Genomic DNA, 144,179 nt, shown 5'->3' with positions numbered 1-144,179 from the left:
GTCAAGAAAGTACACGAAGACTAGGAAACGAATTGTTTTTTTTTTACTTTTTGATATATTTCTACTTAATTATTTAACATGGTTTGTTATTATTTAATGTATTTTTAAACAATTATTTAATTCAAAAAAATAAAAGGATATCAATCAGTTTCACTTCAGCATTTAGCTAGTAACTTCTCCAAGATTAAGGAATATATTAAATTGGAGAAACTAAAAAACGTATTATAACGTTTTCACCTCAGAGATGTTTAATAATGAGTTTAGAATCTTTTGATGATGTAACTGTGTAAGTAATGAAATAGAAACCCTATAACCCAAGCGCTTTCAAAAAGTTTGACATTCGAAAGCGCTCGGGTTATAGGGTTTCATTTCATCTCTATCATTTTTTAACCTACGTGTTTTTTTAACATCATGAAAGTGACAGTAATTAGGTTCATACATTCACCTTAGAAATCGCTCGTGTTCTCTCACTGTCTTATGTAAAAATAAAATCCTTAACACACAAACAAATAAGCATATTTTGCACGCAATATAGAACAATACAAAATACTTTGTCAAAAGAAGCACTTAAACCACAATATTTTATATTGTACTAGCTTATATATAGCAGTATCACTTATTATTGCATATATTGGAAGGTAATATAAACTGCATGTTATTCCCCAGAATAGGTTCAAAAATAAAAATTTCTAAGAAGAAATTGCAAAATAAGGGAGAGATTAACTATGTTATGAAATAAAATTATTTTAAATTTCGCTTTATTTGGTTTAATTAATAAAAACATTTTAGTCAATAATAAATACTTATGAAAACATATCCAGACAGAAATATACTGTAACATCTGCAGTATAAAGAAAACCGGATAGCAGTACTTTTTTTTTTTTCTGCTCTGAATAAGTGAAGCAATATTTACTAAAGCTGTGCGATTTAATGAGTGTGTTTATTGCACTATTATAACTGGCTTTCTTGAAAACAAAGTGTGATTTCACTGTAAACAGCTTAACGAAAAGTTAACTAAATATTTTATAGTTCCTTGTAAAGTTTCGATTTCCCAAAGGTCAACACAATAAATGTCATCAATGATGAATGTGTGGGTATAACGAGTATTCGAAACTTCAATCAGTATTATGACCCAAGGGGAAAACTCAAGATTGCTGCAGTATCTTCCTTCAGATATGCAATGCATTTCAAATAAACTTGACAGCAACAAACAAGGACAATGCCTGAACTGTTGAAGTTCTCAAAATGAACAAGAAAGAAAATCTTATATAGTCTACTGAAAAGCAATCTAAAAAAATAAATATATTCAGCGCAAACCCAAAAACACGTAAGCCCAACAAGATGTACAATTAAATAAAACAACGAAAAAGAATTTACGCTTGAATCATTACAAAAAACAGTATTCAAAGAATATGACTTACATATCGTTTAATTTGACTAAAACTCATCTACTTAATAAGTAATATATAATACATAAATTTAGAATTTTTAGTACACCTTTTTCTTAAGATAATATATTATAAAGCTGAAACAATAACTAATATGTTTCATTAATTAACTTTATTTTGCAATTAAGATACAGAAAATTATATTTACGATGTATAATGATTATTCTGATCCTTGTTTCATGTTCTGAAATCATGACAAGCCAGACTATCATTTTTTTTAGCTTGGATAATGTTTTTAGCTAATTAGATGTAAACATAAACTTGCTCTTGCAAATCTCAATCCTTGAGTTTTGTATTTCTTCATTAATAAACATGTATACTGTTTCTACTAAAACAGCTATACTTACATAATTAAGCTTAACTTGAATGTAAAAACAAACGAACAAAAACATTTTATTTTTTGAGGCCTGTAAGTAATTACAGAAAAATCTACAGCGCTATGCGTTTGGCATGCGTTTATTTAAAGTTTCAATAGCTATTGTAAATTCGAAAAGTTCAGACTTGGAAAGTAAAGAAAAAACTTAAGAATTTGATAATAAGTAATTATGTATATAACTTTGACTTATCATAATTCAACAGTTTTGTTTAGTAACCCTATACTTTCTTATTATTTCCTCAAGCAACAAATCCCTATTCTGACTCCATGTTTACATCAGTTATCAACTTTAATGAAATCAAAATAGACATTTGTATATAGCTTGATAATATAATGTAAATACTATTTTCAGCCTAGTTTACTTACATTTTTTGTAAGTCCCTAGTTATAAGAATAAATATATAATTTTTACATTTTTATTATACATGATTCTGTACTTTTCTCGACGATCCCTATTCCCTTTTTTTAAATTAACAAATTTTAATTATCTTTTTTCTAAGTTTTTCCGTTGGTTTATGGAGAATAGGTTTTAAGCTTCATACATGCATACGCATTCAGTTGTATATTACATGTTTTTTCCAATAGTTTACTGATGTATTGTTTTTTTTTTTTTCCCAACTATTCATTTACTGAGCCAGATGGTTTTGTGCATGAGATTTTGTGTAAAACGCGCTTAACAAGCATCAAGTACAAAGAAAGTCACTCACAACAATATCGTATGTATCGTATATCTCTATCTAATGTATCTAAGTTGGAGTCAATCCTCACTGGATGTAGCTCTCCATCATACCAGTCCAGTATTTCCTATTTTTAGCATACTGTGTCCATTTGATTCCAACTTTCGCCGCTATATCTTCCTATAGCTTCTCGTTTGCCTCTCCTTAGATCCTTTCACTGTTACAATTCACTGTTCTGAATGTCCGTCCGTTATTGGAACACTCTGTTCTTAATGAAACTTACTGCATCTACTATATTTGTTATTTTTATTATTTTGTCATTTCACCATATATACTGTAGTGTTATATTTAGTCTTCTTCTTTCCATAACTGCTTGTGTGCTATCTAAGGCACTATGGTCTTTTGCACTTTATATGCTCTGATGGGATTTTGGTCCTTCACTGGCCGGCCGTATTGTTAGTGAGTATTTTTGTAGTGATACTATCACTCACAGTATTTAGCTAACTGAAATAATTACTGCTTGCAAGTGATTAAAATTAATTATACGTTTATAGCCAATAAATCAATTTCAATGAAAAATAATCAACTTTATAAATAAATCATTGATATAACAGTGTTTTAGATAGTAATCGATCTAGGTTTCGGTGAAAAATACCCAGCCGATTTCGCTGCAGGCTTGTTAAACGAAAATGTGAAAACATACAATAATATAATACTAAAATACAAACTCATAATATCAATGAAGTACAAAGTAGAATAAATCACAACTAGCAAGACTAGAGAAATCTACTATGGTAGTCCTCCGCAGGGACAGCGGTAAGTCTTTGGATTTACAACGCTAAAATCAGGGGTTCAATTCCACTCAGTAAACACAGCAGATAATCAAATATGCCTTTGCTGAAAGAAAACATATACTTACTTCTAATCTTAAAACCATCTACCGTTTGAAAACTCCTTAAAATAGTTAAGAAAAATTTGAAGTACAACAATGAAATCGAGAAATGATGAATCCTCGCTGTAACAATTTCCAATCGATGCATTACTAGTTGCACAAATTACTTTCCAATTAATGCACACTAATAAATCACTGGATTTTCAAATGGCGCTAAGAAGATGACTTAGAGAAAATTTTCAGAACAAAAACAAGAAAGCGCTCGAATTACTTTTAAAACTAACCAATGCCATACTCAATACTGCAAACAGTACTATTGTTCAGGTTTCAGTAAAATGTTCTTAACGATTTTGTTTCTCCTGTGGCGGCTTGTAAAGCTATAATCAATAATAATAAAACTGCAGACAATGTTATAAATATACAAATTGTTTACTCTAATAAAACGTTTCCGACAGAATAATGGTACTTGAATGGCTTATAGAAATTGGTGGTGAAAAAGATCGTAAAAAAGTTTAGAAGGTGTAAATCTTGAATTTCAATAATCAACTTTTAAAAAGACCTGAAATTTTCGAAGGAGTTTGTTTTGTTCAGAAGTTGTGCATAGATTTCGGCACAGTAAACTTAGTAAGTATACCATTACTACACTATATTCTGTATATAGTAAGTGTACAGCTCTGATTTCAGTCGTATCGCTAATTTTAACATCTCATTATTAAATTTGGTAATAAAATAAAATCCAATTTTCTGGCTTTAGAATGCAACGTATTCGATAAAACGAACATTCTTCATGTGTAAATCCAATCGTCTCTAACGATTATCTCTCACACTGATATGTTTAAGAGGTCCAGTTCAAATGGTTTTGGCTATGACTAATTTTTATGTTTCGTTAGTGGAAAAAAACAACGTGTAAACAACCTTTACAATGAGTCGTTATGGCTGAGATGGCAGTCCTCGGAGTACCAAATTAAAATACCGGAGATCTAAGTCTTCCTGGATGTGTTGCTAATTTAGCAATTTTTTGTGATTACCTGTTTAAAGTTTATGTACATTCATTTATTTTAGTGATATTATTCACGTTTACAGTTTAATATGTGCACTATTTTATTTATATCGGGTAAATATTTCGTTCCAAATACATAAATGTTACTCCTTAAATCTATAATTATAAAATCTATAATATTTCTACTTCACTGATACTTACTTGTCTTTTGGTGAGTTCACTAATAAACAATTTACTAAAGTTACATTCAAAGAATTAAAAAACAAATAAGTACTACATAATTTTATTATACTGAAAATGCTTCCTGCTACATTTTAAGAAAATAATTACACTTTCTGCTTTTTCATGAAAGTTAATATACTTATATTACAATTTAGATCTTGAATTTTCAAGTAATAATTTTATTACTTTTAAATATTGGTCATATATATATTAATCACCTTAGAATCTCATGAAATGATAAATAATTGTTTGTAATGCACCACATTAACCTTCTATTTTACAAAACATATGTTGCGCCATATATCGATGTTCTTTAAATGGGTATTCTTAAAGAATTTAAGTAAAATCGCCAACAGGTATCACACATACTGACGAAATTATTATAAAACATAAAACTTACATACACAGTTTACAATTAATTACAGTTTACCTTATTTAAAAAAAACACTACAAAAATCTCAGACGATAAAATAATGACCCCCATCGCTTTTCAGCGGGCCCGTGCACATGCTCGGTGGGTAAGACGTCAAAGCCAAAATGAATCTTGGATTAAGTTCACAACAGGCATATCATATACCACCAGTTCCAAAGTCATATGGGACAAGTTTCGAAAGGTCAGTGGGCAATATAATTCTGTCCCCTATCGATCTTGCTTTCTGATGGCCAGGAAGTAGCTGATACCCGAAGCATCGCCGATACTCTAGGTGAAATTTTTTGCCTGGTATCTAGCACTTCTGCTTCTTCTTCCACCTTCTTAGCAATCAAGATTCGAACAGAGCAATCACCTCTTTCCTTTCGAGCTGATTGCATCTATGTCTATAATCGTCCGTTTACACTGGTGGAACTCAAACTGGTCCTTCATTGGTCTGGCAGTACATCGGCTGGACCTGATGATATACTCTATGACATGCGGCGCCATCTATCCCCTGTTTCTTTTGCTATTCTTTTGATTGTTTTTAACCGGATCTGGCAGAAGAATGTTTTTCCTGATGCCTGGCGCCAGGCTATTGTCCTACCTTTCTCTAAGCCTAGGAAGGATCCCGAGATTCCTTCAAACTATCGTCCAATTGCTTTCACGAGCTGTCTCTGTAAGACCTTAGAGAGGATGGTTAATGCTCGTCTTGTTTGTTTCCTCGAATCAAACAACCTCCTCTCGCCCACCCAGTGTAAGTTTCGACGACAGTGCTCCACCATGGACCACCTGATTCGACTTGAAACGTCAATCAGAGAAGCCTTTCTCAAACGATAACACCTTATATCAATATTCTTTGACATTGAGAAGGCTTATGATACCACATGGAGGTATGGCATTTTGCAAGACCTAAATATATATGGATTACGTGGCCATTTGCCCATTTTTATTAAAATTTTTAATGGACAGGAGATTCCAAGTTCGTGTGGCTTCGACACTTTCCTGTTCTTTTCTACATGAAGTTGGAGTCTCTAAGAGCTGTGTTCTGAGTGTCACACTTTTCAGTATAAAAATTAATGCCATCACTGAACAACTCCCTGTCACTGTTGCAAACGGGCTCTATGTCGACGACTTTCACATCACATGTCAGTAGTCGAACATGAGGTATATTGAGCGGCAGCTACAGACTACTTACTGAAGTGGACCACAGCAAACGGCTTTAACTTCTCTCTCTCTAAAACTGTGTGCATGCACTTTTGCCGCCAACGGGGTATTCACTCTGATCCTGAACTCCGTATCGGTGAACTTGTGTTGCCTGTGGTCACTGAGACAAAGTTTTTGGGGCTTATCTTTGACCATAAGCTGACCTTTACACCACACATCAAGCAGCTACAGGTCAATTGTACAAGAGTACTGAACATTCTCCGTGTCCTTTCTTCCACCACTTGGAGAGCAAATCGACGTTCTATGCTAAAGATACATCGTGCTTTTATTCGATCAAAACTCAACTATGGATCACTGGTCTATGGCTCTGCCAGAACATCGGCCTTAAAAATTCTAGACCCTATTCATCATCAGTGACTTCGGTTCTATACATAAAGTCTCATGAACCATCTTTGTACCTCTGTCGTTTGCAGCTGTCTTTACTATATGCTTCAAAACTTCACCCTTACCAAAACATCCCACCTGAAGTTGTGTTTTCCTTCCTCGGTGGGCCATACGTGTTCAGAACAAACGGTCTTCCATTACTTCTTTTGGCCTTTGTATCCAGTCATAGCTGGGTGAATAGGGTCTATCCTTGGATATCATTGCTGTATCCACTGGTCAACCCATCCTCCCATGGCTTCTTACAGTTCCCAATTGTGACCTGTCTTTAAGTTATCTGAGAAAAACAAACACTCCTGATTGCAAATACTGTCTGCTATTTGCTGAACATCTTTCAAACCATTCTTCCATTTCTATTTATACAGATTGTTCGAAATCAGATGACTGTGTGGGCTCTGCTATGGTTTGTTGTGGTTCGGTGGTTGCGCATAGAATCCTCTCTACAACTTTTGTGTTCACTGCTGAACATTTCTCTTGCCCTGGATCACATAGAAGCTAAGCAGTAATCGAGCTGCACTATTTATACTGACTTGCTTAGTTCTCTACAAGCCCTGGAATCGCTTCACGTTAGTTCACACCCTGTTCTCGCCGATATTCAAAACCGACTGGCCCATTTCTCTGTAACATTTACTTCTATCCAGTTTTTTTGGATATCGGGTTACATTGGTATTCGCGGGAACGAGCTCGCCGACACCGCAGCTAAGTATATCTGCTCTGGCACTATCACCGTTGTGCCTGTCCCATACATGGACTATGGTCCTGTATGTAAGGCTCGGCTCCGTGCCAGCTGGCAGTGTACTTGGAGTGAGCAACGCGAAAACAAGCTTTTCCAAATAAAACTCTATATTGAACTTTGGCCAGTCTTGCTTCAGTAAGGATCGAAAAGAGGAAGTTCGTTCTAACTTGACTATGCATTAGTTACAGTTTTTTAACTTAACTTTTTTTTTATCTGGAACTGACGCACCAGTTTGTAGTTTGTGTAACACTCAGATCACAATAAGCCATATTTTACTTTCTTGTCGTCGTTACGACTCTCAACGACGGCACCATTTTAACCATGTTCTGTCCCAAGGTTTGTCCATAACGCTAGACAGTGTTATTGGTGATGGTGACATTGTCCACCTTGGTAATGTTTATAGTTTGTTAAAGGCCATTAATCTTTTTGATGTCATTTAAGTTTTTTAATTTGTACTTTACGCCTTTTTAATGTGGCTCCCTTTTAAAAATCACAGTTCATCTAGTTGATTTGAAATTAAAAACTGGCCGTAACATTAAATAAATGGAAACCAGGACTGAAAAGGCCAACTTCAGGTGACTAACGCTGCTGTTTGAACTACTCGTTAGTCATCTTGGCGAGTTATTATTATAATTTTGCTATACGTCTTTTAAAACCTTTTTTATTATTTTCCATTTTGAAAATGGGCATAACGTCAAATAACTAGGAACAAGGACTGGAAAGGCCAACTTCTGGTAACTGACCGTGGTTTTTTGTACTTACCCGTCAGTCTTCCTAGCGAGTTATAATAATTACAGTTACGCTACAGAAAGTCCTTTACAACTTGAATTACTGTGGTTTTTCTCTTAACGTTGTAGACTAGATGTAAAGATTTGTTTTATGCTATTTATGTGTTTATTTTAACTTTGTTTTACCTTAATTTCCTTTTATGAATTTTACTAAATTTACTTTTAACTTTTTACCGGATGTTTGGTGCAGATAACCTAGCTGTTTTGTGCCAAAAAAAATCAACCAACCAACGAACTGTTCTAGAATTTGATTAGTGAAATACAATAAATCACCATAAAAGAATCATAAAGTACATCCTCAGTAAAGTGAGTTGAGTTAATGCGATCATAGATAGTTGCTTCATTTAGAAACTCTACAAAACATATCATGCATTTGAAATCCGCAAAATTGACTATCTCTATCATGTTGGACATTATATCATATATGTAAGCATTCTGCATTTAAATATTTTAACCACAAATAAAATCTATAAAATACTTAAGATAACAGAAAAAAAACTTATTGAAAAAATATTTCATTTTTTTTATTATTTTTTGCACTAAAAATGTGATAGACAAAAAGAGAGATATATTTTTCTTTCATATTTTATGAATCAATAAAGCATATTGTACAATGTTCATCATTACAGAATATAATTTTCAATGAAAATAGGCTGTATGCTCGTTATGATTTAAGTGCTACTCGATATAACAATCTTTTAAAAACGAATTTGTCCATTATTTTACTTTACATAATGATACAGGAATGTACACATATATTCTTGTCATTCTATTTATTAAGAACTGAGATTACATTGTTAAATTACCACTTTATAATTATAGTAAAATGATTACTTTACAAAAATAAATTACCGAGATCTATACACAGTCTATCTTCTAAAGATGTAACTGTTTAAACATGTAAAGAAATAACAGTATCACCTATCGTGTAGTTAGGTTTATGTTGATCAAATTTAACCAAGAAGCAAATTCTGGTGTCAAATGGACAGCTTGATAACATTTGATGTTTAAGAATAAGTCATTTTATCCACAAGTTTAACTACAAATTACACTTAAATCCTCTTTTTTAAAATACAAAATATATTCAGATCTAAAGATTTATTACCTACCCCTATACATTTAAGGATCGTACATAAATGCATATGTGACTGATTTATTGACACTTACATTGGAAAAACTAAACATCAATTACGCCTAAAAATTTGCGAACGTTTGGGAGTATAGATCAGAATTGAGAAAAGATGATTAAATCCATCAGACCTTACGATTCCCGACATAGTATAAATAACTACAATACCATCTGGACTATAAATTTCAAAGTCATCTCATCTTGATCATTCAATATTGAGCTGTTAATTAAAGAAAGTTTATCCATTATAAATTAACTCCTAACTTTAAAAAATAACACAACTTCACTACAATTTCGCTTTTTCTGAATACTTCTATAATATTATTTCGTTATTCTATTCTTTGTTTATTTGATTATCTTTTAATTTACTTTTTCCTTTTATTCTGTGTTTTAATTATTTTTCAAAGAAATGTTTTAACTTTATAATGGTTACTGCCTAGATCTTTACCACGTTCAGTGTACCTCACTGAATATTGAATATGTATTTTCCAAAACGTTGAAGAATTAGATGTTTGTTAATGTACACAAACGTGTTAATTATTTGATAGTACTGCCGTCGCTCTGATTTTCATCATTAAACTGCAGGTTAACCTGAAAATGATCTAAGAAGGTGAAAACGTCTTCTTCTACTATATTTGTCCCGACATGACCAGGCGTTTAAGGCACTCGATTCGTAATCTGAAGGTCGCGGATTCGAATCCCCGTCACACCAAACATGTTCACCCTTTCAGCTGTGGGGGCGTTATATGTGATGGTCAATCACACAATCCTTTGGTAAAAGAGTAGCCCAAGAGTTAGCGGTGGGTGGTGATGACTAGCTGTCTTCCCTCTAATCTAAGAAAATAGTCATGAATATTTATGTGCAGTACATGCTAAACGAAAATCTATGACGAGTCACATGTAAGTCCAAATGCATAGCAACAAGTCTGTTAACGTTTCTCTATAAATCTTTATTTATTATGAATTTATAAGAAGAAGAAAAAAAACAGCACCTGGACTGTACGCACTTTGTGGTGCACACTGCTGCTGATCAAATGTGATCAGGATAGGATAATGTGAGAATGTAATACCTAAAATTGGATACTTTAATAAGTTATGTTACGTTAATGACCGAGTTTTGACTGAGACTTTGTCTAACATTCACTAAAATAAATGGATTTAATTTAAATCGAAGATCTAATATCCAGCACACTAGGGATTGTTAAATTAATTATGAATTTCAAATGAATAATAAACTTTGTAGACTTTCTACATGAAGAAACTTCCTATTACCATCTTAGCTCAAATCACTTTAGGGAATTTTCTTTATGTTTTGATTATGGTGATTTATTCTGTTTGACTAATTACATATTAGAACAAGTATATTCTGTAGATATCATACTGAGCTGTAGGTCAGTACTTTATAAACTAAGATGTTTGTAGTTACATAAGCTGTATATTAGTGTATATAATTGTTGAAGTTTTGTTGGTAAATGTTAGAGATATCTGCTTAAAACATACTGGATTCAGACAAAACGTGATTTTTACATAAGTTTTGTCTGCACTTAAGTTCAAAGCTACACAACGAGCTAGTTGTGTTCTGTTCATCACGAGTTTCAAAATGTTGTTTCTAGCATTGTAAGTCCACTTAGTGGCTTTTACAATAATTATGAATAATTATCAGTAATTTTCATGAGATTGGTAGATTAATACATATGCATAGATACATAGAAATAGAATAATAGTACACAAGCGTTGCTTACTTATATATACTCTTCAAAAATAGAAAGACAAAAGGGATATTTTTGTTCTTTTAAAGAGAAATATATGTAATAACGTTACAAGCTCAGAGTATGTGATGTTACACGAGTTAAGGCACTGATTGTCAGACCAAAATTACAATAAAAGTTGTGCACTTTGAAAACGGAGGAAAACATCGGATTTTTCGTCAAAACGCATGCGTATCCAATAAATTTGTTTGAGAGATCTGCATGTTCTGCAAGTGCAACATGTGCAAAATCCCTATAAAAGTGACGGGTTCTCGGTTTCCATAGCTCAGTGTTAAGCCACCGACACGCAATACAGTTACGCCAAGACCAACTGAAGCACAACGCAACAACGCCATTGGTCGCTTGAAACCAAGCGAATCTCGATCAGATGTTGCCAGAGCTGAGAATGTCCACCCAAGCACCATCACAAGACTATGGAATCGTCACCAACAACATGGATCAACTCGTGACCGTCCACGATCTGGCAGACCTCGTGTGACCACGCCCGCACAGGATCACTACATCCGGTTACGCACCTTCGGGATAGCACCACCACTGCGACGTCTACTGCCTCAACAGACCTTTTGCACATTCGAGGGAATCTTACGGCTCAACGATACATCGACGATATTCTAAAACCCCATGTGCAACCCATCGTGGTGAACGTCAATGACGTTTTTCAACATGACAACGCCCGTCCTCACACATCCCGACTCACCACTGTCTTCTTGAGACACCACAACATCAACGTTCTTCTCTGGCCCTCTAGATCACCAGATTTAAGCCCCATCGAACATCAGCAGTGAATGTGCAAAGTTTCACACATGTCACACAGAACTACCCAGAATAAACTTGTTAACAACTTGTCTCATATTTTGCCTTTTTGCGTTTCTTTTTTTGAAGACTATATTATGTTCATTCGCGAAAACTTACATATGATGCTTTAAAGAAATATTAATATTAAATGTTATAAAGTACATAAATTAACAATTTTAAATGAATACAGAAATAGAATTTCTAATTTCCCAACGATTACTTGAATTAATATATGTTTGAATCTGTATAAAGTAAAATTAAAATTTACTATATCTATATAAAACCAATTCATTGAATGCACATTAACCAGTCAGTTTGTGTGACTAGCCACATGTTTGCTTAAACAGCCTGTTATGAATTACTTTTTGCACGTGTCAGTTATTACTAAAAATATTATTGGGTTTTTTCAAAAGTTCTACAGAAACAAATGGTGAGAATATAACATAACTTACATAAAGTGGTACATAATTCTTTTTGACAATTTACTACTAAAATCAGTGTTTCTTTACCTGTTTTTTGAAAAACGCCTATGTGCACATTTACTCAGACAACATATTGTATTAATGTTTCAAACAAGCAAGAAACAAGCTCTTGGCAAAGATTTGCGAAAATTCTTATAGAATGTAAAGAACAATATTTTATACAATACTTATGATTAAACTTTAGTGAAGCAGATCAGTTTATAAAGCTAAATATCAAATTGAAATCATTATAAATTATTTACAGTATATTTTTCAGTGGGATAGATATAAGAGTATGTTACATCATATATTAATGATAGAATTCAAAACATAATGAAATGCAAAACATAAGTCACGCAAATTAGATATAAAAATAAAAATTGTACTACATTACATTAAATGTGTATTATACCGATACTGAAATCATAAAAAGACAATAAACCATGGAATAATAATGTAGCTGCCTCACTCAAATAATGATTTTACTTTCAACGTTTTAAGACATATATAACTAAATATAGACTACAATTTTGACACTATATTCTCCTGTTTACGTACCATTCTACCCGACTATTCACTTATAGTAAGTAACCCTCTCCCTAGTAACATCGTTCACCTATTGTACCTTAATAACACTACTTGCTTCATCCCATAGTTTTATGGACTACAAAATAAATAATATAATTACAAAAGAGTACAATGTGCAAATTAGGTAAAATATTGATTGTAAAGCGTCGATTTTATTAAAGCGAAAACTATAATGTTGATGACATAATTAGACGTTAAGACACATTGATATATATTGATCAACCTCACCTTTCAGTGGTTGTCTTATGAAATATCTGCTTCTCATAATTCATCACCTCATTGTCCTATCCCTTCCCCACAACTGCTCTCTGGTGCAACTTTGTGGAGCTATAATGTCATTTCGCTCATGGTCCACTTCTAGGACATCATCATGTCTATCCTCTCCCCTATCGCATGAGGCAACTAATTTACTAATTTGTGGCTTATCACTAAACTATCCTGCTAACTACTGTGAAATCAAATATCTTAGACATGTACGAGCTGAGTAACTTGGTTAAACATACGAAGCCAGCAAATGAATCTTAGAAAGTTACGTTAGTGGATGAATATGTAACGACAAGGAAACAAACAAAATTTGTTAAAAGTATGTGAAATTGATGCTTATAGGCTAATTACCTCAAATTATATCAGTGATACCTAAGATATGTAAAGAGAAATTTTCTATAAAGGAATTTTGAAAATAAAGAGACAAACTACAAACCTTCACCAAAATACATGTAAATTATTTAAGCAGAGTAACAAAACTGTGGAAAGAAGGGAGAATGTAATGTGTAGTATTGAAAACAGAGAGAAAATTTCAAGTTAATATTTAGAAGAGATGATGATAAATGAACAAGCTGAGAATATATTAAGATATACTTATAGTTAGAAAACATTGGTTAAAATGTATTAATAAAAGATAATCAATTCACAGATGATACATTATATTTGATTTGGTTTAGCATCATAGCCAATGGGGCTTTTTATGTTGTACCGCTAGCTAAAGTCAAATCGAAGTGTTAAAGTTTTGAAGGTAAAATAATCATAGGAGTGCTTGATGATATCCCACCTCTAGTTTCACTTGCTAATGAGATGGAATTTGTCACTGTGTAAAATATATTAGTAGCAGTGGTAACACATGGCAAAGTTTCCAGATAATAAATGAGATGAAAGAAAAATCTGAATCAAGGATGGAAGATAGTGAACAAATAAATAATCGAAATCAAAAAATTACGTGTCAGTTAGATTATATGTCACAGTGAAGCTATAATAGAGGAACTTGAAATAATAAAACGCGAATAAAAATACAGTTTCTTGTGAGAAGGGATATCGAAGTGTAAATATAATTCAGATGATAAAATGGACACTGTGATAGACAGTTTTAAGTTTATAACGTGATTCATTGCAGGCTGGACATACATGAACAGCTAAAGCAACAGATAGTATGAGTAAAAGCAACTAATGGCTGCAAATAGTTGCTGATATATATACTTATGTAAAGAGTTGTATAGAATGTCAGCTAGTTGGTAAGATAGGCATGAAATTAAAAAAGAACAACAGTAGTTATATTATCGGTTATTAGTGAACCTTTTAGTTAAGTTAGTGCTAATTTTATCAGACAACTTCCAGAAACAGAGAAAGGAAAAAATATATCCTGACAGTAGTTGGTTCTACAACTAGATATGTAGAAGCATGAGCACAAGATAATATAAAAGCAAAGACAATATCACAAAAGCTGGTAATGATATTCTGATGGGTCCAGTTTCCTAAAAAATCCTTATCTTATTTAGAAATTTTCAATCAAAATAACACGCACATTACTGAAGGTCATAAATGGAAAAAGTACTATTTTTTGTAGGTCCCAAGCACATGAGGTGTGTGTGTGTGTGTGATAATAAATGGGAAAATTGAGACCATGCTAAGAGTAATGTTACAGGAAGATCCTGTTGACTGGGTTATGATACTGTCTTTTTTACTACTAACAGATCGAGAAGTCACGAAAGCTAGAGCATAATTTCTATTATTTAAGGTGCTATATGGTAGGTATGCTAAGGGTTCATTAAATGTATTAAAAATTAAGTTGATTCAGAGACAAAGCTGAGTTACAATATGTCGTAGAACATTTTACCAGCTTGAGGCAAAGGTCGGAAAGGGAACCATAAGTTACTCAGAATAATAATGACAGACAAAAGCCTTAGTATGACTTGCCCAATCATTGCATCTGGAATGTATATTTCCCCATGGTCCTGCTTTTTCACACTGCAACTGGTAACATATGAGGTTAGTGTAGTGGAACGACTTATTATGTAAATATGCTAAAGCCAAAATACACTAAAGGTGCATCTGAGACTCGTTTAGAGTGTACTAGTGACGACAGTGAAGTAAAGACTGTCTCAGATCCTTACGTGCAAACAAAACATGTTAACCGTTTGAAAGATTAATTCCAAGCAACAGGCGGAAGTGTGTGAGATTCTGAGCAGGTATTGGATGAAATACCAGAGGAGACCTGGTTAGTTAAGCATATGATAAAAGTTATTTCTGATGTTGCAACAAAGAAACTTAGAAAGAGAGTGATGTATCATTAAAGGAAAGCTCCTAGAGAGTAAATAGAAAAATTGTTGAATTTATTTTATTCTTTTTATCTGGTTATACAGAGTAAAGAATGAAAACAGATAACTATTGTGACGTAGTCTGTTACTATAGGAGTTTAATTCAGTAAGCTATAGACAAGTGAATGGTCATTGAGATGTTCTTTGGTAATGAGAGTCTAACTTCAATCTCATTAAACTAATGTATATGGTACATACAAATTGGACTCAAGGTCCATCTAGCTAGAATAAAAAATGATGCTGTGTGTGAATGTCTGGTTATGCAAGTAAATAGGAGAGTAAAACGTTCTAACTTACTGGTTTGAATTCTGAATGCTAAAGGTGAAATAGAGGATATGAAAGATATATCTGTATCACTTGTGTATGGATATACGTAAATATATATATATACACACTACATGGCCAAAAGAATGTGGACACCCATATGTGCTTGTTGAAACTCTCATTCCAAAACCATAGGAATTAATATGGAATTGGTCCTTCCTTTGCTGCTATAGCATCCTCTATTCTTCTGCAAAGGTTTTTCACTAGATTTTGGAAAAGGCTGCGGAATTCGTTCTTATTCAGCCACAAGAGCATTAGTGAGGTCGGGCACTGATGTCGGGCGAGAAGGCATTCCAATTCATCTCAAAGGTGTTCAGTGGGGTTTATGTCAGGGTCCTGTGCAGGTCAGTCCAGTTCTTTCACACCAACCTCGGCAAACCATGTCTTTATGGAACTCGTTTTGTGCACGGGGACATTGTCATAATGAAAAAAAAGGGCCTTTTCTAAACTGTTGCCACAAAACTGGAAGCACACAATTCTCTAGAATGTCATTGTATGCTGTAGCATTAAGATTTCTCTTCACTAAAACTAAATAAACTAGGCAAAACCATGAAAAACAGCTCCAGACCATTATTCCTCCTCTACAAAACTTTACAGTTGGCACTATGTATTCAGGCAGGTAGTGTTTTCCTTGCATCCGCCACGCCCAGATTCATCCGTTAGACTGCCAAATAGTGAAGCGTGATTCATCATTCCAGAGAAAGCGTTTGCACTGCTCCAGAGCCCAATAGTGGTGTGCTTTACATCACGCCAGCCAACGCTTGGCATTGCACATGGTAATCTTAGGCTTTTGTGCTGCTGCTTGACCATGAAAACCCATTTCATGAAGCTCCCGACGAACAGTTCTTGTGCTGACGTTGCTTCCAGAGGCAGTTTGAAACTTGATAATGAGTGTTGCAACTGTGAACAGGCGATTTTTACGCGCTAAGTGTTTCAGCATTTGGCGGTCCCAATCTGTGAGCTTGTATGGCTTACCGCCTCGTGGCTGAGCTTATGGTGCTCCTAGGCGTTTACACTTCATAGTAACAGCACTTGCAGTTGACCGGGGTAGCTCTAGTATGGCAGAATTTTCACGAACTGACTTGTTGGAAAGGTGGCATCATATGACAGTTGAAAGTCACTGAGCTTTTTAGTATGACCCATTCTACTACCAGTGTTTGTCTATGGAGATTGCATGGCTGTATGCTTGATTTTATGCACCTGTTAGCAATGGGTGTGACTGAAATAGCCTAACCCACTAGTTAGAAAGGATGTCCATATATTTTTGGCTATGCAGTGTATATATCAAAAACTGTAAACTTTTTAATGTTTTAGTGAAACATATATATGTAAGGCTGTGAAGTTACATCAAGACAAGAACTGTGAACTTAATATGATATACGAGAAGTCAATTAAATTATTAGTGTATAGTAAAAAAAAGACTGAGTGGCAAAACAAATTGGCAAATATTGTGATGCAACTGCAAATATTTGAAACCTGGGAACACATCGAGTCTAGAAAGAAACATAGTCGAGATTGAATATAATCAACACTGTTTAATGTAGTCAGTTATAATCAACTTTGGCTAAGGAATTGCATCACTCTAATTCGTTAGGAAACTATTAGGGGGTTTGGTCGCATTTTTTTTAATTGGTATAAAAACAACAAGAGCCTTATGATTATGAAACATTAGATTCGAAACTAGTGGACGGGGTCAGAATGAAAATGACGTGTTTCATGTTTTTTTGAAAATTATTAAACATAGGAGTTTAACAAAATAAATGTGGTTTGAAGATGTGAGAGCGAATTAAAAACTGTGAGAAAGAGACGAAGGAAGAAAGTAATGTGCTGACAGAAAGAAGCAAAACCGAGATTTAATTGGATATGTTTAAATTAACACAAGTCAATTCATGGCAGAAGTAAGTACGTTGTAAAGTAAGTGAAGAGCAAACATTCCATGAACGTAATAAAGTCATGTGGGAATCACTTTACAGCATTAAGTTGTATTTTGTATTTGTATTTTTTGAATTTCGCACAAAACTACTCGAGGGCTATCTGTGCTAGCCGTCTCTAATTTAGTTGTGTAAGACTAGAGGGAAGGCAGCTAGTCATCACCACCCACCGCCAACTCTTGGGCTACTCTTTTACCAACGAATAGTGGGATTGACCGTCACATTATAACGCCCCCACGGCTAAAAGGGCGAGCATGTTTGGCGCGACGGGGATGCGAACTCGCCACCCTCAGATTACGAGTCGCTCGCCTTAACACGTTTGGTCATGCCGGGCCAGCATTTAGTTATATGATTATGTTCGACATTACCAGAAATAGTACATTGCAAAATATATATGACAAACCATTATGTTTGCGTTATTATTTTGATTTTAAGTTCATGTTTCAACGGGACAAGAAAAGTAAATTTATTGTAATTCAGACTATACTCTCTACTGAAGCAATAAACACGGTATACAACTCTCCTTGCATCATGCTGCAGCTTCTCATTTATAAAATAGGCATGGTCAGGTTTCTCCACTGTTTGCGATATAATGTGAAAACAAATTTAACTATTATTTGATAAAGTATAGTACAAAAGTTGGCAGTGTGCATTTGATATTTTTATTTCTTTTTTTAGCCCCTATATTCATATATTATTGTTGTCTTTTTTCATTTAAATATTATGTTTTTCCATGAAATTTTATCTAAAACATCAGTGTAAAATGTTCCTTTACAGCAAGCCAAAGTATATATACTTATCGAAATAGATATTTCTGACTGTCACAAATACGAATCTTCAGGTTTTACTACACTATTTTACGTGACTTTATTTATGATGGACTCAAGCTTAGTTAAAACATTTTTTTTCTAAATTAATGGGTTCCAGTGGTCATTGCATTCGTCTCGCAATAATATTGTGTTGATGCATAGGTTACTTATAATTCATATGAATTTTCCTCCATTTCATACAATAATGCACAATGATAAGACGTATCACTAGAGACATATCTCACATCTACTTTCAACAAAACGTATAGCGAAATATCTACACAACACAGGTTTACATTTCAAAGAATGAAGCATTCAAAATTCTCATGGAAAAACTCGTAATGCAAAGCCTTTACATAAACAGAGGAGACTACTACCACCTCCCCAAAGAATGAAAATAAAAATAATGTTGTGACTACAAAAATCATAGTGATGAAGCCGGGCTATTCTAGCAGAAATTATAGCAGGAACGTGACAATAAACATGAAATTAATCTTGAAGAAAGCTAACAAATTTATGATTCACATTTCTAAATCAATGCCTGTACTCCCGAGAAACGTCGTAAAAAATTCTAAAATCACAGTAATTTCATTCAGTCATATGCTGGTCAAATACCTTGATTCAATTCCAATGGCCTTTTGGACCTCAATCCACAGTGCGTAGTTTTGGAAGCAAACATTCATTTCCTATATCAAATTTTTCATGATGTGAAGTCTACGATCGATCTTAAAGTCTTTCAAAAAAGTTTTTTGATATTGGAGTTGTATCTTCAGGTCAATAATTCGTAACATGGCTATCAACCTGAATATGAAGTATATATAGTCTATTTCCATAGACAATGTGAAACTTGAATAATTGCTTCAACGAATTTTTTTTAATTCCCAGTATAATTGATTTTGTTTTGTGGAATTTTGAGAAAAGCTACATCAGGGCTGTCTGTACCAGCCAACCCTATTCACTTCAAAACTAGGCACCTAGTCAACACAACTTACAGCAGCTTATGGCTTCTCTAATTCAATCGTACAATTTTATCATCATTCTTATACTGCAAGCAAGGCCCGAAAGGGTGATTTTTTTTATGCTACAAGAATACACTAACCAAAGAACCTTGGATTCACGATCAAGCACCCTAACTCCTGGACTGCACTCATAATTTCAGTATGAATAAAAGCAATGCAAATTATACACACCCCTTTTTAAAACTTTATTATACTTTCATGTTTGAGGAAAAGACTGCAAAAATAAGTATGCATGTGTGTTTTCCTTATAGCAAAACCATATCGGGATACCTGCCGAGTCCAAAAATAAATAACTAAATGATTAAAGCAGTATTACGTATGTTCTCTTTCACTACTTCTCTTCAATTGTGTATTTTTTACTTATTCCTGAACTTCATCTTAAAGTCTGTAATGGTTTATGAACACCATGGTGCATTATCAACTCTATCACTAAGTACTCTAAAAGCCAAAAACACATTTAGTTCAAAATGAAAGAGCAAAAAACCATACAGATTAAAATCTTTCCAGCTAGATTAATTCCATTTAATTAATTGAAGTTGCATTTAGCGGTCGTATTTTAATTGAAAAAAAAAAAGAGTGCAAGTTAGGCAGCGTGATCAAATAGTGAATTTTCTTGACTCAAATATTATGGGTTTGCGTGTATACAAGTACTGATGAAACACCAGTAGTTTTTCATTAGCCGTACAGATTACTAAAACTAAAATTTCTCCTTGAATGTTTTTCATGTCCTAATTACAGAAAATTTCCTTAGACAATATTGAATAAGATTAAAATACAATTATTCTTGAATATTAACACATTTAATTAAATGGAAAATACGTAAAGCCTTACAGTTATAAAAAAGTAAGAGTTTCCTTACGTTGTGGCACTAATTTCTTATTCAACAGCCCCCTGTGACACAGTTGTATAGCTTTCAATATAAGTTTATCTATATTTTACTTTTATTGCACATTGTCAAGTATGTAAGTAACCAAGCTTAAAAAAATATCTTTTTATCCATTTCATTAATATGGCCAGGTGGGTTAAGGCGTGTGACTCGTAATCCGAGGGTCGCAGGTTCGTATCCCCGTCGCGCCAAACATGCTCGCCCTTTTAGCCGTGGGGGCGTTATAATGTAACGGTCAATCCCACTATTCGTTGGTAAAAGAGTAGCCCAAGAGTTGGCGGTGGGTGGTGATGATTAGCTGCCTTCCCTTTAGTCTTACGCTGCTAAATTAGGGACAACTAGCCCAAATAGCCCTCGAATAGCTTTGCACGAAATTCAAAACAAACAATTAACTTATCTTAATCATAAACATAATTTTGAATTAAACCTGGATCCAATAGGATTACTGATTGATATCATTCATGTGAGGTACTTGATGCAGTGCATCAGCTAATATAATATTGCACGATTTGGTTTTGGTTTGGTTTGAATATCGCGCAAAGCTACACGAGGTGCTATCTGCGCTAGCCGTCCATAATTTAGCAGTTTAAGTTTAAAGGGAAGATAGTTAGTCATCACCATCCACCGCCAACTCATGGGCTACTCTTTTACCAACGAATAGTGGGAATGACCGTTACATTATAACGCCCCCACGGCTGAAAGGGGAAAGTATGTTTGGTGCGAACAGGATTCGAATTCACGACCCTCAAATTACGAGTCGAACACCTTAACCCGCCTGGCCATGCCAAGCCAACAAATAATGGATGATATTAGTGACGTTTGAAATGTAGAATGAAAAAAGCTTATAATAACCTGGCATGCTCGTCCTTTCAGCCGTTGGGGCATTATAATGTTAAAATCAATCCAACCATTAATTGGTAAAATAGTAGCCCAAGAGTTGGCGTTGGTTAGTGATAACTAGCTACCTTCCCTTTAATCTTACGCTGCTAAATTATGGATGGCTAGCGCAGATAGCGCTCGTGCAGCTTTGCGCAAAATTCAAAAACAAACAATTAACTTATCTTAATCATAAACATAATTTTGAGTTAAACCTGGCTCGAACAGGAAAACTGATTGATTTTCGTACTTGTTATCGTTTTATGTAGCTGCATATTATTTTTATTTTTCTCTGTGATAATGTCTTAATCATAGGAAATGTAGTTGTTGAAAAAATAGAAATATATTTGTTTGGGTAATGCTTGTAATACATGAATTTCTTGAATACACGACGATATTGTACTGTGGAAATTGAAAGGACCAATTTTGAAGAAATCATTCATAAACCAAAATATTTAAATAATAGACGATAAAATATTAATTGTGTGATTAAGTTAGCTTTGCATAACAGCAAAATTGTTTTTATATATAAGTAATTAGATCATATTAAAAACATAGCAGCGATTTAGAGTGTAACAGATTTGTTTCATGTATGGAGACAAGAAGTACAAATATTGTATTTTATAATTATTGATTTAAAAAATTATTTTCTCTCTTATAATAAAGGTAAACGGCACCAGCTCTTAGTTGAAATGAATAAATGTAGTTTCTCTAATACTGAATAGCTGGTTATCAATGATGTCGTAATTATTTTGATAATTCATCGTAAAATATTTGTTTATTATTTTATCTGTGATATATCCTTACACAGCAAGATGATCATAAATTGATCCAGAGTATGTGATATTTATATAAAGCTTCTCCGTCAAAATAGTATTTTATAGAAGATAGAATACGAATAAATAATATTATTTTGTTGTAACGAATTTACTGAGCTTTCAATAGGTTGTGCAGCTTTTGATTTGTACTGTTAAAAGCAGAGGTGGACGACATTTCTATGATATTTTCATACTATATATATAAATATATATGGTGTAATAAATTTACTATTATGTGATTATTTTGTTATTTATGTTTCTTTCAAATCAATATATATTTTAAAATGCAAATGTGTATTGCGGAGATCCCGCCTCTTCTATAAATTTGTAGAAGATTCTTGAGCGTGAGATGTTGTTGTTGTTTTGAATTAAGCACAAAGCTACACAATGGGCTATCTGTGCTCTGCTCCCACAGGTATCGAAACCCGGTTTTTAGCGTTGTAAGTCCGCAGACATACCGCTGAGCCACTGGGGAGTTTGAGCGTAAGAATCAACGGTTACTAGGTGTGCATGTGATGCAAGTGATTGCCAGTATTGTAGCCAAGAGAACTTTCCAGAACATTGCCTTAAAATTTATAAATCAATACGCAGAGAACCAGTTTTAGAATATTGTTGGGTCGCTATAGTCAGCATTCAATAAATCTCGAAAGTTATTAATTATGATAAATGATTATTAATCGAAAAACTACATATATTTGACTATCAATGTTTATAGCTTTCAAACATTACAAATCATTTAACTTCAGTGAATTAACTACATACCTTAGTATTTTTGAGGACATTAGACATTGTGGTCAGTGAAAAACTTATGTGTCCTTCAAGATAAATGTACACGTGTATCAACAAAGAATTAATTCACTCTCTGTGAACGTCAATAAAATTTTTAATTCCAGGCTAGATAGAAGATACTATTGTTTGTAAATTTGTAAAACTCTTGTATGTAAACCATTATTTGTAATAAGTGTTGTTATGAATTATATTATTGTTTGTATATTAAAATATATTTATGTTAAGAGAGAAATCTCTGTGTATCAACCTTGTTGGCAAATATCATAAATTCCATACATACTTACGTTCAGTTAACTTCTAAATTAAAATTAAAATGTTCGACTATTTGAAACCTTAATACGTTAACACACATAAGATAATAATTCGAAAACTCGTTCGAGATAAACTGTAATGGTTAACAATTTTAAAAAATAACTTCTATATTTACTGGCGTTAAATAAACTATTAAAAGTATGACACTATTACTAAATTTTTACTAATCAAAGAAATGAAACAAATAGCAGAAATATCTTTAAGAATGAATATGATTTAGAAATCACCTTTAATATGCGTGGTTTGAGATGCTCTGTTCTTGGTTGTAACATAGCAAGCCTTGTACAATAGTGTTACATTTCAAAGATCAAAAAAAAAAGAAGAAACTCACCTCTCCGTAATCTTACTGTTTTCGTGATGCGGATGGATGAAGCTCTTTTCTATGCATAACATATATATATATGTATGTCTATACCTATATATGTAAGAATTTTATATTAATATTTATTCAGTTTATATTTTACAAACGAGTAGCTCATAATATTCCCGTATTTTGGGTATTACTTCAGAAAAAACTAAACTAGTATATTAAAATCCAAAATTAATTTTATTCTGTATTTCCTTCATATAATATTCAAGTTCATTGGTATAGCACATTCTTAAATGTTTCAGGAACTAGATTCTCTTACAATTATCAGATTCTTGAAAGCCAGATTTGGCCTTATGATATTCTAAAAATGGCTTCAGTGATTTCAGTTAACTTTGTTAAGTACTAATAGGAATAAACTACCTACTGTTAAAGTTATACTTCAACATACAATTGACGCCTTGTTTACTTTGGAACATAAAAGGATAAAATAATAAATTTGGCACATCTGTTCTTGTGTGACTGATCTGCTACTTTAAATAATCAACCCGAGAAAGTTTAAACCTTTCGTTAACAACTTTCTTTGTATTTAAAATACATTGATAATAACTATTTTAATATATTTTGTCGGGTCCTAATATTTGTGTTTTTCATCATGAAACATTAGATAAGATTATTTTATCAGGTTAATGAAATTAGTTAAAAATACTTTAATATTTACAACTAGTGAAGGGCTTAGAGAATGAAGCGACTACCTATCAGTGTTTAAGATTTTTGTAGTTACCAACCTAAATTACGCAAATAACATTAAACACCACAAACTAGGATTGTGTCATGATCATCTTGATATCTCAATTTTTCAAGTTTCACTGAAATCCAAATTTGCTACCATAATAGCGAACATAATTGATCTTCAGTGAGACTTTGACTTACATTTGCACGTTAATCAATTGGTCTTTATTTATGACAATTATCCTTTGAATGAAATTTAATGAAAATGAAATGAAAAACTTGCCGTGTCGTATGGTTGAATTTTAATTAATATTGATCAAAAGTAAATTTGTTGGTCCATAGGGATAATCAAATATTGTACAAAATTTGAGCATAATTCTTTAACATAGTGCTAATATAGTGTTTTACACACGCACAAGATTAAAGATTATATTCCCAAGATCGGATAGGGTTAGTAATTATAATGAATAGCATATGGATACGTTTTATACTAATAAACTATTTCATCTTGCATATTTTATTCCCTTATTTCAATTTCTTATTTTAATTTAGCCAAATTAAAGAGCATGAAGTATGCGATAATATTTTAAAATAACAAGAAAAATAAAGTATAGTAAAGGTGTTATTTTAAGCAATATTGGAAGTTTTTTTATTGATACAAATTTGGTTTATTTTGAATTTCGCGCAAAGCTACACGAGGGCTATCCGCTCTAGCCATCCCTAATTTAGAAGCGTAAAACTAGAGGGAAGGCAACTAGTCATCACCATTCACTGTCAACTCTTGGGCTACTCTTTTGTCAACGAATTGTGGGATTGACCGTCACTTATATAACGCCCCCATGGCTGAAAGGGCGAGCATGTTTGGCGTGACAGGAATTCGAACCCGCGACCCTCAGATTACGAGTCGAGTGCCTTTTTGTATAAAACTTATGTCAGTCAGTATGTACGACGTAATGACCAATGTGAAAAGAAAATACTTTAATTGTCAGTTGCAAATATTCCGATAAATATCATTTTAAGACATAAAGAAAATATAAAACAAATATGCTCTCACACGAAATTTCAGGAAAATAATTATTTTCTGTAGGTTTTTGCTCTTACTCTATAAACAGAAACAAGGCTGGGGAAAAAGTATTTTTAATTCCACCTTTTATGGAATTGAATCGAGTAAGAATTTTATGTTCAGAAAGTTATTTTTCTCACTTTTAATACATTTTTAAAATTTATTATTAACGTATGATCAAGAAACAACTGAACAGCACTAAATCTATGTAGCTAGAATCGATGTATAAAAAAATTGCTGTTACGTTTTAAGCATAAGAGAATATCATACGAAATAATAAAATTTGGCTCTTCCGGGTTATGCATTTTTCAGTGCTACCTGTTCATCAACAATAAGTTCATGTTTATTTTGTGGTTAACACAGTATGTCTGGAAATGATGCTAACAGCAATATTTATATTTATTTCTAAATGTGGTGAAACTCTACTGCGTCCAATGAAGTGTTACATTAGTATTCCATGCACACTTCAACGTACCTGTATTGGTTTAGTAGAATTCTAGAAGCCATTATAGCAGAGCTTATAGACGTAATTTCGGGTTGTCTTGTATTCGAGCATTTTGTTTATAGTAATGCAATAAATACATTTTGTGGCTGTGTTTTATTTTGCATTGCATTATCGCGTAATTGCAATGCTTCAGAGTAAAGGAAATGACAAACTATTCGTTTTACTCTATATAAAAAGTAATCATGTTAGCTATCTGGTACATCCAGTGATTGTGATTTTTAAAATTCATCTTGTAGCTTTTAAATCTTATAAATTATTTTAAAACTGTTTTAATCAGAAATCTGTTTTGACGCCATTTATCTCAGCCTTCAGTCTAAAATCTCAACTGATATAGGTATTCATTCACTGAAAAAAATATGGGCCGGATGAAACAAGTAACAGTGAACCTGATTGTTCTGTTCAAATAGCGGTTCATAATGGCGGCGATAAGTTGTTGAAAATTAGTTGCAGTGGTATCTGAAACCGTTTTTGGTTTCCAACCTCGTCGAAATTGCTTATAGCTCTGAAACAGATATATTAATAGATGTTCAAATCACCCTCTTAAGGTTTCAAGTTTCTGTGTATCTTTACAGAATGGTTCGATTTCATGAAATATGATTTATTCAATAATTAAATTTTTTCTTCATTCACTGTCGCCCTCTAGGTATTAGATTTATTATATCAATAATATACTTCTAAATAAAAGTATATCAACTGGTTATTTAATTACATAAATGAAAATATCGTCCAATTTAACTAAACAGACTTCCATTTCTTTACGTATCGCCCCCCAGTGACTCAGAGATATGTCTGCGGACTTACAACGCTAAAAACCGGGTTTCGATACCCGTGATGGGTAGAGCACAGATAGCTCATTGTGTAGCTTTATGCTTAATTCAAAACAACAACAACTTTACGTATTTTGCCGAAAAATAAAAACATCAGATGAAACATAATTTGACTTGTAGACTACAATCGGCATATGTATAAATTCATAACAACTACCGACTTCACTGTCCATTCAACTCCAAGTTTATTATTCTCAATGAGTTTAAAAAATGCAACTCTTACAGATTGCTGTAATTCATGACTAGTTCAACAAGTATGATCCATGTTAACCAAACTTTTTTATTCTAAAATTTTATTTCCTAATGAGAATGTATTGACATAGTTCGTGTTCGTACCTGTATGAATCCGCTTCACGCTGTGGGGCCTTGGGCGCACTATAAGAATAGCTCAAGAATTAGTAGTGTTGACTAGTTCTCTTCCGTCAATATTGAGGGTGGTTAACACAATTATCCCTCAAGAGGTTTTGCGTTAAATTAAACAAACAGCCAAAACAAACCGCACCAGAAGAATACGTCAACCTCTGAAACAATTTTCGCGAATATTAGTCCTCAATCATCAATATTTTCTTAAAATCACAAAACATGCCATTTGAAGACATCAGAAAAACATAAGTTCTATTAAAATGATAAATATATTTATATTTATATTGCTATATAAAGAGAGCGACTTATGTGTTCCCATCGCAGATAAAAGCCAAAAGGAAAAGTTAAAAGGAAGAGTCCTTAAGTTATTGTAGGTCTAAACCTCATAGCAGATTTATTACAAAACCTAAAATGCTGAATATGTTTCAATGTTTATAAATTCAAGTTACCAAAACAAAATATTTTCTAATCGTTTACATAAAAATTAAAACAGAAATTGAATAACGATACTTTTATCGTGTTTCACAAATCCTTTCGAAGTTATACACAGGAATACATTTTAAGTAAAAGAGAACATATTTGCAATGAAACTAATTAATTTCTCTTCCAAACGAGAAATATGTTTTTGGAAATAGTATTGGATAATAAAAGAATGTGGATGAACTTAGAGCACCAGTACCATGAGAAGCTCCACGGTTGAACAGCAGTATGTCTGCGGACTCACAACGGGTTTCGATAACTGTGGTGGGAAAAGCGCATATAGCTCTTTGTGTAACTTCTAACAAACTATTCCGAAAAAGCACAGAAAAGAAACATCTTGTAAACGTTTTCCACCAACAATCACAAAGGTAATTAAAAAACACTCCACGTATTCAGGGCAAAGTACCCAACGTATTCAAGGAGGATCTGAAAAACGACGCAAGTCATATGCACACGTTTTCCACCATGAATCCTATTCAATCGTAGAATACCTCATGTAGCAGAATGAAATGGGTATTTATGCTTTGCCATACGAAGATATGTAGATCAAATTGACATACTGACTGTTATATGGGCGCTGAAAAACCGTTCCACCCATTCAGTAAACAGGTTATGGAAAGGATTTTGTAATGGAAACTACTAAACAGGTCTACAAACAAGGCGCATAGAGGTCTGATAGTTTATGATTGCACATGAATAAAGTAATCCAAAAACTTATCACTTAAATTTGGTCAACCTATGGCTCATCATACGCTTTAATTATTACCGGAATATAAATAATAGTTTTACACACATTTTGACTTGTTTTTTGTTTGTTTGTTTTTTGAATTTCGCACAAAGGTACTCGAGGGCTATCTGTGCAAGCCGTCCCTAATTTAATAGTGAGGGAAGGCAGCTAGTCATCATCACCCACCGCCAACTCTTGGCTACTCTTTTACCAACGAATAGTGGGATTGACCGTTACATTATAACGCCCCTACGGCTGAAAAGGCAAGCATGTTTGGAGCGACGGGGATGCGAACCCGCGACCCTCAGAATACCAGTCGCACGCCTTAAGGCGCTTGGCCATGCCGGGCCCATTTTGACTAACTAAGCTAGATAAACACACGAAACTGAAAGTTATAGGGCTTTCCTATAATTAAAAGTAGAGTTATTTGATTTGTTTCTGGAATTTTGCGCAAAACTAGCCGTCCCTAATTTAGAAGTGTAAGACCAAAGGGAAGGCAGCTAATCATCAACACACACCGCCAACTCTTGGGCTACTCTTTTACCAACAAATAGTGGGAATGACCGTCACATTATAAAGCCCCCACGTCTGAAAGGGAGAGCATTTGGTGTGACTGGGCTTCGAATCCTCGTCTCTCAGATTACGAGTCGAGTGCCTTAACCTCCTGGTCATGCCGGGCCAGTATAGTTATTTAGTTTTTCTTGTTTTTTATATGGAAGTTTTATTAACTACATTTCTTGGTGTTGAATTTTATAATGTTTGATTGTGTGTGTTTATGTCAATGAGGACGTGTTTACTCAAATTGAACATTTGTGTTTTTCTCTCGTATTATAAAACATAGATATTTCAGAAGTTAATATTCTTTTAGTGTCAAAGTAATCTTGAATTTGTCAGAAATGACATAAAAATATAATAAGAAACTAATTATGTTTATTTATGTATCACATCAATGGGTTACACTTGCTCCTCTAGAATTAACAAACTACACCTTTCATACTCCTGTCTCGTTTACCTCCAACCTTATACCTCTCACGTCAACATACTACAACAGACTTGTTCCTATCCGATTCAACATTTACACCAGGTTTACTTCCATCGAGTTTAATGTAAAATAATCTCCATGTAAATTATGTATGATTTCTAAATCAAAACACTTTCAAAATGCATAAAAATAATAATTAATAAAAAAAGTATTGTGATGCGGTTACGTATTGGAGAATAAAGCCTGGAGCACTGTTTAGACAGGTTAGTAAAACAAAAATATAAAACCTTAATTGTGAAGTCTGGAAGAAAGTTAAAGATTTTTGTGATTAACTCTTAATAAACAATTATTCCTTAAGCTTATCTGTTTTGCGTGCGAGATTAAAAAGACACGTATAATAAATATCTTAGCTACAGGCCAAAAGTACATTTAATATTTCAATTCTTCAATATTATCAAGCCGTAAAGGTTTTCATTAAAACGAATGCAATAGTAACTTCTTTTATAAACCTAATGAATATTTAAAACGTAATATGTATTGTATTAGGCCTGCTTCTGTAAAAAAAACTTTTCGAAAGCATCTGAATTGTATATTTTACTTTTCAATATTTCAAAGTTTTCATTAATTTACTGTATTTTTGAATAATTAGATAAAAATTCCGAAAATTAGTAGAACAAACAAGATGATAAAAAAATGACTGTCGTATTTTAACTTAAGTGTTTAGAAAGTACTGAAATAATATTATTCAATAAAAATAAGCATAATATTAGTCATAAACAAGCAGAATTTTTTCTAGATTAGTTTTTTAGGGAAACGTTTTTGACGCTAAAGATTTTGAATGAGATATATACTTAAAGTGAGACGCCATAATATCAATTTAATGTTCTTTCTTCTCAGTAGATGGCATAACAATATAAAGTGTTTTTGTTTTGCGAAATTTATGAAAGACCTAATTAGCCACGTCTCATAAAAACAGGAAAGGTTGTTGTTGTTGTTTTGAATTAAGCACAAACTACACAATAGGCTATCTGTGCTCTTCCCACCACGGGTATCGAAACCGCTGAGCCACTGGGGGACAAAAGAAAAGGACAAGGCAGTTGATGAACTCCAACCACTACCAACTGTGGTGTGACTCTTTTACTAATAAATTACATTTTCTTTATTGTATAAAACCATATGTATATATGTGTAGTTATGATAAATCTCTCTGAAATAAACCGTCTTCATTTCTACTGTTTTCTTAACGCTATTATTTATTTTTCTGCTAAAATTACTGCTTAAGCATAAACGGTAAGCTCTTTGTCAAAATCAAAACATACCACTAGAAGACCCCAGAGTTAAGTCTAGTTTTTAGAACTATCAGTTTGTAAACAGCTTTCTGACACCTACAGTTAAGTTGGTTTGTTTAAGCTTTATAATGTACTCTTTTCGAGAGCTGCCAAGTGGTTATCGCGCGCGTTTGCAAGCATTAAAATAGACGGAGCTAAGTACTTTATGAAAGCGATCGCTAAATCCCACTTTTCGTTTAGTGTAGCCCACAAATTGAGGATAATATGCGTTGATTTCCTTTAGTCTTTCACTTGAGTGACTCAACAGTAAGTCTGAAGACATAATATTAAAACCCGGATCAGTAAAATCAATATAAAATAGCTGAAACTACCTAAAAAAATGGTGCAAGCAAGAAAAAAGAAAAGAGTAATTGTCATCATATCTACTGCTGCCAGAAGAAATCGAATGAAAACAACTCGTCAGATTCTCCACAAGAAGAATGCATGAATGATGATTAGCCCAAGTTAATAACTGGGTCAACAGTTTAAATGGTGTTTTGAGCATGTGACAAACATCAAGAAGTGTCAGCAAACCATAACATGACAGTAGGGGTTAAGGCTATAATGGTTAAAATTTCAAAGACACTGCATACTCTAGTGCACCAGAAATAACCACTCTAGTACCTGATATGTGTGTGTATGTGTGATGGTTGATAATAGTGAGAAAGATTCCCATAACAATAATAAAGGTGAATATTCCAACCTATGTGGGAGACTTTGAGACCATGTTCGTAAAGCTACTCATCCATTTTTAATTGTAAGAAATATATCAGGCAGTGAAAGTGTGGAGAAATGAGACAGAAAGGAGTTTGATAAGGCATATACAATCACCTCAATAACTCAAGAAAAGAAAAGTAGAACATCATGGCCTTGAAAATTTCCAAAGATGACATCACACACGTAGGTTTTCCGGACTTGAAGAGAAAAGAAAAGAAATACCATTCACTGCAGAAATATTTGAAAAGTGTTCAGGAGAAAGAAGAGCACTCTACAAAGTGGAAGGAGACTTAGAGAATAGAGAATTATTACAATGGTAATAGCACTTTGTGAGTGTGAAATTCCCAAAGCAATTGCTGCAGATGTGTGTAAAGACTCCCATATTAACGAATTTCTTTAGAGGATTATTGCTTCCTGGATGACAATTTATTCAGTATTCCTCAATATTATAGACTACATTATTAGGTTACAGTTTGCTACAAAATTCACTTTATTTGCGTATTTCAGAATTTACTTTAAATGTTTTTATTTGACTCTTTGCAAAGCTTTTAAATTGTGATCACTAAAGAACACTTTCTAAAACGAAAGGTGAGAAGTATGGCAAGAATTAGGAGAGAGAAGAACTAGGTCTGCATTCTCTATTCATCCTTGAGCCTAAAAGCTTTATAGATAGCTAGTAGAAACCTTTTCTTTGATAAATATATTGTGGTGATATAAGAGAGGTGTACTTGCTTACGATTAAGTGATGGTAAGGAAGGACTTGGCCCATATGTTAATCATTTTAAGCACATTATATTTGCGTTATAAGAAATCAAAAACAGATTATGCAACATCTCATGCTCAATCTAAATGGTCTTGCACTTTTCATCCCCAAGGTACTTGTAAGGAACTGTTTGATGTGTAGGACACAGTCGTCAATAACCACAATGCAGATTCAAAACTGTAGATAATTAAATTTCCAAAGGAATGAGTTCATAGGTAGAAGTCAAATACCCGTAAAGTATAAATTGTTAATATTTACAACTGTGGATATTTACATGGGAAAAATTCCCAAGTGTAAATACTCATGTCTACCAGTAAATGCGATGAAACAGTCAGCAGAAAGGTTATTGAAATCATATATCAGGCACCACATAAATCTCAAGGTAATGTTATCTGAGTCAGTGTCTGTGGAGACATGTTTCAAAGAGGTCACATCAAATCATATACATGAAAGAGGAAGGAGTCGTCAACAGTATGAAATGCATATGTGAAGTTTGCTTTGAAATGGCCTTGAAGATTTACCGTGATTCCAATTGCTTAATTAAAGTGAAAAAGATATACTCTACTGCTTTAAATTCCACAAAGTGAATAGTACAGCTGACATTATTATCTAAAACAATGTCAAGGGCCAATGTTTGACCAATACCATAGTATTATCAGGAGGGTTTATGGAACATCACAAAAATAATTTAATGTAATATGAATGATAAGATCCAACGTTAGCGTTGGCTACCACCTCAGTTAGGTACAGTTTTCAATTTGTATCCAATGTCTTAACAACCGGTTTGTAAAACCATGGAACAAGTATCACACATACAAGTAATGGTGAATTTTTAGTAGATACTGGAGCTGTCCTGACCTTACTTGAATTTTCCACGTATAATAACCCCAGAGAGTGGTTACCTCTTTAACCTATCAGTATACTTTAATTCCACAAATAGAAAAAATGATATGAGCAGAAAGTAATGTATCGAGCTTTGTTTTGATCGTATCACTTACCAAACATATAAAAGAAATAGACTTAATTCATAATTGTTAATCTGATTTGCTTATGTAGCAACTAGCCTACAGTTTGTGGAACAACACCCATTTCAAACTAAAGTGGGATTGAGAAGACTGGACTGATTATACGCATGTAGAAAAGAGAGTAGTAAACTAGTGAATATGCGAGTGTTGTACCACAGATGAAACATAAGCCATTTTATGTAGTTACTTATAACAAATTCAAGAAAAAAGCACTGCTCTTCCTTGTACGGTTATTTATCCATCCAAGTGCTAGGACTTTACCAGTGTTAGTCTGAAACAACAAATGTTAAATATTTGTCTATTCAGTTTCCAGGTGGAATGATCATAACCACAGTAATGGAGGTAAAAACATCAAAGTAGCCGGCTGTCTGATATCAAGAAACTTTAAACTTTATGTAGGCTGGTAAACATCTTTCAGGTGTCGAGTGCACATATGTAGATCAAATTTCAAACTTTTAACTAAATTGTATTTAAATTTGTTTTGGAATTTATGTTTTGTTATTTTTTTACAGGGTGCCTTGCTTACTATCCTGCTCCAAGTATTTTATGACCTCACAGCTTGTGATTTTAAGAACTACTAATGTAGTGTAGTTTTCAAAAATAGCTAGAGACAAATTGTAAATGTCATTGGATAGCTCAAGTTGGCACCTATGTACGTTCATGTAGAGAGATTAGAATTGTTTGAGAAGTAATTTATCGTTTTGTTGGAAATGATAAGATCTAGGTCCTGACAAAAATAATGATAGAATGTCATTGGAAAGTCAGAAGGATTAAAACAATCCATACTCTCGAAAATGTTTTATAGTTTATATGAACATTTTTTTCCGAAATATTACATTCTATTAACATCATTCTTCTTTTCAAAAGCTACACAAAGTTTCTTATACGATAAGACATCCGGTGAACCTAATTCGTTTTAGAATGTTATTGTTAAGTTAATCATATTTAAATATTGTACATAAATAAAATAACATACAAGAAAGTATATCTATTAAATAAAATTCGATTTCGACAAACAATCTCTTACAAAACTATTTTTCGCAGTTTGGACTGACATAATTATAAAATTTCATGTTTTAGGTCACTTAAGAATCATTTTTAGTTCGCTGTTGCTTATCAAGACACGCGGTACTGTGTCATGAGATTGAATCACCCTGCAGGCACATTGGGTGCTATTAATAGGAGAGACAGTAAAACAATTATCCTCTTTCTCCAACTCGAAGTGTGATAATCAAAGATATCACATATTTTCATTGTGTACGCTTTACTGGATTTTTGCTTCATATATCAGATTTTTAGGAAATCTATTAGGAAAATACAAGGTATAAAATCCCCGATTTTGATAGAAGTCCTTTTTGCACCAAAGTCACGGAAAATTTATTTGACAGATAAACATACTTAACTTCTATGGTATTGTTAAATTGTATGCACTAACAAATATTCAGAAATTACGATTAAGTATCAAAGTTGTTTTAAACTTATGTCGTATATGCACAATTATTCAACAAAAACTACTAAATTTTGACCAAAATATTTGCGCACGTTTACATGAAAGGTATTGGTCTAAACATTTGTCTACAGCTTCATCTTAGAGTAAAAGTGGATGATTTTTACTTTCTTGTCATTTCTATTAAAGGTGGATTATTTAGACTGCAAACTATAAAGTTAAAGCACTTCCAGATACATAGGTATTGATTAGACCAAGCAAACTATATCAGCAGTTTCTAGCTCACGTTTTCGAAAGAATAATACCGGTGTTCGGTTATAATGTATTATAAATTGCCAAATTTTGCACAAATCTACTGAATTTTATAATATTCTACTAATTCACGTCATTATTAGCTCACGCAATTAGAGTAAATAATGATGTTTGATGTAACAATACCAAGCGCATACGGGTGATGACAAGAAACTGTTAATCGAGAACACATGGCATCACTATAAAGAATGTTATTAACACTATTTCAGAGAAGAAAAGCTAATCCCGTATATTCTAATGCAGGGGTCACCAAACTTTTTCACAGGGGCCAGATTACTTGGGGAATGAGAAGGGCGGACCGCATGATCATTATGTTCAATACTCACAAGCTAGAACGAAAGCTCTCTGTAAAAGACTTAACACTAAGTTCAGGATGCCACATTAACCATGTGGGAGTAGCATGCAATACACACATATAATAAAAACAAACAGAAATACAACCAACATTTTTATTTACCAAAAGGTTATCAAAGAAGGTGACATTAGCAAAATCAAATTTCATATCGCACATAGTGAGTACATATCTGAATTTCACTAAGCCGCAAAAATGTTAGTGAGAGTTATGAAATTGGGGTTTGGCTTTCAAAATATCTTCAATGTTCGGTTTTGAATTGCTTTCAAATGTTTATTAGACAACCTTGATCAATATTCCGACTTCACATACTTCATTTTTGAAAATGCTTGTTCACAGGCATAAGTGTTTCGAACACTGATGCCATACCAGATGCGAACTGCATCAGCTTTGGAAAATCATCTTCAGGTATGCAGCTATAGCATTCAATAAGTTGCCTTTCTCTGTGTTTTGCTTTCAACAAGCCAATTCCTTGGAAATCGATGACCTCCAGCTGAAGTTTTACTGGCGCGTCATCAATGACACAATCAAAAGGATTCTGAAAATGGAGAATGTCACTTTCGATTCTGTCGAGATCCGAAAATCCCTCTAAATATGCTTATTTAAATCACCAATAATCTTTTTTCTGAAACTCCAGGTTGACATCTTCTGTGATTCCAGCATGAAACTAATTGAAACACTGAAAATGAGATAGGTTTTTCCTTCCAAATGTGCATCAAACAATGACAGCTTTCTCCAAAATCCTTTAATGATTCTATAGAGATCATAGACAAGGTTATTCTTTCCCTGAAGTTTCAAGTTCAACTCATTCATGTGGGATGTGATGTCAACCAAAAATGACAACTTTGACAACCAGGTTGGATCCGACAGAAGTGGATCGGTTCTATATTTCTCGATAAGAAATATATCTATTTCTCTTCTCAGCTTATAAAAACGAGACAAGACTTTACCGCAGCTGAGCCACCTCACCGCCGTATGATAAGGCAAGTCACAGAAATTCGAATCAATTTGTTCAAGAAAAGCCTTGAACTGGCGATGATTAAATGCATGACTCCGAATGAAGTTCACTGCAGAAATGACTGGTTTCAGTACGCAAAAAATATTTTAGTTTTTTCCACAGAGTGCTTGCTGATGTAAGATGTAGTGTATGAACAGAGCGCTTGGGAGTTGATCTTCCAACTGTTTCCTGATCAGGCCCACCAGACTCTTCTTTACTCCAGCCATGTTTTACTCTCCATTAACTGTTACACCTCTAAGCTGATTCCACTGAAGGTTATAGTCTTGCAACGTTTTATGCACTTCCATCAAAATGTCTTCTCCAGTTGTTCTTCCGTGCATGTTGCAAACTGATGCCAACTCTTCCGTGATTTGAAAGTCCAAATTAACTCCACGAATGAACGCAAGAAGTTGTGGCGTACTCGAGAGATCAGTAGACTCATCCAGTGCCAGAGAATACCACAGGAAGTTTCTAGCTTTATGGCGTATTTGTAATGTGATGTTCTCTCCAAGTTCTGCTCTCCGTACAACTGAAGTTGCTGAAAGGCTGATACTTTCAAAGAAATTAGCTTTTTCAAGACACAGCTCATTTGCTGCTTCCATCATACACTCTTTGATGAAGTTGCCGTCAGTAAAAGGTTTTTCTCGCTCTGCCATCCTATGCACTATGTTGTAACTTGTACGAGTGACATATTCATTTTCAGCAAACTTTCTCGTGAAGAGATTCTTTTGAGATTCAAAAATACGTTTCATGAATTCAAATTTCTCAGAACGGAACTTTCCTGAAAATTTCCAATATGTTGGTAGATGTTTTGTTTCATAGTGACGTCGAAGATTGTACTCTTTCAAAACGGCAACACTTTCGGTGCATATCACACAAGTAGCTTTCTGGTTTTTTGTTTCCACAAAAAAGCACTTTTCTCTACATTCTTCATTGAAAGCACGACACTCGGAGTCCACTTTTCTTCTTTTAAAAGCAGCCATAACGATGGGTAAAAAAAAACAAGACCTGAAAATAAAAAACACTGAACGCTGTGAGAAAAGTATTGTACTTGTCCAAGAACGCACAAACATAATATATTGAAACGTACGTTTGCCACAACACTTATCTAAGAACGAGTTACGAAAAGCGCATAACCCGACTACTAAGAGAAATGGACTTCCTGAAGCGGTAACCCTAGGCCGCTGAATTTACAAGACGAGTCGATAGGACGAGGGTTAAGTCTGTACTTGTTTTCGAAATCCTAATGCTTTCATAGATACGTGCATCGATATGAATAAACGGACAGCAAGGATAAAGAAGAATTTTCCTATTGTTTCTTTTTTATCATAACGTCTTGTGTTTCCCATCTTAAAGCGACTATCGGTGTGATTTATTTTGTTATGACATTCGGACATTTGATAAAATGTCACTTTTTATTTCCAAGCGGCTAGCTGCTGGCGGGCCGGACAAAATGACCTCGAGAGCCGTATCAGCCCCGCGGGCCTTAGTTTGGTGACCCCTGTTCTAATGGATGGTTAGTTCTGTAAAGTATAGGTCTGTTCCAAATAATAAGGTTCCAACCATAAAGCTAATGTTGGTTGCTATCGAATATCATTTTCTTTAGTTTGCTGGTATTTAATGACAAAACATCGTGATATCTACTTGAAAAACATTGGGTGTGCAACAAAATGTTGAATAAAAAAATAGGACTGATTGTGTGACTTAAATTACATTAAAACTGGCAACTACACTTAAAGCATTAATAACTCATTAGTTAGCTTGGCCACGTATTCTGTTTAACCCACCGTCGTGTCCAACTCAACCTGACCATGATATGGGGAATAAAACTAACTGTTGAACGTTATTTCACCAAATATTGACAGTTTCAATTCTTCAAGAATATTTCGTTTTGTTTGTTTGTTTTGAATTTCGCGCAAAGCGACTCGAGGGCTATCTTTGTATATAAAAAATTTCTTGTGTATGCTTACAACGTTTATGGTGAAAAAATCTGAGTTAGCCAAAAGAAAAAATAGGGTAATTACATCATTTGTTACACGATAATACTTGATTTAATTTATCGTTTTATGTGAGGTTTTAGATCAGGCAATGTTTCTTTTGTGTTTTTGAATTTACTGAAAATTATGTTATGATGTGTAATTTAAATATTTTTTATATAATAATAAAGTTTTATTGACTAAAACCAGAATATTGCATTAATGAGCGTACAAGCACATGAATAAAAACTCTAAATTGTAAAATTGCTATATACATACATGTTTTTATGCATATATGTTTGTTTATTACACTCTGGGACATATAACGGATATGTCTGAAGTTATTTTTAAGTTTACTTAAAATATTTTATACAAGCAAAAAAACTACGCCTTTTTTCATTTTTGTTCTAAATTCTAAGTCTCCAGTCTGAATACATATATAATTGCTGTCTAAATGTGATAAACAATGTATCTTCTTTAGAAACTTCGTGAAATTGTAAGTAATGTTGAAAATTTGGAAAAATAATATTCCTTACTTTATACATCCACTTTATCTATTTAAAATGCAATACAAGTAAAACTTTAATATCATTGGTAAATTAAACGACGTTTAGTGAGTTATTTTACAAGAACTTTCGATCCTCATCAAGTTGTTAGAGTCTATTTCATCACGTCCTGGCCCGGCATGGCCAAGCATGTTTAAGATGTGCAACTCGTAATTCGAGGGTCGCGGGTTCGCATCCCCCTCGCGCCAAACATGCTCGTCCTTTCAGCTGTGTGGGCGTTATAATGTGACGGTCACTCCCACTATTCGATGGTAAAAGAGTAGCCCAAGAGTTGGCGATGGGTGGTTGATTAGCTGCCATCCCTCTAGTCGTACACTGCTAAATTATGGACGGCTAGCACAGATAGCCCTCGAGTAGCTTTGTGCAAAATTCAAAAAGCAAACAAACAAATAAGTCATGCTTTATCCAATGACCGTGCATCTTGGCAATAGCTCTACAGCGCAATTACTATTTTAAAACATTTCTTTCCAAAGCACACCCTTCCTCACTACGGTTTTCCGTAATTTATCTACTCTGGAAGAATAATTATTTGTCAGCCTGGTTTAGCTGTCCGATCGCACATAAATTTATAGACTTGGCCAGTAATGTTTTATGAAGTAGCGTGAATACTTATTTCATCTTCCACCTGCTTAATACATATTTCGTGAAAACAGCTCGTATTAATATGACTTCTGTTTGTTTTATGGACGGCGACCCTTTTTAGCATGGTGCATACATTTTCTTGTGACACATAAATGACTTTTCGTTTTAAACTGATTTTCATCTTATGCATTCTCATTTATTTCAAGGCACAACGTTTGCTCACCATAACTGTAGTACATCTTATGCATGTTTCTTTCTGGATATTGCTGGCGCACCATCTTGATCTATATTTCTATTTTTTTCAAATATTATTATGTACAGGACATATCCCAGTCCTAAAAATGTAAAATCACTGATAATAATACATTGTTACGATTCGAATGTATGAATACTTTGCGTACGACAGACTGTTGCATATGATTTCGGAAAGCAATCATTTTTTGTGACATCATACTACGTATACACCTCCAAGCAATAACAAAAATGTAATTCTGATACATTCTGTTTAAACGCAATGTTACCTCAAATGTTTTCGTCATCCGACTTGCTGATTTTCTTATTCAATATTGTTTTAATATTACGGAATCAACCATCTTTTGGTCACTTACATTAGAACTATATATGTTATTTGTGTTTATTTGTTGTTATTGTTATTTTTACCACATCACATATGTAGAACAAAAGAATTTATTTCAGTACAAGATTAGAAAAGACGTTATACACTGTCCAAGTGCTGGCTATTGCCCAACTGTAATTGAAACATTGAAGTTGTAGTCCGTACTCTGAAGAGAATACGTGAAATTAACTCGAGAAGCGGGTGAGCTAAAATACTAAAAACCATCAAAACTTGAGTTAAATATCTGAGAGTATGATGTTTACAAGACAAACATTCTTTGAGTACACATCTTGTTCGCAACCTCGATGTAAAAGCGTGCGTGAATTTTAACTGTAAAATAGCAACATACACATAAATACGAAGAATTTAAACGAATGTATATTTACTCACAACCTTTGTTAAGAAAAGGTAAACGAACCAACAGTTTAAAATTGTATCAAATAACATAATGAGGGGTGAAAATCTGTAGACGTGTGTTCTGTGAGAGAGGGGTGAATAAATCTGTAGACTTGTGTTCTGTGTAGATGAATCTGAGTTTGAATTTACTCGTCAATAATGAATAAATGTTTCTTTGACGCCGGAAAAAAACGGTATTGTAGCCATTTACGTCTACAGTGAAACATTACCGGGTATCGCTACAAGTTTGGTCGTGCATCTCAGTCAACTGTGTCGGGAATATCTACAAAACTGATGGCACCCTAATGACTGAAAAGTAAAGTCAGATATTTGTTCTATCATGTGTTTCTCTCAGTACACAACTCATGTTCATCTTCCATCAGTTATTGTTACATCCTGATTAAAACAAGCTATCTACATAGATCTTAATTAACAATAAATGCAGAAATGAATATAGAATGTTTGATATTTCTCTGTTATTCCTTATACTAATAATGATTATAATACACCTTTCATCATTTGAGTACCCTGGCTTTAGCAATACTTTCGAATGTAATTTCCATAATATCTCATGATATTCAGTCAGCTTATTCTGTCGTAAATCCACATGTCAAGAGGTAAACAATCAACTTGATTAAACTGTGGAAGCTAATGCAGGACTTTCGGAACAATGTTTAACAAATTTGTGTTGACTGGTTGTATATCAGAATGAAAAAAAAATGTAATAATTTGAGTAAAGAAAAGAGTTCGCCCACAAAACAATAATGCATTGTACATTTTTATTCGTTTTATATTTTCTGAGACAAAATCTTGTACGATTAATAAAATCACATATCGTTTGTCATCATTCATTATGTATACAATTTTGGAAGCAGGACTGGAAAGTGAGTTTACTGGATTGAGAGAAACAATAACTCATTCAATGCAGTGATTCATAAACACAAAACATAACGCTGTTTACAAATGGACACGAGAAAGTTGTTGAATTTTTACAACTGTATTACTATTCTTAATTAACAACTGACACATTGGAGTGCAATGTCAAAGTACAAAATAAAATACAATTGTAAGTGAAACAATCTTGTTAATAAAATTAACAAAAACATAAATACTGAAATGCTTCGTACATACACGTGCCATTAGCATTATCAGTCAACATTATTTCTGAATGTTGTCAGTACAACGTTACAAACGTCATTTCGCTTTCTGTGACATTACTGTTATCTAATATTGACGCATTATCTACATCTTTATAATGTAAGTACGTCAGTGTATTTGTTAAGTAAATGTACGATGTTTAATATAACAAACTTACTATGTTTGTTATCGAGATAGCTTGGTTTGTAAGTATCTATTACGACATACAAAAATACTTTCAGTTTATAATCGTGAGTTTCATATTTATCATTGGCATACAGATAGGCAGACATTTTTATCTCATTTCGGTGAAAGTCTGATATTGTTACGTCATTAGTCACAATACATGTGTCACAACCTAGTATCTACTTACTACATGCGAATGTTCACAAATTTTAACACACACTAAATTTTCGAGGAAAATGCCTTTAATGATGTGAAACTATGTAAAGCAACAATTGGTGCAAATTTTGACTTCTCCATTCCATTTTTACTGATTTTCAAAGTTTCAGCCACATTAAAACTTACAAAAGCATTGAATTATTTAATGCTTGTTTCATTACAGAAACTAAGTAAATTAAAATAATGATGTTCGTGATTTTAAGAAAGGTGTGAAAAATAAGTGTGTTATTTCGAAAACATTTATATCATTGCACGTACTCCATCAATCCATAATTACTAGTTCCCATGAGTTTACATACAATCGTTTCTTGATTATGTTACGTATTATAAATTATTGTAGACCTATTTCCGATTTATTACGCTGGGTATATTAAAGTATTACTATTTCAAATAACCAAAATTTTGAATTCAAACTTAAAAGTTAATTAAATGTTAATATGTATCAAATTGATTGTATTGCCAACGAGATTGATACATACACACTTTTATTTTTTAACACAAACAAAAAAACAATACAATTTATAATAACAGTTATTACAAAAGATGATTTATATACAACAGATTAACAAACTTACAGACAATACTGACTTCTATATCCGGTCTAGAAGTGAATATTTTATCAACGATCTAGATCTACAACGAACAAATTAATTCTTTGTCGATACACCTGTACACTTCTTTTGATGGCCAAATAGCTTGAAGGAAGCATAAGTTTTTTTTTTTTTTTTATTCCGGCGACAATAACGTTTAAAGTAATACATTGAAGTTGAACGGTTTGTAATTTTCGTAATAATTAAATTTTCTGGTCAAATTCTGTAGTTTTTCGATCAATAGGCGTTAATCACAATTATAGATTCCGAGGCCAATAGCACACTGACTGTAGATAACCAATAATATTCTTCTTCCTCTCGGCAAGTTGCTTTTTATACGAATCACTCGAGTTTGTAGAAATTTCAACAATGTTCCAGCGCATTTGTATAAAATAAATATTGTTGATTCTTACTATGAAAAATATTCTATAAGTTTCAAGAACATGTAGGAATTGCGCAATACACAGTCAAGAATATACGTCACATGTAAAAATGAAAACTATACTAAAACAAGCGTAGGTATTAAAATAAACGTATAACGGTAAATCCGTTACACCTCACTTCTTAGAGAAATAAAAATTGGCGTTCAACAATTTCAAACTGAGATATTATAGATATATATACAAAGACATATACATTGCGACAAATACATTAAACACAATACATTTTCAAAGAATTATACAATTCAAAAATTATGAAATATTAAGCAAAGTGCTTAAACACAAATTTATATTTTGGGCTTAACACAATTAATTATTTCATAACTGAGATGTTCTTCGAAGGTTGAGATGGGTTTTAAAGGAGTAACAGAAATTTTCTTAATAGGATTTTTAGCCAGTTGACATATATAACAGATTTTACAAAAGTGAGAAATATCCTGCCTAATTTATGGCCAAAAGAAATGTCTCATAAGTAAATTTCAATATTTGCGAATGATATGCTTTTGGAACAACGACTTGATAAATTACAGCTCCGTCCTCTCAAGCTGGAACATTTAACGGTCTTCATTTGTTCATGAGCACGCAATTTTTCGCAAAAGTAACCATTTAGAACGTTTTCCAATTTATTCTTTGGGAGTGCATATTTAAATAGTGAAGATATCTATGGATCCTCTTCTTGCTCATGGATCAGTTTGCTTTTAGCAAAAATTGTCCAGTTCCCAGATAAAACACACTTGTAAAGACTGATCAGAGATCAAAACACTCAATAGTTTCAAGATAAGCCTCAAAGACTGTCCAGCCCTCAGATAAAACACATACTTGTAAAGACTGACTAGAGATAATAAAACACCCAATAGTTACAAGATGCGCCCCAAAGACTGTCCATCCACCATGTAAACACATACTTGTAAATACTGACTAGAGATAAAAACACCTAACGGTTTGAAGATGAGCCCTAAGAACTGTCCAGCTCTCAGATAAAACATACTTGTAAATACTGACTGTAGAGATCAAAACACCCAATAGTTTTAAGATGAGCCCCAAAGATTGTCCGGCTCCCAGATGAAACAAATACTTGTAAATACTGACTAGAGATTAAAACACCCAATAGTTTCAAGAGGAGTCCCAAAGACAGTCCAGCCTCCAGATAAAACATATACAGTGGAGCGCCATTAAGCAGCTGACCAGTAAACCGCGAAATCGCTTAAGCCGCTGTAGCAAGTCTTGTCCCAAAATTTTTGATGTATTAAATCTACTACCTGGCTTTTTAAAGTTTCTCACACTCTCCTTGTCGTTGACACTGACATAAAAAATGTGAGCGAGGATTATCGCGGCTCACCGCTAATTTAAGAACTTGTAAAAACGAGGCTTACGAATTTAATCCTGGCTTTATAACTTCAAGGGGATATTTAAAAAGGATTTGCTTTAATTTGGGAAATAAATAAAATATATTACAATAGAAATCGACCGTTAATCTACCTTATCCGCTCTCTATGTCAGCTTTATGGAGGCCGCCATTGTTACCGAATCACACCTCTCCACACATTAAAGTTAATCCGCGGTAAATCCGTGAAAAAAGTGATCAATAATTAAAGTAGTTTTAATTCGATAATCCGATATTCTTATGGAATTGTATAATTATTGGCCACAAACCCAATATAAATCACTTCAGTTTCTGAATTAATAGTGAGCATATCATATTGACAAATTCCTACCTCATGAGTACCAAACGAAAACATGCATGGTATGACGTTCAGCAAAAGCTGCATGTCATAGAAAGAATACGAAACGGCGAAACTCGCGCTAAGGTTAATAGAGAGTTAGGCATACCTGAGTCTACATTGCGTAGGTGGATTAAAGATGAGAATACATTAAGAGCATTTCTTGATGAACTTGATGAGGGTGGTTTGAAATGCAAAAGAGCTAGAACAGCACAAGATCCTGAGTTAGACAAAGCAACGTTCAATGCATTTTGTGAAGCCAGAAACAATGAAATTCCCATATCTGGATCAGTTATTCAAGCATAAACAGAGAAACTTCACAAGGAACTTCATGGCCCTAATGCAGATCCAGAGTTTACTGTTTCAAGTGGTTGGTTAAGAAGGTGGAAGCAGCGACACGGCATATTGGAAGTAAAAATCAACGGTGAGATCAAGTCAACAGACACTGTAGTAGCAGAAGAGTTCATCCCTAAGTTCCAAGAATTCGTTGAAGAACAGCAACTTGTTGAGGAGCAGACCTATAACGCAGATGAAACAGGTCTTTACTATAGAATTTTGCCAGATAGAACTTTAGCTATGAAGAAAGACAAGAACAGCAAAGAAGGCTACAAATAAATCAAGGACAGGATGACCATGTTGTTCTGCTGTAATTGTACTGGTCTACACAAGCTGACACCACTCTGCATTAAGAAGTACAGGTCACCCAAGTGCTTCCATAAAGTGAACATGTCAACACTGCCAGTAGACTACACCCATAGCCAGAACGCCTGGATGACAGCTGCGATCTTTGAAAACTGGTTTCACAAGACGTTCGTCCCTGATGTCCGGAAACACTTGAGGAACGAGGGACTAAATCCTAGAGCCTGCCTACTTCTAGATAACTGTCCAGCCCACCCGCCTGAAAAAACGTTGAGGTCCAGAGATGGGAAGATTTTCGTCTACTGTCTGTCCAAGAACACAACATCTAAGATCCAGCCCCTAGATCAAGGAATTATTTCAGCTTTTAAGTCCAATTACAGAAAAGAGTTAATCAAGTCCATGGTAGAAGAAGACAAGAGCGCCCCCGAGTGTCTCAAGAAGGTATGGGTTAAGCAAGCGCTCTATGTATCAGAGACAGCGTGTCAAGTGGCAAAGGCAGAATCAACCCAGAAGTGTTGGAACAAGGCCCTGGGGGGTCCATTCACTGAAGGCAACAGAGAAGAAGACTCAGATGATGATGATGAAGAATTCCTTGGTTTCACCCCAGCAGAAGTGAAAGAAGCAGAGCAGAAGTTAATGAAAGCTGTTCACTCAACTGTTCCCGTCCAAGAAATTCTGTCAACGTGGTTCTCCATTGATGATGACGTACCAGTTGCTTCCTCAATTTTAGCAGAAGAGACCATGAGCGAAGATGAAGAAGAAGAAGATCCTGCCCCAGTACCTCCAACAAGAACTGCAGATGAAGCCGTCAAAGGACTTGAGGTAGTCCTAGAGTACTACAAGCGTGAGGGAGACAAGCTGAAAACACTACAACTAAAGCCCATGATTAGAGACGCCAAGAAGAGGGCAACAATGAGCAAGAAGCAAGCAACAATAACGTCATACTTTACCAAGAAATAAACTGTATTTGAACTATATTATCTGTATTTGTAATAACTCAGCATGAAACTAACTTTTTGTTTATATTTGTTATGTTTTTAAAAAATGTAAAATAAAATGGTTTGAAATGTATTTTATTTGTTTTTTCTTATTGTTTAACTGCCAGTTAATAAATTCGGTATTAAAAATTTAATAATTTATGCAACTGCGCAATATCGCTACCACGAGATTTAAAATGGCGGCCCGCATGTAACAGGGAAGACGAAATTTTACAATAAAAAGATTTATTTTTATTGTAATCTTTATATATATTAATAAATCTTAATCAAAATTGTGTTGTATATTTTATTTATTAAAAAGGGGAAAAGCGAACCATCGCAATGCATTGGTCGTTTGTGTTAAAACTGCACTTGTCAATTGTATCTGAATAGTCTATACATTAATATTATAATGATCACGCAATGGCCCGGATGAGGCTCCTCGGCGGAGCTGTTGGCGACTTCGGCTTTTCAGTCACAAAGGTTTAAGCCGCGGTTAAGCAGGTTGACCCCCCAAATACAGCGGCTTAACGGCGCTCCACTGTACTTGTAAAGACTGACTAGAGATCAAAACACCCAATAGTTTCAAGATGAGTCCCAAAGGATGTCTAGCCCCCAGATAAAACATATAGTTGTAAATACTAACTGGAGATCAAAACACTCAATAGTTTCAAGATGAGCTTCAAAGATTGTTCAGCTCCCAGATAAAACATTCACTTGTATTTCACAAACTGTTAAGATAATTGAAGAAAAACGAACTACTGCAACTTTCTCAATTAACAAATACCCTAAATACTTGACAATAACAAAATAATGAGAAACATCAAGAATAAGCAGGAAGAAAATAATAGAGCCGCAGCTGTACTCTTCTTTGCCACATGTATCTCTGAAAAATAAAATTATATGCATACAATACAAAGTCAGGATCTCCAATATTGTACAATCGCAATCGATGTGCACTGAAGTCCAATATAGAGACAAAATACCATATGCAACATCACTTGTGAATAAAGAATCCAATATGCCGAAGAAATAAATACGCCAGAAACCAGAATTAAGAGTACAATATACATATCAGACTCTATAATACTGATTTTTGTGGATCATCAACTGAAGAATACGACATGCAATGAAATGTAAAAATATTAAAGTGATAGGATATGAACCACACAAGAAAAAAAATGATAAAAGAGGCATTTTACACCGAGACTCTTAATAAACTCAAATAATTTGCTATAGAAGTCATAAAATTTAGAGTTATTCTCTTTTGAAGTTATCTAAGCATGAAATTGTGTTGAAATCAAAGAGCACAGACAAATACTCTCTCTCTCTCTCTCTAGTGTTTGGGTATATATATTTGTATACCCAGGAGGGTCAGGTACACTAGACCTCTTCCTCCCAAATACTGAAAATACAAATACAAAGACAAATACTGAAAGAAACTACCTTTCTAATACGAAAACTCAGAATCGAATTAACGTTTTTACTTTCACATACAATCCTTCTTTAGAAATTTTTCTGAGGATGGCAGCAGAAAGAAGCTATAAATTAATTACTTTTTAATACATAATAACAACCTATAGCAAAAATAAAATGCAATTACCTATAAAAGTATTTCTTAAAGATTTTGAAGTATTACTAAGGTTAAACTAAGTAGCGCTACAACTTCATGTTTTTATCAGAGGAACAATACAGTAAAATGTTCAAGAGTCATTTTACTTTTGTTGAACTATCACACATATTAGACCGAAAAAGCTGTAAATTACAAATATCATATTTCTATTGATGAGCATGGAGTCAGAATTGGAATTTCTATCTTGATCAAATAATGTAGATTTTATTTCCAGTTTAGTTTTATTACTTTTTCCAGAGTTCCTAGTTGTAGGTTTTAATATATAATATATGCATTTTGAGCGTATGCTTCTTTATGTTCTTTTTCTTATAGCAAAGCCAGATCGGGCGATCTGATGTGTCGAAATCGAACTCGATTTTAGCATTGTAAATCCTGAGACTTAACGCTGTCGCAGTGAGGAACATGTATTTTGATTCCACTTTTGTCCCTAATTTTGTTTATGGTCTCTGTTCCCCTTTATAAATTAACAGTTTTTATCATCTTGTAGAAGTGGTATTAGAACACGGGTCTTGTAAAGATACAAGTTGCTTCAATCAACCAGCTTTTAATGGAATATTTTCGAGATATAAATTGTGATAGTAATGATAATGTATCTCTTGCACACAGGGCAAAATTCAAACAATTTCTGTTCTTAAAGATTTTTTTCCAGACTACCGATTCACAAGCCAGTCGTCTGTTTCCTTAACATTAAGTAAGCTGCCAGAAGTAGATTTGACACATTTCTTCCTGTTTATATAATCTTAGCACATTGCACATAACTATCCTGACTAACTTTATGCGAAGTCAAATGAAAACTTTCAATGCTCTACAACAATATTGAACAACAAGATAATTAGAAAGTGAACATTCGTTTTATTCTTATTAATATGTGCGTATATACGTTGGTTATATACATAAATCTCATAAGGCTAACAAAATGTAGTAGAAGTATTAGTATATAAAAAACAAGGTATTCCATTCCGTATAAACTATATACAAACGATAATGTAAATTATCATCGTGTGTTGTATGAATAGTATACGATATTATTTATATTTTTAAAATTCAACACGAAAATTACGACATTAACATCACCATAAGAATTCTAAAAGTCACTGGTTTAACTAAAAGTATGAAGTACGTTAACATTTTTGCTACTTAAATATTCAGGCATGGAAAATTGTGATATTAAGGAAATAGAGTCAAAAACATTGTAATAACTTTCTTCTAAAGCTGGAAAAACTTGTTTTTTTATCGATGAAAATGATTTGATATAAAAGTTCTGAATAATACTTAACGAATCCACTGTTGTAACTAACAATTTATGAAACCTTTAGAACCTAAACGTTCTTTTCATGGCTCATCCACACTTGCTTCTTTACTTGTATTATCCTAGAATTTTTCTCAATTCATCTGCTGAGTTTTAGCTCGCAATTTACCAAATAATTTATCTGTAAAAGGAAATAAATCTGCAAACATATTTAAAAAATAAAAGTGAAATTAAAATCTTCCGACAATACTACAAATACACAAGCAACGTTGTAAGCTTTTTGATATAATGTTTTTGAGAAGCCTGTGAATTTTCCAAACAATGACACAAGCTGATCCCACTCATACACCGTTTTAATGAAATTCGAACTGTAATTACAAAAGTAGATGACACCCTTATCGACCTTTTTCCTCAACCAGAGCCCCCACTCCTCCAGTGGCACAAGGGTATATCTGCGGACTCACACCAGTAAAAATCAAGTTTCGATATCCGTGGTGAGAAGATCCGAGACAGCCTACTGTGTATTCTTTTTGCTTAATTTTAAACACACAAAAGAAACAATTCAACCAGAGCTCGTGTTATCTTTGAAGACGTAGAAAAGAAACCAGTTAAGACATTCAAAATGAGGAACAAATATTGCACATTCGTTTATGGATGACACGGTTTGGGACAATACCAAATTTAATATGTGAGTAAAACAGATTCTAAAAATGTCTTTTCGAAATTAAACGTTTATAACATTTTATAAGTAGGTCGCCAGCATCACAGCGCAGTCGTATCAACCAGCTTACGCCCACACCAGTGCACGTGGACTGTCTCAATATTGAACAGTTGTGCTTCAGTCGATCGATCTTCTGAAATATTTGTGAAATCCAAAAATATGTCTTGTATCTGTACACCTGGTGTAGTACAACGAAAAACTGAGAATAATTAATAAAAATTACTCACTTCAGTTGCCTCAACCAGTATCAAGGAAACGAAATTAATTTATCTAACTTCCTTTTTGCTTCAGCCAGTAATACGATGAATAATATCAAATCATTTCGAATTAAGTTAGACAACCCAGTAAATGCGGATGAATGTTCTAAATGATGTTTCAATTTTTCATCATACAGACTAATCAGAGGCTCAATAAAATTTCCTTTGTTTGTTCAATTATTTATTTCGTCATGTCCTCTGAAGAAGAAATGGCCCGGCATGGCCTAGCGAGTAAGGCGTGCGACTCGTTAGCCGAGGGTCGCGGGTTCGCGCCCGCGGCGCGCTAAACATGCTCACCCTCCCAGCCGTGGGGGTGTATAATGTGACGGTCAATCCCACTATTCGTTGGTAAAGAGTAGCCCAAGAGTTGGCGGTGGTGGTGATGACTAGCTGCCTTCCCTCTAGTCTTACACTGCTAAATTAGGGACGGCTAGCACAGATAGCCCTCGAGTAGCTTTGTGCGAAATTCCCAAACAAACGAAACGAAACTGAAGAAGAGTTCTTGTCTTTGTAAAACAAATGACATATATGAAGCGTTTCATAATTTTCTATGTTTTCTTAGGTGTTCATTGTGCTGCGAGTCACGTACTTTTCTGCCTGTCCAGCACGTGATCGCTTTTAGACTTATCAAAAATTATTATTTGAATATGGTTTTTAACTGCCTTGTGGATATTGACCTTATCATTATACGCTGTTCTGTTCCAAACATTTTTATCAGTTAGAAAAAAGCAGGAAAGACAAACATAGTAATTTTCTAACAGAGCATCCGGTCAACCATTAATTGCTATTAACTAGATTTAAAATGTCTTAAACAAAATTTTATTTTCATATTCAGGTTCATTTTTATGTACTTTTTTTTTTCTTTATTTCAAAATTTCTTCTATACGGGCTCCTGGTCTACTGTGAAATAAAGAAAAAAAATTGCCTCTCGTTTAATTTGCACAATATTCCTATATTGCGTTGTAAATATTTGTAAACACGATGATGATTAAAAACGAATTATTTCAAATATTAAGAAAACTAGTGCGTTATTTTTATCATGATAATTTACAAAAACACCTAAAATCAGAAAAGTTGAAAGAGAAATTAGAAAATCCATCTTACTAAAATCTAAACATTTTCTAGCACTGAAACCAATATAGTAACCAGACGTGTAGCAAATATTTGTATATACCGATAGAAACACTCGAATGTGACCCACAGAACCCGACCGATCTAGGGCACAAGCGTGTGGAATAAACATAAAAATTATTATTACACAAGAAGTGAATACCCCGCTATGGTTTGCTTGTGTATGCATTTATAATACTAAATATTAATATGTATTAATTATTTCATTTTTAGTTTTGATATACGCGTTATGGTTTCAGGCAGTGTTTTAAAGTTTTTAAATATTGTGTAATATTATACTATCACATATATATTAATATAATAGTACACATTATTATATTATATATTATATTATCACACATTATTATATTATCACACATTATTATATTATATATTATATTATCACACATTATTATATTATATATTATATTATCACACATATAATGTGTGATTAAGTGTTGTGAAAATATTTAAATCCCCTAAAGCGCTACCCTACTTCGTACCCTTGGGCTTTTTCATCCAAAAGATTTCCGTAGAAAGCTAGATAACATTGTAACTGTGCTTACGTTGCAGCTTCGAGGTCGTTCGATCTCCTGACAGGTATGACGTCAGCATTGATGTCACAGCTTGTTATATGGCGCAAGCCAACATCAGAGAAATGGAAATGTCGAATGATGTGTGGTGTAAAATGAAAGAAAGATAGACATTTTCAAGTTGCCAAATAGACAAGAGATTAATAAGTCCATGGACATAGCAAAGTTATGGGCATGGCCGAGAAGCCAAAAGGCCCGATTCGAGTGGGATTTTATGACATCGAGCGCACAATAGGAAAAGGAAATTTTGCTATCGTAAAGCTAGCGAGACATCGAATAACTAAGACAGAGGTAACCCTAATTGAGACTGACGAATCCAACTTACGTTCATTCATGTTTCGTTTCACCTCCTGGGTGCCACGCGATAACTTATCCTTCTGAAGTTTGTATTAGGAACGAAATTGAGAAATTTAATTTTCGTTTGACACAGTTGTTCAAGAAATGTATTTGATTATTTTATATATATATACCTGTTATAAACACAGATTTCATTAGAATATGATTTAGTTTTAAATACTGATATAATACTAAAATATTCTATTTATTCATTTTATTTTAATCATGAGAAATTTAAACTTTACGAAAATCTACTTAATATGAAATTATGAGGCAGCTGAAATAATACTGTTTGAATAATTTCAGAGAAAACAATTTTGGAATATATTTATGGAAGATTTTTTATTACAAATGTGTATTTAATCTGAATCAAAGTGAAGCACATGCAGATAAAATTGTGGAATCCTGTGATTTTCATTTTATAATTATAATACTGTGAGCGTCCATGATATAAACAGCGGAAAACTGCTCAAATACGAAATACCACTTGTTTTGATAAAGGTAATGGTTATGGCGAATATTTTGTTTTCTGTTGAAATAACTGAGAACGTTTAACATTTTACAACTTGCAACTTATAAGTAAACTAAAACCAAATCACACTGTAAACATAAATGTATTGATATTAGTTTCTTATAATATGAAATATTTCAGATAAAATAATTCAATGGAAATAAAAAAGAAAGTGCTTAAATATTGAATATATTTATTTCTATTGTACCTATTTGTACTTCAAATATTTTCATTTGAATGTCATGTGAACTGTAAACAACAGAAACATCTTGCTTGATTCTATGAGATTTGGTTTTCTTGCAGGTCTGTACTTTTAAGCTGCACAGTAGATGGCCGTATGTGGCTTAGCGTTAAAGCAACCAAATTCTTGATATGACTGAGTAAATAAGATTTTTGTTTGAAATTTTTTCCCATCAGAGCTACACAAACATATCAGCGTCTTTAAATTTGAACTGATAATTTCTTGGAAAGTAACTAATAAACAGCAAATATTGTCTATTCTGGGGCAATTTGTGTATTACCAAATAGTGGGATTTGACTCCAACTTTTATAGTACGCCTGCTTCCTAATATGCAGAACATGTTTCTGCAGCAACTGGTCGTGGACCATGAACCCTGGGATCAGCAGTCCGGTCACTCTAACTGATAGTCATATCCGGCCCCATAAATGAACTAAAACTAAAAAACGTCGTGAGAAAATGAGATTGAAGATATCTAACAACAGAGACAAGTCTCACCCAAATTCCAGCTTAACTTACTGTGGTACATATGTTTTCAGTGGATCGTTTTAAACCAATATATTTTTATTTCGTTATATTAAAAATAAAGTTCTGCTTTATTTAACTTTTATTTTACAAAAGTATTTAAACATAGTTTATAGCTGCGAATACTGAAGATATACAATTATTTTACTCTGAGATGGATGTGGAATTTGGATGGTTAACGTATATGCAAGATAGAATAGGCATTTAAACGAATATTTACGCTGAACAACTAAATATTTTAACAGTATGTTGACTCTAGTTGTGTCTACTGATGAACTTGACAGATTGTATATCTTGTTCGTATTGCCATATTAGATTGATTTGTTTCAGTGTAGAACTGATCATTGTTATGTCCATCAACAGCAACTGAACCTTGAATTTTAGCGTTGTCCATAAACTTAGCACTGATCCGCGAGATGATTATGGTTAGTGCGAAGAGACTATTTAATATCAAGTATCTTTTAAAGTATTGAGACCTAAAACAGTTTGAATTTGTGAACTGACTGGAAAAGAATTAAAAAAAAAACTCAGCATGTTCAAAATTAAGACGTAAAATAAATTTTTACAGTTACGAAAAAATAATATTTTATAGCGGTGTGAACATATAGATTTAATCAAAAACACATATATTTATAAAATTCATGAGGATTTCAGAGCATTTATTCATTAGTTAGCAAGATCGTGGTTCTTGTTCAACTTGGAACATAATGGTGAGTAAAACACAGTATACACGGCGTAACTAACTAATTACCGAATACTTGTTGTTAAGGCCCGGCATGGCCAGGTAGGTTAAGTCGTTTGCCTCGTAATCCGAGGGTCGCGGGTTCGAATGTCCGTCGCACTAAACATACTTGTCCTTTAAGCTATGAGGATGCTATAATGGAACGGTCAGTTTTACTATTCCTTGGTAAAAGAGTAGCCCAAGAGTTGGCGGTGGGTGGTGATGACTATCTGCCTTCCCTGTTGTCTTACACTGCTAGATTAGGGATGGCTAGCACAAATAGCCCTCGAGTAGCTTTGCGCGAAATTCAAAACAACAAACAAACTTGCTGTAAAATTCTGATGAATACTGTATATATATATATATATATATATATGTGTGTGTGTGTGTGTGTGTGTAAACATTAAGCTACTTGTTTCGTCACAGAACTTGATTTTATTTCTTTAACTCCCACACACACACAGTTCCTTTTAACCGCATATTTTCTTCACACCTAAGGTGTCTTTTATTACACATCATCGCCATTTTGTCAATAAACATCAAGAAACTAAAGAAAGTTCCATTCGATTGTATGCAACGTTGACTTTAGGATCGGAACGCTGTTATCTGGAACAGACCTATACTTCACGTGACAAACCAGATTCTTTAAAACGTATGGTAGTAGTTTTTTTCTCTGAGCGGTGTTAGTGACTTCCTTTAGAGTAATGCCACGGAAATAAGATTAACAATTTCTCGTTATTACCCGCATGCACGCGGTATAGCCATGGCATATATTACTATTTGCGCAAATTGCTTAATCTAATAATCACGTGACGCTAAACGCTCTTTAATTAAGAAAATTTCACAACATTTAGCAAACCTTTTTTTGAGAGTTGGCAATGAATACTGACTATCCACCGACATGTTTCTTTTGAAAACTTAAGATAAAAACTAGTTTGCTAACCAATACTTGTTAATCTGCATTACCATTCACTATGTAGTTTGATGCTCTAATATGAATGACAAAATATTGAAACTATCCACCTTTTGTTTCATATGAACCTGTCATAAACATTTCACACTAATCGCTTACGTGACTTTTTTTTTTAATAACCTAGCACATTTGATTTAACGAATTGCCATGAAATTTGTTGTGTGAAATAAGGTTCTAGTAAGGCATATTCGCTGCGAATATTTACTACAGCCTAAGTTAATGAAAGTGGAAAATTGCTAAACTATTACTTGTTACAGCATGTATAATTTCTAACCCTATTGGTGTTTAAGACATGACATTAAGTAGTCAGCATAAAACGTTTTTTATATTATCATAGCTTACTCCATGTGCATAGGATGTTGTGTAAGAAGAAGACCAAACAGTTTGATGTGAATTATAAAGCGATATTATTAGTAAACCGAAACGTCGAAATATTTCCAGAGGTCTTATATTTACATTTAGTATTGATTTTACAAATTTTACGTTTTCTTAAATTTTCTTAACAGTTAGTGCCTGGCAGCCAATTATCCAATTGTTTACAGGAAAATTGCATATATAATAATCATTTATAATAATATAAATTATTACTAAATTTAAATTATCTGGTTTAAATTTCGACTTGCATTTTGTTTATTAAAAGATATTTCAAGAATAGTTAGGGACCATTGAGTTTACGGAAATGTGTACAATTGAATACTTGGTTATACCAGTGGCGGAGCCAGGATATTTTCGTTGGGCTGAGGTAAACTGTGGAGGGCCTTCCCAAAATTCCATCAATATGAAGTATAGATGGTAAATTATAATAATGTAAATACCAAGGTACATTTCAGAAAGGTGTGCCATTTTGAACTGCGTTTTCAATACAGTTTTAATTGGAAATTCGTACTCTGATTAATAATTCATTATTACAAATTAGAAATAATCTGTTTATGAAAATATGCGTATATGTAAAGGAGGAAGCTCACCTAGATTCCACCCAAGGTAATACATAATAATAAAGAAAATCAAGATTAGCTTAGATTGAACATTTAATATAGCATTAAGAGTAAAGCTACAAATCAAAAGAAATATAACATAAAGACATAGTTTACATAGCAGAAACGAATTATTCCATGTGAAGTTATTACACTCTGAGGAAAAGTAAGGACACTATCAGGCTAACTATCTTTCATCTTAATGAAGACGTTGAGTTCTACAGATCTGTGTCTCTTTGATGTTAACTGTTAAGCAACAACGACGATTGTATTTTCCATATTTTATGAATATATGTAGGTAACAATATTGGGGGGGCTGAGGGGGCTTGGCTCATTTTCGGGGAGCTCAAGCCCCCCCTAGCGCCGCCACTAGGTTATACCGAGGAAAACGTTTGAGAATAATGTTACGATATACAAAGTAAGAAACAGAGTTGTTTCTGTACCTCGGTTTTATGATAGTGAATTACTTGAAAGCAATGTAATTGTTATGTTTCGTCACTAATTTGCCACATAGTTAGTATTTAGAAACTCAAGACGTCTTTCTCCCTATACATTCTTCTTTACTCATTCTTACACAATATTTCGTTACTTCTTTATTTACACTTAATTTAAAAATATTTAATGGTAAGTGAAGAATCGAAAATTACACCTGCCCAGACTGCTAAATGTAGATATAGAAATGATATCTGAAAGTTTACAGTGTGATTCATGTTACGAAAAAGTGGTTTGTGATAATAATCCAAAATTAAAGATATATGTAAATGTGTAAGTTCATTTATCATGTAATTTTGATCAGATGGATAAATACGCTAAAATCAGGGGTTCGATTCAGCAGATAGCCCGTTGTGGCATTGCTATAAGAAAACACACACACACACACACGCACTGGAAGGGTCTAATATTTAATAATAATATATGTATTACATTTCATGAGATTTGTTTTTAATGTAATTATCAAAATAAGTAGCATACACTGTTGTGTAATTATTACATTATATGATTTATATGCAATGATTAGTAAGTTATATACATATGCATAACATATATGTAATAATGGTTTATAAACTGTGATAAAAGAGAATAAATAATTGGTCTTGTCAGTTGGGCTATAAAGTAACTGAAGCAGTTTTGTCCAGTGTGAATGCTCGTAAATGTAGGAGATTACAGATAAATACAGTCATTACATGAATATAAATATATATTAGATACTGAGGAAAGTAATAATACATTGTGATATGAAGTATTTCCCAGTAAAAACAAGTTAGTTGTATATAACCATAGGACTTACAGGGTAGGATGCCTAACATTAACAAAATAAATAAATTAATTTATTTTAGTGTGTTTTTTTTTTTTTAGTATATTATGTTATATGAACTTTTGAAACAACAACATCAAAGAATTGTAAGTATATTACATCTGTTAATTGAATATGAACGTTTTGTTTCTGGCGCTAAATGTATAATTAAATTTTGTGTTTAAGTGCCTGTTATTGTTACACATTTTAATAAGGTATACACCATTAACTTTATGTTACCAGGCATATTCTGCGATTTGTACATCTTTTCATGGTTTCCTTTAGATGACTCAACGAAAAATCGTGAGGAAATGGTTGTCGTAGACAGAACTGTTGTAAGAAGGCTAACCTATATGACGTCACAAATGTTTATAATGAAAAAACAAACTGATACAAAATATTTAGTGATTTTGCTATAATTTATTAGGGTTAGGTTTTACTAAAGAACAAATTAAGTTTTGGTGAATATAGTCCTAATATCAAGTTCAACTGCATAATTCAAAACGTTTAAATCTGAATCTGATCACATTTCATACTATGGCTGAATGTGCCTCAAAAACCGATTGGTTAAATTTTGTTTACCGTAGTTCAAAGACCAGGGTCACACTGAAGGTCAACCACTTTCAGTTTATAATGGTAGTAACTGGAATATTGAAAAGAGGGTCAGAACTACAAAATAAGATGAGATAGAGGTCATTTATAAATAAATTATATTTTTATTATGAGGAATTGTTTGGTGTTTAGATTCGTTTATTTAGAAAAGTTCTAAATAAGGATTTCACTGTAAAATGTGCAGTGTTATCAGATTTGGTTTCCAGAAAAAAATGATAGAAAGTATCATATGCGTCAAACGTAAATATTCATTTATTTTTTAAATAAACCATTCTTTTTAATTACAAATTGTTTTATGTTTGTCTGCAAAAGTGCAGAGTATCGTATTTTGTTTGTAGAAAAAATGGTAGAAATTATTAGGTTGTTCGAAAAATAATGGCGGATTTAAAATTTTAACTGTAATAAGAAATAAAAAAAATCAAAAGCAATTTATTAATGAAAATAGGAACCTGGTGAATCTACACTTTTGCTACAGAGGAGAAAAGTTAAGCTATGACAATAAAACTGAAGTCTTACAACTAAAAAAAATCTTTAAAGCCATTTTCTGTTGAATCATTTCTCTGTAGAAAGTTGTCTTAAGTGCTTGGAAAAGTAGTAGACAGTGGGTGACAGGTCTAGGAAGTAAGGAGGATGAGGCAGTGTTTCGTAGCCCATTTCGTTGAGCTTCTGTAGCACCATTTGAGCAACGTGTGGCCGAGCATTATCATGAAATAAGATTGGTGTTCGATTGACAAGTGGTAGCATTTTGTTACGCAGTTTTTATGCGTTTCTTCTAATTGTTGACAATAAATCTCCGCAGTGATATTCTGGTCCTGGTTGAGCAAGCTGTAATGGATAAAATCGGTCGCAGATCACTATACAGCCACCGTAATCTTATGTTAGTGAAACTTTGGCTTTTGGAAGTGTTTTGGAGTCTCGTCACGTTTCAGCTATTGTGCAGATTACTTTTTGTTGTCGTAATGGATCCACTTCTTGTTGCAAGTGACAATTCGATCAAGAAATGGATCATTTGTGTTGCGCAAAATCAACATGTAGCACAGTTCAAAACGGTAATTTTTTTTCTGCTTTTCACCGAGTTTATGTAAAATTCACATGTCAAACATTTTCACTTTTCTAGTTTGATCGAGATGGTCCAAACTTGTGGAAATGTCAACACTTATTCCTTTTGCCATTTCTCGAACAGACTGGCGTGGGTTTCTTTCCACTAATGCTCTCAGTTGGTCGTTTTCAACAGTAGAAGGATGTCCTCTCCTCCTCCTTATATTCAAGCCTCACATCTCCATTATGAAACTTTGGAGCCGACGCTGTACTGTAACTTCAGAGGTGGTTTCTTCGCTTTATGCTTCGTTGGTATCACGAGCTGTTTGAGATGTGTTATGACCAAGTTTGAATTCATGCAAAAAATGACTAGTAACTTTTTCCCATTATTAATTAATTGTAAGGGTCTGAAATATTGAAAATAAAGTTTTAGAAAAGAATAAAAATACCAATGAATAGAAGAAAGCTTTAGTTTTTCAATGGTATATATGAAGTTGTAAAAATAACAGGTTTGTTATTCCTATAAATGTCTGAAATTTTAGTATAAAAATTCGCCATTGTTTTTTGAACAACTTAATATCGTATTAATTTATTTTGTAAATAAACCATATATTTTTGTTTATTATGAGGAATTGTTTGGTGTTTAGATAAGTTTATTTAGAAAAGTTTTGAGTAAAGGTTGCACTATCTGGCTTTATTTTTTCATGTAGTGAAATGATACAGAAAAAAAAAATAGGTACAGTTGTCATAATTAATTTGGCCTCCCGCTAGTACAGCGGTATGTCTCCGGATTTACAACGCTAAAATCAGGGGTTCGATTCCCCTCGGTGGGCTGAGCAGATTGCCCTTTGTGGCTTTGCTATACGAAACACACACAATTAATTTGATAACGAAAAAATGTATGGAATAAAATTAATTGAATAAAACACCCGTTTATTATTACTCTTTACAAAAGGGAATTAAATGTATGGATTGATCAACTTTAAAAGTGTGTATCGTAATAATCTATAAAACTCTTTAATTTTAAATTACCACTGTGATTTAAATGCTAGAAATAGTTAAAGGAGTTGCAAGCTCATATTTGGTAATCGCATTATTGGGTCCTAAAAATATAACATATTATTAAAATGCATACTAATAATTTTTTTAGTGTTTTTCTTTTTCTGAAATCAGACCTGCAATATTTCCTCTATAAGATTTTGAGGGGTGTCTAAATGGCATGATAAAGTTTTGGTTTTTTCATGTTCTTAAATAACTCTTGTGTAATAGATAAATGAAAAAAAATGAAGTCGACCTTTTAAAAAAACGAAGTTTTATTCATTGGGGTGTTTTGTCGAAGATCCGACGTAAGAGAATAAAACTAACCGCAACGTTTTGGTTCAAAAGCATTCCGAGTGAATAATGTTATAAAGCTGGTTATATTAGTTTCACTTGTAGAAGACTTTATAGGGTGTACAGTTACTGTTTCTCCTTGTTTAATACTTCATTCCTACAGAAAGTTTATTCTGTTGCTTTTTGTAAATAACAGGAAATTGATTTATTACAGCATCGAGAGAAAAGACATCATTAAGACAGAATAGCAAGAAAAAGTAGAAAAAAATCTCAAAAATGACATTAGAACTTAATGTTAAACATGTTTCCGTCTATAAATTAAAGTCACAAATTCAACGAGCAGATAAACGTACAGTGGATGTCGGGCATTTCACAAGGAGCTTGCAAGCTCGAAAAATACGATTTGAACACTGACTTTAGCGTCAATTTACTCAAAATACCATCCGAACAATCTTACTTAAGCGTGTGTTTTCTCAAAATACGATCTAAACATTTTGACTTCAACGTAAATTTTCTAATTTATGGTAGTAAGTACTTGGCTCTAACAATAAAGAAAAATCAAGTGTATATCTGTAAAAATATACGCTACCAGAAGTCTGTGTTGAAAGAGGTGACCTGACATTCGTATTAAAAACCAAACTTCACTGGCCGTATTCTTTCTCTTACTTTCTTATTTTCCAGATCCTTTTGCAAGTTTTCCTACAATAAACGTTCTTTTTTTCTTTTTCAAATTTCGGCCTGATATGTTGCTCGCTTCACAGTCAGCGCTTTCGATTACATTTTCATATACTAATAAACATTTGAAGGCAATTGTTTTTAGCGTTATAATTAAAGCAACCTCAATCATGAACTTAAACTGTCCCACGCTCATTTCTTACAGTTGGGAGAATCTTACAGGCATTTACATTTAAATTTAGAACTATGTTAATGTAAAACAAAATAATAATAAAAACGTGGTAGAAAACACAAAAACAATATAAATCTCTTGTTTCAAAATAGAAAAAAACATTTTTTTTTATTTCGGTAAGATTTCTAATGCAGTTAAATCCAGGAAGACAGACAGTTATTTTGTGGTACCTGTGTAACAAACAAATGTAGACCTATGTAAACAGTGTAATCACAAAATGTTCTCTAATATCAAACAAAGTTAACTTGCAATAGTATTGGGAAATTGTTTTATTCGAAGTTTATTATAATCTTTTTTAACGGCACTCTTGACTTTAGCGTTGACTTTTATATCTTTTTAACGATATTTCATTTGATTTTTCGTTGACTTCAACAGGAAGAAACGTAGAATAAAATATTTACTAGAAATTATCCATGTTTTAAAACATGTTTGAAACTTTCTAATTTTACTTTTATTTCATTTACTACTTTCAGAATCTAAACGCAAGTTAGATATAATTAAACAGGTGGATAATTTTGCGTAGCTAAATTTTACTGTCATGCTTTTTTTTGTGGATGGTTTTGTGCTTGTTTGTTGTATCAAGAGTTCTCCTGCTTTTATAGTTTCATGTACAAATTTCAGCAATCTGGTTTCTATAAAATGGTATTAACCTTAACAGGAAACCTTGGAGTGTGAATAAGGTAAGACGTTTTAGAATTTTGCAATGCTGGGTTTGTTCTTTAGAAACTTGTAAGGAAAAGAATAAGAATTTCGCCAAGAAATGTCCAACTCGTAATTCTTAACAGGGCTTCCACGAGCCAAGCACCCAGTATTTAGGCTGTATAGTAGACTTTAATATATAATTTCATTCTGGAACGAGCTGAAACCCTATTTTAGCTTTATCAGGTTTAACTAAACTTCGTAGATGTAGTAACACTATCGCAAGATTTTGACTTCTATAGTATACAGTAGTAAACTTAGTGTTCAGTCTTGTTGTTGATTTACCCTCTTAACTAAATCTAGCTTAGTTTATTGTGTAACTGAAAAACCCTTAGGGCAGATGTCTCCATTTTTTTATTCAGAAGGGTTTAGAAGGGCTTGCTGGCTCACCTAAATCGGTGAAAAAATTACTGTCGCGGGACATTTTAGTGGAAACAGCTTCATCACAACATTTCAAATTTCTCTTGAAGTCGAAGGCCATTGGAGATATACTCATTGAGGTTACTCCTCATTCCACTTTGAATTCTTTCAGAGAGGTTATAGTTGAGAGTGATTTAAAGACCATTCCAGAGTCAGAGATCCTCGTAGGTTTCACCAATCAAGGTGTGCGCCGAATTTTTACTCGTAGAAACGAGATTATAGAGCCGACAAATGTTCTAATATTAACATTTACAACATAATGTTCTTCTACCACAATCAAGGCAGAATATCTTAATTGTAAGGTACGACCTTATGTTCCTAATCCTGTTAGATGTTTTCATTGTCAACGATTTGGTCACTCGAAAACATCTTACCATGGTTCCTTAACATGTGCCCGTTGTACTGGTAAAGACCATGATGCTTTTGAATGCCAACTGGAACCGCGTTGTGTTAACTGTAATGGTCCATATCCTTCCTATTTTACTTCTTGCTTGAAATGGGTGGAAGAGAAAGAATACAACGTCTCAGGACAATTCATAATATTACTTATCCAGAGGCTCGGAATTTACTCCGTTACACTACTACAGTAGGAATCTAGCCAGACCTTTCTGTGCCTCCTACAGAATCCTTAACAGCGCATCTTAATCTAGTACCCTCCAAAATCAATAAAGTTAACGAATGATTATCTACTTCTATCTGTGTCCCTACCACATCTTCCAGTCATTGTCCAACTTCACCTTGTTCAAGCCCAGGTGTTTCCATGGAGTCTTCCTCTCGTGACACCCCCAAAAATTGAAAAACACATTCGTTTAGTCTTCAATCACTGGAACGTATGTCTACGAACTCCGACCTCCTACTCGATCCAGAGCAGGATAATTAGAGAGTGACTGACCCATATCCAGTGAAGAAAAAGTGCGGTCGCAAGTAGAAGGTTTTCGTGCCATATTCTCCTTCAAAGTAAAGAAAAATGGCTACGCTAATCCAATGGAACTGTCGAGGTTTTCAATCAAATGTGAATGACATCCATGATTTGATTGACTTTTATCATCCCAAATGTCTTTCTTTACAGGAAACATTTTTAAAACCCACTAATACAGTCAAAATTCGACAATACTCCTAGTACCGATATGGCAGGTCATGTGTAGAACAAGGACATGGGGGAGGAGCACTACTAGTTAATCAAAATTTGCCCACTTAGTTCTTGTCATTGTCTCTGTAGACAATGACAATGTAGACCCGAGGAAATAATTATCATCTGTCAGACCTTGATGCCCTCATTGAGCAACTGCCAACCCCTTTTACTTTTGGGGGATCTTAATGGGCATAATCCCCTCTGGGGTGGTTCTAGTATTGATGTGATGGTTCTCGCGAAAGAGCATATGCTCATGAATCACAATATGTCTCTCTTCAATACTTGCTGTTACACTTATTTTCATGCACCCAGTCTGTCATTTACTGCTATAGATCTTTCTATCTGCTCTCTTTTACTTTTCACTTTCTTTTCTTGAAAGGTTTACATCAATCCACGGTTTAGTGATCATTTTTTTATCTCATTAAGAGAAATTGGCCGTGGTCAGTGCCACCTGATCTGTGTGCCTCAGTGGAAGTTGGACCAGGCCAACTGGCCCTCTTTCACTGCACTCTTGGAACTTGATCCTGCCGTCTTATATAAATCATCGATAGATGCTTGTGTGGCAGCAGTAACTAACTGTATTGTCCAAGCAGCTGCTCAGTGCATCCCCAAAACCTCGACATCCTCCTCCTTTGTGGAATTCTTCTTGTTTTATAACACGAAAAGCTCAGAAATGTGCTTGGGATAAATTTCATAGATATCCCACGCTTACATACCACATTGTATTTCAGCAAACCCGTGCACAGGTTCGGCGATATAGACGTTAAAGCTAAAAGGAATCTTGGATTAAATATACCTCCAGCATTTCTTCAACCACCAGTTCAAAAGTGTCATGTAGGACAAGATCTAGAAGGTGAGTGGACGATATACTTCTTCCCCCCTCTCTATATTAATATTCAATGGCAATAAAGTTCCTGATGCTAAGAGCATTTGCCAGTACTTTCTCTCATGTATCTAGCTCTTCAAACTCATCCCCTTCCTACTTAGCTATTAAAACACGAGTTGAACAACTACCTCTTTCCTTTTCGACTGATCATCTTTATGACTATAATCGCCTTCTTACGTTGGTGGACCTCAAACTTGCGCTTCATCAGTCTGGCAATACGTCAGTTGGACCTGGTGATATAAATTATGAGATGCTACGCCACCTTTCTCCAGCCTCTCTTACTATTCTCCTGGCTGTTTTTAATCGGATATGACAGGAGAATGTCTTTTGTGATGCTTGGCGCGAGCTACTGTACTCCCTATTCTTAAACCTGGGAAGGATCGAAAGATTCCTTCAAATTACCGTCCCACTGCTTTGACGAGTTGTTTCAGTAAGACCTTAGAGAGGATGATTAATGCTCGTCTTGTTTGGTTCCTTGAATGAAACACCCACTCTCTTACCCACTCAGTGTGGGTTCAGAAGACAACGCTCCACGATAGACCCCTTAATTCGCCTTGAAACATCAGTTAAAGAAACCTTTTGAAGTGACAACATTTTGTTTCTATTTTTTTTTATTTAGAGAAAGCTTATGATACAATATGGAGATATGGCATCTTGCGAGACCTTCACTCATACGGATTGCGTGGCAATTTGCCACTTTTTATTAAGCAGTTTTTTAATGAACCGCCGATTCCAGGTCCGTGTGGGCTCAACACTTTCCCGTTTTTTCCCACAGGAACTTGGAGTCTCTCAGGGCTGGGTTCTGAGTGTCACACTTTTCATTATAATGATTAATGCCATCAATGAAAGCTACCCCGATAGTTGCAAATGGTCTTTTTGTTGACGACTTTCACAGCTAGAAACTGCAATCAACCATACTTAAGTGGACCACAGCAAATGTATTTCAACTTTCTCTCTCTTAAAAGTGTTTGTCTACATTCCTGTCGCCAACTGGGTATTCATCCATATCTAGAACTTCGTATTGATGATGCTGTACTTCCTGTCGTCCATGAAGCAAAGTTCTTAGATGTTATATTTGACTGTAAATTAAACTTTATTTCCCATATCAAGCAAGTTCGTATCAAATGTAGCAGCAAAGTCCATCTGCTCTGGCTCTGTCACCACTGTTCCTGTTCCACACATGGACTATGGTCCAGTTATCAAAACCAGACTATAGAGGTTTTGCGTGAACCTATTAGTGTCACGTGACCACAACGAGGTTTGTAAACATACCGCCATATTGGGTGGCAAGTGTCCCACATGACCGAACGAGTTAACAACTGCTGTATTCAGTACTATTCACATGTAAATGGCTGCCGCTGGCTTTTCATCACTTGTAGCACACCTGACAGGTGCTGAAAAGGCCAGGTATGAAGAAAAAGTGAAGGAACTGGGTGTAGGAGACCCGTATATGCTCCAACCACGTGTATTTACGCCAGTAATACCCAGCCAAGACAACGTTGCTCAGAGTCAGACTGTTGCCGGAGTAGATCTGCCAAATATTACACATGGTGACATCTATATATATTTGATAAACAGGACTTCCACCTATACAAATGAAAGTCTAAAAGGTTTCAAAAGCCTTGATGCGTACAAGTACTTTGTGGCAGGATTTGTACAGAATGTCCAGATAACCAGGGCAACGTCGGATAAAGTCATCATTACAGCAAAGGTTTGTACATCATGTTATATTACATACATGTATCATGTACTCTGTATGATAGATTTAACTACATTTTAGACGAAGACTAGATACTGAAGTAAAGTAGGGCCCCCATTTTAATAAATGGTTCAATATTATTGTACTACATGTGTACTGACTGTTGTCAAAGCTCTAGCCTAGGAGCACTTCTATACATGTTTGTATAATGATATTAAGACACCTAATTGTCTAGGCTGTTTCAAAACTTAATTTTTGATTTATGATTAATTTTTGGTAAGGAATCAATATATAGATAATAAATAGTACAAGTAGACATAGACCGTTAAAGCTGGTCAATAGCCATGTTAGGTTTCTGTAAATATAATTTAATATTTAACTGTTCTATAATTTTTTATATTATTTTATTATTTGAGTGACACATGTATCCCAACCTGATACCCAGTTGTCTTTAAAAGCTTATATATACACAACTTAATATTTTCTTTGTTATTTTACAGGTGTGCCACTCTCAGCGGCTAAATGAGCCACCACTAAAGCCATGGGTTGCTAGCTGCAGGAATGGAGAGATAATATCTTCCCACTGCACCTGCAAGAATGGACTAGGTGAAGTCTGCTCCCACGTAGCAGCAACTTTGTTCTACATGGAAGCTGTCGTAAAGAGACATCACAGCACAGCTTGCACATCAATGCCTTGTGAGTGGATTGTGCCATCCAGAGGAAAGGGACACTTAAAGCAGGTCACAGACATGGACTTCACAAGTGTCACAAACAAAACAAAACAAAAAAAACAGACCGAGCAGTCTACAACAGCATGTCCCCCAATGACTGAGGAAGAAGTAAAGGCATGCTACCTTGCAATTCAGAACACTGGAGTGAAGTCTGGCTTCCTCTCATTGACTAAGGACAATTGTTGAAATTTAGAGACTGACTGTGTATCTCGGAAATATCTGTAAATTTGGTTGAATATGATCATCATATGACGGCAGACCTGTACAGTATTTGACCTTCTCGTCATTTGCAAAAGTAGCATCTTCGAAACAGTTCGCTTTTGCTATACTTTTGTAGTGGAGGACTTCATTCCACAACTGTTGGCATTCAGATTCAAGTCTAACTAAGTCTGTGAATGATATGTCCGTATGCATACATGTCTCAGTTGTATATTGTGATGTACACAAGTCAAAATTATCACATGTAGCTTCAAGTTCTGAACATTGTTTAACAACTGAATGTACAGCCAACAAAGTAATTATTTGCACAAATTTATATGCAAAAACGGCTCGTTTGGGTTGAGAAAATATTTTACATACAAGAGTGAACAACGTTTCGACCTTCTTCGGTCATCGTCAGGTTCACAAAGAAAGAAAGAGGTAACTGACCGGTAGCTGACCACATGTTTGGAAGGGGTTGTGTAACTGAGTATCGGAATGTAGAGGGCGGTGTTACATGTTTGAATATATAATTTTATTTTATTATATTTAATATAGGTATAAAGGCGTTCCTTTATGTTGGTTTATTTTGGGTTTAAGTTGTTGTATAAGTAAGGCTTCTTTAATTTTGCGTTTGTTTATGTTTGTTTCTTTATTTAGTATTTGAGTGTTTTTTATGGTTATGTTGTGTTTATTTGATTTGCATTGTTAGAAAAAATTGTATTTTTGCATATAAATTTCTCAACAAGTGGGTTTCTCGACATCACTGATAATTATTTGCACACTTTTTAATCTTGTGCCAGTTGTGGTTTTCTGATGAATCACTTAAATTGGTCCTTTAAGAGATATTAACATTTTGTCTTAATGTACAAATGGCTATATAACCTATTCATCATGAATGATATTGTTCTTTCAGTAAATTTACTATTCAGTTATTTAAAAGTAAAAGAAAAGTGTGCAAAAAAAATTCTTTGACTGGTGCTGCAGTGTGTTCTGCTATACATATATCATGCATGTAAGTTTCAATTTATTCAGCCTGGCTATAGATGAATTATACATACCTGACACAAAATGTTTACTACAAAGTCTGGTGTGCTCTGTGGGTGTCCAGTTTTTCCTATTGACAGCTGCAATCCATCGTCTTCTTCGGTCGGGATCTTTAGGAAATCTGTAGTATGACACATTTTCCACCTGTCCATGTCGATTTGAACAGTTAAATGCACAACACGAGTGTACCATCGCGCACTTTTGACTATGAATCACCCTTGCGTTGAAATATAAACACGCCGAGTGTGCCACCCATCATGGCGGTCAGCAGTAACTAGGTCAAGAGTGACGTCACACGCAAAACCTCTATACACCAGTTGGCAGTCGACATGGAAGTAAGCAACGAAATAATAAGCTTTTTCAAATCAAGTCTTCTTTAGCTCTTTGGCCATCTTGTTTCTGTAAAGATTGAAGGGAGGAATTTGTTTTATCTTGGTTTCACATTAATCACAGTTTTTTATCTCACCACTTTCTTTTATCTGGGACTGATGCACCAATGTGTGGTCTGTGTGGCACTCAGGACACAATCGAACATGTTATCATGCCGTCGTTACAACCAAGAATGATGACGCCATTTTAAACATAATTTTAAGGTAGGTTTGCCCTGGACATTAACCAGTATCACAGGAGATACTGGCTGCTTCACTCATGTTTTTACATTTTTTAAGAGCCATTGGTCTTTTCAACTTAATTTAAGGTTTTTATTCGATTATACACTGTTTTAGCATTATTTTTTTTGCATATTTTAATTTTATTTTGACCTGATCCCAGGACTGGAAAGGCCAACTTCAGGTGACTGACAGCAAATTTGAACTTAATGCTTCAGTCTTCCTGGCAGGTCTTAATTTAACGTATTTTTACCTTTATTTTCATACACCATTATAGTATACTACATCTTGTGTGGCACAGATAGCCAGGTAGCTTTGTGCCAATAAACATGAAATACCTACCTACCTAGTTTATTGTATTTTTGGTTATTTGCATTCTTTGTTTTCAAAATAAATGATGAATGCCTTGACCTTGACGTCAGCGGGATAATTCATCATGATCAATGATAATCTTCCGTCCTCAGTGCATCTCGTTTACATTAATGTAGAACTGATTTTTTACTGTAGGTTCTAGCTGAAACCTGGACTTCAGTCGATGAAAGTGTCATCTAATTGTTTCAAAAGCCTTGTATTCCAAGTTTCAGTCTTTCATTCACTTTCTAATGTCATCAGTTAACATAGTTGTGCAATATTTAACTTTTTTTTGAATATATTTCTCTAGCAGAGCTTGTAGCATATCGTTGGCAGATGAGAATAGTTGTGTGTCATCAGATTTCTAGCAAATACCGTTTCCAGTCACATTCGTAAAACCATCTGGATCTCTTGGGAATAACATGGTGCATAGAACCCTTAATACTGTCATACAGAACACAAACAATTGATTCTTCTTTACAAGATCACTGAAATTTGATGCCTTTCATTGCCTTATTTGTTCATTTAGAAAGTTTGATGTCACTGTGGATTCGATACCAAAGAACTGCCGAATTGAATAAACGTTATTCCTGCACCCTGTTGTAGTACAACGTCAATGTCTTGCCTTCACAATTGAGTTCTTGAATAGCTGCGTCTTTTCATTGGTGTACATAATTTCAAAAGATCCTCAAAAGTATCGCTAGATATTTCATTTCATCACTATTGGAGTGGCATAATCAATCCTTCCATTTTCCTTTCTTCATGTCTTTAATTTGCCCCTCGAGGTGCATTCCTACATGTGGTGTGTGAAATTCCCAGTCAAGTACTTTTCAGTTTACCTCTTTTGGACTAAACATCTACTCAGATGTTTGTCATGTGTGACAACCCTTGAAGGAGAGCAGAGAAGTCTGGTGGTTGAGGGGTTTAACTCTATTACACCACTTTGGCTTTGAATTCCTTTAGACAGGTAGCCTTGGGTTGGCTTCCATCGTCAATTGGCTGGTCTTCGTGGGCGAGGGTCAACTGAGTATCAGTGTTGAACGTTCTCTATGGATGTTGTGGACATTGTGTCTCAGGTGCTATTTGGATATAGTGCTCAAGAAACCCTGACATTGCTGCATTTTCTTGTTTGGCACTGTAATATTCCCTTCTTAAAGCTCCATGATGGATAGGGTCAATGGGCACTGAATCTTTAATCTTACATTATGAATCCTCTAAAGCCAAATAAAAATGAATAATAAAAACAGCTCACTGGTAATCGACCATGTCTTGAAGACAGTGAATTGCATATTATATTCTTTTTGAGACAAATTATTAGGCCAAATGTCTTTCTTTTTTTATTCAGAAGGAACTAGAGGGGTTTGCTGTCTCTCTTAAGTCAGTCGAGGAACTATGTTCTGGGAACATCTTGGTGGAAATATCCACCCCAAAACACAGTGAACACATCTTGCATTTGAAAACCATTCGGGATTACCCATTGAGAATACTCTCACTTGCTAGTTTTAAATCCGCAGGAGGAATTTTTGATGAGAGAAGTTTGAATAACATCCCCGTGTCAGAGGATCTTACTGGTTTCTTAACCCTAGGAGTTTGTGCAGTGAGGTGTATTTCCACATGTAAGGATGGAAATATGTTTCATACAAATGTTTTAATTTTAACGTTTACGTCACTACGTCCACCTGCCACTATCCAGGTACGACCATATATTCCCAACCTTCTCACATATTTACAGTGTCAGTGGTTCAGTTATTCGAAGATATCATATCATGGTTCTTTATCATGTGCTGGTTGAAATGGCAAAGATCGTAATGCCTACGAGAGCATACTGGACCCTTACTGTGTTAATTGAAATGTTCCCCACACCTCTTACTTTCGTTCTTGCTCTAAGTGGCTAGAGTTATAGCATCTGAAAATGGTTCATAACATTTATTCCGATGTTTGGAAGTTATTGTCCCCATTTCCATTTCAGACATGTGCTGCAGCACTACGTTTCACTTTTACAGTGAGAGTGCGGACAAATATTTCTGTGCCTCCGATAGAGTCGTTTTGAAACCATGAGTGGCTCTCTTTGGATAAAAGTCCGTGTGAGCTCGACGCTTTCCCGTTGTTTTTTTTTCAGGGGTGTGTCTTGAGTGAAGATTAATATTATCACTGCACAACTTTCTCCTACTGTTGCAAACGGGCTCTATGTCAACGATTTTTACATCTCGTGTCAGTCGTCCATCATGAGGTTCATCGATTGGCAGCTTTAGACCACCCTCAATGGTTTGTTAAAGTGGACTACAGCAAACAATTTTACCTTTACTTTCTCTAAAACCATTAACTTTCACTTCTGTTGTCAACCAGATATTCACCCCATTCTGAGCTCTGTCTCAGAGATCTTCTTCCTGTGGTCCTTGAGGCGAACTTCTGGGGCTTATCTTTGACCATAAGCTGACAACAACATCAAACAGCTACATGTCAAGTATACAAGGGCACTAAACATTCTCCATGTCCTCTATTCCACCTCTTTGGAAGCAGATTAATGTTCTGTGCTAAAGATTTGTTGCGTCTTCATTCGAACCAAACTGGACTATGTATCTCTGCTCTGTGGTTCTGTTAATACTTTTGCCTTAAATGTTGGACGCTATTTAACATCTGAGGCTTTGGCTGTGCACAGGGGCTTTCTGCACTTCTCTAGTTCAGAGTCTGTCTTTGAATGACGTTATTGTCTCCACTGGCCAGCCCATCCCACTGTGGCCTATTAACATCCTAATCTATGACATTTCTTTGAGTCATTTGTGGGAGACAGATTCTCCTGATTGTAAGGACTGTCTTCTATTTGCTAGACATTTTTTAAACCATCCTTCTATTACTATTTGTATGAATGGTTAGAAATCAGGTAAATCTGTGAGCTCTGATATGATTTATTGTGGTTGCACACATGATTTTCTCTAGAGTTTCTGTCTTGAGGGCCGAGTTGTATGCCTTTTCTCTTGCCCTAGACCTCATAGAACCTATACACAACAGGCTCGGCATGGCCATTTGGTTAAAATGTTCGAGTCGTTATCTGATAGTCGCGGGTTCGCATCACTGTCACACCAAACATGCTCGCCCTTTCAGTTGTGGGAGCATTATAACGTGTCAGTCAATCCCACTATTCATTGGTAAAATAGTAGTCCAAGTGTTGGCGGTGGGTGTTGATGTCAAACTACCTTCCTTCTAGTCTTACACTGCTAAATTAGTGAAGGATAGCGCAGATAGTCCTCGTGTAGCTTTACACAAAATTTGAATACAAACAAACAAGCCGTTTGTTTGGAATTGAGCACATAGCTAAACAATGAACTATCTGTGCCATGCCCACCACAGGTATCGAAATCCGGTTTCTAATGGTGTGCCTCAGCAGACATACCACTGTGCTCTACACTAATTGTACTATTTATACCGACTCTCTTAGTTCTCTACTGGCTCTAGAATCGCTCCACTTTCGTTCTCACCTTTTTCTCGTCGATATTCAAAATCTACTGGCCCATTTGTCTTTACCTTATGTCTCTATCCAGTTTTTCTGGATACCAGGCCATGATGGTATTCGCAGGAATGAGCTCGTTGACATTGCAGCTGGTCTGGTACAATCTATGCTATACCTGTTCCATATATATGGACTATGGCTCTGTACTCAAGGTTTGGCTTCACGGTAGTAGGCAGTTGACTTGGATTGAGTAACATTATAATAAGCTTTTTCTGAATTAAATTTTCTGTTTTTCTTTGGCCATTTTTGTTTCCGTGAGGATCGGAAGAGGAAAGTTGTCCTGGCTAGGCTACAAATTGGTCACAATTTTTTTTTAACTCGTCGTTTTGTTTTATCTTGGACTGATGCATCGTTGTGTGGCCTTTGTGACACTTAAGTTACAATAGCCATTTTAGATCAGTATACCCATGACGCTGGACTTAGTGAATGTCAATAGTATTTTGATATTTTAAGGGCTTTTTTTAAATTGTATTTAAGTTTTCACCTTTTCTTTTGAGGTTTCTTTGGTTTTATCTTTATTTTACATTTATCCGTGAATCTGCTTGTTTGTCGTAGATAACCCAGTTAACTTGCTATGCGGCTACTTAAGGTTTCAGCAGTTTCATCCACGCTAACATTTATCACACATCCAGTCAGTTTTTTTGTTTTTTTTTCCTGTATTAACTTCACAAGTTTACTTAGGAAAACGTCTTAGCTAATGAACAACTGATCCTGAATCAGTTGGGTAATTAGGTTCCACAAAATCCTAGGTTGCCTAGCTTGTGAACACACTGTAAAACGACAAAAAACTGTCATTTTAAATTCATTCGTGGGGATCGGTTACCACGTTTCGTGGACTACATATATAAACTTTAACATAAAAATTATAATTTTTCTTGATATTTACCAACTCCCAAATATGGTAATATATTCTTGGTGTTTGTAAACAAGTACATTTTTCATTAATAGTTTTTTTTTCTTCAACAGGTAGCTATCAAAATCATAGATAAGACTCAACTAGATGAAGTAAACTTGGAGAAAGTGTACAGAGAAGTTGAAGTAATGAAACATCTTTCCCATCCTAACATTATCAAGCTTTATCAGGTACGGTAGTAGCAGTCATATAATTGAACATGCGAAGATGTTAAATTGCAATTTAGCTGTGGAAATATTTTTAAATGAATGTTCATAATAGGAATTAACTTTCAAAATCTGAACTACTTAAGACAATTTTATCTATATAAGTAGGTTTTAAATTCTAGCTCCTTGAATGACGTTTTAGGGTAAAGAATGGTTAATATAAACAAAGACGTGTTTTCGCTACTTCAAAGTTGCGTTGAAAATAAAATAAATTGTATACATTTGTTTTAAACGTGAATAATTAGTCATCATTATATTATGCAACAATAACTGTTCGTGTTTATTGTTAATGCAGAATAAATATATAATTCGCAAGGTAATTGAAATTCGACGCACCACTTTTCTTTTTCAAAAGTTTCGGTAAAAGAACTTATTATATGAACTTTTCGAGTTCCATATAGAAAGTTATTTTCATCGTGTATTATTTAATGTTTTATGTCTCCTTGGAAACTTTATTATGGTTGTAGAATCAATATTACAGGGTATAAATAATTGTATGATAAAATTAACAACTTTTTATTTGCATTTATTTAGGTTTGATTCTTGTTCTTACACAAAATAAATACAAATAAATAAATAAATACTTGGAGTTAATAAACCTGTAAATAGAGATCGTAAACAAAAAATAAAACAAGACTGGAGATACTGTAGACAATTTACTGAAACTACAAACCTCAAATTTGGTTCCATGCTATTACCTAGCATTACATATTTTTTGTATATGTAAAATAAGCGGTGGACTTGTTAACAAGTTTAATAAAAAATACTTTAGTAGGTATTTTTCGCAAACAACAAATGATTTTGTGTCAGAACTGGTATATGGAAGTTACGCTTTGTATCATTTGACATGCGTTTTATCCAAGAACTTCCTTGGTATAGCCTGGTGATTTAGGCTCTCAACTCGTAATCTAAGGGTAGCGGGTTCGAATTCCTGTCACCAAAAATCGTCGTCTTATCAACAATGGTGCAATGATAAGTTGACGGACATTTTCTCTATTTGTTGGTAAAAGAGTAGCATAAGAGCTGGAAGTGGGAGGTGGTCGCCAGCTGCCTTTCCTCTAGTCTATTCTTGCTAAATTAGGGACGATAGCCTAGATAACTCTCGTGTAGCCTAGGAGTTGGCGATGGGTGGTGGTTACTGGCTGCCTTCCCTCTAGTCTTACACTGCTAAATTAGGGACGGCTAGTGCAGGTAACCTTCGTGTAGCTTTGCGCAAAATTCACAACAAACTGTTGTACCTCATGAAATTTAAAACAAGTTAAACCATTTTGAGGAGAGATAAACTGAAGATTTACATTGAGAATTGAGAATACAGAAACAAAGTTCGTCGGTTTTCCTTGATTTGAAAGATAGGTATGTCAAACAATGTCTGATTTTAGTAACACCTAAAATTACTTAATTCCATAGGAAACCTGAAAAATTGTGGTTCGGTGTGTACTTAACGTCTCTCTTACGGTAGACTTTATGAGCTATGATAAAGAATCTCTGTTGTATGTCAACAGAAGTTCTTCAGTGAGATATAGGAGCTGTGAAAATTTTGACATTTTAAAATGCACCTATAATAAGTGTATCACTATATATCTTTTAGGAAAATTTAATACTGCATTTTATGAATATATATGCAGTTTTAGTACAAACAACGTCACCTTTAAAAGTTTTCAAGATTTATTTTTAAGTTTTAGCTAAATTTGTTTTGTAGGTCGTATCACTCTGGAATGCGTGATGTACACAACTTTGTGTACATCAAAGCAATTTTTGAGGCATAAAAAGAGTGTAACGTCAGATTTTTATTTTTTTTATTACAGTGTTGAAGTACGAATGCTCTGATCCAGTTTTTATTTTGTAAAAAAAGTAACTTATAAAAACAAAACTTTTTATGAGAATAAAAATAAGTCATAAAACCGAATGCAGCATATAATGTGGGAAATGTAAGCCGAGGTAAAAGAATTTATCTACTAATACTTTTCTTATTAGTAGTGACTGTATTGTTATTATTATAAGATGTGCAACAACTCTCCAATTAAACTCTTTAATCTTCCACTGGAATCAACCACACAAGCGAGAAGAAACAACAGGGGAGAAGCATTGACCGTCACCAAATAAGTACACACAGTTGTGAATACAATTTGTAAACACATATGCAGTTCATTTATGCAAACTCCTACAGTGAAATATGTGTATTTTGGTTTTACCCTTAAGCTTTTCAGTTTATATTCCAGTTATGCTTTAACGTTTTTTAAAGTGTAATGACGAATGAAATATTTCTTTTAGTTTGTAAAATACTTTAATTTCATCTAAGTGTTTTTCAATACAATAGAATAACAAAGCATTTAACCCCACTGAAATCTGTATGTCCTGGGAGTTTACTGGAAAAATATCTGAGAACATTTCTAGTGTAATATTAACCTGTTCAGTGTCGTAGACGAGATAACTCGTCCAAGCCGATCGGTAACACAGTGCCACGGACGAGTTAATTCGTTCTCAATGTGTTTTTAAAGACATAATTTGACCTACTTGCAAATTGTTTCACTTTCGATCCAAAATGGTGTCACGAAAAAAAGTTACAAAATGAAAAAGCATTAGAGTTGTATTTTGAACTTGGTTCGGAGTTACCGTAGCATTTGAAATACTTGCCAGTCAACAGGTTAATTCTAAAATCAGACTACATACCCATGTGTTACTACATATCTCGATTTATCGTAGAAGTAGACTAGAATGGTTGACCTTTGATATTTCAATGAAAAAGTTATTTACCGTTATCTTTCACGGCAGTGATACTTTTATAGACCCAAAGGTAATAACTAAATACAAGATGTACTTAAAGATGTATCAGTTAAGTTCATTTTAAGAATGTGACTCAAATATATAACTACAACAATGCCTTCCATGTTGTTAAAATTATTTCTGAAGGATGCATCTGAATGCAATGTACAATGTAGGTGTACAATGACTATCAACTAGCACGTCGGCCCGGCGTGGCCAGGTGATTAAGGTGCTCGACTCGTAATCTGAAAGACACAGGTTCGATTTTCGTCACACCAAACATGCTCGCCCTTTTAGCTGTGGGGGCGTTATAAAGCTATGGTAAATCCCACTATTATTTGGTAAAAGAGTAGCTTAAAAGTTATCGGTGGGTAGTGGTGACAAGCTGCCCCTCTAATCTAACACTGCTAAATTAGGGACAGCTAGTGCAGATAACCTTTGTGTAGCTTTGCGCGAAATTCAAAAAACAAACAAACAACTAAAAGATCATGAAAACGAGTGTTTTTGTATGATTGCCATCCCTTAAGAATAAAATATACCTATTTTACATAGGTAAATATTTTAAAATCATATAAGTATGAAGTGTTTGAATATATACATTATATAACACACACATATTACATAAATTCAAATATGGTGTTAATAGGTCGCTTAACATTATGTTCTTTAAACTGCATGCACACACAAAATATACCAGATAAACCAGTATAAAAGCCACCAAGTGGCACAGCAGCATGTTTGCGGACTCGTACTGCTAGAAACAGGATTTCGATACCCGTAGTGGGCAAAGCACATATAGCCAATTGTGTAGCTTTGTGCTTAACTCCAAACAAACAAATACAGTATAAAATATTTATTATGTAAGTTTAAATCTTTAAATGCTAAATCCAAGATCAGCAAGTAAATAAACTTCCTGAATAAAAATGATAAAATAAATTTCAAACATACTTAATAATAACACGATATTCATAAGATATCTAATGTAAAACATTTCGAACATTAACCTTCTAGAAAGACTTCAGAGAACGAAATCCTCAACTCGTGAGTAACAAACCTATAATATATACCAAACATTTCTTCTCTCTCAAGTGTGTTAGTTAAGATAGCTTTTCTTTCGCGGTTTTTCGAATTTTTTAAGCGATTTTTTTTCTTCTCAAACTCCCATATTACTACTATTATATCGAAAGTGTTTGACCTTCGTTGTAACCTTAACAACACTGACTAAACATTATCCAGTAATCATTGTACGAAATTTGATCATAATTATGTAAAATAGTTTCGCGGTTTGAGGTAAAAATGAACACAGATGTAAATTGTTTTTGTTTTTTGAATTTCGCGCAAAGCTACTCGAGGGCTATCTGCGCTAGCCGTCCCTAATTTAGCAGTGTAAGACTAGAGGGAAGGCAGGTAGTCATCACCACCCACCGCCAATTCTTGGGCTACTCTTTTACCAACGAATAGTAGGATTGACCGTCACATTATAATGCCCCACGGCTGAAAGGGCGAGCATGTTTGGTGCGACCGAAATTCGAACCCGCGATCCTCGGATTACGAGTCGAACGCCTTAACACGATTAGCCATGCTGGGCGTCAGACGTTAATTAATTTACGGTATGCTCGTTGTTCATTTTCTACATAAAATAATGTTTCCACATGGTCGTTTTCTTTCTATTTAGTAATGAATATAGCTACATTGAATGAAATAAAAATTGAAACTAATTTACGAAAAGGCATTGTTCGCATACTTAGCTTTTATGTTTTGAGTCTGTATAAGATTTGACTCTGTATTTCATTTTGTCTTCTACAATCTACCCTTTTTTTTTATTAGATATACTTCGGCAAAGTTCCCGCAAATGTTTTGTCAAGAATAAATAGAACCAAAATTAAGAGTAACAATTTTTTTAACTTTATGCTTCTGAAGCTCACGTCGTAGCCAACAAAGTGCATAATTCTCCTCGAGGTTCATGGCATACGCACTTTTACTGCCCTCACGACGGTAAAGAGTGCAGTGTTCCTTATGTTATGTGATTCCATTGTCTACTGCGTGACGGACAGACAACATGCTTCTGTACAGAGGTGCGAGAGGTTATAACAGGTGACCCCTCCATACGGCTTTGGCTCCTTTCGGGGAAATAATATGAAAAATAGGAATGTTTTCAGCCAAAATCAATGTCATTTTGAGATCAGTTTGTTGGATTATACGAAACGTTATGGTGGTATGATTAAACATTTGGAGCTAATATAATCGGAGCTAATTGAAATATTTTCTTATATAGGTGATGGAAACGAAGAACATGGTGTATTTAGTATCAGAATATGCTAGTAAAGGGGAAATATTTGGTAAGATCTTGTTTTTATGCTTTTTATCTTTTTCAAATATTTTCCAATGTGTACATAGTGTTGAATGTCTTTAAATGCTCTAGATTGTTATCTTGTTATTTTTATTTGGAATAAGAACCTTTGAGAAGGAAAATCTAATTATTTTGTTATAAATTAACATGATTTTATGTGTTCAAATATATATAAACTTCAGGCTTATTTATCCACTCTTGATACATTACTGCTGAGCGATATTGTTCTCAGGACATGTAACGTATCGCTGAAACTTAAACATATTTTATAGCCTCTGTGTACCCATATAATTTTGATTATGAAAATATAATAATGACTATAATTAAACACTATTGTTCGACTCTGAATTTTCAGTGTAGCAAGCCTCCTTGTAGGGTGGCGAGGTCAGTTGTAAAACACACATTTTGATAAACTTATCACAGACTATCCATAGTACGTGGACATCAGTTACGAAACCGTGTGTAAGCAGATAAAAGTCACAATAGCATTTCAGACCTCAACAAACGAGTCGACAAGTATGTTTTCATGACCATATTTTTCTTATGAAAACAGTAATTGGTTTTAAGATATTGCTTGAAGCCCGTGAATATTTATGATGACGAGAAACTCACTTGAAGTAAAAATGTATTCTAATGACGGCTCGTATGGGTATTAAAGTTTAATTAAAATAAAGTACAGAACAATATTTCGACCTTGTTGTATCATGAATATTTGTAAATCTTTATCGACTTTGAATCCTAAGTTATTATACTGAGCTTGATACTTAGAGAAATGCTAGGCGTCATGGTGATGTCAGAATGTTCTATTTTATAAAAATAAACTCGTATATAGGGTTGAAGGCGTTCTTCCGGTTAGTTTAGATTATAGCATCTAAATTCTTTACTTTCCTAAAAGCTCTTTTGTGCAAATTTTTCCGCTTTCTTGGACTCCTTAGTGGCTCAGCGATAAGGTTAAGGCTTACAACAAATAAAATGTTCATAGTTTACAATGGGAACCACATAGAATTTTGCACTTAAACACTCACACACACTGTATTTATGTGAGAACATTCAGTGTTTCTTTCTTCGACATATAGTACCTGGATCGTTTAAAAAAATTCTCTGCAATAATATTTTTCCTCGAAAAGTGCTGTGACATATTCTTCAACCGTAAGTCTAGCTGTTGTGGCATTGCACTGTTGAATGGCCAGATCGAATATTCAAGTACATTTCATATTACCCATGGTTATATGGCTTGGATGCTTAGTGACAAGTTACATTAACATCTGTAAGTTGTCTTTACAAAGTTCAATGAATTCTCCATATTTAGTTTCTGTCGCTGGTTAATTGAATTATTTTCTTTCTCAGTCGTAGTAATTACTGTTTGTTATCCATAATTAATGTCACTGAATTACATTTTCTGGATTGCACAGTTGTTGTTTTTAATTAATATTTCTCCAGTAGTAATATTTCTTCATTAGTCTTTGTTGGTATTCACCCTAATAAGCAGCTTATAAGAGTGTGCAGTTTATCGGTACAAATTTTAGTTTTGTTTTTCATCATGTATTGAGGAAACCAATAAATTAACTAAGTTCTACAAATTGCGTATAAATTTAAGATGGTTTTCGTTTTGCTTTTTCAAAAGACAGAGTTAAACTAGGATTAGTAGTAAACTTAAAAAGGGTTAAACTGATGTATATTATGTGTTATGACCCCAAGAGCTAAGTTTGTGTTCATTTTGCTGTTTTTTATGTCTTCATAATGAAACGTATAATGACGAATGTATTCTGTATCAACATTAGAGGTCCCTTCGGTCCATTATCATTAATCGTATTTTGTCATTTTCCACGTCAGAACTTCGGTACGCGAAACATCTATCCATACTAAGTTTAACACTGTTTGCACATACGTACAGATCAAGAGAATTATCCATATAATAAAGCCAAGAACAAATATTATCGAACATAGAATACAGACTGTTAAATGAAACTTGTGTGCAAACTGCATATTGGAAAGAGTAAAGTATAACTTAATATCTTTAGAATTGGGACCTACACAACGTTTCGAGAGAGGTAGGTACTTTCTACGTTTACTAGCTTTATTGCTGTTACCTTCAGCATTTTATGCTTCTGTTGAATTGTGAGAAAAGTATAGAGTTACTGATCATACATGGGATAACATTAGTTTATGACCCTAATATATGGTTGTTAATCTAAGAGTAAGACACATTGTACTAGATTAAATGTTCTCGCTTGCCTTTTAGTTTTGCATGCTGAATCTGATGTGTATTATTATATAAATTATTTTAGTAAATTAGTAAACATAACTATTGCGTCCCCTCGGTGTGGATTCCTGTACGTGGTGAGAGGACCTCCCAGGGTAGGTTCTGTTTTTTCGGTTTACTTCCTCTGGGATCTAAACATCCATCCACGTGTTTGCAGTGCGTGATGACCCGAAAAGGGGAGGAGAGGATCCTGGTCGTTGAAGGGTCCAACCCTAACACACCACTTTGGCCTTGAATTCCTGTAGAGGGGCGGCCTTCGGGTAACCACCATAGGGTCAATCGGCTGGTCCACTCAGGCTAGGGTCAACCAAGTACCAGTGTTCAATGTTCTCAACAGTTATTGTGGACATTGTATCTGATGCTGGTGTTTGGCTATTGTGCTCACGAAACAATGGCGTTCATGCAGTGTCCTTGATTGGCATTGTAGTGCGTCCCCTTGTAAGAATCCATTGTGGATGGGGTCAGTAGGTAGTGAAATATTCTTTTTTTATTATGGATCCTTCAAATAAAAACTTCAGTAAAATAGTGAAAAAAGCCCACAGGTAAACGACAACGTCTTGAAGATTCTGAGCAGAAATCTTCAACATCTGTAACACCTGTACCTCGTGTTCTTATATTACGTTTTCTTTCAGACAAACTTTCAGGGCAAATGTCTCCCTTTTTCATTCAGAAGGGACTAGAGGGACTTGCTCGTTCTCCAAAGTCTGTAAAAAAGCTTTGCTCTGACGATGTATTGGTGGAAACATCTACCTCTCAACACAGTGAGCTCCTCTTGCATGCAAAGGCAATTAGGGATATACCTATTGAGGTTACACCTCATGCTACTTTGAATTCATCACGAGGAGTTATTTTTGAGAGGGATTTGAAGAAAATTCCCGAGTCAGAGATTCTCCCTTGTTTCTCCACCCAAGGAGTTTCTGTAGTGAGGCGTATCTACACTCGCACAGATGTCCTCATTTCTGATATTTACATCACCACATTCAGCTGACACCATCAAGGCAGGTTATCTTAATTGCAAGGTACAGCCATGCATTTCAAACCCGGTCAGATGTTTCCAATGTTGTCAGTGGTTCAGCCACTCGAATACGTCATGTTGTGGTTCCTTGATGTGTACTCGTTGTTGTGGCAAAGACCACGTTGCCTGTGAGTGTGAAACAGACCCTCGTTGCGTCAATTGCAATGGCTCTCACCCATCCTACATTCGTTCTTGCCCCAAATGGTTGGAAGAAAAAGAGGTGCAGCATTTGAAAACAATTCAAAACATTACTTACTACGAGGGTCGAAAGTTACTGTCCACCACTTCATCTGATATGTATGCTACTGCACTTTGTTCCACTACTACATTTGGAGTGCAAACGGATCTCTCTGTGCCTCCAAAAGAATCGTTCTCAAAGCAAATGAAGTCTTTTGACCTCCATGGTTAAAAACGTTGATAAATGAATTGCAACACCCATCTCTGTCTCTAACGTACATTCCTGGGAACCCCAAGATCTACTTCCTTTGGTTCCGGGTATGGGCATTTCCTCGGGTACATCTTCTCCCGCCCCAAGTTGCAAAACGATCATTTGTTCACGTCCTCAGTCGCTGGAATCCTCTTTCAACAACAAATACCTGCCCGATCGACCCAGAGCAAGATCCATGGAGGTTGACAGACCTTCCTCGAATAAATACAATAAAGTAAAAAGACGCTGTCATAAACAGAAGGGCTGTCCACCCAATTCGCCTACAAAGAAAAAAAAATGGTCACCTTGATATAATGGAACTGTGGAGATTTGTTCTAATCTGGGTGACATCAAAACGCTTATTGCCTCCTACCATTCTGTATGTCTTTCCTTACAGGAAACATTTCTGAAACCTGTCAATGCAGTCACCATTTGGCAGTTTTCTTTGTACAGAAATGACAGGCTGTGTGATAGCCGAGTTCATGGAGGGGTGGGACTGTTGGTTGATCGGCACGTGCCCACCTTGTCTTTGCCATTCAACACACCTTTAGAGGCCGGAGCTATCTGTGTTTCCTTGGGTCGTACCATAACTGTTTGTTCTCTATACATGTAGCCTGGAGAGACCTTGATGCTCTCATTCAACAGTTGCCGTCTCCCTTGTTACTCGTGGGGGACTTTAATGTGGGAAAGTGCTGATATTGATGGGAGGAGTCACTCTATAGAGAGTATGCTCTCTGATAACAACCTTTATCTTTTCAGTACTGGTTCTTATAGTTATTTTCATACACCTAGTCACTCCTTTACTGCTATTGATCTCTCAGTTTGCTCCCCTTCTCTATTCTTTCAATTTTCATAGAGGGTTGATAATGATCCATGAGGCAGTGATCATTTTCCTATAATTTTGAGGGAGACTGGCCGTAGTCGGTGCCACCCGAACCGCGTAACCCAGTGGAAGTTGATCAAGCGAACGGACCCTCTTTTATTTCTGTCGCAGAACATAATCCTATCATTGTCTGTAAGCCATAAACAGATGACTGTGTGGCAGCAGTAACTGACTGTGTTATACAACCAGCTGCTTAATGTATTCCTTAGAAAATTAACACGTTTCCTACGATATCCTCGTCTGTGGTGGAATCCTCCCTGTCACATGGCACAGAAGGGTCAAAACATGTCTGGGATATTTTCGTAGATATCACACTCTCGCACCGCATCGCTTACCACCAAGCCTTTGCACATGCTTGGTGGATGAGATGTTAAATCCAGAAGGACTCATGGAATAAGTTCACAACCACCACATCTTCTTCCACCAGTTCCAAAGTCATGTGGGATAAGATTCGAAAGGTCAGTGGGCAATATAATTCTGTTCCCCTCTTGATCTTGCTTTCTGATGGCCAGGAAGTAGCTGATACCTGTAGCAAACATCGTTGATACTCTCGGTGAAAGCTTTTGATGGGTATCAAGAACTTTTTCTTCTTCCTCCACCTACTTAGCTATCAAGACTCGGGCAGAGCGATCACATTTTTCCTTTCGAGCTGATTGTCTTTATGACTATAATCGTCCCTTTACACTGGTGGATCTCAAACTGGCCCTTCATTGGTCTCGCAGTACATCGGTCAGACCCAATGATGTATGCTATGAAATGCTGCGCCATCTATCCCCTGCTTTTCTTACTACTCTTTGATTGTTTATAACTGCATCTGATAGGAGAATGTTTTTCCTGATGTTTGGCAACAGGTTATTGTCCTACCTTTTTCTAAGCCAGGTAAGGATTCCAACTACTGTCCAATTGCTTTTACGAGCTGTCTTTGTAAGACCTTAGAGAGGATGGTTAATGCTCGTCTCATTTGGTCCTCGAATCAAACAACCTCCTCTCGCCCACCCAATGTGGGTTCCAACGACAGAGCTGTACCATGAACCATGTACCTTGAAACGTCAATCAGAGAAGCCTTTCTCAAATGACAACATCTGGTATCAATATTCTTTGACATTGAGAAGGCTTATGATACAACGTGTAGGTATGACATTTAACGAGACCTCCATTTATATAAGTTACGTGGCAATTTGTTCATTATTATTAAACATTTTTTTAATGAAAAGGCGATTCCAAATTCATGTGGGTTCAACACTTTCCCATTCATTTCTACAAGAACTTGAAGTCCCTCAGGGCTGTGTTTTGAGTGTCACACTTCTCAATATGAAGATTAATGCTACCACTGAATAACTCCCTCTTACTGTTGCAAATGGGCTCTATGTCGACGACTTTCACATCTCATGTCAGTAGTCAAACATGAGGTATATTGAGTGGCAGCTACAGACTGCCCTCAATCGCTTAATGAAATGGACCACAGCAAACGGCTTTAACTTCTCTCTCTCGAAAATCGTTTGCATGCACTTTTGCTGCCAACGTGGTATTCACTCTGATCCTGAACTCCGAATAAGTGAAGTTGTGCTGAGACAAAGTTCTTGGGGCTTATCTTTGACCATAAGCTGACCTTTACACCACACATCAAGCAGCTACAGGTCAAATGTACAAGAGCACTGAACATCTTCCATGTCCTCTCTTCCACCACTTGGGGAGTGAATCGATTTTATATGCTAAAGATATATCGTGCTCTTATTCGATCAAAACTAGACTAGGGACACTGGGCTGTGGCTCTGCCAAGGACCTCGGCCTTAAAGATGCTGGACCCCATTCATCATCAGCGACTTCGGCTCTGCACTTGGCCTGTCTTCACTCCTCCAGTTCAGAGCTTATACACAGAGTCTCATGAACCTTCTTTGCCCCTCCGTCGTTTGCAACTGTTTTTATTATATGCTTGGAAACTTCATTCCTTACCAAAGCATCCCACCTGGGGTTGTGTTTTCCTTCTTTGATGGGACATGCTGTTTCAGAACTGACGATCTACCATTGCTTTTTTTGGCTTTCGTATCCAGGTGAAGTTACATGAATTAGGTCTGTCCTTGGATAACATTGCTCTATCTAGTGGTCAGCCCATCCCACCATGGCTTCTTACAGTCCCCAAATGTGACCTATTTTTCAGTCATCTGAAAAAAGCAGACACTCCAGTTTGGAAATACTCTCTGTAATTTGCTGAATATCTTATGAACCATCCTTCCATTCCCATTTATTACAGATCGTTCGAAATCAGATGACTGTGTGGGCTCTGCCATGGTTTATTGTGGTTCATTGGTTGGGCACAGAATCCCCTCTATAGCTTCTATATTCACTGCTGAACTTTACACCATTTCTCTTGTTTTGGATCGCATAGAAGCTAAGCAGTACTCAAATTGCACTGTTTATACTGACTTGCTTAGTTCTCTACTGGCCGTGGAATCGCTTCACTTTAGTTTATATCCTGTTCTCGCCGATATTCAAAACCGATTGGCCCATTTCTCTTTAACATCTACGTCTATCCAGTTTTTCTGGATACCAGGCCACGCTGGTATTCGCGGGAACGAGCTCGCCGACACCGCAGCTAAATTTGTCTGCTCTATCACTGCTGGTCTGTATTCAAGGCTTAGCTCTGTGCCACTTGGCAATAAACTTGGAGCGAGCAACGTGAAAACAAACTTTTTGAAATAAAACCCTATATTGGACTTTGGCAGTCTTGCTACCTTAAGGATCGTAAAGAAGAAGTTATACTAACAAGACTACGCATTGGTTGCAGTTTTTTAACTCATCATTTTCTTTTATCTGGGACTGATGCAACAATATGTTTAAACATGTTCTGTCCCAAGGTTTATTCATAACATTAGACAATGTTATTGGCGACGGTGACACTGTCCACCTTTAGAAATGTTTTTATTTTTTTTAAAGGCCATTAATCTTTTTAATGTTATTTAAATTTGATTTTTAAATGTATATATTAGACCTTTTTTAATGTGATTCCCTTCTAAGAATCGAAGTCCAACTAGTTCGATTTGAAATTAGAAACTGGCCATAACGTCAAGAAACTCGAAACCAGGACTGGAAAGTGCAACTTCAGGTGGCTAACACTGATTTTTGAACTTACGCGTTAGCCATCCTGGCGAGTTATGATAATTACAGTTATGCTACAAAAAGTCCTTTACAACTTGTATTACTGCAGTTTTTCCCTTACTGCTGTAGACTAGATGTAAAAATTGGATTTAATGCTATTTATTTATGTTTTTAATGAAAAAAAAACTTTGACATGTTTTACCTTAATTTCCTCTTGTGAATGTTAATACTTTAATTTTTTACCGGATAAGGCCCGGCATGGCCAAGCGTGTTAAGGCGTGCGACTCGTAATCTGAGGGTCGCGGGTTCGCATCCCCGTCGCGCCAAACATGCTCGCCCTTTCAGCCGTGGGGGCGTTATAATGTGACGAACAATCCCACTATTTGTTGGTAAAAGAGTAGCCCAAGAGTTGGCAGTGGGTGGTGATGACTAGCTGCTTTCCCTCTAATCTTACACTGCTAAATTAGGGACGGCTAGCACAGATAGCCCTCGAGTAGTTTTGTGCGAAATTCAAAAAACAAACAATTTACCGGATGTTTGGCGCAGATAGCCTAGTTATTTGCGCCATAAAACTCCAAACCAACCAATCAACTGTTGCGCTGTTAGTTACCTTAGCATTTGACAATAACACATGAGGACGGAAGCTGTGATGAGGAGAGGAGGGTGATGTTATCAAAGATGTCGAGGGCATAGTTCTATGGTTTGCCACCAGATGGCACGTTACTAGGCCCCCATAACAGGCAGCCATTATGAATGATTGTGTAATTGTACCCCAAAACAGAGAACGTCTTTTTTATGCAGCCATGACTTATAAAATGCATGTCTTAAGAAGCCTGCACTTAATCGGCATAAAAACAGGCAATTAAACGTAATTCATTTATAATTATAATAATTTATAATTAAATCATCTTAAAATGTACATAACATTTCTTTGTTAGTTGTTAGTCATATAAGAAAAATACAATAAGTAAAACTTCCTCAATTAAGTAATTAAAGATTTTAACTACTAAATTATTATATTTCCTGTTCTAAAAGGACTATGATACTCACTATTGCTATAGGCTTAAATCGCCTTAAAAAGGACAATACCATAAAACAGTTATAACGTACGCTTTTACTAATTTTACTTTATGTAACATAATAATTTACACATGCTACACATGTCTCAACTTTTACAAAAATGAACTTTCACTTATGTATATATTTAATTATTATCATTATAACAACTATCCGTAGGATTTTAAAAAAAAATCATACTGTCACGGTACTTCTACAAATCATCAACGTTAAGATTTTATTATGTTAGAATCAATATTTTACATATTTTTCAGTCTGATCTAAAATAATAAATGGTTATATTGCACCTTATCACCTCCAAAAGCACACAAATCTAGTGAAAATATGGAAAACGTAATTTATTTCAATGTTTTGTATGGCAATTTTTCACAAATCATACATAACCCTATGTTACTATTTAAAATACCAGAACTTTTAGACTGTCTAGCAGTAAACATACATAAAAGTTTCTACACGTTGTTTTTAGAGTAAGTACAGACGGCTAGTAAATTGTTGTCTGTTTAACATTGCTTAACATGTAAGAAGAAGTGCATGTGTGTTTTCTTATAGCAAAGCCACATTGGGCCATCTGCTGAGCCCACCGAGGGGAATCGAACTCCTGATTTTAGGGTTGTAAATCCATAGACATACCGCTGTACTAGCGGGCGGCTGTAAGAAGAAAGAACTGTAACAGTACATTGAACATACTGACGTCATCAACCCTTAGTAAATTGTTTACTAAGCACGTGACTCTTTCGAGATTAGGAGTGACATAAGAGCAGATCTGGTTTGACCATCAGATTTGTGGTGTAATGAAACATAATGTAAACTAAAGACATGGAGGAAAAGCCCATATGATTAATTTGAAATATTGCATCCATAAACCAAGCGATTGAAGTTTTGATAGAAACGCAGTGTTTATAACAAAAACCATTGGTTACTATAATCATTTTGTAATAATAAACTCTGTATAATATTTGCTTTACAGAAGTAATCAAAGTTTTCCTTATTTAATATTTTATAACTAAATCCACCATGGGCATAATAGTTTAAATCTGACCTTCGATATACAAATAAAGACTTGTAAAGTGTCACAGATTAGACAATATTTAAATGTTTACACGTATGATGGTGTAAATAAAACAAATCTATTAGGTATAGACAGGACACGTGCCAGAAACAACGTGCATTTCGATCGTTTAAACAAAACGACAAACAACCTACATTTTTTTCAAGTTTCTTACGATAAAATATATTACCCATCTTTTTTTCACGTTTTATAAATAGTATATTTGCAATCCAAAGAAACTATTACGTCCATTATACTAAGTTTCAAACTAGAACTCGAATATTTCTCATTTAAAGATAACATTCAAAGTGTAATGTCTTAACTTATTGAAGGTGTGATCATGTAAGTGTGTACAAAAGTGTCCATCCTACAGTTTGGCAGTTTATATCTGATAGCATAATATCGTGAAATATGTACAGATTAAATTAGTTTTCCCTAAAGTTACTACTGTTGTTTTTCCATAAAGTCAGTATATTTAGAATTAAATTTGAATTGTACTTAAATCTGTCTCTAATTATTATAGTGAATATGATGATTTTCAAACAGACAATGCAGACATACCGCTTCATATATTGGGATATTGACAGTCTTCGACCTTATTCCCGCCTTCCGCTAGTACAGCGGTAGGTCTACGAATTTACAACGCTAAAATCAGGGCTTCGATTCCTCTCGCTGGGTTCAGCAGATAGCCCAATGTGGCTTTACTATAAGAAATACGCATACCTTACTCCTCCTTCTACCTTTTCCCCCGGTACTTTACACTTTAACATCACAAGCGACCACTTTCCTATCTCCTTTAATATTTAGACAGCATACTCATATTAACCTCCCACTAGATTTAAACAATACAAAAACAAACTGGAGAAATATTATCTGATACCATGATAACCTTTGTTTACAAAATTGAAATATTTATGGATTAAATTATTTTTTATACAAGATAGTGTATAATCTTTGTTCTATTTCTGTTGTTACATAGTAAAGTCAATTCACTAAGAATAAATGTTCTATTTTGTTTAAACGTATGATATATATTTACAAAAAAAATATTAATTATAGTACAGTGTTAGCCCAGCATGGCCAAGTGGTTAAGGCACTCGACTCGTAATCTAAGGGTAGTGAGTTCGGATTCCCATCACACCAAACATGCTCGCCCTTTTATTCCTGGGAGCGTTATAATAAACGGTCAATCCCACTATTTGTTGGTAAAAGAGTAGCCTACGACTTGGTGGTGGGTGATGGTGACTAGTTGCCTTCCCTTTAGTCTTACACTGCGAAATTTGGGACGGCTAGCGCAGATAGCTCTCGTGTAGCTTTGTTCGAAATTCAAAAACCAAACTAATAGTGTCAGATATACAACACATTGTCACAACTTCAAACTGTATTATTCGGCCTAGAACAAAGGATCAAATATATTAGATGAAGATTTCAAATCGTTGACAGTGGTTAGTTTTGACCTAGCAGTAGCGGTAGGTTTATTTTAACCTAAAACAGGAAAATGATTTTTTTTGTGTAAACATTTCCATTAGGATTTATTAGACCAACAATCGGTATCGTAACAATTACCTACGGAACATTGTATCTGTTTAACTTCTTGAAGAACGTTCTGTTGACATCTCCCTTTTTCAAAAATCAATTCCCATGAATTTTGTTAAAGATTTTAGAGCTGTCTTTCGTTAACACCAAAAATACACGAGTCATACCCTAGATTTAATCACAGTTATTTCAATGAATCTGTTGTTTTGCTTTGTCAAATGAGAGAGACAAAATGTATGCTTTAACACCCTGATGTCATTTGTATAGTAGCTCATTTGGCCCGGTATGGCCAAGCGTGTTAAGGCGTGCGACTCGTAATCTGAGGGTCGCGGGTTCGCATCCCGGTCGCGCCAAACATGCTCGCCCTTTCAGCCGTGGGGTGTTATAATGTGACTGTCAATCTCACTATTCGTTGGTAAAAGAGTAACTCAAGAGTTGGCGGTGGGTGGTGATGACTAGCTGCCTTCCCTTTAGTCTTACACTGCTAAATTAAGGACAGCTAGCACAGATAGCCCTCGAGTAGCTTTGTGCGAAATTCAAAAATAAACAAGTAGCTCATTTTGTTAAAAGTAGTAAATCAATGATTTACTGATTATTCATACATTTTCTGTTAAAAGTCCATAAAACACTGAAGCTAGCTCATAAACGTCATCTCGAACTGTGCGAAATAGAATCACCTGGTCACAGCTAATTGGAAATGTTTCATAAAAGGTTAAGTATATAGCTAATGTTGTAACGTTGATAACTGATATATTATTTTAACTGATACTTTGATATATTTCCAGCTGACATCACAAACTAGATTACTAGATATTAGGTCTTTCATCAGCGATAAACTTGTATGTTCGACTTAAGAAATCGTTGTACGTTTCGTCTGATTACTAGTTTTTGTAAGTTTGTACAAGGGAAAACTTCGATTATCTCGATATTAAGTTTGGTATTTTTGCTTAGACTGAAACCAAGAAGATGTCAAATACTCCGTTCCTAACTTTATTTTTACCGCTGTAGTGACAATAGTATGCCAGTTAACTGTTAAAAGACATCAGTGATAAAAAGTTAATGTAAAACTGTCTCCTTTCTCTGCTACTGAAGTTTTATTTTTAATATAAAATTTAGGGAACTATAACTTAAGGAGAAATATGTCATACGACTAATTCTTGTTACGACAATGACGGTTGCTAAATATCGTAAACCATAGAAGTATAACAAGGAATATACACTAACTTGTATGAATGCGAATTGAATATTGGTAATTCATACGTATGATGTTTTTTGTAAATATAGACGATTGTTATACTGCCAGAGGGATTAATGTCTCAGATAAAAGTTGTTCAAATAGTAAATGAATGATATTGATTGTTCTATTTTTGCCTAAACAATTACACCTTCAAGAAGTTAGGCTATCTGTATAGCGTTTTATTATGTTTAAAAGATAAATATATGATCTCTAGATCAACAACAGAAATTAGTAACATAGGAGTAGAAAATAACTTCTTATTAAACCAACAAATATTGTGAATGTATACATTTAGCTTTCTGAAATATGTAAAATGTAAGAATATAAATGTGTTTTTTTTATACAAAACCTTTGTCAAATTTAATATATAGTAGACAAGTAATATGTTTTAGTTGCAAAGATTATTCTGTAATGATGGAGAGTAAACTTGTGTATGAAATTTTACAAGTCTTGCATATATTGAAGAGATCATATCTGTTTTAAGCTATACAAGAGTGGTATGTGAGGGTCAGCATAACAGGGGGACAGATAGTTCAGTTTGAAACTGATGAAATATTTTGTGTAGTTTCTAAAATAAAGAAACTTTGATTAATTTACCTCTTATGTTCCATTAATGATAACTTACAATTCACATGAACAAGTATATGCGAGAGGTATTGTTGCAAGTATTATCTTCATCTGTGTGTTGATAATGTTGTACATATTAAGTAGATATTAAAACGACAACTCTTATCTAAATTTATATTCCTTTATGATAATAATGATTTGTTTGTTTGTAATTTTATTGTAAAACTTTTTCACATCAACACGTCATTAATAAATGTGCCGTTTTCTCTAGATTAGCTTACACAATATTTTAGTGAGAAAATAAAACATTAAAAATAATTACCATGTCCAGATTATTTATTATAACAATATTACTGAAATCTTTTAATCACTTGCGCAAATTTTAATCAAGATATAATCATTTTTTAGGAAGAAGTGATTAATAAATAATTTTTTGAGCCATTTCTTCTACGAGTCATTCCTCTACGTGGTACTAGAACTTAAACAATCAATATTGGTGGCCTACCAATACGTCACCTGGTAGCAATAAATGGTACTACAACGTTGTCATCTTTGATAAATATATACAAGTATACGACAATATGGTGAGCTAGCAACACGCCCCTAATGACAAGCCCTTGGTGTCAAAAACTGAACTATGACTTCCTCAACTTTTGTGACAACATAAGCCTTCCCACACTCTCCTGCTGTAGCGTCATCCTTTGGATGCTCAAGTAAAACCTTTATCACTTGCGTTAGTTTAAATTTAAGTTGCGAGTACTTGAAACAATACTTCACTTAATACGTACTTTGACATTTTGTTGCTCTTTTACCAGGAATTATACGCACAGAACGCTTTTACTCAGTTTTCTATTCGTCTTTTGTTAAATTATTCAGTGAATAATACCACACTGAGATTTTATATTATATTTGTTGTTGAAGACCCATGACAGATGTCATAAGATGATGTGTTTGTATAGTTGAAAGTATTGTCAATGTTTATGTCAAGTTAATGAGTTGTTTCTTTTTTTGTTTTTTCAATTGTTTTGTTGAGAGTTTGAACTACCTTTTAAATTTTTGGAATTTTTAAAATTGTGTTTCATCAGGAATTTTTGATCGATAAAAATATCTTACTTGCTAGGTATAGGTTTTTTTGTGTGTGTGTATATATATATATATATTTGTTAGAATAAATAAGATAATGAATGAAATGGTGTACTCGAAGTATTGGTAAGTGATATTTTAAGCAGGAAACCCAAATTGGTATCTTTATAAAAAAAAAAAAAACACGACAGTATAAACCTTTGCCCTCTCTTTATAGATCTGAGATAACTGAAAATTATAGACTCTAAAGTGTTTGAATTAAGAGTTTCAAAAGCAGTAAATGTCACATGTCTTAAAACATTCCTTTTACACCATTTTTCAAAACTTCTTTATAGGAATGAGTATATTTATTTTGTATGTTACTTTAAACATTCTGTTTCATATTAGAAGTAATATTTCGGCAGAAAAATGTCTCTAAGGTAAATATTTTGAGATTACTTCTGTTTAATCCCGTTCATCGCAAGTGCCAGTTTGTCAAGTTATACCTGGTAGTTTCTATTCTGTGTACGTGTTACAGAAGTATATATTGGTACAGAAATGTTTATATATATGTATATTTACAAAATTTTGTCATATGAAAATGGGTATCATTCCCTTATTTGATAAATTCTGGTTTGTGTTACGAAAAGTCTGTAAATATAGGAAGCATAAGTTACTAAGGAAACCATTATATAGGTTTTAATTAATTGATCAAAGATAATCCCCTGGTCCATTAGTCTGCTTTAAGATAAATATGATTGCAGAAAATATCCCTTATAGTAATTATTACTTTCCATTTCAGAATTAACCTGTATATTTACTTCAATCTGTAAACAACAATACCATGAACACTCTAGCAAATTATCCATTCAGAAATACAGGCTAGAGATCAGCCTCTACTTGTGAAATTTGTCAAATAACAATATATAGGTTCCATTCTTCACTGAATAGTAAAATATCTTGGTCCATCGCGGCTGTGGCTCGGCATGGTCAGATGGTTAGGGCGCTTGACTAGTAATCTGATGGTCGCGGGTTCGAATCCCCATCACACCAAACATGCTCCCCCTTTAGGCCTTGGGAGCATTATATTAATACGATCAATCCCACTATTCGTTGGTAAAAGAGTAGTCCAAGAGTTGATGGTGTGCGGGGGTGACTAGCTGCCTAGCTAAATAACTCTTATTTAGCCTTGTGTGAAATTCAAAACAAACTATCTTGGCTGTACCATTGCCTAAGCCAAACTAAAACTATTAAATAAATAAAGCCAACCATTATCATTCTTATATCTATCAGACTTTCTTTTAATCTTTCTCAAATTTATTGCTTCCACAACATCCAAAGGCAACCCATTCAATAGGTCAGTCACCATTACTGACAAATAACTGAAGACGACCTCCAACTTGCTTAAATATGTATTGGTATCCCATAATTCTATAATATCTTGGTATTAAGTATGAAAAACCTTGATGCATCAACATTATCAATTCCTTTTATAATCTTAAACACTTTAATTAGATTTCCTATATATCTTCCTTTTTTTCAAGAGAACCAATCCATCCCAGGTACCATTTTAGTAACCCTCCTCTTCATCCTTTCCGACAACTCAATATCTTTCCTAATGTAAAGAGTCCAAGACTGAATGTAATATTGTAAATGTGACCTATACAGTAAAATTATAACCTCTTTAGACTTGTATTCTTTATTTCTGTAGGTACAACCTAATATCCTATTTGTTTTACAACTAGCAACTGCACACTGCTTAGATGGCTTAAGAGAATGAACAATCTTTACACAAATAACACTTTCTTTAATGATAGTGTTAAGGTTATTGCCATCAAATGTTATAATTCAAGTTATGATGATCAACATGCAATATCTTGTGTTTATCATACGTAAAATCATCTACTATTTATTTGTCCAACTCACTGCATAAAAATCAGCATCTTCTTGACACCCAGTAATACTAAAGACTTCCATATTATTAGTAAATTTAAGTGATTTTTTCACAATTCCTTCATCATTGTCATTAACATAAATCAAAAATAGCAGTGGTCCTACTTAGCTCGGAGGTACACTACTTACAACAGTAATCCAGTTTGACTAAACTCCGTTGATAATAATCCTCTGCTTTCTTTTGTCAAGCCACTTTTCTATCCAATTAGTTAAAGTATCCCACACATCTATAGAGATAAGTTTCTTTACAAGCCTTTTGTGTGACAGTTTGTAAAATGCTTTCTGGAAATCCAAATACTCCAAACCTACACACCCTCATCTTCATATGCAGTAACATTTTCAATGCATGTTAAAATATTTATAAGGCAAGATTTTCCTTTAGTGAAATCATGTTGACTAGCCGGTAAATATTCTACATTTTGTTAAAATACATTGCAAAGTGTATTTTATCAAACTTTCCAAAACTTTTCTCACAAATGATGCAAAACTAATAGGCCTATAATTACTGGGACAACTTCTATTACATCCCTTTCAGATAGGAGTGACATTAGCTAATTTCCAATCTGTTGGTACATATTCACTTTTCAAGGACTTACAAAAACAAATTGTTGCAAATGGCTCACATATCCAGTCCTTGACTTCCTTTAAAACTCTTGGAGAAATATTATCTGTCCCAGGAGGGTTATCATTCCTTAAACTTAAGTTTTATTTTAACTAGCTTAGGATTCATGCATTTGCCCTCTTTAACTTTGTTTTCATCTATCAGTTGTTCAAGATGAAGAATACTGCTTTAAATCTTCCTTAGTAAAAACTGAAGAAAAACAGAATTTCACGACTTAAGTCTTTTGTAATTATCAGATACAAATTTTCCTTTGTCATTCCTGAAGGGTTATTTCCACATCCTAACATTTTGTTTACCTCTAATGTACTTAACAAAATACTTACTGTTAATTTTTATGTTCTCAGCCAAATGTTTTCATACTTGCTGTTGGATGTCTTAATTTCCTGTTTGACCATCTTTCTTGATCATTAAAAATCTTGTAACTTTTCTATAATATCAGTCGATTTAAATTTATTACATTTCTGATACTTTTCTTTAATTTTATCTACTATATCCTTTGTGAGGCAACCGGTTTTCTATACACTTTTCTTTCTGTAAGAAATATATTTGTTTGGAATATTGAAAACTTTATAAACTTCCCACACCTAATTAGTGTGTCCAAATAATTCAGCTGCCCAATAAGATGATTATCGTTGTGTCGCTTTAAAATCTCCTTTTGTGAAATTTGAAATAAAAATATCATTATCCCTGATTTCCATATGCAGCAAAACATCAAACCTAATACGGCAATGATCATTTGCACTTAAGTGTTCCCCAGTTTCCACCCTCTGAACCATTTATTTATTAAAAGTTAACTCTAACATAGCATTATTTCTTGCACGTTTTTGACGAATTGGTGAAGAAATCCGTTTTGAACAGTTTTCAGAAACCTTTCTCCCACTTGGACTTACTAGCATTTCCCAACCAATATGTCTGAAATTAAAGTCACCACTAATTATGACTTCATTAACAGCTGAAGTCTTAATCTTACTGAAAACTTTCTCACTAAATTCATCAGTTTCATCTAGTGGTCTGTAACAAATTCAGTTTGTGGATATATGGCCTTTTTTCCTTGATATCCACTAACAGAAACCCAAATGGATTCGATCTTCTTGCTATTAACCTTAATATTTTCAACTTATGAATGAAATGTTAAATGTATAATAGGCCAAACTCGATATCTTATGACAAGTGTAATTAATTATAATATTCACGTTATTTAGTTGTTAGGTATCCAATAGCAGTGTTTTTCTGAAGCTATGCCGGATTTCTTGAAGAATAGGGATAGAATCGTCGTTGCTGATGTAAAAAAAGAAACTTTTCTTTCTGCAACATTAAACACGTAAATGCGCAACGTAAACGTGAGCTACATTCTGTAAACTTTCTAAAAAGATGTTTTAGTCTTAAGGTCTTCAGGATATTCACATCATGGTATTGTTTTTGCTTAAAACGATTGTGAATCTGTAGTCATACTAAACATAACTGTGTGTTACAGTCTTTGAAACAAAGAATGAGTGTAATAAAAGAAAACAGCAGTATAGAAAGTTAAAAGGTATGCAGGGGAAAAGAATTATATATTCAGGAAATGTTGCGTACATTATTTTACGGTGTGGTATTAAAATTCTCTCTTCGTTTAATGGATTTCACCTTGCTGTTTTCTATGACGAGCTCCAAGAAAAAGTAACTAATCATCAAATGAATCTTTTTTTTTTAATTTATACTGAAAACTGTTTCAAACTTTTTTTTATCGCGACGATACTGTTACTGATTTTATCCATGTAACGCTGACGTCATTCTGTGCGAAAATTAATCTATACTTAACATTTAATTAAAGGCGACTTGACATGGATTCATATGACAGTCAGAACATATACTTACACGATACAAGCATTTGCTTGCCGTTATTATATTTTGTGAAACATGGCAGTTTATAAACAACCTAACTTCTAGTGTAATGTATGCTCGATACAGAAAAAACAACAAAACATTAATGTTATGTAATAGTGCTCAGTGTACTTACAACAGACATTGCTTAATATTATGACACTATCGATATGCACTTTTTAGGTGCTGTTTTTTTTAAGGCCCGGCACGGCCAGGTGATTAAGTTACTCGACTTGTAACTGAAGATCGTGGGTTCGAATCCCCGCCACATTAATCATTGATAAAAGTAGCACAAGAACTGGCGGTTCGTGGTGATGACTAGTTGCCTTCCCTCTAGTCTTACACTGGTAAATTAGGGACGGCTAGTGCAGATATCCCTCGTGTAGTTTTGCACGAAATTCAAAACAAACAGTTTATTTTAAATAAAAATGCTATTCATGATGTACTAGAAGTTACGTTGTAACACGTTTGGAAATTTGGTTAACACTCCTACGAAAAGTGGGGCCTAATAGGCCCCAGAGCAACTTGAAAGGTTATTAATATTAGGCTAATAATTTTGTATTTAAATGAAATTGCCATTTAAATCCATTAATGAATGGATTAACGAGATTCCCACTGTCCCTATCTACTATCTAGCGAAACCACAGCCAGGGGAACGGGCTTGGAGAAATCAGGACCAGAAACGTCTTTTCGTAGGAGTGTTAAATATTCTTCTACTATAACAAAAATCACTGGAAAGGAAAGATTACAATAGCTACGTTAATTTAACCTGTGACAAGAATATTACAGAGAAAAGGTTTAACCGACTTGTAAATACCACCGTTCGTAAAAACTGTTTTATCGGTGAACCATATGGAGTCAGGGAAGATTACATTCATATTTATGTGTAAGAAAAGCTAATTACCCATATTAAATGATTGATACATACGTTAAATGCTCTACATGACTATGCGAAATTATATTTATTTTATTCATTACAAAGTGAGATACCCGTCCTTTGTCCAGGCTACGAACTTAAAAAAAAATGTGTAGGAGTGGATGCTGTGATAAATACCATAAAACTCCTACATTTCGCTTAATTTATTTAAACACATTATTACAGTAGTCATTATTATCTTTGAGAAAGTCTTATGTAAACTTTACAAGCTCAATATGTAAGTACGTAAAACATTGTATATGTTGTGCTATGGTCAGGGTGACTTTGTAGGAAGAGGTAGGGATAATATAGTAGCGGTATGGATGTATTATGTTAATCGCTTACAACACTCAGCTCTTAAAGTACTTCAACGCTGTTTTACGCCATTAATTATTTGACAGTAACTAGCCTCATAAGTGTCTTACAGGTCGCAACTGTAAAGTGACGATGCGAAGTAATAAGTGACTGTAACTCAAGAAACTGCTCTTTATATCAGCTTACAGGTGGCTATTCGAATAAAAACTTCATTTGATTTTATGTGTTATTACAATAGTAGCGGCCATTTATTTATTGCTCCACAGGAGTTGGTAGTGCATTTTTTTAAATGTATAAGACTTTTGTTTTTTGTCGATTTCAACACTTGTGTATATCGGGTTGTAGAGATTTTTTGTTGATGTAAGGGCGTTGCGCCATCTATGAATGTAGTTTAAGTTAACGTACGGCAAATATAATAAATGCTTTTTAACGGCTATATTTGGGTATGGAGGGGATTGTGAATCTCCCATTAACATACCCCTTGCTCAAAACTACTACCCCACAAACTTCAGGTTGAAATTGGCCTTGCGACCTAATAGTAGTTGCATGTGAGACAGAAAAAAACTTTTTTTCTGTATACTTTGTATATAGAGATAACAACAAAATAATCAGTAAACACGGTTAGAGGCGAAACCTAACATACTTCAATCTACTCTATTAAGCAGTCCTCAACTTGAATCCTGCATATAATAATTTTGGCATAATAAAATAACATTACCATGAACGATAAATGTAAACAACAAAAATGTGAAAGTACGTACATTTATGACTTCTTATAGCAAAGTCACATGGGGCTATGTGATGTGCCCACCGAGGGGAATTGAAACCTGGATTTTAGCGTTGTAAGTCCGTAGACTTACCGCTGTCTCAGCGGGAGACAACAAAGTTAAGTTGGTCTGAGAGCACCACTTTGCTAAGCTGGTTCTTTTTTCCTCTTACTTTTTTAAATACATTTTATTTATAGTTATATCTGTATACTAGTATATACGATTCTACATGACAAATTGGGTGTCGTTTTTGGTTTGTGAGTAAGATGGTTCAGTTTCTCGTTCTCTTGCTACAAGAACGAGCTTCGTTCTTGAACTGTGAGAATGACAGTGAACCCCTACTATGGGCCAGACATGGCATCCAAAAATATTTCGGTGAATGCTGCCTTCCTTTTGGACTAGGCGTAAGGAATATACACAGGCAGTAACCTGGGTAGAAATTTCATACTAAATCTGTTTTAAGAAGCAACGGTTTTTCTTATAGATTACCGATTGACGTCAAATTTGACGTCATTCTCAACAAGTCAGAACGATTAATTTTCTTGCACAGTATTTTAATATACGTTTGAGGCAAAGAAAGGCATCTTGGGTTGAGAAATTGGGGAACATAACAGAGCAAAACAAACAAAGACTGCTGCAAATTTCTAATCCACGAAATCGGAGTCAGAGTAAAAACAAATAAAATAAATCACTTCTCTATAATCAACTTTATTCCCTATCTGTAGAATACCGAGACTTCTGGGCATCGTACAATAATGAAATTCTTGCTTACATGTAATGTACTGGAAAATCTTTTTTAGTACACAGTGTACAACCTCCAGCTTCGTGAAATATTTATTCTGTGTGCATGTAGATTTCCAGTGTAATCACGATTTTTCCGTTTCCGGTCTGGGGAACTTTATTTTTTCTCCATTCTCAGGGTGCAGATATAACGTCATGAATACGTCACACGCGGATTTAATGCATGTACTGGCGCCACGGGTAATCGGCTAATTATTCTAATGTGCGACATGAACTTTACTACAATTTTTTATATCAATTTTCTAATTCGTTTTAGTTATGATCTTTCTAATTGTTGTAATTACAGAATTTCCCAGTGAATCAGCTTTACACTTACGTGTGAGAACATCTGTGCATACTCACAGCTTTTACTCGTCGTTAAAGAAGTAACTGCATGTTTTTATGCATTTGTAACGGTTTGCAACATTTATTTCTTCTCTAACATGTTTCAAGTAATGTTTCAGAAAATCGTTATTTAGAACTATGCATTAGTTCTAAATATATGTACTGTAATATTAAGAAGAAATGATTTTTTTATTTAAATATAACTTCTTTGTGATACGCTTTGATTACAAGTGTGTCAAAAAGCTTAATCCTAGTAAACGCTTGAAGTTCCTTACCTTCCTTAATGGTCACTGTAAGTTAAATCAGCAAAATATTAGTTTACATTGCATAATAAAACCCACATTGAACGTCGTTTGCGAACCGTATTGCTCCCCGCTAGTACAGCGGTATGTCTCCGGATCTACAACACTAAAATCAGGAGTTCGATCCCCTCTGTAGGCTCAGCAGATAGCCAATTGTTGCTTCGCTATAAGAAAACACACGCGAACCGTTTTACTTTTCACAAGTTCAGCTATACTGGTGCCAAATGAATGAAAATAGTTTTGTCTTTAAGATAGAAACCACAGCTGTTATAGTTTTCTTTTGCATTAAAACTTGCATTAACAGAAAGTAAAATAAATGAACGTGAATGGTAAATCCACTTACAGAGTTGATAATGTTTAACTCCTTGTTCGATTTTCACAAAGACTGAAAATTATAAAAGTTGCATGAAACCATAATAAAGTTGAAAATGTTTTCTAAAATTTCGGTATTGTTAGTTTTTTAAGTCTTATTATGATTTAAAACTAGAAGTAAAATAATAATATTTATACTGCATCGGAAAATCTAGTCTTCAAGTTATTTTTTTCGACTACTTGTGCAATCGGAAATTACGTCACATTTGTCTTTACCCGGTTAATGGTAGCATATTGTCAATTCCCCCATTGTTAATCTAAATTAGCAAAAAAAGGTTTCGTGTTAAAAATGTTACTTAAAGCCTCTTGTTTAGATACCAACGAATTTGTTATTGTTCCCTTGTTATTGTCCAAAACAAATACAAAGATTTGTGTCCCTGTAGATTGTTTTTTAAAATGTTTTGGCGGTGACGATATGCTGAAAAGGAATGAATCATGAACTAAACACATAGCACTTCATTTGAAGTATAAATATTAGTAATAATTAATACGTCCTTGACATATTTTTGTAGATCTTAGGTGGTAAAGAAACAGCAGTAAGGTCATATTTTGCAACTGCTTTCTTCAACGAAGGTTGGTGACATAACAACAAAAATAAAATAAATTTGGCGTTTTTCCTTTGGTTTGGTTTGTTTTGAATTTCTCAAAAAGCTACTCGAGGGCTATCTGCGCTAGCCATCCGTAATTTAGTAGTTTAAGAGTAGATGGAAAGTAACTAGATATCGCCACCCACCGCCAACTCTTGGGATACCCTTTTACCAATGAATAGTAGGCTTGACCGTTACATTATAACGCCCCCTCGGCTGAAAAAGCGAGCATGTATGGTGCGATGGGGACGCGAACCCGCAACCCTTAGATTACGAGTCGAGTGCCTTAACCACCTGGCCATGCCAGACCCTTTTCCTCGGAATGCAGTTTTTGTGAGACTTAACCAAAATTAAAATAACTTCGAAAATTAGTTCTTAATGTACAACATCAGATTAAACCGTATTTGTCACATAAAAATTCAGTGATTGTAACATATTCTTAGAATTATCGATATGAATTCAATGTGCAACACTGTTTCTGTTACTCGAATGTCGGCAATTAAGAAAGGGATTGATCAGATAAAAGAATACATATTCCAAAATATCTCAGGGTTTACTGTGCCAACTAATTAGTTAAACACAAGCAACAACTGCACCCTAAACATTTGTCGTATGGGTTGCGAATAGCAAAAAGTACCTTGTTTTAATTGGTTGTTGTTACGCGAACATGAGCTATTGGTATCCTCCATATCGTGTTCATGAAACACAATATTTAAATGTATTTTTCCACATAAGATTTTTGTGTTTTTCAGCACAGCAATGGTTTGTAACATAAAATAATGAAAATAAAATTCGACGGTAAGCCGATAGAAACAGTTCAAATAATTTATAGCGTTACAAGTGGTAATTAATTCGAAAATGAAATAAGTCCGTATACAAATTATAAGGATGTTTTTTATTCAGATTGGCTTAATTTTCTTTGTTATTATAACATACCTTATTATTTCAAAAGCAAAAAAATATGAGGAATGGATAATTTCCTCTATGGGATTTTAAATGAATATATATTTGTAATATTCGGAGAACATTAAAAAATATTTTTTCTTGACATAAAAATTCATAGATAGCACAAACAACTGAAGCATTTCAGCTATATTGGAATAGAACATTTAGGAAAAAAAGCATGTTAACATTTCGGCATTTCTTTATTCGTAAATAAATACTAACTATAGTATGTATAGTTAGTATAACTATAAATGTATCTCATGAAACGGAAGATTTTGTAACTCGTTAGTGAAGGCTTAAAGCGTGCTCTTCCTAAGCGTTTGTAATCAGGCAAATTAACGTTACGTTAATAACAGACACATAATGATTACACAGAAGTGATTTTAATTATGTGTGTTTTGTGTCACATCGAGCTATCTGCTGAGTCCGCCGAGGGGAGCAAAATCCCTGATTTTAGCATTGTAAATCCATAGACCGCTGTACCAACGGGGGACACATTTTAAACAGATGATCTGATAATTAAATTATTTACGAACTTCCATTCCGTTCGTATTTAGTTATTTTATTTTGATCACATGATCACAACGCTATCTGACGAAATATAATATCAGAAATATGTTTGTTTCTTTTAAACGTGTTGTTCTGCATTTCTGATAGCTTTCTGATTGGTGTTCATTTCGCGGTTAACCTATGGTATGCAATTTTAAATCAAAGCATATTCCATGATTTAAAAATCAACCCATTACCTGTTTAAGCACATAAACTTTATCACAGTGTTGAAAACATGAATGTATTAAAGTAAATTAAACTATACAAAACCTTTTTCTTAAGTGTAATATTTTTTTCTGATTTTTTATGTGTTGTTTAAGAATAAAGTCGTATTTTTTAGGTGTTTAATAATTTATATTCTATATTTTTTTTAATCTAGAGTTTGTTGCTCAATATGGTCGGATGCCAGAGCCAATGGCTCAGAATAAATTCTCTCAGATCGTGTCTGCTGTGCAGTACTGCCATAATCATTACATTGTACATCGAGATCTAAAGGTAAATGTGATATTTTCATTCATATGTATTTTATGTTAAATTATTCAGACGGTGTAAGAGCAAACTATTTTTCCGTTGCTTATGTACAAAATATATGATCAGTACTGCATTTCATAAATGTTTGGTGCTATGTGTTTGCACAGCTCAGTGATATCTCTGCAGTATGTTCTTTATTTGTCATAAAACGCAAAGTTACAAAATGAACTATAAGTATATTGTTACTATTTGTAATAATTACGGTTATCACAAGTGAATGAAAAAACAATGAGAGGGAATCCTCAATGGCCACGGCACTTGAAATTCTATTAGGTAGGTTTAGAGTAAATTAATCTATGAGGCCTTTTCTCCCACTTTTTATTAGCTATATTTTTGTGTACCAGTAATATCAATCGTGTGGTGTGCATATACCCGATTCGATGTTAATACTCCTGAGGATATTTACCATCTATCTCCAAATTGAAGTTCTTTTAAGCAGGATTATATAAAATTAATGTATAAAACTTTAGATGTGGGAAAATTACATCACTCGAAAGGGTGTCATCTCCTAAGTCCAAAATTGTAACTAGATTTCAAGCTACGAACTAAAAGTTTGTACTTGAAAAACTCAGAGCCATTTCATGAGCCTTTATGTCGGAGCTAAAAAAAGAGGGAAACCTCAACAGATGTGGCTTGTTTGTTTCGTTATTATGAAATGAAGCTAAATATTGTGTATGTCAGCTTGCCCGATCTTATCATATTATATAGCTTGTTTGTTTGTTTTGAATTTCGCACAAAGCTACTCGAGGGCTATCTGTGCTAGCCGTCCCTAATTTAGCAGCGTAAGGCTAGAGGAAAAGCAGTTAGTCATCACCACCCACCGCCAACTCTTGGGCTACGCTTTTACCAACTAATAGTGGGATTGACCGTCACGTTATAACGCCCCCACGGCTGAAAGGGCGAGCATGTTTGGGGATGCGAACTCGCGACCCTCAGATTACGAGTCGCTCGCCTGAACACGCTTGGCCATGCCGGGTCCTATAATATAACTAAATATTATGCAATTCAGCCTGCCGTGCTATGATAATGAATTAGAAATATAAAAAATAGATGTGATGAAAGATGATGTTAATATTCATGACTTTTGGATATCAAATAACAATAAAATAAGTTTACATGACATTTAAATATTAACACTTCCAAACTCTGGTGTTTCATTTCACAAATGTTATATGAAAGTTTATTTAGTTGATTAGTTTATTGATGCTTAACATTTTACCGAGACTTTGGAAGCCTTTGTTTCATAATATTTAAAAATATACTCTTCAAAACAAGAAACGCAAAAGGGATATTTTTGTTATTTTAAAGAGAAATATATGTAATAACGTTACAAGCTCAGATTATGTGATGTTACACGTGTAAAGGCACTGATCGTCAGACCAAAATGACAATAAAAGTTGTGCACTTTGAAAACGGAGGAAAACATCGTGTTTTTCGCCAAATCTCATGCGTGTCCAATAAATTTGTTTGAGAGATCTGCATGTTCTGCAAGTGCAACATGTGTAAAATACCTATAAAAGTGACGGGTTCTCGGTTTCCATAGCTCAGTGTTAAGCCACCGACACGCAATACAGTTACGCCAAGACTGACTGAAGCACAACGCAACAACGCCATTGGTCGCTTGGAAGCAGGCGAATCTCGATCAGATGTTGCCAGAGCTGTGAATGTCCACACAAGCACCATCACAAGGCTGTAGAATCGTCACCAACAACATGGATCAACTCGTGACCGTCCACGATCTGGCACACCTCGTGTGACCACGCCCGGACAAGATCGCAACATCCGGTTACATCACCTTCGGGATAGGACCATCACTGCGACGAATACTGCCTCAACCATACCAGGGTTGCGTAGGATTTCCGATCAGACCGTACGCAACCGTCTACGAGATTCTTAGGCCCCATGTGCAACCCATCATGGTGAACGTCAACAACGTTTTTCAACATGACAACACCCGTCCTCACACAGCCCGACTCACCACTGTCTTCTTGAGACACCACAACATCAACGTTCTTCCCTGGCCCTCCAGATCACCAGATTTAAACCCCATCGAACATCTTTGGGACGAGTTGGACTACGTCTGCGACGGCGACAACCTCAACCACAGACTTGCAGCAGCTTTGCAGGCTGAGTGGACAGCCATTCCACAGGATGTGATTCGTCATCTTATCGCTTCCATGAGCAGGAGATGTCAAGCAGTTATTGATGCTCACGGGGAGCATACTCGTTATTGACTTTGAGTGACGTTAAACTACACCTAGTGAGCGTGGACTTCGCCTTTGCAGACTTTGGATGTTCAGCAGTGAATGTGCAAAGTTTCACACATGTCATATAGAAATACCCGGAATGAACTTGTTAACAATTTGTTTCATATTTTGCCTTTTGCGTTTCTTTTTTTGAAGAGTATATTACGCTAACAATCATACTTTGATTTTAGAATATGCATTTCTATTAAAGAAACAGATGTTTAAAAAAAACATTCAATCGTATTAGTTTAAGATACTTATATTCGTACTCAAAGCTTCAACTCTTGTATATACTTTTTGTCATTTAAGATGTGCATTTAAGTTAAGATTTTTTTCTACGAAAATAGTACTACAATATGAGTATAAGACAGTAAATTTAGTTTATCTTTAACAGTAATGCTTGTCAAAACTTTTAAATATTTATATTTTAGGCAGAAAACCTTTTACTGGATGACAATATGAACATCAAAGTAGCAGGTAATTATTTTTAAGTAAAAGTGAATAATGTTTACAACACTAATTTTTTGGCATTCATAATGTCTTTACTAAGGGAACTAAAATTAACCTAACTAATGAAAAAAATTAAAAGCGATATTATATAGTTAAATTGATCTTAAGATAAATGTGTAAGTTTATATACTGAGTATAGAAGATAGCCTTTCTTTCTCACATTAATTCTTGGTTAAGTAGACGTTTCTTAACCATCTGTGATGATTAAGGATCACTCGTGTGCATTTCCATTTTTTCGGCTGACGATAGGTGCGTTGCATAATTTTGGACTATTTTATTGATAGTTGAAAATTACTTATTTCGCACTAAACACACAGTAGACCTCATTTTCTTCTGCACCGCGTACACATACATACTAGTCACGAGATGATTCTGTGGTAGAGCTCTGGATTTGGAAGCTGTAGAACTGATTTTATGTGTGTGCTATACCACAAAATATTCACCATAATTTAAGCGATGGGTGTGTTATAAGGGCGGCAGGCAGTTCTTAAGCCTGGATTATAGGTGGTAAGATGTTCCCGGTCAGTAACTCAAAATTAGGGACAATAACAGATAATTTTGCTATAATTACAAAATAGAGACACATCTACACACTGATTGAGCGGCAGAAGCCAGTGTAATAAATAGTAAACTGAACATTTCTTGAGCTCCAACTTGCAAGATAAACTCAGCTTTAAGCAGGCTAGTAGTTCCTAAACAGTACAATTTACAACTTCTTTTCATCTCATATTTACTAGAGCTATGGGAAAACGTTGTTAAATACACGTACAACTTAAAAACTTGCGCATTTGAAAAATATTAGTAAAACAGAATAATTTGAGAAAAGTTAGCCGTCTCACTCCATGTACTTGTCCCTTATTAAAACTCATAAAAGTGTATATTATTAAATTAAAATAATCAAGATTTGGGCTTTACTATACCAAATTTTCTGAAAGAGTTATGTTTAAAAAAACTTGATGCTGTTTAACGAATATGAGCCATACTAGCATTAACAGAATCATTACAAGAGATATCTCTATCCATTCATCTTGTGAGGTTATGGAATCTTATCCTTTATTCAGCCTAAGCTGATCTCACTGACATCGCATGATGTGATAAATTGTTGAAAGAGGTCCTGTGTGAAAAAAAAATCTTGTTTTTCTATTTATGGTTTCTGTTTTGTATTGTTCATAATAGTTTACAGAGTTACACAAAGATATATCTTTCATCAGTTATAGTCTGATAGTCTCACGAATGGTTAAACATTTTTGTTTCATGCTACAGTAATGTATCATAAACTCGCAGTTGAAAACATCAAAATTTTCACGTCTTAGCAGTGATGAAAGAACACATCAAGAATGAACCACTACCAAAACGGACTGATGTTACGATAGTGCAGTTCGTCTTTTATTCTCTACGTACGAATGAGAACAGATACCAAATATAGCCATTGCTAGTTCTTCTGATCTCGATAAACATTCAAACTAGATGCACTGACAGATTTGAGGGTTGAATATGCCCCAAACCCCATATTATGGTCATAGTGATTTCTGATGATACATTTGTGCAACAAAGAGTAACCATGAGATGGTACATTTGACTTTCTACAAAACTATCTAGTATGCACAGTTGTTTTGTGTAATCATAATAACATTACAAATCGAAATTACCTTCCACTTAACTCAGGCCTTAACAAATGTGAATACGAAATGGGGGTATCTTTTTCACGTCTTAGCAGTGATGAAAGAACACATCAAGAATGAACCACTACCAAAACGGACTGATGTTACGATAGTGCAGTTCGTCTTTTATTCTCTACGTACGAATGAGAACAGATACCAAATATAGCCATTGCTAGTTCTTCTGATCTCGATAAACATTCAAACTAGATGCACTGACAGATTTGAGGGTTGAATATGCCCCAAACCCCATATTATGGTCATAGTGATTTCTGATGATACATTTGTGCAACAAAGAGTAACCATGAGATGGTACATTTGACTTTCTACAAAACTATCTAGTATGCACAGTTGTTTTGTGTAATCATAATAACATTACAAATCGAAATTACCTTCCACTTAACTCAGGCCTTAACAAATGTGAATACGAAATGGGGGTATCTTTTTCGACAGTAAGTAAAATGTTCCACACTTCGAAACCAGTGGATGCTGTTTCTTGATAATTGGTTGCCTCAGGTCAGGAGACTGATGTCATCAAAGATGACGAGGCGAAAGTAGCATGTTTTGTCCCCAGGGGCGTTGTTAAGCCGCCAGAGTAAGTGGCCATTGATTATGAAATAGTACCAAAAAGCAGAGAATGTGTTTCTAGCCAGCCAGAACTCATACCATGCGTGTCTTATCATGTCTACAATTAAGCACTAATTAATTAAATCGTCCAAAGAATTCAATCAATCATTTATAATTTATTAATCCTAAAAACGACACTTAACAGAAACTAATTAAATAATTTATAATTATTGATGTCTTTAAATTGTCATAAAATGACACTTAAAAGTAATTCATTTACATTTAATTAGTCCTACAAGAACGATACAGTAACTAGAACTTATTCAATAAACTGATTAAAGATTTTCCATACTAAATTATCACATTCCTATTCTAAAAGGACTATATCTCACTTAATTTGAAGTAAACAGTACATGATTGTAGGTTTAAGTCGACCTAAAGAAGGTGATATTATGCAATAAATAAAACTTATTTTATACAACAAAATCGTTAAAAACCTTTATTATGTAACAATTAAAACTCTTATTAGTTTGTGATAAAATATTTTACGCATGTTACACAATATTTCCACATGTCGTATACCATATTTTAATGACGAACTACATAGGACAAGTCATCATGTCTAGATTTAATCATGTTAAAATCCATTATCTGTAATAAAAATAATAATAGAGTAATGTACTACTTACTCTTCTACATTCTATATAACAAATTATCACCCCCCAAATAGACACGAATCTTGTGAAAGTATGTAATACATTTTTAAACCTGCAGTATGTGCTTGTTAAAGTAGATTACCATAAATGAAGTATAATGAAATAATTTTGATTGCAAGTAATCAAAATTTCTTTATTATAGAAAATTATACAAAACATTTTATACATTTGAAAACTAAACTGCCTGCCCTCCCGTCATGCTTACCTTCACATACCACTTCTCTACAGCTTAAAGGGCCCGGCATGGCCAAGCGTGTTAACGCGTTCGACTCGTAATCCGAGGGTCGCGGGTTCGAATCCCGGTCGCACCAAACATGCTTGCCCTTTCAGCCGTGGGGGGCGTTATAATGTGACGGTCAATCCCACTATTCGTTGGTAAAAGAGTAGCCCAAGAGTTGGCGGTGGGTGGTGATGACTAGCTGCCATCTCTCTAGTCTTACACTGCTAAATTAGAGATGGCTAGCGCAGATAGCCCTCGAGTAGCTTTCCGCGAAATTCAAAACAAACAAACAAACAAATACAGCTTAAAAATATGCGTAAATAAAGACATGTAAAGTATTACACAAACATAAGTTTACAATCAATCTAAAACAAACTTTATGTCCACTATACATTAAATCTGACAATGTTTTTGTATCAAAACAAACTTATATACTCTTTCACTTTACATATCACTTCATAAAGCTAAATGTATATTTACAATATCTTATATCAAGTAGGATATTATTTACTGCTTACAGGCTACTAATTTGTTTTTGATGTAGAACTCATAAATTTGTCGTTTAACGCACAGAAAGTTATAAACACAGTCTACCTTCTTAAAGGTGTAATCGTTTGGACACAGAAAGAAATACCAATGTCGTTCATTTAGAATTTGGACAACTTTTATCTGAAGGACATTATAATAACATTTGATATTTACAAATAGCACAGTGTTCCTAATATTAAATTTGATTTTATACATGGTAGTGTATAATCCTTGTTATACCTCTGTTGTTTACGATGTTTAGTAAAGTTTATTACAGTAACATAAAGGCATATGAAACGGGTTCCCCTTAAGTTAAAGTTACCAAAGTTTTCATATTAAAGAATAAAAGGTGAGCAGGAGAGAAGGGAAACACTTTTACATTAATTAGTTTTATGCTCATGGATATCATTTGACGGCCACCTAGTGTACGTATAGTCGCTACAGCGTTATTTCTGAAAAGAAAAAGTTTGGGACTAATTGTTTGACGACATCCTCGAGGTCTCATGCACATAAAATTAACAGACAAACACCCACGAAATAGAGTACTGAACATTAGGTCATCCATCAATGATAAACTTATTCGGGCTTAAGAAAGTTGTAACCTTAGATTGAATACAAGTTTTTGTAGGTTTTTTATAAGGAGAATTCCAGTGACTGATAATTTTATAAATTTGGTAACTTGTAAATGAATAATAATTTGTTACCGTAACAATTTCAAAAATCCACGTGAGGAAATATAACTGCTTTGAAATAGTTGAAAAATAATTTGAATTATAACTGAAGATCTTATACAATTGATTGTCAATAATAACGTGTGAACGAGTTTGTAAGCATTAGATGGAAACAACTGTGTTACAACACAAGTACAAATGTGTAATTAGATCTCGTACATCTTTCATGTTTATGTAATCTAATTGGATATTATAAATTATAATTGAACTGATTTTTCATTCTGAAAATTATTCAAAGCCTACTGACATAGCCTGGACATTTGTTCCATGTTAGACACAGTTTGAAATGATAGTACAGTAATTTAACAGCTTGTTTGGATTATAAACATAATGGATTTATTTAATGTGTAATAAAAAATATGAATTTTTCTTGTCTCTTATTTTAAGACAGATGAAGAATACTAGAATATAAGCTCTGGTTTGTCTGTCGGTTTTATAAAAACAAAAGTAATACTTGTTTTTATCAATCAAAATCCTACTACGTATTTTTTAAATTATATATCGCCCTTAGCAAGATCAACTTTATTAATGCTGTTTATTTAGTAGAATCGATATTACATTTTTTTTCTTCTAAGTCCACTGATACAGTCTGACCATTTGCTCTATGCCAGGCAAGATGTGCAATAGTTGATGTTTTATCATTGATAACGACATTTTAGAAACAGTTTGTACAGTTTACTTAAATACAAAAATTATCTTTAACCGATATGCATTACAACATATTTACATTTTTGTAAAGCGAACAATCTATTTTAAGAACATTGTGAAAAACATAGATAGCGACAGTATATTGCAATTGGTTTTTATTTTAATAAACGTTTTACGTATTATTCTGTAAATGTCACATGTTTAAGTAGAATAGAACTCCTGGGTTGACTTTAATTAGAAAAAACAGAAACATAACAAGGATTGTGTACTAACTTCTATGAAAACAAATTTAATACATGATTGTTTCAGGATATTATGCTGTCATATGAAAAACTGTAAGATATATGTTATGAATATTTCTCTACTCGCTTAAATTATTACATCTTTAAGTATTTAAAATTATCAAACTTTACACGTTATATTCAAACAAATACATATGCGAGTTCTAGATTGAAACTAGTATAATGGATGTAATAGTTTATTACGATTGTAAACGTACTTCATTTAGAAAAAAAACGTGAAAGAAAGTTGCGTATCAAAAATAGTGAAATAGAATTTCGAAGTTGTTTGTCCGTTTTGTATAAACGATCTAAATATTTGTCTTTGGAGCGTTTCCTATCTATTTACGTCTAATATATGTTTTATTTACACTATCATATAAGTAAACATTTAAATATTCCTTAATGTATGAGTATATTTGACACTTTACAAATTTTGATTTGTATCCTGAAAGTCAGTTCTAAACTCTAAGTAAAGTGCACAGCTGATTTGGTTTTCAAATATTTTGTGTAATTTGTTAAATTAAGGAAACTTTGATTACTTGTGTAAAAATATTAGTTAATTAATATAAAATCATTTATGGTAACTGATGTTTTATAAACACTGAATTGTTATTAAAAATTTAATCTCGACTTATGGACAAATTGTGTAGTATTACAAAATGTATTTGTTTTTTTTTAGACTTTTTTGGCTTTTTAAATAATAGTAAGCAGAAAGTCGTCCGATTAAAATATTTAGTTGTATGACAATTATTAGTTATGTTTGATTTTTGAAACGTTAAGTGACCATACTCTTTGTGTATGTTTGAGGGTGATAAACGGTTATATACAAAGTGAAAGAAGAAATAGTAAATCACTCATTTATTATTTTTATTACAGATAATGGATTTTAACATGAATAAGTCTAGACATGATGACTTAGGAACAGTCATTAAAATAATGGTTTTGATATGAGGAAATATTGTTTAACAATGTAAAATATTTTATTGGAAGTTTTAATGATTGCATAATAAAGGATTTGTTGAAGATTCTGTTGTATAAAGTATAAGCTTTACTTATTGAATGATATTGCCCTCTTTAGGTCGACTTAAACCTATGATCATGTATTATATACATCAGATTAAGCCAAATATGGCCATTTTAAGACCGAAAATGTAATATTTGGTATTGAAGATTTTCAATCACTTGATTCAGTAAGTTTCATTGTATTGTCCGTGTATGACTGATTAATTGTACTGTATTTTTAGGAAGAATTAATTATAAATGAATTAGTTCTAAGCATTTTTTTTATGAACCATAAGTGATATTTTGGATGAATTATATATTATTTAATTCATTTGTATTAAGCATCCTTTTTAGGACGAACTAACTATAAATGATTTAATAAATTAACGTTAAATGCTCTTTTAGAACGTTTTAATTAATTTATAAGTGATTAATTAGAGACATGATGAGTTATGCATTGTATGAGTCATGGCTGCCTAGAAACTCGTTCTGTACTTTGTAGTACAATTATGCAAACATTAACAATGGCCGCATGTCATGGTGGCCTAGCAACGCGACCCCTGGTAACAAAACGTCGTACTATGACGTCGATATTTTTATTATATTATCCTCCGCCCTTGAAGCAGCCAATCAGTCTGAGATACAATTATTTGGATGCTGAAGGAGAAGACATACTACTGTCGTATTAATATTTTAACATTTTATAAGGACTCATGAAACCTGTAGATATATTTTTTTGTAATTAGTTTCATTAGCATTGGATATAATGTTTGAAATTATTTTAAAATGGTTCATTGTTTACACTTGTGCTTACTGTACTATTATGCATTAATTACTACCTTAACAGGAGAAAATACTAACTTAAGTATTCTAAATTATCCAATCTCTGATAGGTAGTGTTTGGATTACGACCAATCAAATTGCTAATAGAGAAGGTGGTGATATACAGTGCATTATATGTTTTAGGTTTTTGTGTATTAGTTATGACATTATGGCCTTTTTTCAGTTTGCTATACAGAATTGGCTTAAGTAATCTACAATTTACAAATCAGAAATTCTTGATACTCGAAAATCGATCGTTTGTATTGCTTGACCTGTAAGTTACAGATAATGTTTAAAAATGTTTGATATTTTGGTGTAGCTTATAAGAAAACATGATCTAGTAGAGATAAACTTTTAATATAAAATCAATAAACTATGGAATCATTAAGGTATGTGTTTTTGCTACAGTTAAATCAAGTTCTAATTATTTATTAAAGTATGTAACTAAGTTAGAATTTTATTTTCGTAGATTTTGGTTTCAGCAATTACTACTCATTGGATAACAGACTGACCACGTGGTGCGGAAGTCCTCCATACGCAGCACCAGAGGTATTTGAGGGCAAGACATATGTGGGTCCTGAGATCGATGTTTGGGTAAATACATAAAAAGATTAATTAAAAGTTAGCAACTGCAGTAAAAATTGGCATAAAGGTCGAATTGTTACTAATATGATCTTACTAACTAACAGTTGTTTAATCCTCTTAGAAGTTACATTCGTTGTTACAATAAACTAATTGCACATTTGTTTGTTTGCTTTAATTACACAAGTTAGTTTGGCTTAGCCTAATGGTTTGCATACATGAATTATGAATACACGATTTCATGGTTTGTGTTCTGTTTCCACTAAAACCCTGTTGAATTTTGAGACTGTAAGTTCTCTACACGAGTGGACATCGTTGACTTAGCTAACCTCTATCCAGTTTTTCAGTTAAAAGATAGGAAAGATTATGCTCAGGAAGGTCTTATGTAGCCTTGCACGAAAATTCTAATTAAGCCACCATTATATAGTACATTATTGTGAATTTTTCTTTTATCGCTAAAATATGTAATTTCAGAGAAAATTCCACATTAAATTAATTGTTTACTTATACCTACTTTAATTTGTAAGTTAAGTTTTATGGTTATAATGTTCTCGACTGATGATTTTCACTCATTTAGAGTTTAGGTGTGGTCCTTTACGTGATGGTGTGTGGAACTTTACCTTTTGACGGAAGTAGTCTTCAAGTCCTTCGGGAGCGTGTATTATCTGGACGATTTCGCATTCCGTACTTCATGTCTTCGGGTAAGAACTTTTGTTTAACTGTGTATTTAAATAAACGTATACAATTTTAACCACAATTTATTTTTAGAATGATTTTGAGACAAATTTGGTTAAAATGTATCAAGCTAAAATAATAGATGTCATTCTTTAGTTTCCAACGAACATCACTATGTTTTTGCACTGAACAATTTAAAGAATGTTTTATATAAAGAATCGGTTTACTAATGCTTGCCGAAATACTGCTACTGACGTTTTTGTCATAGTTCTCAACTCATTTGTGAAACTACCAAATCAGTTGGCTAGGGTCGTAGTTACTCTTTGTCTATACATATTAAATTTGTCTTTTTAAAGGTTGTATTAGTTTTCATTCTTCTTGCTTCAGATAGAACATGCAATTTTATATTTTGCATATTAAAATAATGAATATTAGGTTAAATACTGTTTTGAAATGCAGAGGATAGGAATAGGTTGTTATTAATGTCTGATTGATAAAGTCGTTAAGACTAAATTTTTATATGTCAAATAATATATTTAAATTTTGCTTGTACACGTATTGACTTACTTACTTTTGATTTCAAGCATTTCCATTTCCAGCATCTGTGCGTTAGGTGAAAAGACTGAAAGAACTTTAGTGAAAAATATACACAGAAAATGTATTACAAACCCTATTAAAAAAAAAAAAAAGCAGAAAAGTGCAAAAATGTTTTCTTAGATATGAAAAGTAATATTTATGTAGAGTATGAAAATTTGAGAGAAATGTAAACACTTTTTGTTTGAGTTTCGCGCAAAGCTACCTGAGGGCTATCTGCAGTAGCTGTCCCTCATTTAGCAGTGTAAGACTAGAGAGAAAGTAGCTAGTCATCACTATCTACCGTTGCTCTTGAGTTTCTCTAGTAACTCAACGAATAATGGAATTGACAGTCATATCTGTACACCCTCACGGCTAAAAGGGCGAGCATGTTTGGTGTGACGGGGATATGAACATGTAACCTGGAGGTTGCGAGTCGATCGCCCTCACCACTTGACCAGGCCGGGCCTGTCCAGCATCTGACGTTCATATGTATTTGTTTCTAGTACCTTTTAAAACGATTTTTATCGCCTGACTATATGTTAGAAACTGAAATAGTGTTTTTTCTTAAATATTGCTTAAACACAGTATTCTCTTTATTTCGTGAAGTTGATACTATGAATATATATTTCTTTAGAATTTCTATAAATATGCCTATTTTCACTACTTTGTGTCATCGGACTGCAAGGTGAAGATAGAGTTATTTGTAAAAAGTGTAATACTCTGTATGCTATTAGTCGATTGGAGGTTTTCTTAATACCATTGTAGACAAGATGTTTTATTCACTGGGCAGTTGACATGCAGACTTTGGCCTTGTGAAACTTTTTCTCACAATCTAATCATTGGCATAGCATCCAGTTTCTCCTGCAAACATATCATTAAATGTTAGAACATACACTCGCAACGAGGCAGAACTGAAAGTTAGAGGTCAGTTGTTAGTCTTGTGGTGTGTAGAATGTTTTCCATTGTCTAGATGTAAATTGGCCATAGTTTTGGTTTAAAAGGAGTTTCACTATTGCTATCGTCAAATTGAATAGCTTGGACTCAAAATAACTTGCTGTGATTGTATTTTTTATTACTGTCCGATGACCATTACGCACTTGTAAAACCTCCATTTGCCATCTCTGAGGTTTAGTTATATTTTATATGAAGCAATTTTAAGAATGAAGAATAAAGAATGAAGCAAAATGTACTATACAGTAGTTTTTACGTGGTTATTACAAGTCATGTAGTTACTATAATATACTGTATCGAAGAAAATATTATGGAGACAGATGAAACCAATTTAATTATTGTTTATTTCCGAGTAAGGTGCTATAAATTAAACTATATTCTAAGTTAAACAACTAAGTTACATTTGTGTCATATTTATTTTACGGATTGAATAACAAGTTATTTGCAATTCAGATTATGATTGATTACCAAATGCTAACGTTTCATGACAGATAAACTGGAATTAGTAACAGAATATTTTGTGACCATAAGTTAAAATAATTAAATTATTGCTATGACAATTTAATTTTGGTGCATGAATTAAATTGGATGAGAAGATATGCATATAATGTCAGCGTTAAAATATGTTTATGTTTTTCTAGAATGTGAAAACTTAATTCGTCGGATGTTAGTGTTAGACCCAAGCAAACGGATCACTGTAGAATACATCAAACAACATAAGTGGATGCATGGTGTAGGTGGGAACTTTTGCTTCTTCCACTACATCATGATCCTTTTTCCATTGATAAGGAAGCAGCAAAGACTAGGGAATTCAACGAGAAGATTCTGAGGTTAATGGAGAGTCTAGGCATCGATACAACTAAAACTAGAGAGGTGAACAATACTTGGATTACTTATATTACGAATTTGACATGAAACTAAGCATTGTCACAGCTATTTCTCTAACAAAATTACCTTTCCAAATTTACTCATGCAATTAATAATATACGATTCTAAAAACTATTTGCGAACTTTCCATCTTTTTCTAGTTGATTTTTTAAATAAGCAGAACTTCATAAATTTGAACATTACCATTGAGAAAACATTGTAAAAATTTTTTCAAGGGTTAGTCATTGTTTATGAACAATTTTGAAAGTCAAAGTGAAAAATGAGATAAAATAATCTACATAAGTGTCAAATGATCATGTTTGTTTGGAGTTGAGCACAAACCTGCACATTGGGTTATTTGCGCTCGACCTACCACGTGCATCAAAATCTGGTTTCTAGAAGTTAAATCTGCAGACTTACCACTATGGTCCACTTACCTCTACGGTTACCATGACTTTTTCTATCACATTTGTCCAGCTTACAATAGTTATGGCTTCTTCTTGAGTAAAAGGTGGTCTGGTAACTAATTATTTACTATCTTTACATGATTTTCAATGTATTGAACAAGTTTACTTGATGCAGTCATTTCAGTTTGGAAAGTCCCCATACCAGGCTTTGTATGATGAAAATAATCGCAACCGAATTTTGTGTCCTACTAACAAGTTTCTGTACCGCTTGGTCATCAGCTATGAATTATCAATGTAGTATTGACATGTTTTTATGTTTGTGATGAAATGTAAAATTACTTTAATTATGTTTTGAAAGTTTACACTTTGAATTTGACTGTACAGAATCTTCAGATTTTTCAAAATGTTCAACTAACTGACTTTCACCTTTGAGCTGTTGTTTATTCTCATACTTATCCATTAGTCCAGGGGAAACCAGAATATGGTTTACTCTTATTGATTGGGCAAATAAACAATCATGTATGGCCAGGTGCTCAGGGCGCTCAATTCGTAATCTGAGGGTCGTGGGTTCGAACCCCCGTCACATCAAACATGCCATTTCATCCGTGAGGGCGTGCACATGTGATGACCAATCTCATTAATCGTTGGTAAAGAAGTGGCCTAAGAGTTAGCAGTGAGTGGTGATGACTAGATGCCTTCTCTCTAGCCTTTGAATGCTAAATTAGGGACGGCTAGCGCAGATAGCTCTCGTGTAGTTTTGCGCAAAATTGTAAAAAAAACAAACCAGGCAAAGTTATTTTGTAGATAGAACTAAATAAGCCTCCTCCATATTTTTCATTGTCATTTAAGTAGATAGGGCCCCACTTTACTGCCCAAGGATATCATCCTAAGCTGAGAGGAATGATGTCAAAGATGACTAGGCCAAACTTACAAAAGTTGTCACCAGAATTCTTGTGAATTTTATGCATTCGATAAAGTGTGAAAGATTAGTATAATGTTTCACACGAATCGTCAGTAATAACACTAGTTACAAAAAGATGGTTGGATAAACCAGATCTTTTGAATCCTTTATATATTTTTTATATGAAAGAAACCGTGCGCATGTAATGAACCTCTGAATTAAAGCATGAGTTAAAACTGTGTAGAATTATAATTTTTCACTGCACAGTTAGATCATATATTGGTTGGTCTTGAACCATTTGATTGAACAGCTTCGATTTCATTTTCATAGCAGTGAGTATGCAGCATATCACGTATTTACCGTTACCTTTTGGTGTAGCTTGAACTATGCAAGGTAAAAATATGCATTGTTCTTTTTTAACAAACTTCTGGATATTGGGTGAATTCCATCTAGTGCTCCAGTCTTGTTTTGACTTTATCAAGACAAAGTAAAGATGGACCATTTTTGAAATTGCGGGGTCGCACATGGTAAAGTGGTCGCTGATTCAATTCCCCGTCACAATAAACATTTTTCCACTTTCATTTGTGGAGGCATTATATGTGATGGTGAATTCCACTGTTGATAAAAGTTGTACAAGAGTTGAAGGTAGTTATTGATGACTAGCTGCTTTCCTTGCTGTCTTTCACTGCTAAATTAGCGACGGCTACCGCAGACAGTTCTCGTTTAGCTTAACGCGAAAATCATAATTCTCTTAATCTTTAATGTTTTTTGGTTAGATATTATCCTCAACTTGAACTGATGTTAGGCCACGTTTCACAGTCTTGTAAGATTGAATGTACGTTGTTCGAAACTCATATTTTTATTTTAAGAGGCCCACATGTCATATTTATTTTAGGATGAATCTTGTCACGTGCTTTTGCATCAACCTCCTCTTGTTGAATAAATAAATAGTTGTGTGAATCGATGTACCTAATCCAGTCATTGTGCCGTACTGAAAGATAATTGTCTAGATTAGCAGTTCCATGAAGGCAGCTCTTACTCTTATTTTGTAAACCCCTTTGTGCTTCACATTGTCGTATTGTATCTAATAGTCCAGCAGTAGTTCTTGTAATGTCCCTGGGTCATTTATATACGATCCCATTATTTGCAATATGTTTTAATAATATTTCTTGCACTTTTGCATGAGAACCTGTTGTACATGAGCATCTAAATTAATAGTTTTGTTATGCAGGCATGTTGGAGAGACAGTTTTCCACCAAAAGTAATTACACTAAATCTCGGTGGAAAAAGATATGTTTAGTATTCCATTATTAACAGCTAACATGTGGCACAGGTTCAAAATCCACGTAATGTACCTTCAGGACAATGACTTTCTGGTTTTATGCATAAATCTAGAAGACAAGCTTTATCCTGAAAGTCTAACAGAATTGTCAAGTATTTTCAGGGGGAGCTGTCATATTCTGTGCAGGATCCAATATTTTTGTTTTGCCATGTGCGATTTATTTTTCCTACTTTTGGATTGATAAAGCTGTCTTTACTCGTAGATCCACTCTTGCATAATCTGTGAAAACTCATGGCAGTTAGACCACCATTCCATTTTGTTTTCCCCAAAAAATCTCATATTTAACTTCATTTGTTCTACTGCTAGACACTTTAATGAGTCAAATTGGGTCATGACATTTGTCTTCAGTTGAGTATATCATAAAGTATTCACAGTAAGTTGATTATTTCAACTACAGTAATTTTCTGTCTTCTGGATTGTTATACTTCATTTTACCATCTTTCCAGTGTGACGTATAGTAATTTATCTGGGACGAGTCTCCCATTTATTTACAATTTAAAATAGCCTGAAATATGGATTTAGAAGTTAATTAAATATCAATATGTATTAGATTTATTAAATTTGCCAACAATATATGTCATTAGTAGTATTTTGCTATCTATTGGTACACAACTCATTCACTATTATTATTTTTTTATAGATAATATGTATGTGTATACTTTTGATATGTTAAATGTTTTAAGCCATAACATATAATTATAATCAAGAATATTGTTATTGAGCATTTTTCTCTTCCAGTCTTTAGCGAATGAGAAGTATGACCATCATGCTGCCATCTACTTCCTTTTATTGGATCGCCTTCGGCAACATCGAGCAACTGTTTCAGCTGCCATATTGAAACAACTAACTGGTATTTGTGACCTGCGCAGACCCAGCACCATAGCTGAGCAAACAATTAGAAAATTAGAGTCACCATTACCAGTGTATAACCTTTATCCTCATCAAGTATGCCCGACATCTAGGTTGCCTATGTCACCAGCAGGTGCTGTAGATTATCAGTCTAAGGTAACTTACTTTTTAATCAACGCATTTCACTGGAAAACATTCAGTAATCGCATTTTGATATAATGTATTCTAAATATCTTTTTGTGTTTAGTTAATTCAAAACAAAGTCAATGGAAGCACTACTTTTACTTTGATTACAATTTCAAAATGGATTGCCCACCCAAATGATTGATACTAATACAAGTCTTCTTTTAGTACCAACTTATTTGGCTACTTAATCAGATGTCATAGGCTTTTATTCTGACTCTCCACATAGTTTGAAATGGCATTACCACGTGCACACAATTAATATAACTCTTGCAACACACAATATATAAATAATTAAATACGTATAAGAAAGCACAATTATCCTCAGTTATGAAGGGTGTTCTGCAAAAGATAATACGTTTTTCTTAAACATTTACAGCATACAGTTGAATATATTTTCAAGAAGTACATATATTTTTAGAATATTTCTACTATTTCAATATTTCATGCTTTTATTTCTGTTCTTTTTTATCTGTTTTTTTTTCTAAATACTTCTTCTTGTTACAGTCACGTCCGTACATTAGTGATTTGAGACATCATGTGTTTAGTAAAACAATAGAGGAAACCACAACAGCTGGTGGACCTTTTGTTGGCCATGCGTATCGAATAAGCAACAAAGAGATTGGTCAACTTTTACCCCTTTCAGTCCGTTTTAAACGTAAAGCTTATCAAATCCCTAATGTTTCTCAGCGTCAAACTGGTACTCCCATGTGTAGCGTAAGTGAGTCATTAGATGAAGGATTGGAGGCTGATTTTAGCGAAGGATCTAGAGACTCCAAGACTTCACCCTTAGTTACACAAAGATCGTCTTACCAGTATAGTGAACACGTTACTTGCTGTGGACCAGTCTTCGAATCAAGTGATGGTCATAGAGATAGTCCACCAATAAGTAATCTCACACAAATGCTTAGTTTGTCAGACTCGCCAGTTGGAAGTTTCACTAGCCAAGAGTCTAACTTCGATAGTTTTGATTCGCAAATAGAAACAGACTTTGCGTCTAGTCTATCTTCTTGTGCTATGCAGGAAAACTTGAGTATTGGAAATTTTGATGATAGTCGTGAAGAATTGCCATGTCAAACCATTCCATGTGAGGTTCTCTCACAAACTAGAATTCCCATTCGAATTAACTACAAAAATCGTTCTTCTTATAGACATAATCCAATAGACCTAGACTGCTGTGCTAAATACTCCCCTACAAGTTTTCGAGAAGGCCGTCGTGCCTCGGATAGTTTTTTTACTGAAGGTGTAGTCCCATTTTGTCAGAGACTTAGACAGTCTTCTAAAGCTCGTGGGATTGCTATATTAAACAAAATTAAACAAGAATGTCAGCAACTTCAGAATCAGTATCCAAGTCATTTGGAGCACGCTCAGCACTTCCAAAATAACCTACAACACACACAATACTGGTCAGTTACCAGAAGCTCAGTTCCATCTTCAAACGACCATCTGCGAACCAAAATTTATAAACGTGTCGATTTCCCCGAGAATGTTAGTGATATATCAAATACTTCAGCTTTCAGACAAACCACAGTTTGTGAAGAACCCCAGCTAGTGCCTTCCACAGAATGTGGAGAAATGCTAGTTGGTCAAAGTAAACTTTTGCAAAAACAAGGACTTCAAAGTCTTCTGCAGAAGAGACAAATATTGCAGAAGCAGTCGGCACTTTACCGCTGGCAGACGGTGGGTCAAACATCATACACACTTGCGCAGCAAGTCCCTTTGTTGCCTCCTCGTCCTGCAGATCTTATGAGTACTGTGTTACCTTTCCAGCCCATTAGTGAAGTCATATCTTCTCAATCAGATGAAGAAACTCATAGTCAGTTTTATACACAGGAAGACAAACCTCAATTTCTAGAATAGATTAACTTTCATTTCGCCACTTCAGCTCTACAGATGAAAACGATTCCTCAAGCGAGTGTGTTAGAATGTATTTAGGAAAAAGAGAAAGAAAAAATTATATCTAATCAAACCAGTGAGATTTTTTTTTGACAATCTGTCAACACAAGTCCACGATGGTTTTACTGTCTTAAAACTTGTACATTTTCTACGGTAATACCAATACGCTGAATCCGAAAAATAATGTCCATTTTCCTCCATCAGGTACAGATTTTTCACAATACGCTGTATGTACTTTTATGTAAGTGAATCATTTTCATTAAAATCAAGTCACATTTTGTTATGCTAAAAATGTTGACAACCACTGGCTGTTGCTTTCTTTAAGACAGTTGGGACGTGAGAATATTATTGATGGTTCTAGAACTCAAACATAATAAAGATAATGGTAGTTGTGGTAGAGGAATTAATAATTTAATCTATGTAAGAGTTTTTTTTTTCTTCTCGATTTGTAAAATATCCTCATGCGATAAAAAAAATGAATATCATTTTCGAAATCTGCACAAGTGAATTATGGAAAATAAATTATTAAAACGAAAACACCTTTTATGAAGTTTAAATTCGGAGGTCTGTTATAATTAAAGTCGGATAGTACGTACTGATTGCATGTAATCTAATTCAGCAGGAAATGCAAGTTTGCGTAGTAAGTACTCTTAATTCAATTGATGATTTTTTGATAACTTAAGAAATGTAAACCAGTAAAAAGTTATTTTTGATTATCAATATATCCTCTTTAAATAAAATCCTCTTTGTCAACTGAGGCATGTTTTACAACTTAGGAATTAGCTACAAATAGAAAGTAATTTATATGAGAAATGAAGAGATGTTTTAACTAAATAAAATTGTTTATAATGTAGTACATGTAGCATTGTTGATTATCCACTTAATCAGTTTGTTGCTTTAGGTAAAAAACGAATACGAATTTCTTACACAAATGGCAGCAACGCAATTAGCTTTGAAAAACAAACAAACAAAACTGTTAATACAACAGTACTGGATTAGAAAACTGTCAAAGTACATTTCTTCGTACCAAACTTTGTTTTTACTATTCTGTATAGGCAACACTGGAAGTGGGTTAAAAATCAATGAACTTTTACTCTTTAAAGTTTACTGAGAGACTTCATTTAAAAAAAAAGCTACAGTTATAATAACTTGGTATGTATGAAGTTATAAAGAGTGAACCCAGTGGAAGCTATTTCGATAAATTTCTAAATATACAGCTGAAGAGCCTAGTCCCAAGTCATTTACAAATCACAATTCTTGTGAAATTAAAGATAGTAAAGAGAAAACGATCAAAATATAGATAATTTGTTAAAATTGCAGCAATTGAGAAGATTAATTCGCTAGGATTAAACTTAATCATACATTAGAACCGCAGTAAAGTAAAACCTATGACTAAAAAGTCACAGTGTTACCATATTGGACAGCAGTGTTTCATTTATTAAAAACGGTACATATATAATTAAAAATGTCAGTACACGTGTTCCCAGCAAATCGTCTCTAAATTCTTCTGAAACTACATGATAATACGTTAATATATATTTAGTTAAAGAAAATATTAATACTAAAGAGTTAAGTAAACTGAAACAAAAGGAAATGGAAGGACTGCGTTGAAAACAGCAAATCCACACTTCTAATTATATTGGTTTCTTGTAATCTAAAAACAAGCTGAAACAAAAGTACATTAAAGTGGAAATAAAAACGCTGCACAAATTGCAAGAATCCCAGGGTACAGGTTTTAATGTCAGATAAAATGTACCCTAGGTTTTGGAGGTGACTGCGGAATAGGACCCACATTGCGGTGGGGACACACTGTATATCAGTCTCAACCTCCATTCGCCAGTCTTTTATCAAGAAATAAAATAAAGAAATAGCAGTAGAAATTAATGTTTGTAAATATAAACATAAATTAGGATAGCAAAACGTGAGTGCTCAAGCCCGCAACGTCCCTCATTTATATCACTCTTCTCTGCCTGCAGGCAGTTGTCAGAAGGTGACTGCTCTTCAAAGCAAAGGAGGAGGAAAATAAATAAAAATGAAATGAAAAAATACATGAATAATAATGAGGTCCTACCATTTGGGAGTAAGTAAGTTAAATAAAAACTTAGCTCTTGAAGTTAGCATTCCAGCCCCCATTATGGTAAAAGGTACCAGTTAGTAGCCCAGTAAAGAAATTATACTAATAAGAAGGTTCCCAACAAGCTACTTAAACTAATTAGTGTAACTCCCACCTACCATCCATCAATTAAGTCTATCTATCAATTTACATACTTTAAACAAGTTATATATACGGTAACTTACTCATCCGCGTAAAGTAGTGCCAAGTTGTGAAATGATCTTATTCACAACTAAAAATAGTTATGAGAAACGTTGGGTTAAATTTCTTTATATCTATTGTATATTTATTAAAGAATATTTTAGTAATTTTATTTAAAGGTTCATTATTGAACCCATTTAATATTAGTTTCTGTATCATTATTTCAACATTATTAATAAAATATTGTAATTTATTACAAATTTTACAAAATCTGAATAATTGTGAAGTTAATGCTTATAATAGAAGGGTATGGTAAATTATTATTAAAAGAGGGTGAACCATATATTGGAAAGGCAATTTTTTATAAAAAATATTTATATTAATATCCTTACCAATTTTTAATTTTAAATAGAATTAGAAATTGAACAAACTTCAATATCTAATACAGAAGGACATTAGAATACATTTTATATCTCAAATTATAGCCTTTAGCCTGGGATTCTTTCAATTAGTGCAGAGTTTTTTATTTTTGTTTCAGTTTGTTTTAGATTATAACAAAGTAATTTAATGTACATATACAGGTTATTTTCCAACGTGCCTATTTCACAACATTTATTTGCTTATTTCGTAGCAGTAAAAAGTGTGTTGTAAGGCTGAGATGCACATTTCTTTGTTTATTTAGTTTTATTTTTCTTCAACTTTTGTGTTTGAAAACCTCTATTATATTTTGCTACAATAGTGTCTGGAAGATTGTACTGGATTGACTTTCTTTAAAATAAATTATTCTATGAACTTATAATGTAAACAGGATGCAAACTGTTGCTTTCCAGTGCGTTTGCGATATGTGTCTATATGTACAACAGCTCATCATAATTCACCAGTAATAAAGCTATTTTTTACAACTGTAACAATTTGAAAAAAAAAATTTCGTTAAACAATTTTTTTTCAAATGGCAGTGCTATAAAACTCGGAATGTTAAAGTGTAAAATGATAAAATTTCTGATTTTCAGGGTTATATGTTCTATTTCTTAATATTTTTGAAACAGCGTCATTCTTTTAACTACTGTAAAATTTACTAATAATTGTGAAGTGAAAAATAGTGGCTAGTCTAACCTATATAAAAACTTATCGAAATAGAAGGATTCATAAAAGCCAAAATGCATTTATACAGATAGAATTGTTTGACTACTGTCTGCCGATTAAATGTTAAGTGATGGGGATGCTAGAGAACCATGAGGGTGGTATTACCGTGAAACACCTTATAAGTGCTGTAAGTGTTGACATAATAAGCCTAAAGAAAGACATAGTGTGGGATCACTAAGCCTAGAGGGAAGTGCATAAAATTTATCCTGAAAGTAAAAATATCGATTCAGTTTTAAACTTGTTTCAGAATTAAGCCATTTTTGTTATACCAATGTTTTTAATCAAATAAAACTATAAGTAAAAAATCAACTTCTTTAATTTTATTTTATATGTTCCGTACGTAGACTAACAACAATATTAGATTATACTTTTGTTGCTAACCAACATGACATAAAAACTTTCTTAGAAAGTAGTTTTACTAAACACACTTTCTTTTCTGTATATCAGAAGCTGTTAGTCTGAAACTGGGTTTACCAAGTATTATTCCATGAAAACGCCCCGAATTCATTTCATGAATAATTGTAATTTACCGACGTTTAACCGAGTTACTTTTACTGTAATTAAAAGTTAATTCACGTAGGATGTTCTTTAAATTTAGGCTGTAGTCGGCATAATTTGTTTGTTGATAACTGTATAGTGTAATGAAATGTTACTAGTGTGGTGGTGAATATTAAGAAACAGGAAGACAAAGCACCCAGTGAGAGATAACTTCCACGGCCATAACGTAGTATATATTTTAATGCTTCTAGATGAGTAATAATAAATATAAATAAATAATATAAGTGTTGTCTATCTTTATGTCATATAAATTGATGGTTGTATGTCAAGCTCAAAATATTTTACACCACTGGCTTTGAGAATGATTGATAACATTATTGTAGTAGGTGTGAAATAAAGCAATAATGCTTTTGGGCAGCTACAAACATGTAGCCTCGGTTTTTGTTTTATTAGTATTATTATTTGTAACAATTAGTGGTAACCGTTACAGTTTCTTTAAGATATATGTTTTGCCATGACCTGATGATTAAGTCACTCGACGGTTTAACAGGTGTGTGTGTGTGTTATAGCAAAGCCACATCGGGCTGTCTGCTGAGTCCACCGAGTGGAATCGAATCCCTGATTTTAGCGTTAGAAATCCCTAGACTTATTGCTGTACCAGCGGGGAACAAGCTCGACGGTCAATCCAATTATTCGTTGGTAAAAGAGCACCTAATAGTTGAGAGTGGGTGGTGATGACTAGCTGCCTTCTCTCTTATCTTACACTCCTAAATTAGGGGTGGCTTACGCAGATAGCCCTCGTGTAGCTTTGCGCGAAATTCAAAACAAACAAACAAATGAAATCCGCTGTTCATTGGTAAAAGATTAGCTCAACGTTAGTGGTAGCTAATGTTAATTATCTGCTTTCCCTCTTTCATCAGTGCTATATTAGGGAAGGCTAGTGCAGTAGCCCTCGACTAGTTTTGTTCGAAAATTCAAAACAAACCGAACCTTTGTGATACTAAGAAAATTTTCAAGTATTTGGAAAATAGAACAAAGCCATAAATAGTGAATATAATATTGAAATGAAATATGAAGGTTTCTATGAAAATTAAGATTAAATGTATATAAAACTCCTTGTGTTGACACCTGTAATTTTTTTTATTTAAGTGTCTTTAAAATCAAATAAATATTCCAAGACGTAACGCCATTAAAAGCAAATACAATCATTCGTTTACATGTTTAAAATATATCCTTCATTTTGATTTAACTGCTAATGTAAATTAGGAATTGTCAGTTGTTGGACCTAATATAAAGACTCTGTATGTTACAAATATTGTACTGGCTCATTTTTACTTTATATTTGAATAACCAAAAATTTTGCTTTTATATTATTATATTTTTAGGAAATTACGTTTTTGTTATGATGTACTAAATCAAATAAAAACACTGAACTGTTGGGGGTGTTAACAGGAGAAATAGTATTTTGTTTTTTTTTTTTTTTTAATTGTTGGTGTCTATTTCGTAGGTATGCTCATTTATAATAAGGAGTGTGAAAGAAGTGGACAAACCAAAGTTATTCTTTTGAATTTTAAACTGGGTATGATTAATATTGTACACTATACAACTAATCAAGAATTGTCAATAAAAGTGTTAGTTTGTGCTATTTATTGTATCATTTATTTAGAATAAATATGTTCAAACGTTATTCTGTAACAATGGATATCATTTCAGCTATCTTATTGAGTTGTGATGTTGATATCAGTGTATTACAATATACATCTACATTGCATTCAGAATTCTATCCTAGTCCAATGAACAGTTTTGTTACCCAAGCTATGATAATAAAGCTAGTACTTTTTTCTTTGAATTTCCGATTTATGTCAATTCTTAAGCATTGTAAAATTGTTTGGTGAAGAAATGTTTTTGATAGATTCTAATAAAATGATTAAGCTACATAATTTGATAATAAAATAATTGAATCACATAATTTGTAAAATGTCCAAAATACTAATCATAGTATGACTCGCGCAGCGTTAACCAAAGAGAAAATAAGATTCAAATTTTAATAAGTATCAGTTGAAAGTTTCTGTGCAATGCTAATTAATTCTTTAGTTTATATTGTAGGATTGTATATAGTGACATTAAATGTCCATGTGTGTAAATAAAGAAAGTAGATATTAGTCAGATGTTGTGCTCTTTATTCTTGTTTATGTAGGTTTTATTTACCAAACATATTTTAATGAAAGCTTCCTAATTGTTTATGAAATTACCCTTCAAAATATTTTATATAAATGTTAGCGTTTAAGAAATTTAAGTTACGACTAAGCATTTCTGTTAAATGTTAAGATATTAAGCTTAAAACATAAATAGTTATAGCTAGTTTGTAAATAGTAATTTTGTGTTATATTATCCAAAGTAAACTTATAATTTACACGATAATAAAGAAACTAATCACCAAACAGTGCTGAAAAAAATACAAAGGTTTGACAAATAAGATTAAGTTTAGAGATACATTTGGTGTATCAGTGGATTAGGCCTGGGTGCGCTCGAACGATTGCGATAATAAACGGGAGACTTGCTACCGAAATAGCACGGAAAATATTTTGTTAAGTTTCATTGTTGCTTCAATTTTATCCTGTGATGGGAAACTTGAACTTAACATGGCAAAGTAAAGTAATGATGATATCTCTTTATCCTGAAGAGACGTAATGCCAACTTATTGGTAATTCTTTCCATTTATTCAAGATGTCAGGTTAAAGCATCAAGTCAGATATACAAAGTTACAGAAGCATGTTTACGAACAATGTTCATGGTGTTTTCTTTACCGATATGCGTAATCTGACTTATAGCCACAGAGTGGTCACGCATTTAGTTTTCCTGAAGATGTTCTCATAGATCGGTACTTACATCCAGTGAATGGTCTGTGGAAAGTTTTTAAGATGTGTACAGTCTAAGATTTATATTGGTGTTCGTAAAGAAATGTGTTATAGTTAAAAGTGGACCATCAAGCACCAGAAGTAGCACGATAACGAAAAGTAGAAATATCATTCCTGCAAAGTATGGCTAACCTTCTGTAAAGCCATCTTATAAAATTAAGAAATGTCCAAGTGAAGGATGTGTAAGAAAATGCAGTAATATATCACTGCAGATGTAAACCAGGGTTTGATGAGAAACGTTCGGCTACTTTACAATGTAACAGTGAAACACTACTTGATTCAGATTACCAAGAAGAAAATGTAAAAAAAATTGTTAAATGATGAAGAGCTAATAAACCATAATTTTGAATACGGGAGTCTCCAGTCCTAGATAATGAATAGAAAACTCACAAAGTAGTACATTTGGCACAGCAACAACGTCTCACTTCTAGTCAATCCAGAACGATAATCTCAACTATAAAGCGCTGGGCTTTGTTGGAACCGAGAGTCCGTCAAATAATAGTAAACAAAAAGAATAAAATCCACAAAAGTTTTCATTAGTAAGAAATTAAGGAAACTGCAATCACAGGAATCCCAACTGATCAAATAGGTATTAAGCTGTCAGTGAAAATACGTATAAATTTTTTGTACCTTTGGTTTCCGTAACTCTTAAACGGCGGGCATGTTGTAGGTAGCAGTATCCATTCATGATGGCCGCCGTTTAAGGGTTAATCGTGGTCTTAGAAATCGTTGTGTTAACATACTAGAGAGCCTGTAGAAAGTTTCCAAAGATTGGTGGTCTAAGATTAACCTGTCAGATTAAAGACAATGATGATAGAGGAGGACATTTTAAAGGCAGAGCTGGACCTAGAATAACACTTACATAAAGTTCAGTTAGCCTCAGTGTAAATGGATCATTTTTAAACATGGTAAAGTTTCACTTAAGTAGCAAGCTATTAAGAACTTGATAAAGCTGTAGATATTAGTACAAGCAAGTTAACACACCAGTCTATAATCCCAAGGTAAGTGGATGAAATATATATAATATTACGTTTAAAGTTACAATTAAACTATTTACTAAGCTCAATGTTCTTCTATTGAATGCCTGTTTTTTGTGGTTTTTTCTTTGCTAAAATGAAATTAGTCTGAAGTTTATGATTTCATAGCTGGCTAGCCAGGTTCCCACACCTTAAATTGCGGGTGCACTATACGAGTGGCGTGCTCCTTAGCATGGATGGCGGGTGGTAGGGGTCTGTTGATTGGCTGAATTCTGTTTTGTTAGAGGCTTAAAGTGAAGGACGGCATTATATTAAATACAATTTCTTGTATACATAATGTTGAATTTGAAATTAACATTTTCATATGGGTACCATATGCTTGGTTACTGTAGACACAGATGGGATTATTTGTGTATATAGTTTTCGAAGTTGGTTACAAGGTGAAATATTAAGTTATTAATAACTATTTATAGAGTTCACGACATCACCCCAGTAATCATTTTTGTGACACTTGCTAACATTAATTATCACTTATCTTTTGTGCTTGTTTCAATAATATGCACGGCCAGGTGGTTAAGGCACTTGAGAAGGTCGCGGATTCGAATTCCCATCGGGCCATCGCACCAAACATATTCGTCTTTTCAGCCATGGAGGCGTTATAGTGTGAAGGGCATTATTCGTTGGTAAAAGAGTAGCTCAATAGTGGGCGGTGGGTGACGATGATTAGCTGCTTTCCCTCTGATCTTAAATTTCTAATTTAAGGACGGCTTGCACAGATCACTTGTGTAGCTTTCCGCGAAATTGAAAAAACAAATAATAATAAGCTCGTTGATTTTATTGTAAGATAGAAATAATCACTTTTATTCATATGTTTTACGCCGAATATATTTCAAGAAGACACATACAATCAAATTTTTATCCTTATCAGAAGTATCCAGTATTGTTTATTAACATTAGTGATAAGTCCTGGCTTGCTACTTGTTTACTAACTGTTTTAATAAATTATTATTTTTTTCTAGTGTTAATATTGTTGAATTATTATGTTTTCTGTTGAACCCTGATCGAGGTGACGTATTTATTTGAGATAGTACATTGGCGTCCGAACAGACATTTTCATAAAAGTTAAATTGCGACTTTGGACTTTAATTTCTCTATTCGTTGTCGATAGATTAATTTGGCAAAAATTTAAGTTCAGTTAAATACAAGTTAACTAGTGTTTGAAAATAACCGTGTTATTATGGAAGTTCGCAAGTCTTACGAGACAAGTTTGAAGCAGTCTGTGTCAGTATTGACAGAACAGGTGGAAATATTAACATGCATTGTGATTGATCCACTAGTAAAATAACCAAAATCTTCCTTAATTCAACCTCAATCATAAATGTGGAGAGTCCATTCTACCTACAGACTTATAGAAAATTCATCTATTTATATCACCACAGTCTATCTACTACCTCTGCATTGTTCGACGGTATGTCGAATTTTAATGTTATGCAGTTTCTTAAAAGTTTAGAAAGACAATTTTTATACGTGTCAAATATCCGAGACTGAATGAATAAAAACTAACTTTTGTTTGAGAACAATAGACTGATAAAAGACTTGAATCAGAAATGACTTTGGAACACTGGGGAAAATTTATATACTGATTAATTTTTACTCTTTGGTAAGAAGTACCGCTCTAATGCAGAGGAATTCGTTAAGGTTGTTGTTATTTTAAAAAATGGCAATTTATAAATCATGAAGCCTTGAAACTGCAGAAAAAAATTGTGATATTTATAATATCAAAATTGCACGTTTCTTTATGAATTCTTGGAATAATAATTTGTTTTATCTATTTCTGATATGTTGAAATGTAGTAAACAACACGAAAATTGACAAAACAAAATTTTCATAGAAGAGTGATTAAAACTGAGCACCATAATGGATATGTACAGTTCTAGTCTTGTAATCAAGTAGAGCGCTTATCTATGTATTGCCCCAAGAAAAATCAGTTACGTAAGGGAACAAAGGCCAGTTGTCAAGAAACTAGAGCAAGGACTGAAAAAAGCATTTTGAGTCTTGATAGAGTAAAACCACTGACTTACTACTTCACAATAAATAAAACATATCCACCACACTTAACCCTAAATATGAATTGTGTGAAAGTAGTAGGTTGGATAAGTATTAAGTATGATTATTCAGTACTAAATGAAAATATATTAAAACACAGAAATGATCCAACGCTTCAACTAAAATGTTGGACTTTAGGTAACAATTCTTGAAATTGGAATGATGAACTGTGACGATCAATCCCAGTATACATTGGTAAAAGAGTAACCAAACAGCTGGCGGTGGATGGTGATGACTAGTTGCCCTTCCTCTAGTCTTAAACTGCAAAATTAGGAACGGCTAGCGCAGATAGACCTCTTGTAGCTTTGCAGAAAATTAAAAAAACAAACATTCCGAAACTAAAAGTACGAGATTATTTAAAACTCTTAGCAACAGTTGCAAAGCAACGGCTAGATAGTAAAATCGTGGAAACAGATAAAATGTTTAACTCTTGCGACATGCAGGCATATTATGTTTTCTACCTGTTTTTAGTAAGTTTGTATTTTTCAAAGTTTGTTTATTTAACGTTTGTGATGTTTGAACACAAACATTTAATCTAGAAAATAATCGAATTTTGCTTTTAGTTTCATGATGGGTTTTTTCTCTATAACATATGATATCTACTCTATCCGAAGGTATTTTGTGTCATACTTAAAATTTTAAAAGGGTCATGAACGGCAATATAATTTTCTAGCCAAATGGATATGTATGTTACAGGTAGCAAATGCTATATGAAAGCGATAGTCTCGTGGTGTAAAATTAAAGCACTAATTTTACTTTCAGTTCTAACTCATTATACTAACTACAGATTATATTAATTTTATTAAAATCATGTTTACTCTTTTTTGTTATTATTATATCAAAAACTAATACATCTCAGCAAAGTTTTCAAACTCAGATTACTCCTTGAATCTTATATTCTTAAGATGCACATACCTATTCCTAATACTGGGTACAGAAGTAACATTTACCTTAAGAGTCGCACTACTTGTATGTAATAATATTATCTTCATTAGATACCATTTAGTGAACTGTCTAAATGTAATATTTTGTATATCTTATTACCCGTATTATTTATTAACATAATTACACATACAATTTTGGAAACTCTTATCTATTAATATAAGCCTGACATCAGTTAAACCGTCTTTTATTAAAGTAGAAAAATAAAACTATTTTACTTGCAATAAAAAGTAACAAGAACTTAATATTTTTGTAATATAAGGTTTCTTTTCCGAATTAAAGTTGTAAAAACAAAACAGTTTCATAGTATGACTTAAATTCTCAATGTACCAATTTACAAACTTCATGTAATGAAAAAGTTACACTCACATGCACTATATTTTAAATACGAACAAGAGAAATATTCTGGGTTTTTGTTTATACGATGTATTATGTCTTTGCTTTGGTACTAAAGGTTAAGCGTAGAGGTTTTATATAGCTTATCGCAATATTCGTCGTTACTCTAGTACTGTTCTTGTACACGTACACAATTGTCTATTTAGAAATACTCTTACCTGATACCTTCACATAGACAATTTTTTTTATTTAAAATCTTGAAAAGCAGTTAACTGTTCAGGTGAAAGTTTACAAGAAAAATTATCAAAAAACCTGGAACAATTACTATGCGACTTCTTAGATTACATATTGAAAAAAAAATACGTGTCGTATGAGACTTTTAGAGCTGGAAATACAGAAAAGACATCACTGAACACTTTCTCGATGAACCATTGAAATTCATCACAGTTCAAGCTCTTTCTTAGAGCCACGTTAGTCTTACAACTTTTTATTTTCTATAAAATATGAATGAATAAGCAATAGGTCCGAAACGTCCTCTCGAAATGAAGAAAAACGACGTGAGTGATCCACAGAAAATTCAGTCCACATTTTGCACACTCAATCAAACTCCACATTAAATGAAGACCCATCACAGAATAGGTTTAAATAAGAATATTATGACAAACTACTGTTATGAAGTAATGTCAGACTGCTTAGCTCCTTTGAATTGCAAATCATAGGTCGATGATTCATAGAGATTTCAATAAAACTAGTCTTGGGCGACATTTTAAAGTACATTATAAAGTTCAAATACTTTACCTTCACCAAAATAATTACTAGGCCGTGGAGAAGGTATTTTGAAGTTTCAACAAAAATAAAGAGTCAATGAATCACTGAAAGTAGTAAGAGTACAAATTCTGAGACTAGAATGTTTGAGCCACAATTGGATATTGTGACAGTGCACATGGTTAGAAATATTATTTAGAAGGCTAACCTGTAGTAGGGGCATACAGTAAATAATAATATGTGGGGCAATATTATTTTGATATATAAATTAGGAATAAATATTAGGAAAGCAAATTCTAAATGCTAAAGCCCATTATAATATCACCCTTCACCGACTGCAGACACTCGTGACAAGGTGACAGGTCTTCAAAAGTAAAGAAGAAAAATAAATGAAAAAGATAACAAAAATAAAATAAGGTACAACCATTTGGGGCCAAGTAAGTTAAATAAACTTACCTCCTGCAGTTAGCATTCCAGCCCCCATTATGGTGGTAAGACACTAATTAGTATCCCAGTACACGAATTATGCTGGTACGATGGGTTCCAACCACTTACCTAAACTACCTAATATAAATTCCAATCACCACCCATTAAGTCTACTATAACTATCAACTTTTTTTTGATACTTTAAACAAGCCTTTATATGCGGTAAGGTGTTCATCCGCATAAAGTAGTGCCAAGTTGTTTAATGACCTTATTCACAACTAAAAATAGTTATCAGAAAGATTTGGTCAAATTTCTTTTATTTTTATTTATTTATATTTATTTAATACATTCTTGTATTTATTACAGAATACTTTAATAATTGTATTTGAATTTCTTCGTTAAATGTATTAAATATTAATTTTTGTATCATTATTTCAACATTATTAATGAAATATTGTAATTTATTGCAAAGTTTACAAATTCTTAATAATTGTGAAGTTATAATGCTTATAACAGAAGGGTATGGTACATTACTAGATAAATTATATAATGGATAAAAGAGGATAAATTATATAATGGAAAAGCAGAATATTCTCAATATTTGTATTGATATCATTGTTAATTATTTTAATTTTTAATTTGTGCAGTCTTTTTTTATTTTTGTTTATATATATATATATATTTATATTTGCACTTGTGTATAATGATAAAAGAGTTTCAGAGAGCTATCATTTAATTTATCCATTAAATGTAGTTTGTAAGTCTAACATTCTAACTACCAACAGTCTATATCCTTCTGTTTGTTCCATCTATTTTTCCAAATGAAAGTATTTTTAACAATTTACTCTATGACATAAATAGAAAGTTAAACTATTTGTAATATTTTTGAAATAATTTTTTTCGAATTAAATTCCTTCTTAATTCTACCTACAACAGGGTTATAGCTATTGTGGAAATTAAACATAGTTTGTCTAGGCATTTTATACTGTTTCTGTCTATCTCTCCATCTGAAATCTATTCGTCTGTGGCCAGGTGGTTAGGGTGCACGATTCGTAATCTGAGAGTCGCGAATATCCTAGTCTCACCAAGCATGCTCTCCTTTCCAGCCGTGGAGCGCTATAATGTGGTCAATCCTACTATTCGTTGGTAAAATAATAGCTCAAGAGTTGGCGGTGAATGTCAATGACTAACTGCATTCTAGTCTGTAGTTTTTCACTACTAAATTAGGGACGGCTAGCGCAGTGGGCCTTCGTGTAGCTTTATGTGAAATTCCAAATAAACATACAATACTCATCTGTTCGTCCATTTATTAAATTACATTCTATGTACAGCAGTTTTTTAAACAGTAGCTCTATTGATCAGTAACTTCAAGCTCAGATATCAGTGTATACGTACACTGCAGTAGACAGATATAGGCCAGTTCTTTGGCGTATGATAAATGAGTTGTGTAACTTCCGAGCGTATTACGCAATGCTGAGACAGACACGAGTCACGCAAGTCTGCTCGTTAAGTGATGTACGTGTCTGTTGCTCTGAGAGTTAAAATTTATTTCGTGTTATCTATACGAATCATGTAATTCGTGATCATTCAGTGCATTATCTTTGAGTACAAGGAGGACTTCAATCACAAACGTCACTTATTTAACATTCAACATGTGTTCTCTGAAAAAAACAACGCACACTTTTTATCAAAAATTCAAACAAAGAAAATTTGACGTTGGCTTAAATAAAAACGTTTTTATTATTTGGACAGTAAATGTAATTTCTTTCTTTGACTTTATATTCCAAATGTTTGAATCCCTGCAGTTTGCACAAGAAAATTTGAAAAATAAAAAAGACAGATTTCATACTTTTAACAATCTGGTGTTTGTGTTTTCTCATAGCATACCCACATCGGGATACCTACTGGGTTCACCGATGAGAATCGAGCCTGTCAGTTTAGCGTTGTAAATCCGTTGACTTACAGCTGTTCCAGCGGATATAAAATACTTCGGTGATACTATATTTATGTTATTATTTGTAATCATAAGCTATAATGGTTTCTCAGTAACTATAGCTTTACAAAAATGTATGTGTCTCATCTTATAAACCTAAAACTTTATAAGAATGATGTTCTAGGAATTTAATTGAAACTGTGATTATCAAACATTGATAGTAATTTTGTAATGTAATACTCTTCTCTTAAGGACGGCCAGGTTAACCTTATACATATATTCCACAGACCGTTTCTCTGCATATACTTTAATGTTCAAGACCCTATTTAAAAAAAATAAAGGAATAAAAATCCATTGTAACTATATCATGTAACATGACTGGTATGTTGTCGATTGAGACTGCTTGATTCTTTGGTTATCTGCCATTTTTAGTGTCATCACTTTCGAAAATATAGGAAATATTATTAATGGTACTATTGTAGATGAGAACGTTGGTATGAAAGGTATAGGGTTTAGTTCTATAGTCTGATGCAGTCATCAAGGTTGTGCTTTATGAGCTTTTAATTAATGGATAAAACTGAAGACTTCGTACTTCGAAATGTATTGCTTCTGGTTCTGCCCTAATCCTTATCGTGGTAGCATGGTATTGACTAATAGTCAGGAAGTCGCTATATGTCAAACATCTTACAGCTAAACATAACGGCCAAGGTTTTTTCTGTGGTGAATGCTCAGACAAAGTGAAATTACCTGTTTGTCATGGCCTTATGGTTAGCGTGACATTCAAGAGATCAGAAAGTCGAAGGTCCAGTAAAAGGGAGTTGCTACCACTAAAGACAATTCCGCTGTTAGGTTAGGAATAGCCACACAGGAGGCGAGTGATCATAAATGGTTGCAATACCTCTGTCTTGTATTTCTAAATAAGAACTTGCTATGCCCAAACCCAGAGTCAGCATTAGGTGCCTTTCTTATTGTAAATACAAAATACCGACCCTTGTAGTACATAAGTAGCGATAAAAAGTTGTCTTCTTTTTTGTCAACGTCTGTACCATTTGCATTTTCAAGAATAGTTTTTCTTTGTTTTTTAATTTTGCGCAAAGCTACAGGAGGGCTATCTGTGCTAGCCGTCCCTAAATTAGCAGTGTAAGACTAGAGGGAAGGCAACTAATCATCACCACCCACCGCCAACTCTTGGGCTACTCTTTTACTAGCGAATAGTGGGATTGACTGTCACATAATAACGCCCTTACGGCTGGAAGGGCGAGCACGATCGGTGTGATTGGGATTCGAACCCACGACCTTTAGATTAAGCATCAAGCGCCCTAACCATCTGGCCACTAACCTTTGCTTAGTAAATTTGGTTAATTTTCCATGAACTCGGATTTCGAATGGTATTATATTCCTAGATTAGAAATATTTTTATATTTATTCATAGTATCCAGTTTTCTTTTCTGATTCAAGCAAGTACTGAGTACCAGCTGACTTGCATTTTCTCGTACATCTCTAACAGCAGATCAGATTCCTCTGGATGCAGCTAGAAATGCACTTCATTATGGAACTCGTACCGACATACATCACGTTAGAGGCTTAAAAACACTTCAAGTCCAACCATGAATGCCCTAGAATCAGCAAAAATGTGGCTAAAATAAGATAATAATGAAGTGATACCATATTAAGAACAGTGTAGTGCTCATTTATCAGTTTTAAATGAACAGCAGCATTTGATATGCTCCAAATTCTTAATGAACCAGGGATAGATTTGGAGGAAGGTACTTTAATATTATAGAAAATAATAGGATAATTGAAAGCTGGCCAATCACAGTCTGTTGCGAATTGATAAATGTAAAAAAGTATCGTGGGTAGAATGTGAAATCGATTTCAAACCAATGAATTGGACCAAATATCATTCTTCACACAATTACCATTATCTATTGATTCCTTCCTAACATAATTGTTTTAAGATTAAAACACATGACGTATCAGCCAAGTTTACAAACAGAAACACAAATTTTGGAAGTTCACACGTATTCCAGAGGCTCAGTTTAGAGTATCCCCCCCCAAAGTAGAAAATAGTGGTAATAAAATCTAAGTGGAATAATATACGATATTAGAGTTTTAGTTTTCATATTACTGATGATATTAAAGAATTAAAAATTCTAGAGAAAGAATTATAAAGATATGTCAAAAGAAACGAATGCATAAAAATTAAGGTATTAAAAGTAACTAAAGAAGGAATATGTTTTAGGATAAGATAATTAACAAATTTTTATAATGCAAAAGAGCAGTGCATTGGGAAGAAAAAATTATAAGCCAATTAAAGCAATCTGAAAGCATAAGAAGTAAAACGTATACTAAAACCTACAAGTTGCAGATCTAAATATAATTATTTCAATATTTATTTGATTACAAAAATGTAAAAAAGAACTCTAAAAATATAAATTTGTAGGAATGTTAAAATACTAAAAGAATAAGGGTGAGGGTGAATTAGGTATAGCTGAGAGAACTGATTAAACATATTTAAAATAGAAGATTTTTTTAATATTTTTAATTATATACGTATATATTTAATGAAGCCTCAACTAAGTATCTTTTTTCTGAAACATATCATTTTGCACAACCTGCTTATATATTTGTTTATTCTTTTCCATTGGCCCAGTAACATGATCAGTTATCTTGACGTCATAAACTTCTTATAGCTTATATTGCACAATAGCATGTGTACTCGTTTACCCCAGGATAAGGAAGTTCAACTTTCCGGAAGTTCTGTTAGAAGGCTTATCTTTTTCATTACATCATGTTTAAGTCAGACGCAGCTGAAGATTTAAAATATGGATAAAGAAGTGATTGTGAACTAAATTAAATCTTTCTCCAATATATATGCAAAAACGGCTCGTTTGGGTTGAGAAAATATTTTACATAGAAGAGCGAACAACGTTTCGACCTTCTTCGGTCATCGTCAGAAGAAGGTCGAAACGTTGTTCGCTCTTCTATGTAAAATATTTTCTCAACCCAAACGAGCCGTTTTTGCAGATATATTTCTCTACAAGTGGGTTTTTCTACATCACTGATTAAATCTTTCTCCAGTTGCTAATCTGCAAAATGAAATAACAATAAACACAACGTAATGATTTCATCACGGTTTATAAGAATGTTTGTGATATACTTGGTTTAAAGAAACGTTAGAATTGTTAAATAACATACTATGTAGAAATTGTTGAATAACGTATGTAGATATCTTAGGATGTTAAAAATAGCTAGTATGTTCTTCATACTGGTGATCAAGACAATAATACGGAGTTCGTTGTAGTTCCTTATTAGAAGCTAGCGTAGTCCTTCAAATATGTATGCACATGAGCAACCTTTTATATAAGTGTTTATAACGTGAAATTGTAAGCACGTAAGTCACCTTTTAGCAATGTATTTATAACGTAAATTATCAAGAAGTCAAAAAACAAGAAACTTTAATTAAATTTCATTGGTGTATTTTATTATAACAAGAATACCAGTTAAGGAAGACAGAGCTGTAAAAAGAACAAAGTTAACTAATGTTATCCTCCTTCACTTTTTAATTAGTAATTCCATAATGATCTCCTTAGCTGTCATTTGCATACCCACTTTATTAAAGGTAACAACTGAGTCGTTCAACGAGGTTTGGCATGGCGTAATGGTTAATTGCTCTACTCGTAATATGTGGGTACCAAATTTGAATTCCGTTACAACTTACTGATAAACTGAGCTTATTTTTTGAAGTGAATATAGATGTAAACTATAGATAAATGTAACGTGGAAAGAAAGCTAATAAAATAATGGAAAACCCTTGCTAAAATTCTCTATTATTTCAAAATTATAGAATTTTTATAAAATGTTCTGGTATAACAAAGAGTGATTTTCAGTGAAATAATACGATTACTGCTGATTCTATTGATTATTCTTTTTTCATATTTCTTCAGGACATCCTGTAGTTTTGAACACACAAAAATAGTGTTAACAAAGAAGATACATAGTTAGTGGGACAATACATTACAGTTATTATAAGTAACTTAATTAAAGTATTATATTTAGTTACGCTCATCACCAACTACACATATTTTTAGTTCTGATCTATGCAGGTAACTTGCTTCTATTATAAGTTAATATTAATAGCATGGAAACGTATTAAATTAGCAGAATTACGCTTTTGAATTCTCAATTTACAAATAAAAAATAGTTTAACAACGGAATAACAAAATCAGCTGGTTGTTGTGTGTGCCACATCTGTAAAGATTCCTGAACTGAACAAAACGAATATTTCGATCAGATATGATGATTGGTATATTAATGCTCCATCACAGGAAGCACACAGTATCATCAAAAACTCTAACTGTTTATAAATTTGTCTAGGGACTTACGAAAAAACCCAAAAATATGGAGATACAAAATAACGTTAAAAATGTCCAGTTTGGTGTTTGTAGTCTTTTTCGTCAGTACAATGTCAAATTATTAGTGATTTATTAGACAAAGAAAATGAAACTTCTGTAATAGTTTAATAGCCAACTATTTACAAACAATAATAATCACTTGATTAAATAAAATCAGTAGAATACCTAAAACAGTCTGTTGTATAAAGTCAATAGAATACCTACAAAGTATGTCATATAAGGTCAGTAGAGTACCAGAAAAGTCAGTAATATGAAATATGAAACAATATTTTTCTAAAACATAAATATTAACACAATTAATAGCGCGTCTTCCTTCAAAAATTTCAGAAAACTGACTTATAGCAGTACCATTATACACACTTCTTCAAGAGATCTAATATCTCACAAACTTGCTGTTTTCTTTAATTTGTTACACAGACTTACCGCTGTATCTTTATCTATTTAACGATTGTGGAACTGAATTAAAAATAACAAAACAAATTGCTAACAATAGCGGTTGTTACTTGGCACATTGTTGTCTAAATTTCTAAAGGCCAATAACTTAAAATAATTATACCCGCCTTACCAAATGATAACAGCAACACGCAAAGCAACACGAGGGCTATCTGCGCTAGCCAACGAAATACCATCTTTTACCAACGAATAGTGGGATTGACCGTCACATTATAACGCCCCCACGGCTGAGAAAAGGAGTATGTTTGGTGCCACGGGGATTTGAACCCGCGATGTGGACGTATGTACGTGTGTATAGTTCACAAACGACATACCATGGAAGCAAGAGTTCAAGAATATTCAGAAAGTTGGGAATCGTAGAAAATGGACTTAACTTTTGCAATCATATGGCAACTATACACTAGTTTCATTCGATTTGATTGTTTGTTTAGAATTAAGCACAAAGTTTTACAATGGGCTATCTGAGCTCTGCTCAATACGGACATACCACTGTGTCACTGGTGGGCAATTTTATTCGAAAAAAATACATAATTTCACATTTATATGACTAAGGTAAAAAAAGTCGAATAATATGAAAAGTTTTAAAATAAATTAAAGTATAAAAACCATCCTGTACAAAATTGTAAACAATCAAAATACTGATTCTTTGGATCAGTGTAATTTATTATAATATTATGAGCTATGTTAATCATTTAATTATTTTTAAACAATGCAGTTATACTTATTTCACTAACATTTACCGTGTCTTGAGCTAAGGATTTCATTAACTGACATCAGTTTTTAGATTTCTCTTTGTCAGTCTATTTGAGAACATCAAAAACTGGGTCGTCAGAATGTGTGAAAAGGTCGTGGTTAGATTTTGAAAATGGATAAGTTTTTGTTTTTGTTTTACACCATAGCTGTTGATTTACTGGATCACGACTGGCCATAAATGTTAAAAAAATAGTCCTGAGTAAAAATAGTTTGAGAATCACTGATGGTTCACTCGGCATGGCTAAGTTATCATGGCTTTCGACTCATAATCTGAGGGTCGCGGGTTTGGATCCCCTCACACCAGAAATGGTCGTCTTTTAAGCCGTGTGGGCGTTATGACTGCAGCAAGTATTCTTTCAATAATTATTGCTTTCCACTTCAGAATTAACCTGTATATTTACTTCAATGTGTAAACAACAATACCATAAACACTCTAATAAATTATCGATTCAGAAATACAGGCTAGAGATCAGCCTCTGCTTGTGAAATTTGTCAAAGAACAATATATAGGTTTCATCTTTCACTGAATAGTAAAATATGTCGGTTCATGTCGGCTGCGGCTCGGCATGGTCAGATGGTTAGGGCAATTGACTAGTAATCTGAGGCTCACGGGTTCGAATCAGCTGTGGGAGCATAATAATAAGACGGTCACTTCCACTATTCGTTCGTAAAAGGGTAGCCCATGAGCTGGCGATAGGTGGTGGTGACTAGCTGCCTTCTGTCTAGTCTTACATTACTAAATTAGGGATGGCTAGCGCCGATAGCCATCGGCTAGCTTTGTGCAAGATTCAAAACCAAAATATGATGATGGCTCAACACAGCTATATAAAAAAAGTCAGTTATGGTACTAGAAAGCTCAAATAATTTTACATGTTAATAAATAATAAACATTTTTATACCCTAGAAGCACAATACGAAGGATTCCTCAGAATGTGTGATATTTGTTTGTTTGAACTTAATTACAAAACTTCACAATGGACTATCTATTTTATGCCCACTAGCGGCATCGAACTTAGAGTTATACCACTGTTGGACATGTCGTCTTAGATTCAAATTTAATTTATTTTAGAAACTGACGAAGACTGAGTTGGCTTTAATAAAATTGATTATATTAATTGAAGAGATAACGCTATTAAAAAGTAAATAATTGTTTCATACTGACTTTATTTTTAGGAATATAATTTTCTAGTATTATATTCTTGTTGTAAACCAGATCTTACCTTTATGAAATATTTTTGAAATGATGAATTTATGTGGACATAAACAAATAGGAGATATATTTGTAAACCT

The 144,179-nt window shown here is 33.8% G+C and overlaps 1 protein-coding gene and 1 pseudogene across 2 annotated transcripts; both read left to right on the top strand.

Annotated features, from left to right (window-relative positions):
* The first annotated feature begins 51,773 nt into the window (after window positions 1-51,773).
* Window positions 51,774-128,508, top strand: LOC143255332 (serine/threonine-protein kinase SIK1-like; annotated as a pseudogene). The gene is made up of 10 exons (XR_013030556.1): window positions 51,774-52,073; window positions 73,489-73,605; window positions 78,680-78,743; window positions 103,661-103,776; window positions 106,490-106,535; window positions 114,211-114,335; window positions 114,901-115,024; window positions 117,167-117,398; window positions 120,781-121,047; window positions 121,582-128,508. The product of XR_013030556.1 is annotated as a serine/threonine-protein kinase SIK1-like (transcript).
* LOC143255333 (uncharacterized) lies at window positions 61,568-67,281 on the top strand. The gene is made up of 2 exons (XM_076510819.1): window positions 61,568-66,091; window positions 66,580-67,281. Exons 1-2 carry the CDS (start codon window positions 65,729-65,731, stop codon window positions 66,994-66,996), a joined length of 780 nt encoding a protein of 259 aa, XP_076366934.1. The 5' UTR covers window positions 61,568-65,728; the 3' UTR covers window positions 66,997-67,281.
* Window positions 128,509-144,179: the final 15,671 nt, after the last annotated feature.

This window comes from Tachypleus tridentatus, chromosome 7 (assembly GCF_004210375.1).
Source record: "Tachypleus tridentatus isolate NWPU-2018 chromosome 7, ASM421037v1, whole genome shotgun sequence".
In the NCBI taxonomy this organism is placed as follows: Eukaryota; Metazoa; Arthropoda; class Merostomata; order Xiphosura; family Limulidae; genus Tachypleus; species Tachypleus tridentatus.
This window is presented reverse-complemented; position numbering and strand designations above follow the sequence as displayed.

Bases quoted from the DNA above. Each gene is read 5' to 3' on its own strand.
- LOC143255333 (XM_076510819.1), top strand. From the start codon at position 65,729: ATGGCTGCCGCTGGCTTTTCATCACTTGTAGCACACCTGACAGGTGCT. The intron at 66,092-66,579 runs GTTTGTACATCA...GTTATTTTACAG, and splicing joins AAGTCATCATTACAGCAAAG to GTGTGCCACTCTCAGCGGCT.